The sequence below is a fragment of the Rosa rugosa genome, chromosome 2 (genome assembly GCF_958449725.1).
Source record: "Rosa rugosa chromosome 2, drRosRugo1.1, whole genome shotgun sequence".
NCBI classification, from domain to species: domain Eukaryota; kingdom Viridiplantae; phylum Streptophyta; class Magnoliopsida; order Rosales; family Rosaceae; genus Rosa; species Rosa rugosa.
The window spans coordinates 19,410,795-19,533,255 of NC_084821.1; the positions used below are offsets into that span (position 1 = coordinate 19,410,795).

Genomic DNA, 122,461 nt, shown 5'->3' on the forward strand with positions numbered 1-122,461 from the left:
TTTACTGAAAAGTAGCTTTCTTTTTGTACCACAATTACGTGTTTGGTGGATGGAGGGCTAGAAGATGATTTTTCCTCAGAAGACACAGAGTTGCTCTTTGTTTATGGGTTCACTTTCAAAGCAAGCTCAAATTGACTTATAATGAGTTTGCAGGACTTAGATAAGAGCTTGGTTGTTATCCCGTCATTTGTTTCTGTCTTTAAGTGTATGTAGACTTTGGTCTTTGACTGGTCATCTAATGCAATGAACATTTATTGGCCTTTGACTGGTCATCTAATGCAATGAACATTTATTTCAATATATATATATATATATATATATATATATATATATATATATATATATATATATATATATTAGGGTTAATATTGGTTAAAGGTAGTGGAGAGCAAACAATATTTTCTAAATAAAACAAATATGTAGTAAATTTGTTATAAATGTAGTAAGTTTGGTTCAATTATAATATAACTTTGGTTCAATTAAAATGCAACTTTTATTCAATTAGATATAAAATGACTTTCTGATAAACGTTCTAATACAACCACATGACTTTGGATATATGACTAATACAATTTAAGGACAATAGTTATGTAGAAACAAATGAGTGGGTGGAATGAAAGTGGATGTAGGCCTAATATAATGTACTTAGATATTTGAATAATTTTTATTAATTAAGCCAATAAAATTTTAGAGTTAAATTTTCAAAATTCCATAAATGCGCTTGATTTATGAAAACTCAAAGAATAAAAAATATAATATATAAAGGATAAACTGATAACTTTATATCAATCTTGCTCACCTAAAGACAGTTTTAAGGGTATTTCAAAAAAAAAAAAAAAAAGACAGTTTTAAGGGACTATAAGAGACAACTGGATCTCAGCCACATGTATTAAATTTAAAGGCATAAATTATAACAACTTAAAACGATCCATTTATTCTCAGCCGTCAAATTCACTTATCCCTTATTGTCCCTCAAAAACTGTCCTCTTAACTTTATATATAAAGAAATAGAAAAAGAAAATACAAAGATATAAAACGTGAAAGTCTTCAACTCCCTTGCAATTTGAGAGAATAAAAACTATTATTAACAAAAAAACATGAAAATTAAAAGAAGCCAATAAGCATGTAGGTAAGCACATATAAAGAGACTAGTTCTTACTTTTTTCTTAAATTTAAAAATGTGGTGACATAATCTATCAGTCTTGTTCACCTAAGAGATTGTGAGGGACAAGTGGATCTCAATCACATGTATTAAATTTAAATGTTGAAATTATAACAACTGAAAACTGTGCATTTATCCTCGACTCTCAGATGCACTTGTCCCTTAATGTCCCTTAGGTGAGCAGCTCTTCATAATATATATTTCTCAGAAAACATCAAAACTAAATATAAGTTTCATTATATTCGTTCTCTGTTACAATAAATCAATAATAAATATTGGGCAACCAAGTTTTTTTTTCTTCTCTTTCTCTAAAATAGAAGTAAAAGCGTTGTAGCAAAAAAAAAATTCTTAACCATTAATGACAATCAAGGCTCGCAAAATAGCAAGTTTAACCGGCTAATATATGAATTTTAGGCTGTGTTTGTTTCGTGGGACTGGACGGGATTGGACTAGCTTATATAATGAAATTAGACTTGTCCTACGTTTGGCAGATATGGGGACTCAATTAAATGAGATAAGAGAGTCCCCGCATCCGCTCCCGACCTTCTTACACAGAACCCCCAAAACTCACAGGACTCTGGAAGCAAGGGCTTCAGCAACGCTCAATCCCTTTCGCGCGCTTAAGCTTGGTCTCTCCATCCCTTCGCGCGCTTCAGCCTCGTCTCTCCATCTCTCGATCGCGCTTCATCCTCCTTGAACTACTCGTCCAGGTTCAATTTCTTTTCTCTCTCATGCTCCTTTTGCTTTGATTCTGATTCCCTCTTCCCTTCGACCCCGTCGAGCTTCTGGTGTATCTACTGTGATTTGTTAAATTAAAGACTATGGATTGATTTTCTATTAACAATTGTTTATAGATTGTAACAATTGGTGTCTGGGTAGCTTGATTTGGTAAGAATTGATCAATTTCAAGACTGGGTTTTTTTTTTCTTTTAACAACGTCTCTGTTTTTGTCATAGATTTAATATTTCTGGATTTGGATAGTTTGATCATAGATTTAATATTGTTTTTGGTCAAGGAGTCTGCTACAGGTGCAGTTGAGATTGCTGGGAAACATTTTCCAGGAGTAGAATGCAAATGGGGTGATCAGGGTCTTGAGGAAATTATTGCAGATAGTTCAATTCTTGGTGTTGCTGTGGTTTTAGCTGGCCAAGCTCAGGTATAGCTAATACTAAAGCTTGCTTCTTTTTTTTATTGAATCATAGAAACAGAAGCTTGGTAGTAGAAATTTGTAGTCTTTTTAGCATTTTGCGTGTAAGAGGATCTTATTCGGATGAGTGGATTACAGGAATAGTATAATGTCTGTGAAGTAATGGTCTCTTAGTTTTAAGTGTTTGGTTATACCCTACGAGCAGAATGTAGAACTAATTATAATGTGTGTGAAGTATTAATGGTCTCTTGCTTGTCCTCATTTTCATCCTTTTTTTTTTTTTTTTTTTTTTTGAGAATACATTTTCATCCAAATTGTAACTCTGATGAAATGGAAAAAGGAAAACATAATGAACTAACTATATAGACGAGAAGATGTATTCAGGTGTGTGGGATACGCCCTTTCGGAGATATTTTTTGCATACCGTGTAGCTATATAGATGTGAAGATGTAATCAAGTACGTGATATGAACCAACTCATGCAGGTTGATTTCTCACTGAAGCTTCTCAAAGCAGGGAAGAATGTCCTTCAAGGTTAGTCCTAGTCTCTAAACAATTGTATAGTTGGATTGTCAGAATGATGCAATTCTATTTGTGAGATTCATAGTTATGTTAAAGGATTTGTAACCTCCAATCAACCCCCAGGCTGGTGCCTTCTTTTTTATTTGACAGAAAGCTTACATGTTATGGTGCTATAATAAATCATCTATACGTTTCATCAACTACAGTGGACTAAATCTTTCCTTCTGCTTGTCATTGCTGTACCTATTCACTATTGCTTGGTCAACTTGATGGACTTGAAGAGAAACCAGCAGCAGCTAGTAAATAGGATGCGGTTTACTTTTATGTGTTATAACTGTCTTTCAATTTATTTTATGACATCTTAATTTGGAAAATGTTGGTTATTTGTTATGTTATTACTTTTACATGTTATTCTGTTTATTCTAAGTTACTTATTCTGTTATGCAGCTACAAGTGAATTGGAAACTGCAGTGTATAGTTATAAAACCAATTTGGGCTGTAGCAGAAAATTATCGATTTGAACCTGCTCATGTTATCTCAGGCTGTGTTGTATTAATAGGTGGACTTGTCAATGTGTAAAAACTAACTACAAGTATGCAGATTGTGGTTCCTCTTCTCAATCTATGATTATTTTGCTGCATGTGAACTTTTAGTCCAATACATAAACAAACATGGGATATGACTATTTTGAGTATTCTGCTCTTTAGTCCTAAGCAGTACCAAACATGGATCATGTATTAACATAGCATATCCCAGGCTAGAAGAGTCCTAGACTATTATAGGAAATAAGGTGGGGGATAATAGTCCCCCGTAACAAACACAGCATTATAGTTTATCCCGCAATTGTTCTATCAACCAAATCCCAATAGCCAACATGGCTAGACATTTTGGTCTTAGCTAGTGAAAATCAAATTTGGGTGGCCGAACCAAGTTACCAACCTACCAATCTTTTGGGATTAGTGAGATTTCTCTTGTTTCATTTAATAGTTTAGGCTTTGTTCGAGGGGTATAATGGTATATAAATGTTAAGGTTGAGATTAACTAGACTTTAGCTCGGTAGCATGAAGCTGCAATCCTTTTATCCGATACCGATGGTGGAATCTCGACCAATCTTCCCACACATTTATCCTTCGAAGGGACTAGGTCATTCTAGAGTCCAAAACACCTGTCAAATATGGTTCTGGGGACATTTTCCTAGCATTTTGGATGATCTATATTTTGGTGAAGTCTATGACACTTTTTTTGAGTTGAAAAGGTCATCCATTATGCAATTCAGCAAGTAATACAAAAATGACTTGCTCCTAAGGGGCTGTCAGAAAAGCCATTACATAGAGTAAACTACACAAGCACAGCCCTCACACGAGTATGCTACACACAGCATACCCCTAGCACACCCACATTTTTGCTATAAGCGCAAAAACAAGAAAACTAAGCTACCCCAAGAATAAATAAAATTAACGAAGAAGCAGCTTGTCTCTCATCGATCTTCACCACACAAAAAATGAAAAATGACCTAGCCTGCTTTTGTAAAAAAGAAGCCAGGCCCAATACTAAAATAAAAAAGAAAAACAAAAAAGTTAAGAAGACACAAACCTACACTAGGAAGGCCCAGTCTCCATCTTGAAGCCCAGTATTCCCAACCATGGGAAACCATAACCTGCATAGAATCTCCATTAACGGCATCAATGTCGCCAACGCCGCTATCACAACTTGGTCGTCCACCCCCACAACATGATCACTGTCACCGTCACCACTTAACGGATCCAAACCTTTTAACAGGGTAGCCTTGTCCCAGTTTGCATCGTCGCTGCCAGCGCCGGCACAAGCAGAGGATTGCGACCAACACCCAGATGCAGTGCAACCACCGTTGTAGCCCAGAACCCCTAAATAGCTTTCGCCGTCAGAGACACGACCCAGCATGTCACGCCCCGAATTTTGAATAACCAATTCAAATCCGAAACATGAATAAACAATTAATACAAATACGTTCTGAATTTTTTTCTCACAAACAAATACACCACTCGCCACTCAACACAAAAACTCGAAAACCTCGAGTTAATTATTACAATTCACTCTTACAAAGTAAAATTGCAAAGCTCTAAATGAGCATAACAAACCTCACAATATAATGCTGTAATTCACATAACACTACTCTAAGCAGCCCGATCACCGTCCTGGTTCTCCTGACCTGTAGGATTTCCCGCTACACAATTTGAATAGTGTACCGGGAGTTGCAACAACACAAAACCCGGTAAGCTTTTTACAGCCAGTATGAGTAAACAAGAAAGAACTGTTGATTTTAAATTACAATTCTTATAACTCAACAACACAACCAACAATCTCAACATCCACGACGCAAACGTCAAACCCATTCAATATCACCACTTTGGTCTTATCACACAACACTATCACCATTTTTGGTCCTATCTCACAACACTATCACCACTTTGGTCCCATCCCATAACACGTTAGAGCTCTAACTGCCTCGTTACCTCTGACACCTTGGCCTAGGGTCAAGCAACGGCAAAAATACTTCGGTTAACACTATAACCGTCGCGCTTTGGACATCCCCGTCCTCAGCACCATATACTTCGGTTAATAATAAACCGTCGCGCTTTGGACATCCCCGTCCTCAGCACACAACTTCGGTTAATAATAAACCGTCGCACCTTGGACATCCCCGTCCTCAGTACACAAACACTCCGGTTATCCTTAACCGTCGAACTTCGGACACCTCATCCTCAGAATCCTACATTCTCTAACTCTATACATCCTCCAATGTAAATCATGAATATTAACAAGAACTCATCAATCATGTTCATCACATATAAATATGGTAAGTTACATGTCAATTCATGATAATTTAATCATCCCAATTCCACACTCTTCAATGTCACACCATTCACATATAATCATGTAAATATATATATACGTAATTATCCGCTCAGGGATAATCACTAATACCAACTATAGTTCACATGCAATAAACCGAGAAATTCATTTGTATAGTAAAAATCATTTTACTTACCCATGGACCGTAGTTGATCAAGTCCATATGATTTTAAAACAAATATTTATTTCATAAATATTTTCACGCAATTACGACAAAATAAGGTAATTAAATTTATTCGGTTCGTAATATGAACCACGTGAGGTTTACTCACCTCTAAATTCCCGCTGCGTCTTCTTAACAGCTCAAAATACACTTTCACGAATCGTCCGCCAAATCAAACCGTCAATCACCTAATCAGACATGACCTTAACTTAGCCAATAACTCAAAAACATAATCAACGACAATCCAACGGTCGGATCGAAATTAAACGATGATCCAACGGTCGGATCCTCACAGATCGCCTTTAGGATCATCCTCCAAAAATCATCACGAAGATCCAACGGTCAGATCTTCCTGAATCGTCCTTACCAACATCTCCGCTAATTAATACGAAAATCCAACGGACGGATTCTCACGAATCGCCTCCCTAATCACTGTTTAGCAATTATACGAAGATCCAACGGTCGGATCTTCGCCCATGACCACACAAAGCCACTGGGACAGTCATAAGATCACATATCAAAACTACAAGTCCATCGGACGGTCCGATCTTCACATATCACAAATCGAACGATCGAAATCGATCGAAATCGTAAAATTCATAACTAAATCATATGATATCCAAAAATTGTGTATAATATATCAAAATGATCGTATTGAAATATAGAATCTGAAAATGTACAGAAACCATATTTTTGATCCCCGGAGGTGGCCGGAAAGGGCCGCCGGAGTTAGTGGCAGAGCCGCCGCCGACCACCACCAATGGTGTCGGGGCCGGGCTGCTCTTCTTCCTCTCATCATGCTTGACAACTTTCATAACTAGCACGAAGTCTGAAAATGACCGGAAGGAATAGAAATTACCTCAAACCAGTCGGTTGGCCGGAAAAACCCAGAAACCGGCGAGCTCCTAGTTCGACGTAAAAACTGCAACTTCAGGCCTCGATACCTTCTGGAAAGTTGTTCAGATCCTCACTCTGAGTTCACCAGTTCAAGAAACACTCAAAACAACGTCCTGTAGCGCGAGATATATTGCTCGAAGCTTCGGTTTTCGATTTGATCGGGTCTGGCTTCCAGCCGCCACCACGAGTAGCGCCGCCGTGCAAGGCCACTTCTGGGAGCTTCAGGACGTTGAGGCGAGCTTGTGGATGGAGTTTGGTGAGGAGTGGTGACTGGTAGCTTGAGATATCAAGCTTGAAATCAAAACGGGGGTAAACCGGCCTCGTGCTCCACCGCCGTGTACGGCTCAAGAGACAGCCAAAGGCTACCACTGGCAGCTGCGCAAGGAGGAGGCGAAGGCGTGGGACGTGGTCTGGGGTCGATCGATGGCCTGTGGAGCGAGAAAAATCTTGGAGAAATTTGCTCTGTTCTTTGGGTTGTTTTCGGACGTGAGAACGGGAGAGAGTGGAATTTCTTTTCCTCTTTTTTGTTTCTCTTCTGTGCTTGCTTACCACCTTCCAACAATCGCATACAATACTACAAAAGAACTAAAGCAGAAGCACTGTGCTGCCTACCGCCTTCCACCAATTCTCATTCAATATACAAAAGAAGTAAAGCAGAAGCACTGCTTCACTGTTGCTCAACACGCCTCACAGATTTCTTTTTTTTTAAAAAAAAAAAACGAAATCATCACTACTCTAGTGCCAAAACCAGAAAATTCAATAATTAAGGTAAATGGAAAATGAGGTTATTACACAGCATATCCGGAACCCACCAGCCATCACCACCATCAACTGATGTCGTCGACCAATCTGCCTCAAAGTCCATGGATCTAACTGAAAAAACCAAGAGCAAATCATGGTCGCCAACATCCCAACTCAAGAAACCAGGAGCAAAGTCTTCCCCATCTTGATCACCATCCCCAAACAATGATCCAATCCCAGCCCGAAATCCATCATGACGATGAAGATCGCCATTAACCTCCGTCAAGATAGGGCAAACGGCTGCACCATCCACCACAAGGAGGAGAAGAAGTAAGAGTAGGCCTAAACCTACAAAGATCTTCAAGGACAAGGCATGGAGAAGGTGTAGAGCCATCACCCTTGAAGGTCGGCGGTCACAAACCCTAGCAGGGAGAGAGCTAGGTGGGAAGAGAGTTTTCATCCTCTATACAATAAAAAAAAAGGTCTGAATGAGTGAAGTCTATGACACTAAATGAGCTTCAAATTTAATGCCCCTTTTATTTTACTAAATATTTTAGATGATTTCATTATGAGTTTTTAATTTCTAGCCAAAAGGTATTCTAAAGAGTATTTTGGACAATCTACATTTTGGTAAAGTCTGTGACACTAAATGAGCGCTTAGATTTATAATATAGATACATAGATCGATAGATAAATAGATATCTAGAATTAGTGAAGTAGTTCGTTAAAGTTACTAATTGACCAAATAAATGAATTCTCCACACACACAAAAAAAAAAAAAAAAAAAAAAAAAAAAAAAAACCATTTTCAATTATATTATGGAAAAATTTAGTGCATAGTTTTGTAACCTGGTATGATTGTATCACCAATTATATTTCAAATACATAAAAATTCATATCCAAAATACATAAAATACCTTTACTTTTTCATTAACTTATACATATTTTAATTTTATATTTAGAACAGTCATACAAAAATCTATTAATTAGTCTAACTGCCTAACAAAGGAGTTTCTTTATAGGATTAAATTCTGTTTACTACCTTGTACTTTCAAGGGTTCATCAGTTCAGTCCCTGCACTTTTAATTTAATCAAAAAAGTCATTGCACTCTCAAATTTCATCAAATCGATCCAATCCGTCAATTTTTGCTGTTAAAATGCTGACGTGAGACCTTCTAACAGAGAAAATTCCCAAACTAGCTACCCATCGCTAGGCAGCCTGCCGACGCGTCAGTGTTGTGAAAGCAGATGGGTAGTTTGGAAATTTTCCCTGAAAATTGACGGAGTGGTGACAGATTGGATCTATTTGATGAAGTTGAGGAGTGCAATGACTTTTTTGATTAAATTAGAAGTACAGGGACTGAACTGATGAACCCTTGAAAGTATAGGGTAGTAAGCAGAATTTAGTCCTTCTTTATACTAGGTGAACAAGAGTTACAATATTTGTAGAAGCATTAACAAATAAGCAATGACTAACACCATCATAATGTCATTTCAATTTTGGTCTCAATTAAATCATAGGGGGCATATGATTAGAGACTCACTCCCTAAAACAAATAGTAAAAATAGTTTATCAATTATGATACATATTGTCTTTATTTTCTCAATTCTTAACAAATATCAATACTTTTATAAAGCGTTCAGCAAGTGTCTCACATGATATGTCATAGTTAGTAAGTAAAAAGACACAACATGTAAATATAGTTAGTAAGTAAAAAGACACAACATGTAAATGTATCACATCATGTGATCAGTGGCCTTTTCTTGTGTAGCCATCATTGGCTATACTTTGTTCTTCTCAGCTACTATTTCAATTTTCCTCTCCCTTATCCTCTCTACTCCTTCCACCCTCATTTCTTCTCATCTCCCCCTTCAAATCCAAACCAAATGTTGGTCATCGAGGATGTAACCTCATGCCCAAAGACAGCGCTGGCTCTTCAAGGCAACGATGCTCTGGAAAAACCTGAGCTTGACGATGCGGCGAAGCCCGCTTATCACTACCTAATGCCACTTGATCTCCTCTGACCCGAACATCATTCCACCTCATCGCTTAATCTCCTAGGAGCGCGGTCTGATGGTCTGGGAATGACTCAATGAACTTTTTTTTTTTCGTTTCATCTATCTTGGACACAAGCAGAGAGTGTTGGCCAAGAGCATGTGGTATTTCCGATCTGCCACGATCTTTTTGGCTAACTATAATGGGATTAGTATAATTACAAAGGTGTTGCTGAAACGATTTCCGGTCTACATTTATATCAATGGTTTGTTGTCAGCATTCATAACTATGATTTGGCCTTGTATAGTCAAATCTGTTTTGGATTGTATTGTGCATGTGGATGAGCGTAGGCTACGACGGATAAGACTGTCCAGGTTCTCGTGGTTATATATCTGGATAATAATTTTTCCTCTTACATATGTATCATGTATTTGATTCTTTTGCTAAGGAACTGGATTTTGAGTATGTGAATGTGCGTGGGTTGTGCTATATTTGTGGTTCATTAGTGCAGAGATTTGTAGGTTGTCGGGATCCTCCCCCAAGAGTGGTTGTGGTAGCTAGTGCTGGTGCCTCTACTATGGTGCGACCGATGGTTACACCTCTCCCTCCCAAAGTCTCGCCTCCGCCTGGGGCTTTGAGGGTACTTTGCATGGACTATGGTGGGACCTATGAACTCTACTTATGCCATTCCCCTCATCCTGGCCCCTGACTCCCAATAGTCATGTATTGTAGTGAAAATACTTGGATGAAACGTTTTTCTGGGTTTCGGGGATTGATAGACACGTTGCAGTCCTTACTGGGCATAAATCAAAAAATTCACACAGAAAACACAATTTTGGTTACGCAGTGAAAACCTCAATTTTATTGAGATTAAAAACACTGCGGGGCTCTTACTCTTGAGAACCCAAATAAAATCAATCAACTTATTGATGAAGGATATGGTTCTTTACAAACACATATAGCTCTCTATGCGGCTACAATCTCTAGACTCACTAGAAAGGTGCTTGTCTTGAATCTTGACCTTCTTCTTCACTTGAACGATATGCAAATATCGCTCCACTTGCACCACCAATCTTCTCTACTGATCTCGAGAGAATCAATGCATGTATATGAATGAACAATGAAACACTTAGACACGGAACAAGTGTTTCATGGACTCCTATGGAACTCTTTCTAAGCAAGCAAGACACGCAATAATTCTTGCATCAAAATCCCTACACAATCAACGCTGCTTTTCTGAATATATTGAGGAGAAAATAAATATTTCTCAACAATTAAGACTTAATCCTAATTGGACTCCTACTAGGAAAGATCTTTTAATAAAAGATATCCAATTAAAATAAACAAATCCTAAATCACCTAGGACTTCAAAAGCACTATTTTATCAGTTGAAAAATATCTTTGTAAAATAAAATCTAAAAACCAAAAGATACTTTCCAAAATTGGACTCCCAAAAACGTAGGGTTGACTAGGACTGACTCGGGGATTGCAACATGTGTTGCAATCCCGTGCTTATGCATGAGATGCAATTACCTGAAATTCTCCGAGATCAGTTTTGATGAACTTTGTAGGCTTCTTCAATGCTTTGTATAGGGATGTCAACACATCAAGTGTAACCTTATATCTACATTGTTGTTGTTAGATCGCACTAAGCCACTCCGGTTGCTCCACCACCTTCTATGATTCCTTTAACGACTTGGTCGTTAGGGAAACGTTCTGGCTCTGTTCATCTTTCCTCCCCCTAGGAGCTGGCAATGTGAGGATTTGAAGGCCCAATCTCTTTTCACTACTAGAATAACTTAATCACACGACGGTCATCAGACGACACATGAGTTTTTGCTGTCATCTGAGTTAGTCAGACGACAGATTTTTAAACCTGTCGTCTCACTTCTACTCATCCAACACATCATCATTTGATAAATTTGAGAGATTTCAGACAACACTAATAAGGACATCTGTTGTCTGAAAAAGGAAAAAAAAAAACAAACAAAAATTAATTTACATTTATTTTTTGTCCACTCAAAACCTAGCCTTTGTGAAAAAAAAAACCCCTCCCTCAGCTAAAAATTTAGGTCACTCTCCCTCCCAAATCGCTCTCAGCCTCGCTTTGACTCACCATCACTCTCACACTCAATCCCCCTTACCCTCTCACCCTCAACGAACCTCTCAGCCTTGCCCTCGCTCTCACTCTTAGTGGGTTTTTCTTACTTCAACCTCCGATACAGCAAGGCACAACATGTAATTTGCAGAAGTAAGGAGAGAAACGAAGAAGGAAGAGATCGGCAAACTACTTGCAGACCCACTCAAGCAACGATTGAAGAGGAGAGAGAAGACTCTAGTGCGAAATAGAAGCAACTGGAGTTGGAGAAAGCTGTCGAAGTCGCAGATGAAGGTCCAATTTCGACCCTTTAGTTCTCCAATTTCTGAAATTTCTGATTGTGTTTCGCGATTTTGATTGTTTTTGAAAACCTAATCGCAGTTCTGTCGATTTCTCCCGGAGACGAGGACGCGATTAAGTGCAAAGAGGCGCTTTCCGTTATTCGATTTTGCAAAAATCGTGCTCTGGATTTCAGCTTCTTCAAGGTTGGAAAAATCTGCCTGTTCTTAGCAGTAAATTTTGTGAAATTTTTTGTTCATTATTGATTGGAAGTTCGAAAGATATTTACTGGGTCTGTACCTGCTGTAGTTATGCGTAAAAAAGTGTTTAAATGTGTGTTTCTGATCGGGAAGTCATATAATTATGTTCTCTGGTGGTGCCTCTTAGAGTAGAAAGTTAGAAATCCAGAACAGGACAACCTCCAGAAGTCATATATATATATATATATATATATATATATATAATAGATGACAGAAGATCCTATGAGAAAAAGAAAGCAGACGTTGGAAGAAACATTGAATTCCAGTGTTCGACTATTATGATTATTAGTCAAATTGGGAATCAGCTTTCCTTACTATGTAATAAACTTCTATCGAACTACAATATGACAGAAAATGCATGGGATCGACAATATGAATTCCACTGCAGTTTCTTCTGTCCAATCTGATGTGATTAACTCATTTTGAGCCTTTGTCTATATACTTTATTTTGTTGTAATTTTCTTTTCTGTATTTGTGCATTCAAACAGCTGCATAGTGGTTTATGGATTTGGCAATGCAGTTATGAGATTGGGTGATTTCATGAGCTGCATTGAATTGGGTGCGATTTGTGTGTGAAAGAGGAATGGAGGTTAGATCTGAGGGTGTACATATCCAGTGCGACAAGCTTCCATTGCCGGTGATTGCTAGGACGCGTCTGTGGGTGTGGTTCATACGGTTATGCTCAAGCTTGTTTCTTTGGACTTGTTTGGTTAAGTTAGTGGTGGTGGGGGAGCTATGGAATCCGCATTTGCTCTCCAACTTAACCAATCGGATATCACAAATTACACAGGTTCCAGGTCAAGGGGTTCTATCTTCGTCAGCGGCGAGAATATACCCTTGGAAGGCGTCATTCACTTCGACAAGCACAGCTCCTCTGCTCGAATTAGAAAATGGGGGTCAGTATTCAAAAACCCTAATTTCCCAAAAAGCGTAGTTCATTTTTAATTATTTATGTGTTTTAGTACGGTGGGATTGCTCGCTGGTGGAGATGTTCTAGATTTGCTTACTTTTGCTCTTCAGGTATCAATGTTTAAGAGGAAGTTGGAGGTCTACCTTTAAGTATAAATATTTCACATCTTACATAATTATATATACTGTTGTTGGAGTCCTAATGTCATTTTCTATGCTCCACCATCTAGAACCTCGGATTATCTAGAACCTCAGATCGTGTCAGCATATTAACTGTTTTCTTCTCATTACTTATCAGGGTGAAGTTGAGCAGATTTCACTTATGAAGTCTAAAGCTCAAGTCTCTCAGGATGACGGTTACCTCGAGTACCTTGAGGACATTATTTGGACCAGCAAATATGTCAAAAATATTGAGAAAATGGCCATGAAATTTGCTTACTGCAAGCACCCTTTTGGGAGCTCAACCCACAATGAAGCAAAAAGGATCGATCAGAGTTATCAAGTTGATGAAGCCCTATTCAGCAAGGTATTTTAGCTAGCTACAAATCTCTTTATCTGAATTACATTAAGTCATTGGTTAATGAATACATATAATGTTGTCTAATTAATTAATATACTTTATATACTTTATATGCATCACAATGACTATATGCGTGTGTTCATGTCTCTCTCTCGTCTTTCAGCTAACTGGTTGCTGCACACATTTTGTATCATTGTTCCAAAGTTTCATATATTGATAACTTGATATCAATGCCACATGCACTTCAATTGTTGGCTATCTTTTTGGCAGTAATAAGCTTAGTCTGACTCCCCAAGGGATGGAAAGAAATCTCACATAAAGTAGCTCTTAAGGAGTATAGGGTATCTTTCCGTGCATACATTGCTGGTGGTAAGAGTTGCAATATGCTGATTCTGTCTCTTTTAATACCCTTCTCGTTATAATTGCTACACTAATGTTTTTATCACCTATATTTGATGAAGTTGGGTCTACCTTAAGAATTATTTGGCAATTCTAGTCTACCTCACATCTTAGGTTTACCTTCCAATACAATCAAGCTGTCTAAGTGGAGTTAATGTATTTTCTGCTGATTATGATTTACAGGTTTAGATCTGTCACTAAGCGCTTTTTCATGGAACTAAGTATTCGTCGTATTGACACCACCTTTGCTCAGAGTGAAACACTTAGTATCATCAATAGAATGCACTACTTAAAGTTAAGGGTATGTGGTTTGAAGCTGTTGGGCGCATAAGAGGACAACTACTCATGCATTGGATGGATAAACAGAACAAACATATTTCTGTAAGTTACCAAAATCTTTTACCTTCATATTCTATGTGATTGGGGTTTTCTGATATCTAAAATGTGGAAAATAATATTCACACTACTTTCACTTATTATGAAGAAAATGTTTCCCTTTATACTTTTTCGTTGCCTCCAATTTATTTTGGTAGAGAATTTTATAGGAAGAAATGTGGTTCCTCTATTACTTGTTTGGTTTACTTGTACACTATATCATAGTCATCCTGAATCTGTCATGTTATGTTTTGAATTTTCACATTTTCAACTTGAATGTACTTGACTCTAAAATGCAGCCTTCGAATTGGTGATTCCACTACTTTTTGTTTATTTCTAAATGGTGCAGTTTGTCATGATAAATTTATAAACCACAGTTACAGTGGCACCATCGTTATTTTGATTTCCACTCTGATTATATGCTAGATGAGAAGTATTTTGTTATATTTTATAAACAAAGGTTCTTATCTATTATAACTTATATTTTCTCCTGAAGATGGATTTTAAATGTTTTCTCTTATATGGTTTGTTGGGGATTTGGGGTTTGATAAATTTATTTCATTTAACAAGGTCAGATAAACTGTTATCCTCCCTCTCTCACTGTTGTTAAATATGAAGTTTTTAATAAACTGGAGAATGTCTACTCATCCCTGCTATGACACCGAGGACCATCATACCTACTTCTGATACAATATGCATTATGACATTGATTTGCTGCAACTAGTTGTCATCTGATATTGAATGTGAATGTTGTTGTTTTCTACTTTACCAACTTAAACTGGTTCGCTGGAATATTGTCATCTGATATTGCTCTCTGAAGGTATGCTTATTGAAATTGTGGTTGCTGGGTTGCATTGTTCTGGACTACTTTGCATGTTTTCGATCAGTTTATATATAGTCATGGATTATTGGATAGTTTTCTGAATACTAAGTGCAAACCAATATGTTTCAGTGGGAGAAAAGAGAGAAGGCAACATATACGCAACACCATATTGATGCAGTCAGAACAGAGTGGGCAAAATTTGTTGTTAAAACATATATGTAAGCAGTATCGCGTCTAGCTGGTTAGTACTTAGGTTTAGGGACTTATTTTGGTAACCTTGATATATGATAGACTTGATATATTGAGGTTACTTTTGGTTGGGTTTAGGGACTTATTTTGGTAATTAACCTTGTAAATGTGTTGGATATGGCAATGTATGAAACAAATAGCAGTAATCTATGACAATGTGGTATTTTGGATATGTTTTGGACGTGAAATTTCATATCTGCAACCAATTGTGCAAAGCCAATTCAGACAACAAATATAGGTCAAACGTCTATTGTCTGAGAATCACTCAGACAACACATACTTAAAGAAACAAATAATACGTGTTGTATGAACATGCTATTCACACAACAGATATAACAAAATTCATGTTGTCTGAGCTTCTATTCACACAACATATATAACAAAACTCATGTTGTCTGCCCGCATCTCAGCCAACATATATAACAAAATCAATGTTGTCTGAGATTCATTTCACTTATCATATATAACAATAAATTGTTGAATGAGGTTCATAAAGTACAACTGAAAACAATAAAATGTGTCGTCTGAGTGTTCTGTGAGATGACATATTCCATTTTGGAATTGTTATTGTTAATGCATCTCACACAATTGAGAAAAATGACGCAATGTTGTTGGAGGTTCATTTCAGACAACAGAGGTTTCTCAACAGTGTGGTCTGAAATTTATTTCAGACATCACGTAGTACATGTTCCGCTTGTCTGAGATTCATTATGCACAACACAGTTCTCTTAAAAGTGTTGGGGTAATATAATGTGTTTGAACAATCATTAAATGAACTGTTGTCTGAATATCTAACAGACAATAGTTTATCCAAATCAAAATAGTTTGGTAATTTTCAGACGACAGTTATGAGTTTATATATGTCGTCTGAGTGTAACACAGACAATAGTTTTGAACTGTCGTCTGAGTGAAGTCAATCAAACAACAGCAGCTTTTTCACTCAGACGACAATTCAAGAACTGTCGTCTGATTAACTTTGTGGTGTAGTGTTTGGTAGAGCCAGATCGTTTGTTTGGTCTTTATGGTATTTTGGAGGGTGTGGTTACACCAATTCTAGTTATGATAGAGCCAGCTGAGTCTTTTGCTAGGAAGAGGCAGCAAAATTGCTATGTTGGAAGTTTCACCAAATTTATAGAAGCTTCAAGCTCCAAACTATTGTCTCAGGTCCCCTATAAGGGAAAGAAATCGTCTCCTGCGAGGAAGAAATCATCGCTCATGGTGATGCAGTCCATCTCGGGAAAGAAGCCCAAGCTGAAGGTTTTTATGTTACTATGAGCAAGGCTTTGCTAGATAAGTTGAATGAGGAAACTCATTGAAAGGTTCTTACATATAACGTTTCACCACATAAGAGTAGAGTATTAACAGCATCAATTTGGTTTTCCCTGTACTTTGATTTTTTGTGTACTTAGAGCGAACAAGCATCGTTAGTGTAGTATTCTGTGTAGGGAACTTACTTTCTTTGGGCCATTATACGATTTATTATAGGAAACTCAAATTGCTACCATATATTGCAGCTGGTGCTATATATATTGGTATCATTTTGTTCTCCTTCCTGAAATTTATGAAATGATGGAAGGTCCTCTAGCACATGTTAAAGAAAAAAAATAGTGATTGCTTAAAACTTCGTAGTTGCTGAAATTTATGATATCATGGAGGGTCTTTAAAAACTATGTGGTTATTCAACAACATCAAGTTGTTAATTAATTGCACATTGAATGTGACATGATAAACTATTCAATAGTACAATGCATCTCTAATACTTAGAGCAACTCCAACAGCTTCCCTATAATTTATGTATAATAAGGAAGCAAAAGTTAAAGCTTTAGCATCTTTTTCTTCTCCAACTCCAACAGATTCCTTATTTTATAACAATCTCTAAAATCTCCATATTCTTCCTTAAAATTTTAGAGATTGCTGTAAATATAGAGAATTTGGTTTTCTCTTTCCTCACTTTCCCTAAAATAGGGAAAGTTATAGGAAATCTGTTGGAGCAAAAGAGGCTCTTTTTTCCCTAAAGTGGAGAAAAATCAAAATATAGGGAAGCTGTTGGAGTTGCTCTTATATAGGCATCCAAGTCCTAATTATAATCTTATAAGAAATTGAAAAGTCGTGCCAAGTAATAAAACAATTTAAACAAAAAAGGAAAATATAATCTCAAAATAAAAAGAAAATTGAAAACACATTAAATGCCGAATCAGATTATGTAGACGACATCTTTTGGCCTAAATCCTAAAGTCTTGTGGCTCTAATAGTCTAATACCAATTGACGCAACGACGATCACGTAATAAAATTGGTTAACAAACGTTTGTTGATTTTTATTCAATCTTTATTGAATTTGATATGATAAACTATTCAATACAAAGCATGACTCATACTTATATAGGCATCCAAATTCTAATCATGATCTAATAGAACTAGAAAATGTAAATAAAGAAAAGTAAATATCTATTTCTTGTAGACTACAACAAGGAAATCCACTTAACTAAAAGAATAAATGAAATTCTAGATACTAGTTGAATTACGCCAAATCTGTATTTTAGTTGGGACTTTAGTTTTCGCTTGAGAAACCCAACAAATCCAAAAAAAATCATCCATGAGCAATTTCACCATTAGAAAGCCGATTTTAATACAAATTTTCATTCTTCAAATCATTATGACAACTCTTTTTTATTTTTAATATTCTTTGTTGAAAATTGTTAAAATCTCGTCCTACATAAAAAATAATTTGAGATTTTAGTATTTTGCAAGTTCATTCATATCTTACGATCATGGGTGACAATACTAATCAACATCTTTTGGTTCAACACTGGCCTAGAATTAGCTCAAGTGGTAAAAATTAGATTAGAAAACTGAGTTAGTATTATGCTAGATTAGAATTTCTTTATTGAAGAAATGAAAAGATTGATTTCAACCATGTGTTCAAAACGATAAAAACAAATTTTGTTGAAGATGTAAAGGAGCATCGTGACAACCTCAATAAGCATTGAGAGCTATGGTACCCAATGACAAAATACAAACGAAGTCATACACAAATAAATAAATAAAAAAGCATCCACACATATATTTTGGTCAAAGGTTCCCAAGCCAACTAAATTTGATTTTTTTCATTCATTCATGTTGGTTTTTCATTTTTCAGTAGAGTCATCCAAAGGCAAAAACCTATTAAATTGGAATCTAGCACATTTTAGAGTCCAAACTTTGGACCGAATTTAAAATATTATTTTGAGCACGCCGGATCTTTTTCTATTTTTCACAAGCACACACGTGGCCCCACTCCTACCGTCCGCAATACTGACCATGTCTCCCCAAAAGTCCAACCTCCAAAGTCAACGCCCGCTTCCAGAATCCAAAGACCAAAACTAAAGCACCGGACCCCACACTTCCCAAACACTTCCAAATCTCACCGGAGCCCCCAATACCACCGCGAAGCACCAGATCCTTCCCCCCCCACGATCTCCACAGAAACAAAAACCAAACCGAGAAACTGAAAACCAGTCAAAGACTCAGAAACACAGTCCGGACAAACAAAAATAAAAAAAACGATGTACATGAACAACGGTTACAGCAGCGCCAGCACCAAAAACGGCGTCAATCTAACGTCGTCGTCGGCGGCGGCGGCGGCGACGACATCGGGCGCAACGACGTCGTCGTCCGGTGGGCAAACCCAGTCCCTGATAAAGGCGTATTTCAAGACCCCGGAGGGGCGGTACAAGCTGCACTCGGAGAAGACGCGGCCGGCGAATCTGCTGCCCTATTCGTACGCCAAGACAATCTCGCAGGTACCCAAAAAAAAAAAAAAAACAGGCGTTTGTGACTTTCGATTTTTTTTTTTTTTTTTAGGTTCTCCCAAACACGGCCCTGTCCGGCGCTCTGTTGACTCGGAATTAGTCAGTGTTTGGTTGTGGATTGTAGGTCACGCTAGCCCAGCTGAAGGAGAGGCCCAACCAGGCGGCGCCGGGGCCGGTCCCCGGGAACATCGCCAGCGGCAGTGTGCGCCACGCGGCGGCGAGGCTGTTGGGGGTTGGGGCTGGAAATGGGAGCAAGGCGCTTAGTTATTTGGGCGGTGGGAGTAGTAAGACGAGTAATGGAAGTAGTAGGAGTACTCATTTTGGAGGACTAGGGTCCAATGGGTATGGGGCCCATTCGTCGCCGACTTCGAGTCACGGCGGTAAAGGGTCGTTCTTGGTGTTCAATGTTGGAGATACTATATACATCTGCGACCTCAATTCGCCAGATAAGGTAAAGTGGGGTGTGTTTTTGAGATGTTTGTGTATTTGGGTTTTTGAATTGGGAGGTTTATGTAATTGGGTTTTGGGAATTTGTTGTGTAGGATCCTATTAAAGCGTTGCATTTTAGTAATTCGAATCCGGTGTGTCACGCGTTTGATTCGGAAGCCAAGGATGGGCATGACTTGCTTATTGGATTGAGCTCTGGAGATAGTAAGAATGAATTTCTTTGTAGTTTGTGTGTAATATGGCTTATTTGGGAAGATGAGGCTTCTAACTTGCTTGCATGTGTGTGGTGTTGTAGTTTATTCAGCCTCTTTGAGACAGCAATTGCAAGATTCTGGGAAGAAGCTTGTTGGTGCCCTGCATTATAACAAAGAGGGTTCTGTTAATACCAGGCAAGTATAGTTCTTTCGTTTTATAAGCTTATGCCTTTGTATAGAGAATCGAGATTATCAACTATGCTGTAGTTCGGTAGTTATTGTCTTGATAGTGTTAGAAAATGAAGTGTAATAATTATGGCACAAGGTAGATAAAACATTAGAACTTACTGCAGAAGTGGAGTTGAAGTTCCATGTACCAGGTTGTGCAGTGTCATTTTCGTACCAGAGATTCAAACCAGCTAGCAAACTAGTCTTTTTCTGGTGTAATTAGGGGAACTAATCCAAATTCTTAGCCTTCTCAATATGAAAACTAACTGGTTGTTTATAACAGTCGCTGTACCAGTATTGCATGGGTTCCCAAAGGCAATGGTACCTTTATTGCTGCTCATGCTGATGGAAACTTGTACGAGTATGAGAAGGTGAGCCTTATTGTTCAGTGTTTTGTTAATAATTTTTTACCCCTTCTATTACCTGGTTTTCTTGCTTTTATTGCCCTACTACATGAACTGAAGTCTGTTTAATTTATTTTAGGGCAAGGATAGTACTGGTGATACTTCTTTCCCAGTTATAAAGGATCCTGCTCAGTTTTCAGTGTATCATGCAAGATCCAGTAAGGTAATATCACTACAAAATTTCTTTGCATGTATTAAGTATTTCATTGTTACACACAACCAAACTCAGAATCTTGGCATCATGATAATAATGCTGCTGCCAATTGTAACCAACATCTGGTCACATTCTTGTTTGGCTGCTTCTGCGATACTGTGATGTAGTTTCTGCAATTTGGCTAGTCACATTCCTAAAGCTTATTCAGTGATACAAATATATGCCATCTTTATCATGGTGTTTTCATATTTTATCTGCAGAGTAATCCAATTTCCAGATGGCATATTTGTGAAGGTTCAATAAACAGCATTGTTTACTCTCCGGATGGGACATATTTGGCTACAGTTGGTAGAGATGGTAGTTGTCAAACTGTTAGGCTTGTGATTTTTATGGTTGAGTGTATATGTTAGTTGCTACTGATATTAGGTGTTATATGTAGGGTACTTGCGAGTATTTGACTACTCAAAAGAACAACTGATAGGTGGCGGCAAGAGTTATTATGGTTCTCTTCTATGTTGTACTTGGAGGTAAAAAGTTAAAATAACTACTTATCCTCCATTGCTATATCTAATGCTTGGTCAAGCCTTGCATATCAATTCAAACTGCTTTTCTTCATAGTGAATGTTTACGTGTTTCTTCTCAGTCCGGATGGAAAATATGTTTTGACTGGAGGGGAAGATGATCTTGTTACAGTATGGAGCATGGAAGATAGGAAGGTTGTAGCTTGGGGTGAAGGACATAACTCATGGGTACAGTTTCATTGAACTATATGAGTATGTTAAGTTTTGATTTAGCATAATTCAAGGACATTTTACACCTTTTAGCTTTGATGTTTGCAGGTTAGTGGTGTGGCTTTTGACTCACATTGGTCATCACCAACTTCGGATGGCACAGAAGAAAATCTTGTTTATCGCTTTGGCTCTGTTGGTCAGGTATTTGCTTTTCCCCTATCTCTTCTCTCTCAAAAGAAAAAGACCAATTACATCCCATGAGTTTACAAATTAAACCATGTAAGGGGTTATGTTAATTAGCCTTCTGGATGTTAACTACCTTCCAGTCTTCCACACACCTAAGCTGCTTATCTCTTATTTTCTCTTGCTGGTGAGTGATCTCAAGATAACTTGAATTGTTGTGGAAGAAAGTATTTGATCAGCATGTATGGCTAAAAACTGTCCTTGAAGTATTGTGTTTGCGTGTTTTGCTACTCCTGATTTACTTATATGAGTGTTTACAGGACACAAAACTACTCCTGTGGGAACTCTCCATGGATGAGATTGTAGTGCCGCTTCGCCGGTGTTCAGTTGGTGGCTCTCCAACATTCAGCACTGGTAGCCAGTCATCCCATTGGGACAGCAGTTACCCGGTTGGCACTCTCCAACCTGCTCCAAGCATGCGGGATGTTCCCAAGCTCTCCCCACTAGGGGCTCACTGCGTTCACACCGAGCCCCTGTCTAGTTTAGCTTTTACCCAGGAAGCTATTCTCACTGCATCTTGGGAAGGGCATGTAAAAATTTGGATGAGACCAGGCGAACCCGAAAGTAAATCCACCAACTCAGAAGCTCTGCCAGGTGCTAGTTTGAGGGACCAACTACCACCGACAGGAAAAAGTTACTCAGAATCATTGAGGGGTTACCCATTGCCTGAAAGTAAATCAAACAACTCACAAGCTCTTCTAGGTGCTAGTTCAAAGGAGCAACAGCCATCGACGGGCAAAGGTGGTGCCTTTAGTTATAAAGACTTCTCAAAAAGCAACCGATACCTTCCGTAGAGCTGAATCGCAGTTTGAACCTGTAATTACGGCACTTCAACTCACATGTTTCCTTCAGATTGTGATATGTATGCATGCCAGGTCAGAGTTTGTTTCAGTCGATGACTATGCACATAGGTATTAATCTAGCTCAATGGTAACAACTGTAGAGAGTGAGAGAGAGAGAGAGAGATGCATATGTAAGTGTAGTAACCATATATATGGGAACTGGTGAAGTGGTTCTAGGAATCTTTAAGGGTAGGTTTACAACTTACAACTCACATATCTTTCGGTTAATGGTGACTCAGAAAAATTTCTATATGACAAAAGGAAAATACATGCATAAGCATAAGTTGCCATTATTTTGTCCCTGCAGGGCCAAAATATTTTCAAATTTATTTCTAAGAATCAGTTTTTGTGTAGTTTTCACTATTGCTATTACTTTTCTTTTAGGAATTATTGACTGATCATAAAATGAGAGGAACAGTGGTATAATATCCATTATAATAACACAATCACTGAAATAGAATACTTGATATGAGATTGCAAAAGCCTTTCTGATTGAGAACTCTAGAAGTTGGAGACGAGACATTGGAGGAAACCAAACAAGTTGTGGTACTCCGCGAATTTGTTTGGTACCCACCAACTCTTGCATACAACTTTTAAATGGAGGAACAACTAGGGACTTCAACTTTTGGTACTTTGGGACTTCTAAATGAGCATGAAGTCGGAGATAAGATATTGGAGGAAACTAAACAATTACTTCTTATTTAAGGTAAATGTGTTTAGTTTCCTCCAATTCTCACCTGACTTCCAAATGCCTATCAATTCTTAACTACAAATTTAACTTTAACTTTAGATGCCGGAAATAAGATATTGGAGGAAACTAAACAAACTACTCTTACCCAAAGGTATAATTTTGTTTAGTTTCCTCCAATTCTTACATACGGTTTCTAAAAGAGTTTGGAGAAGTTAGTCGGTGTATTACTTTAGATCTTATGAAACTAAACAAACTACTCTTATCCAAAGGTATAATTTTGTTTAGTTTCCTCCAACTCTTACATACGGTTTCTAAAAGAGCTTGCAGAAGTTAGTCGGCGTATTACTTTAGATGCCGGAGGTGAGATATTGGAGGAAATTAAACTAAATACTTATCACTCGAGTCAAGATTAATTTTGTTTAATTCCCTCCAATTCTCACATACGACTCAAAAGAGATCTAGGAGGTTTTGTTTAGATGTCGGAGATGAGATATTAGAGGAAACTAAACAAATTACTTCCCAAAGGTTAACTTTGTTTAGTCTCCTCCAATTCTCACATACAACTTCTAAATGGAGGAATAATTGGAAATTTCAATTTAGATGTCGGAGATAAAATATTGGAAAAAACTAAACAAATTTCTTTCCATTTAAAGATGATTTTGTTTAGTTCCCTCCAATTCTCACCTACGGCTTCTAAAAGAGAGCATGGGTGCCGGTGTAAAAGGTGGGATGGCTTTGTTCTGTGGAAGTTGCTGAAGACTGAGGAACCACCATGTATTTATAAGCAAGCTCAGATCTCATTTAGAGGCTCATGTTTCATTCATGCATTGGTGCCTTTGACTAAAACAGCTAGGACAGTACTATTATGTACAGGTGTCTGGTAAACAGCTTCCAGTCTTCCCTGAACCATCAACCATCCAATTCACGTTTTATTTGGAAGGAAAAAAAGAATCATAATCTCGAACATGTTCAAGTAGGGTTTGAAACTCCTTGGCATTTTAGGGACTAAAGCTAATTCAATCCGACACATCAAATGCTTATTGTCTTATCGAGTAGGAAGTGATACGTCAAATTTGAGAACCCGAATTCACTGCAAGATTGCAAACTGGATGACTCCATTATATATAGATTCAGATTTGAAATTTGAATATAGACCAAACAGTAACGGCTAACCATGTTATACTACAACATAATATTGTAAAACCATCTAAAAACAATATGAAATAGGAAAATTTACGCTACACTACTTTGCCGATCGAACTCAGGGCCAACTTTGCACAATATAATAGCAATGTCATGCTAGTCAATCGGGCTTTGCCCCAGTGTAGTTGAAGCTCTGTGTTTGTGAATATGCCATGATTTGCATACATGACAAATCAAACATAAAGACAACAACATAGTGGCTTCTGGAAAAACACCAACCATGGTCCCAAGAAATGGAAACTGGAGTGCACCAGAGAAATGAGCTGGTTCCACAATCAACCGCCTACAATTACACATCGACTGCTCTTCCACCAGCATCTGCTATGATCGGATGATCCATCTAATAGAAAACATCCTAAACCAAACTTTCTTTAGTACAGCAAATTTGGATCTTCCAACCAAAAACATGCCTGATTCAAGACTATGAACCTATGCAACAAGCTTAATGCACTTGAACGTGTATACAACAAATGCATGCATACAATACGCAGGTAAAATTTTTCAACTGGTCAGTAGTCTCCATTTATCTTGTTCTGCAACTCCTAGCTTGTTCCTTCTTGGGTTTGTTTTCTCTTTGCCAATGCATCCCCGGCTTTTATTTTCTCAGGAACAAAATCTATATACATAGTCGGTTATGCATTAGACAGCATAAACCAAGGCAAGGTAAATATCATATATGAGTTACATACAGCAGTCAGTGGAAGAATAAACAATACCTGAAAGAAACTCGTATCTCTTTTGTTTGCAAACGACTGAGGCTGAAACACGAAGAAAACACATTTTATGACAGAAATAAACATAACTTGCAATAATCAAATTAGAGCTCTGAAGAAGGAAAGGTCATTGGCATCACTAGTAAGCAACACTGAGTGTGAAAATCCAGTCTAGTACTCTGAGATGAGAATTGATCTGTTAATAAGTTCTGGACGTTGATATTTAAGAAGGAAAGTTTTAGGAAGTGCTAGGGGGAAATAAATAACTTCCAAAGACTTGGTTCTGAAATGGTCTGCCAAATATTTGCTTTACAGGGAGACTTGGATATATAGAATGGTGCATAGTAACTTCCATTTTTCTCATGAGGGAAACAAATGCAACAGCTATACTCTTGTATACAATTCAACTATTTGAAGGGCATAACCAATGATACAAATATCTAGTCAGAGGTCAGTTTGAAGTCCAATTAACTAATCCGTATTTTCATTCCCTTTTAAATGGAGAGATCCTATTCCGGACACTGTTGGATAAAACCTAACACCATTATATAATACACCAAGAAAATGATTCTAAAATGGCAGCTCATTTCTAAACATTACCAACAATCCAATATTCATTGCATGAAGAAGATTTACCAACAGGACCTCTTAATTTCAAAAGGGAATTAGATAAATAGTAAGGCGCCTTTCGGTTTCTAACTGATGATGCACACTTCTGGTTTTCTGAAACAAAGCCCTAAATCATGGGCAACTCTTCTATGAAGGAATTTACTCTGGACAAGGGAATAATACATTGTAAGGCCTAAACCCCCTTTCAGTTTCTAGCTGAGGACGCAAACTTGAATTCTTTTCTGAAACAAACCCTTAAATCATTGGTAACTGTTTTACGAATGAAACTAGTCTTCACAATGAACCAACCAACAAGGATACAAAATCAAAATCGTATCAGATAAATTTCCTGAATAACATTTGAATGCGTTAACAATGGTCTGCAAACCATAGTGTTTAACAAATCAAAAATACCAATACTAACAAATACTCCCTCCATTACAGAACCATAGTCCTAAAATCGACGACACTTGCTCCAGATGCTCAGTACATATGAAAATGCAATAACCCTAGACAATGTACATTCTTCCGAACAAATTAAAACTGAAAATGAAACTTCAACCTAGACAGTAGACAATGTACATTGAATTCAGAAAAACAAAGGATATGGGAACAGAACTTACATAGGTGCTTGTAAGCAAGAGCCTTCTTGCGATCCTTAACACAACATTTATGCGCATCTTCACTAAACTTCTCAAGGAACTTCTCCTGCAATTCAAAATTCAACAAATTAAACGAAACAATCAAAATGCAGATTCGAAAACTGAGAGGCAGAAGCATACGGTGGCTTTGTTGACGAGAAAAACGGCGTCGGAGCTGATGCGCAAGTCGGAATCTTCGGCCCTGATAATCCTCTTAACCCGCTCCATCGGAAAAGTGTACGACTTCACATCCTCTTTCTCTTCCACCTCTTCCTCCCGGACTCGCTTTCCGTTCTGCTGGGGCTTCTTGGATTTCGGGGTGGGTGTTTTCGTACTTTTGCCCCCATTTTGCTCTCTGCTCTTCTGGGGCTTTGAGCTCGGGGATCTCACAGCCGCCGCCGCCGCAGCAGCGGTGCCATTGCTGGTCTTCTTTTTGATTTTGTTGCCGTCGTTCTTGCTCTGTGCTTCTTTGGTTTTCTTTGGGGGGGGTGTGCCTTTCTTGGGGGTCGCCATTGTTTCAAACTTCTCCTACAACTGAGCTGAGAAGAAGAAAGCGATTTTGATCGATAGGTTGGGCTTTTCTTTTGGGCTTTTGGTTTTAATTTGTAAAAGGAATAATTTGCTCGATCTTGGACACAACTTTCATATATGCAACAGCCCAAGCAATAATACGGACACCCCACAATTCTCGATTCCCTACTTGGCGAATTTATATCAATACACGTAAGAGATTTAATTCGATACAGGAGTAGACCGGCTTGATACAGAAGTAGAGTAGTTTTAAATTAGTCTATAAATGCATAGAGTCCGTCTATATCTTAATCAAACTAATCTACTTGATGTATTGATATATTTGTGTACTATAAACAAACCATCTCCATGTTGCCACTTATATTATTTTCAATATTTCCACCTCCAAATCCATGTATACAGTTGCCTAGCTATATACATACATATTAGTCATATTAGTCACCATATGATTTATTTTTTCAAAGACGATTTTTTAAGTGCTCATCTCTATAATGATGACTATAAAAGTTACAAGATGAGTGAAAAATTAGAAAATGGAGTGGAATGTTGATAAAAAAAAGTTCGCTAACAATATTCCTCTAATATATTCTTCCCACATTTGAAATATAAAGGTGCTTGTAAGAGGGTACAAAAAAGTAGTTGCAAACTGAGAATTTCTTTCAGATGTTTTACTTTGTTGATATGGTGACCTGTGCAATATATACTGGGGCTTAGTGAGGCATGTGACCATATGCTAATTTGTGTAAATTGTCAACATTGTGGCACCAACATGTCCTTCATGTCGTTAATTAGTAACCCCATCAATTAACCAAATATCCCATAAGAGCTAATTAAAACCCAACCCCCACTCAATTGCAAATCTTTACTACTCCAATAATTTTGCACCAAACTTATCATCATGCATTACTCGAATGCACATGTATTCTTAATCACCATTGCTTTCACAAAGGTCGAATGTTTTGTGATATATCGACTAGATCATCATATATAGTGCCTAATGTGGCCAAATGATTTATGAGTGAAGTCAACTATCTCAGTTTAGTTATGAGATATTATATATATCAAATTAATATCAAATTAATTAATTTGATATAATATCCCAGGTTTTCAATGTAGAAATTTAATTTTAAGTGGTTGGAGACTTGGAACCTTTGGATATTCTTTTTCTAATTAAGTCATATATGGTTGTTTGGCAATTGCCCCTGTCAAGCATTTTTAGAAGACTATCCATCAATGAAACCTTTTCCTCGACGAATTTCATGGAAGATGTGTTAGAATTTGTTGGTATTTTGAGTTCCACATTGGAAACAAGTTCCACACTTGTATCCTTTATATGTGTATAAACAAAACTCATAATAAATGGATAAGTGGAGAGACAGGGCCCATCGGGGTGAAAGTCTATTGAGTTGGAGCTTTGTAAATATAAATAAAATATGAATATAACTGTTTATCAAAACAGTCGCAACTGTTTATTTGAATTGAACAGTTGCGTCTTCTTCTCTGAACTCTATAAAAGAACGTCAAAATTTCTTGGAAACATACCACATCTTCTTGGAAACTGTTAGTATAGGAACTTGTATGTTGGCATTCCCTTTATACAAAACTAGAGAGTTCTAGCTTAAGAGTGTGTTTGAGAAGAATGATCTTAACAATTGGAATTGAGGTTCATGGCTTGAAACACAAGACAAGATCCTGCTGACTCGTATGGAAGGTCTGGTAAGATTCATTCATTGCATTTTGCATATATAACTAAGTATTGGGATTGACAGCTGTGCGTCAATCCCTTAGTAGTCTGTATTGAGTCCATGCATGGTACGTTGTCTGTGTGTTCTGTTTTCCAAAGGAAGTTTTTTTTTAAGTGGTTATGTCAGTCATTAAGTCCTTGATGCGTTATTTATGCATATATCTTTTATCTTTATGATACAATATTCTTTGTTTATCATGCTATCTTTTTGAAAAGGTTGTTTCCTAATTGGTGTCAAACTGTTTAATACAATTGATGATACCCTAATTGTTTTAGGGGGAGTCTACTCTTGACGCATATATATGTCCTGCATAAGGGTTCTTTTGGGGAAGCTTTGCACGATAGAAAAGTTCTTTTGTTTCATAAGGCAAAGCTGTGTCTTGATCATTAATTCATTTGTTCCATGTCTAAGTGAGTTAGTAAGTCAAGAGTTCATTCATACATCATCCATATCATTCTCATGCTTGAAAGATCTACGAGTTCAGTTAGGAGTCAAGCATATTCAAGAATTGAAGATTGACGAGTCGATACGTGTGAAGTGCATCTAGAGGAAGGAAGCAAATTTGTGTGAAGTAGTTCAACCGGCTTGAATGAGTTTAGCTAGAGGTAACCGCGTTCAGAGTTATCCGAGAGGTTGTAAGTCTACTTTGTAATTTGATTACTATCTTATAGTGTGTGCTTGAGCACTTGGCCTTCAAGAGTTAAGGCCACGCAGTTGTTTACCTCACCTTGAGGATTTTTACTGCGCAAACATCTTCTGTGTTTCCTGGATTCTTATATGTGTGTTTGCTTGTTACGTTGATCTCTGCTTGTTCTATTTCTCATTGTCTTGGGATAGCAATCTTATTACAATCCTTAAGATCAGTTTCGATTTTGTGTGTACATTCCAGAGTGTTGCCTATTCACCCCCCCCCCCCTCTAGGCCATTCTAGTACTTTCAGAAACATACAACATCAGTTTTCAAGGCATCCGTGCAAGGCCTTGGAACAAGAGTTGTATCCGTGCAAGGCCTTGGAACGAGAGTTATATCCCGCAAGGCAGACGTCTACGATCAACCACAACACAGGTATTTACTTATATCCCGCAAGCCTCTCTTATCTACTTATTTATATATGTTCATATATTTTGTTGTCGAGTTCTGTTGGTTTATACTTATATCAGCGACTTTAGGTACTTACTATTTTTTTTTTTCGTTAAAATTTCTGTAATTTTGTTTCAATAATTAAATTTAACTTTGCTAGAATCAAATTTAATTAATGTCGATCTACAGTTATAGATGGAATACAAAAATTAATCATTCGACAATCCAACAAGCGTTGGAAGACCTACGTATTTTATGCCGGTAAAATACAGTTTGTTGGATAGAGCTAAAACGTTTATGAGAATTGACTTGCTAGATAAATGACTTTTTAATTATTGAGGAATTTTTTTGTAATAGTATGAATGTATGCAATTTTCATAGTGTGGATGAATACAATTGTCTAATGGTGTGCTTAACGTTGATACATATGAGTCACCAATAGGACTGCTGTGGTGGGTTTTGCCAGTTGGCTTGGACCATTTTATGGTCCTAACTAAACCCTAGCTACACGCCTGCACCGCCCAAAACATAATTTTCCACTATGAGCGATGAGCATACGTTATGCTGTTTATCGTTCTACCAAATTTCCAACAATTAATGATGTGAAAATACAAAGGAATTAAGATCAACATGATCCCCTACTTGGATGCTATAGTAAAACTTTGTTGGTTATATATCATCAAACCAAAGGTTTTCTGCTTGATGTCAAGATCAATTAAGTACGTAATTTTAGTCAAAATTAGTAAATATATAATAGTATAATACTTTCTTACAGTGGTTCTGCGTTAGTTAATTAGTGGTTCTGCATTTGAAGGGGACGCACTCCAGGCCAGTACGTAGGACGACATTATTGACATGGAGAAGAATATTACCACAAATAAAAGGAAAAAAAAACCTAATTGGAAAAGAATGGTATTGGTCATGATGCACTCATGATCGTTAAGGTATCTAACTCGCTTAAATCAATGGACGGACTGAATTTGTCAACCTGAACCGTACTAGCTTTAAGACAATTATCAATGCCTTAACGATCATTATTTTGGCTAAAAATTTGCAGAGACGATCTATACACTAGTACTTAAAAACTAAACGGTCGAGATGTGGATATGCTACCGAAAAGTGATCCTAAACTCGAACTTCACACGTTAATTTTCAAAGCGGAGCTCCGCTCTGGATAGGATATGGTATATATATATATATATATATATATATATATATACAGATCCTATCCAGAGCGAGGTTAGGGTTTAGGGTCACTTTTCGGTCGCATTTCCACATCTCGACCGTTCAGTTTTTAGCTACTAATGTATAGATCATCTCTGCAAAATTTCAACCAAATTGATGGTCGTTAAGGCATTAATAACTGCCTTAAAGCTAGTATGGTTTAGGTTGGACAGATTCAATTCGTCCACTGGTTTAAGTGAGTTATATACCTTAAAGATCATCAATTTAGCTGAAATTTTGCATAAATGATCTATACATTAGTACCTAAAGACTGAATGGTCGAGATGTGGATATGAGACCGAAAAGTGACCCTAAACCCTAACCTCGCTCTGAAATTTCAAAGCGATGCCTCGCTCTGGATAAAATCTGTATATATATATATGCAAGAAAGATATATGTGATCAGAACATGTAGAATTCATTAGGCGTAAGACATCCTTATACACTGGATTGTTGAGTAGATTTGCGCTAAGCTTGATAGATCACAATGTGAATGATGAAACGGCCAACTTCAGGTTAATCTCAACTTTCAACATGAAGGTTCTATATATTAAAAAGTTAACAATCCCCTCCAATACTTCAATTTTTCCTTGGCAATATTCAGCCATTTTCCACAATCCAAACAATTAGTCATGCCAACCGTATGAACTACCGGTCCATATACTACACTTCAAAAAGCCTGAAACCCTAATTCAAAAACAAGAAATAAACGAGGACATTTGTCTCGGACACGCAACTCTGAGTTAGACACTATATACTCCTTACAATCAAATTGGACAAATATTTCTTGTCATATATTTGGAAAAAATAGCGAAATATTTTGGCCTAATTAGTTTATATTTACCAATATTTAAAACGGGTCAGGAATAGTATATATGGAATCATTAATATAGTGCCATATATATGATCATGATCCTATTAAACTAGCTGAATCCAAGTTCTTGCTCTATCACAGGAAATAGGCACAAATTCTAAAATTGTGGTCCAATATATAATCCAAAAAAGTTCCACTGTCTTCCCACGAAGACGTACGTACGCGTTATGTATATCTATATATTCTGCAATTATCACACCATTCAATACGTAGCAGATTATATAATTCCTGTAGGCATGGAGTTTAGGATATATGCTTCATCTCACGGACTAGTCGGATAGATATAGCCAAAGGGGATGTCTTTTTCAGAGAGAAGATAATGAGTGATCGATATACTACATTATTCTGGTGTCTGTTTCTGGGTTTGTTGCTTTCAAAGTCCAACCATGCATGCATATGACTATGACTATAAGGAAACTCGAACAACAAACGTCAAGAGAGTGGGCCGGTGACGGTGGAATTCTTTTTCAGAATCTACGGTGGTCTGCACCACCCATCGATCTGCACGCGCGCACTGGTGCCCTAGTGCCTGCAGTAAATAATTTAATCCACACACCGACATAGTCGGTTGGCTCGACCAGTCATCTATAGATCTTCATGGGAGTGATTCTGCTCCCTCTTGTTTTCTTCTTTACGAGATTTTTCTCGGGTCCTGACGTAGATGGTCACCATTTTCACACACTTTTTTTTTTTCTTTTTTGAGAAGACACCATTTTCACACACAACAAAGACATAACCGCTCACTGCGACTAAATTGCAAAACCCTCACTATATAATTGACGTTATACTTGCAATTAGGCCATCATTTCTATTTTTGTAATAGAATATTATTGTAACGTAATCCATTCACTGGGTAAGTTGGTCAATCAGGGTCCATAGGCTAATAAGGTTGCAAATTTTTTTTTTTGGGGGTGGGGTGGGGGGAAGAGCTGGCGTCAAAATCTTAATGGACCTTTTGTTTTGTTTGATAGAACAGAGAAAAGAAATTCGAATGCCGCATAAAACTTGAACGCATCGATCAAACAGGAATGGAACACAAATTTTAACAACATAATATGTGTGTTAACACGTACCCGCTTTGGCCAAACTACATAACATGGTTTCACACATGCAAGGATGAGAGAGCTCTACATCTGTAAAATGCTCTATACCACATAAAATAAAGATAATAACATTTTTGTAACTACTCACTTATTATCGGGTCCTCCACCATTAAAGGATGACACTTCCACGACGAAAGAGGGATATGTCCCATTACATCCTCTAAAAGAGTTCATACTTCATAGCTCTCTCTCTCTTGTATCCCTCTTTGCCCATAGTGATAACTATTCAATTGGACGTAGCTTAACTCTATATTGAACTAGGTGAACCAATCCAAGTATCTTCTTTATGACACAGTTGACACTGTGTGATCGTGGTGTATTGAAGGTTAGCTACCGATCATATATATATATATATATATATATCCCAGGAAATTATGAACCAACAACTCTGAACCTATCATCCTACACATCACCTACCCACCTCCAAACGAAGTGCCGAATGAAGGTTTACAGTTGACTCTGCACAATCAAGGAAGAGTGAAACACCCTCAATGGTTGACGAGCCATGGTAAAAGTCGACTAGAACAATAATCTTAACAAAGAACCACGAGCCACATCAAGAACCCTATAATGCATGAGTTGCCACCGAAATTAGAAAGTGAAGTAGGAACTGCTCTTCACTCTGCTCGTGGACCATCATTGCCCGACTAACATAGCAATGCAGCTTGCCTATCTGTCTCTTGAACGCCGAAGGGACGAAATGGCCATAGCAAAGTGTGCTATCCACCACGTAACAACATCTAAGGGCACAAAATCCTCCCCTAAAGAGTCACTCGATTCAAAACCCAGAAAAATTCAAAGACAGTGAGATAAAGAGCTCTGTTAGTAGTTTTCATATAATACGTGAATAAAATATGTATGAATTTTTTTCAAAAGTAGTTATGCAATTCATATTTTTGAAAGAACTAGTTAAATTTCCCATCTTTTTGAAACTAAAGCATTATATACGTACTATTCACAATTTTAAAGTTTTCTCCCGCATTTTACAAATATTATAACATGATAGTTTAAAATTAAAATAAATAATTAACTAATTAATTAAAAAAAATTTGCTGAATTTTTGCAACAAATTATTTGATATTGGCTACCTTAATATTTGTTATATATTGTCCCTATACATTGGGATAGACTTTTTCATATTCAGTTATAGTGGATAAAGTTTTTCAAATTCAGATGTTCGTTGTATTTGCTGTACATGGTGTGAGTTACCATATAATTCTGACCTAAAAAAGAAAAAAATCGAAAATATCTGGCTATAGAAGGAAAAACCATAAAACTCAGACCAAACGGGAAAAAATTGATATAAAACGAAAATTTCCTGTCAGATAATTATTGCGCGATTCAGTACAGGATGACATGGCAGGCAAAACAAACCAAAACCTCCCCTTCTATATTTCACTAAATTTCAGGCGCTCTCATTACTCTCTTCTCGGAGTAGGTGAGCACTACTGATAGAGAGTAGCTAAGCGCCACAGGAAGAAGAAGAAGAAGGAGGAGAGCAACCAGACGAAGAAGAAGACGACGATACTACTCCTCAACTGCTGACGTCTCTCCGATCGTCACCCTCTTCGTTTGCAAGCGTTGGTTTTCAGGAAGCGGCCAAGCAAATCAAAACACTGTAGTGTACAGTGTTGTGTTTGTTATTTCTGACACAACACAACAAAGAGCATCAGAAGCAAACCAAATGCTGCCAGAAAACGCCTCTCCATATTGATTAACCACCACTCCAAGAAATTAAGAAATTGTTTCCGGAGACCAAGAACTCTACTTTGTTAAATAGTAGCTGAACCACAGAGTGGGGTTTCAGCATGGCTGTGGCAATGACAGGACTTGAGGTTAAGATAGTGGTGCTTTTGGTGGTCGGTGTTTTGGCGACGGCGTCGTATTGTGCAACTGTTAGTTACGACCACAGGGCGCTTGTGATTGATGGAAAGCGCAGAGTGTTGGTCTCTGGCTCTATTCACTACCCTCGTAGCACTCCAGAGGTTGGTTTCTCTCTGTTTTTTTTTTAGTCTGTTTTGATTTCGCTTTGTTTGAATCAATGTATGTTGAAGTTTAGTGTTTTGTTTTGGGTGCAGATGTGGCCGGACCTTATTCAGAAATCCAAGGACGGAGGACTGGATGTGATCGAGACCTATGTGTTTTGGAACTCACATGAACCGGTTCGAGGCAAGGTGTGTTTTCTTGATTTCATGAATGTGGGAATCAATCAAGATTGAAGCTTTACGGATTGTTCATGTTTTTTTCGCCATTTGGGGTTTTCTTTACTGTACAATTGTCGGCAAAGTAATCAGAAAGCTATAATCTTTAGATTTGGTTTTAGTATTTATACTTGGGTTTGTTTTCTCCGCAGCCAAAAAGTCTTTTTTTTTTTTTTTTTTTTTTCCTCTGGATTCTTGGTGATAGTGACTCACTATGTGAGAATCTTGCAGTACAATTTTGAGGGAAGGAACGATTTGGTTGGATTCGTGAAGGCAGTGGCAGCAGCAGGGCTCTATGTGCATCTTCGAATTGGGCCTTATGTGTGCGCAGAATGGAATTATGGGTATGAATTTTTTAATATTAAATTTTGCGGTTCTTGCTCAATTGCTCTGATTGGTTTTTTCTTTTTCTTTTTCCTTTTTTTGGGAATAAAGAGAGAGAGAGAGCTGGGTGTTGTACTGGAAGAGTTTTCATGCAATTTTGTGTTCCATTTTTGTACAGTGGCTTTCCTCTCTGGCTGCATTTTATACCCGGAATTAAGTTGCGGACTGATAATGAGCCGTACAAGGTTTCTAATCCCTCTATCCCATTTGTGTTTCTGCTATTTTCTCAACTTCATTAGTTAGATTGAAATATCTGTGGTTTTCAGGCAGAAATGCAGCGGTTCACGGCCAAAATAGTTGAAATGATGAAGAATGAGAAGCTTTATGCATCTCAGGGAGGACCCATCATTTTATCCCAGGTTGAATTCTCTATCTGATTTTGTTGCCACCCAATTTTGGTCTTTGAGACTTTGGTTTCTAGAGGAGATTAATTTTTTTCTGTCAATTATCTCAGATCGAGAACGAGTATGGAAACATTGATAAACCATATGGGCCTGCCGCCAAAACCTACATTAACTGGGCAGCAAACATGGCTGTGTCTTTGGATACAGGGGTGCCCTGGGTCATGTGCCAGCAAGCAGATGCTCCTTCTTCAGTGGTAAGACTTTCTTGTTCACTTTTCATTTGTATTGCATTGGCCTTGTGTAAAATAGCTTTCATTCTCACCATGCTTTCTATACAGATCAACACTTGCAATGGATTTTACTGTGATCAATTCACCCCAAATTCTAACAGCACACCCAAAATTTGGACTGAGAATTGGAGTGGATGGTAAGGGGCCTGGATATTGATATTAAATTGTTGGTACTTTAAAAACTAGTTTGTCTAAACTTGAAGTAACCTTCCAAATGTTTGTGATCACTAGGTTTCTTTCCTTCGGTGGTGCTGTACCTCAGAGACCGGTGGAAGACCTTGCATTTGCTGTAGCACGCTTCTACCAGCGAGGTGGAACTTTCCAAAATTATTATATGGTACTGCAGTTGTATATGAGGTGTATTCTCATTAGAGGACATTATAGGGATGTTTCAATGCTTTAGGAAAAAACATGCAGTGATTTGTTCTCTGTTGATCTTTAACAGTACCATGGTGGAACCAACTTTGGGCGGTCTAGTGGAGGACCTTTTATTGCTACAAGTTATGACTATGATGCTCCACTCGATGAGTATGGTATGTGGTATCTCTGTATTACTTCTTTACTGCTGGTGATGGTGTTGGTCAATTTGCTATCTATCCATACAAAACTGTTCGTCATTACTGGTGTGTAAATGAACTGACATTTGCTGTCAACCTGATGCTTCGACATCAAGGGGATGGGCAATACTTTGATCTTAAAATATAGTTTTTATTATGAGAAGACATACTTATTAGATCATTAACACTCAAAATAAACGCTGCTGCACTTCGGCAGATTAATATAAGTTGCTGTCAGCATTACGAATGCCATAGAGAATCAAATTAACAATTCATTTATGTTGCAGGACTTCTTAGGCAGCCAAAGTGGGGTCATCTAAAAGATGTGCATAAGGCGATAAAGCTTTGTGAAGCTGCAATGGTGGCCACCGACCCAACAATTTCTTCTCTTGGTCAAAACATTGAGGTAGAATCCTTTACTCTTGCCAGAGACTGATTTGTGGCTAAATTAAGAATATGTAGCTGAACTTCTTCTGGAGGTCTGGTTTTCAAGATCCCAGCCTAGGTGAATGGCTCCATATGGCCATATATAGTGCGGACTTGGCATGACTTATTTATTGTTTACCAGCACAACAGAGCAATAGAGCTTAGGACAAGGTAAAACTTTTAGAATATCTAAGAAATGATAATCTGGGGAATCTGAAATGAAGACTTCCCAACTAAAAAGTTGTATGGTTGTTGCTCCCAAGACTCATAGAGAATCTCCAAAATTTGATCATAGTGTTCTTCTGATCTTAGAGCTTCTAGCTTTCACTTTTATGCTCAGTAAAACAGCATATTATTTTTAGTCATTAACATGTAATTTTTTAATTATTTGTATATGCAGGCAGCTGTTTACAAAACAGGATCAGTATGTTCTGCTTTTCTTGCCAATGTCGACACCAAATCTGATGCCACTGTGACTTTCAATGGAAATTCATATCAATTGCCTGCATGGTCTGTCAGCATCTTACCTGACTGCAAAAATGTAGTGCTTAACACCGCAAAGGTTTGCTTCCTTAGCTTCTATGCACATGACTTCCTTCAGAGGTGTTCAGAAAAGTGTATGATAGTTTCATAAGCAACTAAATAATATTGTCATGACAGATTAACACTGCTGCTATGATTCCAAGCTTCACGCGTCAATCAATTTCAGCTGATGTTGAGCCCACTGGAGCTGTGGGCTCAGGCTGGAGTTGGATAAATGAACCAGTGGGTATCTCAAAGGCTGATGCATTTACTAGAAAGGGATTATTGGAGCAGATAAACACTACAGCTGATAAAAGTGACTATTTATGGTACACTACAAGGTATGCAAGCTTAATGTTTGTGCAATTGGTTTCTCAAGATGTGTTAATTGCCTTTTCAGCTAGTTGTCTTGATTTCTTAAACATTTAAATATCCCTTCTACATCAATTTGGCAGCATTGATGTCAAAGATGGATATAACGCTGATCTTCACGTGGAATCGCTTGGTCATGCTCTTCATGCTTTTGTCAATGGAAAGCTTGCAGGTAATATATAAATTAACTACCTTGAATTACAAATTATTTGGTTATACTCATCTGCTCTTTCAAAGTTTCACATTTCAATTTTATACATTTCTTGTATTTGCTTGGGTTCCTTAGTGTAAATCTGGTGGCTGCTTTGGTTACACTTGCAAATACATTTATATTATCTTGAAAGATCAATCTAAAGATAGGATTCCTCTGAGGTGTTGAGGAATGAACATTGCCTTTTCTCAAGTTAGTTTTAATTCCTATAAGCAATTCTGTGTTGTCAACTTTGAAAGTTTAAACCACAAAAACTTGTGCCAACTACAGTGCAACAGAGCTTCAAAATTGTGCCTCTCATAGTTCACCATGTAAACTGAGGTTTTGATCTCTCTCTAATTTAGTGGTCAAATGGATACTTAAAATCATTTCAAAGTTAAAGAGAGTTCTTGACTAGCAACTACCGCTGTCACTTGGAACTGTTTTCACTGTTCTATTATCATATTTTTCTTCTAATTTAATCATTTTCAGGGAGTGGAACAGGCAACAGTGGCAATGCCAAGGTTTCTGTGGACATCCCTGTCGAATTTGCATCTGGGAAGAACAAAATTGATCTTCTGAGTCTGACTGTTGGGCTTCAGGTTTGGATAAATTGTTGATATTCTTTCTTTTATGCATGTATTTGAATCGGAACCCGTATACATTATTCTGTATGGTAGTTTCCATCTTATATTTTCAAAACCAATAAATTTCCAATCAGAATTATGGAGCTTTCTTTGACTTGGTGGGTGCTGGAATCACTGGTCCTGTACAACTGAAAGGCTCAGCAAGTGGCACTACTATTGATCTTTCTTCTCAACAATGGACATATCAGGTCAGTAGATTTAGTAATTCTATACATATCCAAGGGAAGATGGGTGTTATTGCCAAAAAAGAAATCCAAATTCTCATTATGAATAAACAATTGGTACATTCATGTGGATAAAACGAACAATCTGTCTTCATTATTGTGACTGCAGATTGGACTTAAAGGTGAAGATGAAGATCTTCCCAGTGGAAGTTCTCAGTGGATTTCACAACCTACCTTGCCCAAGAATCAGCCATTGACGTGGTACAAGGTAACTTATTATTATATTCTTTTACTTCGGTCTATTAAGTTCTGTCCACCATTTTAAGGGATGTATCAATTTGATCAACTTGACCTTAAGACAAAGGGGTGAAAAAATATTGAAATTAGAACTACAGGAATAAATGTGAAGTTCTGGTGAAATGCAGGTATAAAAAGTGCATCTAACCCCTCTATATACTGCAAGGCGTCTGCACATGCTTTCTATAGCATATGTTGTACATTTTTGGTTAATTGAGTTTCCTTACCCTAGGCTAATCACAATTTATGGAGTGATATAATAAAATTCTTTCCTGTACTAACCAGTAGAAGTTTTTCAGACCCAATTTGATGCCCCTGGTGGCAGTAACCCTGTTGCACTAGACTTCACTGGAATGGGGAAGGGTGAGGCATGGGTGAATGGACAAAGCATTGGACGTTACTGGCCCACTAATATTGCTCCAAAAAGTGGTTGCCCTGACACTTGCAATTACAGAGGAGCTTATAGTTCAGACAAATGCCGAAAGAACTGTGGCAAGCCATCTCAAGAATTGTAAGTGCTAGATACTGTATGGAAATAACTCGAATTGAAACTTCGATTCTGATATGAGTGATATCATTAATCCTACAGGTACCACGTTCCTCGTTCATGGCTGAAATCCAGTGGCAATACTCTTGTATTATTTGAAGAAGTTGGGGGTGATCCGACACAGTTATCTTTTGCCACGAGACAGGTAGAAAGTTTGTGCTCTCATGTATCAGAGTCTCACCCATCACCTGTAGATATGTGGAGTTCAGATTCAAAAGAAGGAAGGAAGTCACGGCCGAGGCTATCACTTGAGTGCCCATTTCCTAATCAAGTCATTTCTTCAATAAAGTTTGCAAGTTACGGAAGACCTAGTGGGACTTGTGGCAGCTTTAGGCATGGCTCGTGCAGGAGCCGTAGTGCTCTATCCATTGTACAGAAGGTGAGATCTTGCTTGCTATATTGATAAACTTCAGTGCACATCTAGGTTTTTCCTTCTTTATGATTAATTTATGTTGGTTTACTGACAAGTGGTATTGTTACAGGCGTGCATTGGATCAAAGAGTTGTAGCATCGAAGTCTCGACTAATACATTTGGTGACCCATGTAAAGGAGTAGCAAAGAGTTTAGCAGTAGAAGTTTCTTGTAAATAGACCTTGTGGGAGATAAGTAAGAGGTTATCCCCAAGTATGTGTAGCTCACAATAAAGTCATTCTCATGAATGGTATTAATCTCAATAATATTCTCAATATTTCTTCCATAAGTCTGATCAATCTCACTAGAATTGTGCCTGTTTAGAGGTATAGGAAAATTGTTGGTATTCCACAGGCAAGGTTAGTCAGAATTTAAGATTACTACAACTATTAGCAAAGATTGCTCAAGTTTTGGTCAAAAGATGCATTTTGGAAACAAAGTAACAATCATTACTATGAAGCTACACATCAACTTATTGATTAAACACGATACATTCAGAGTACAGAATATGTCCTGGACAAGCTTAATGCTGCCTTATTTGTCTGTAGTGCTAAACTAGTTGCCCAAACCCAGATACACAAATAAAATGAACATATGATAGTTCAAAACCAGAAACAGTGTTTATTTCTCTTTATAGTTTATATCAGTATTGAGCAAGTCCAGATTGCCTTTGGAACCTGCAAACCTTGCAGAGAGGTGAAAAGAGTGATGGAGTTTCGTACTTGTCCTCTCCGCCCATCATTGGCATCGGAACTCCAACCTTAACTGGACTAACATAGCCTGGTCTGTAAGTCTTTCCCAAAACTCCTTCCACAAGATCAGATAAGTTGGAAAACCTGAATTGTGTCTCTAAGTGAGCAAAAGTATCATCTGATGGTATTTGGTAGTTGTGAACCTTGTTTTCTTCTGCTCCAATAGGCCTGACTCTTATGTCCATCTCTACCAGCCCTGAAACTGTAACTCTTACGTAGTTTCTATCATCGGTTCTTTCAACTATTACTTCTCTTCCTTCGGCCATGATCCTCCATTCGGCTTCTCCATCAGTTGGGATGCTGACGGACTCACCATCCCACTTTACCATGAGAGCGTCAACTTTGTCATCCCACTTTGAGACTCTCTTTGCTGCAATTACAAGGGTGTGAGTGTCAAACATGATTGAGAGGGCTTGAACCCATGTGAAGTCGCGAGTCCTTCCTAGTGGTCGAGTTCCAATGAAGTGTGCATTGATTTGGAGGTTGTTATCTGAAACAATGGCAAAGTTTCCTCCTTTGGCTCCATGGAAGTAGAACATTACACCATCACCACCTACAAACCTTGGATCATAGCAGAGAGAACCATACCCATTACACTTGGCTTTCCTCCCTGTCAAAACCAAAGTTAAATTATTAGTGAAAGTTTAAACTTCTTGTCATATAGTTGGACATGTTATATTTGTTGCATACTCTAAATCTCAAATCTTGATATGCTACATATGCTACATATATGAGAACCGCTTAACTGAAGAAAGGAAAAATAAGGGTTGAAATGAAGACTAGATAAGGAGGCTCTTACACTTGCAAGTGACTTCACATTTGTTGCCGCAGTTGATGAAACAACCCTTGTATTTCTTGTTCTTCTTTGGCTTTCTCTGAGGGCATTCTGATGGACAGACAAGGGTCTTGTAATAGCAGGCATTCTTTGCTTTACAGAAGCCTCTCTCCTGTCCGGATGCTAACGGTGACAATTCATCGTAGTCATTGCCGTTTCCATTGCCGTTACTGTTGCCACTATTGCCATTGCCATTGCCGTTTCCATTTCCATTGCCTTGGCCCAGAACAAAGGACACTGCTTCCATGGAAACGAGCACAACAAGGAGGGCCACCAATGTATGTGACATTCTTATTGTAGCCATTTCTGGCTAGCTCTTCTCTTTGTATTCTTTCTTCTCCTTCTGCTGATTTACTTGAATTATGAGCTAGAAGGATATATGAAAATGGAATGGTGCAGAAAGAGATATATAAGGAAGCTCTAAGGGAACCCAAGCCTTGTGATTCGGCTTAATCCTTGTTCTTATTGCTTCTTCATGTAATCAAACAGCTTAGGGACCAGCTCTGCTGCTATTATTCTACAAGTCATTTGTTTTGACCAAATGCTTGTTGACTATATTTTGGTTGTACCCCCATACAAAACTTCATGAACAATCAATCTTTTAAGATCCCTAAAGCATCGGTATTAGTTTTGGATCCAAAGATAATGAGGTTGTAGCTTCATAATCAGTATTTTAGTTCTGTAGGCGACTTAACATGACTTTTTAGGATTTGTAATAACCTTCAAGTCCTCGATTGCTTCAAGTTTAATGGTGTATATATGTTGCCCTATATAGCACCTTCACATGAGCATTGCTTACGGCTTCATCGAAGTGATAGAATAAACAGAGAATTGCAATTTGAATGACAGGTTTATTAAAGTTTGTCCAAAGCCACAGACGTCCAAAACATGATTGCTTGCTTCATCTGGTTACCAGTTGACATTAGCGTTCACATTTGAAAGATAACAATGTAACATGTACACCATAACATTTACTAATCACATGTCTCAGAAAGTGTTTCACTCCCCTTCAAAAAAAAAAAAAAAAAAAAAAAGTGTTTCACTCACATTACCATATATGTGCTTGATTTCCTCCGCTCTCCCTTGCTAGTACGTTCCCTGGCAACTTCGAGTCAGTTGAACAATTGTTCATACTGGATTTCGATTTTCGACGATGCATGTTCACTCATCGCATATGGAATCAATAAGTTACATATGCTATCTCTTCCAAATTTTAGGGCATCTTCAACTTGTTTGTTTTGGTCAAACATGCTACCGCACTCAGTTTCCCTTGTCCAAAGAAATTTACTTGGGGCTTCTCAAATTGGCAATTTCCGTTTTTGTGGAGTTGTTCAGTTGTTGTTCTTGTTCTAGAGGTCAAACGTAAATATGAAATCACTTAAGAATGTTATCAGCCCCAGATACTCAACCGACTAAGTTCTCCACCATGGCAGCTCATTAAAAAATGTTTTCATTAAGCTCAAGAACTGGACATGCTTATTTTGTAATTTACATAATTACACCTAATTATGTACCCTATGTAGAACTATCTTGCCATAAGTTACGTAAGACTGAAGAACCCATGGGATGTCACATGAAATCTTATTAGTTTCCTTTAAATTCAGGTTAGATGAATGAAATTACAAAATGGGAATGTATTTCTCAAATTAATATAACTCACTCAATGTGCAAACAACTTCAAGGTTCAAATTTTAGGAGTGTAGGCTTGTTCGAAATCCTAATCGAAACTACTGATATCAATATCCTTGAAAATCTTGTAATTCACTTAATTTGCCAAATCATACAAAAGCAAAGCCACATATAACACAAGATCTGTTGTTCACCACTTAGAATAATGTATTTATGTCCGTAGTTGTTCACCACTTTTGAGGGTTTTACTTCATCAACAGATAATGGTTTACTGCATCATACAATATTGCAGTTCAGTCCATTTATGAATAAAGCCCATTTACATTATTTCTAAAGTTTGGCAACATAGCCCATTTATGAATAATGATTTACTGCATCATACAGTAGGATTTAAAGACAAATTCAGTCATACGTCTCCAACAGCTTCCCTATAATAATTTCTCTATTATAGGGAAGCAAAAATTAAAATCTCCAAAAAAATTTATACTCAAACTCCAACAGATTCTTTATTTTACAGATTCCATAATTCTTTCCTAAATCATTCCCTAAAATTTTACAGATTGCTGTAAATATAGAGAATTTTGTTTTCTCTCTCATCACTATCTCTATTTTAGGGATAATTATAAGAAATCTGTTAGAGTAACACAGCTAAATTTTTCCCTAAAATTGAGAAAAATCAAGATATGGAGAAGCTGTTGGAGTTGCTCTAAATACATTATTCTAAGAGCAACTCTAACAGCTTCCCTATAATTTTTGTATTATAGGGAAGCAAAAGTCAAAACTTTAGCCATTTTTTCTTCTCCAACTCCAACAGATTCCCTATTTTACAACAATCTTTAAAATCTCCATAATTCTTCCTTAAATTTTAGAGATTGCTGTAAATTTAGGGAATTTGGTTTTCTCTCTCCTCATTATCTCTAAAATAGGGATGGTTATAGGGAATCTGTTGGAGCAAAAGAGGCTCATTCTTCCCTAAAATAGAGTAAAATCAAAATATGAGGAAGCTGTTGGAGTTGCTCTAAGGATTTAAGAGAAAAAAACTATTACATGAAAACATGACTCTTGGTTGTTGCGCTCAAATAATGTCAATTATATAATTATTCCACTAACAATTAGTGAGATGATTTAAAAGTATTAGGCTCATTTTGGTATTGCTGTGAAAATACTCAGTTGTCAAAAAACTCATTTGTTAAATTAATCAATAGTGAAAAAACTCAACTAAGTGGTGTTAACTCAGTGGTTAGAGCGCCCACTACCTAGGATCTAAGTCCTGAGTTCGAGTCATCATGGAAGTATGAGTGAAATCCTTTGATTTTACTGTTTTACCATAATCATATTAATTTCCCTAATCAAACGATCAGTGCAAGCTTTAATTTGATTATTTTTTTGTTGAATCAGTCACTAGCTATGCTAAAGAATTCCCAAATGATCCTAAACATTATGCAAATTAAGCATTTTAGTTATTATACATTTAAAAGATTCTCACCCAAAAAGTAAAGAGAAGTTTTAAATACACACCCCTAATTACTTAATACACACTCCATACTTAATACACCACTCATTTAATTTCTCATTCTAATATTTTACTAAATACACAACCCAAAGTACCTAAAATATCCTTAATCTCAAAAATAATGAAATATCCTATTATTTGACTATATTAAGGCTACTATTTAATATGATTAGTATATTCTAGTATATTAATTGATGTTTTGTAAATGACCATATTGATTACTTGTGTTAGTTATTGAGAAATCCATAAAGATTTATTATTGTTCACTTTAAATAGATGCATATAAATAGGTTTTGTATTATTTGAGTTCTCATCCACCAAACACCATGTTAATCAAGTATAAAATTATGAGTTGAACATTTAACCAAAACTATATCAGTAGTTTATTCACAATGGCAGAACTACAAAGTTGTCATTAGAGGGGCTAAACAAATTAACAATTACAAAGTTTTTTCACCCGTGATGTTTTATATTAAAAAATAAATGGATTAATCATATCTCTTAGAAAAAAGAAGAAGAAGAAATTAACTAAAAAATGGGATCCGTTTTAAAAACATTTAATGTCATTGATTTTGAAATTCTAAATATTATGGTTTCTAACCTCATTTAATTACAATTTATATAAGGAAAAATTAAATTAGATAGTTTCTAACTTTATTCTTGTATTACATTAGGAGGTCATGTATAGAAATTTGTTGTGTTTATCTAACAATTTATACATAAATAGTTTAATATAATGAAAATATGATAGATGTTTGTTTTGGTCATTTAACCTACCTACAAAATCTAATTTGAAATATAAAATAATAGGGATGTGTATTAAGTGATTAGGGGTGTGTATTTAAAATTTCTCAAAAGTAAATTTATACTGCAAAAAAAACAGTGAACCAGAAATATAAACTCAGAAACTAGCTAGAATGGGAAAGCTGGTAAAAACACCAATTCGCCTTTCTCTTACTCAAAACACTCTCGCTATGTAGGTTGAAAGAAAGACAATTCAAATACCAATGAAATTGATTAAGAGATTAAATAATTGAATCTACAAGTCAATAGATAGATCAAAACCATCAGAGTACAAGAAAATTGGGTTTTTCATAATCTTAGAGAATTGATTAAAAAAAAAAGAAGCTAAAACAAGAAACTTGGGAAATTAATAAGAGAAAATCTCTAAAATTGGATGGGATCTGTAGAATAAGGAAAATCGAAGAACGAAACAGATGAACAATGAAAAGGCATTGGAATGAAATTGAGTTTGCCAATTCACATACACTCAGGAATATAAGGGAGATTTACCTATAAAAAGAAGAATTAAACACCAAATTTAAATAACCAAAAGGATTGAACTGATTTATAGCGAACAACAACCGAAGAAGAGAGAAAGGGGAGATCAGGAGGGAGAAGAAAGGAGGTTTCAATCATTTAATCCATGGAGTGATGGAGAATAACAAGCGGTCATTCTCAAAAACATTAGGTGATCCTAAATCGCGTTAATTAGACGACCACGTTTCAATAACGCTCGTATATGCCCTATTACCAAACACTAACTATATGCAAAATGTCCAAAATAAGTGATTATATTCCCTTCAGACCAAAAAAAGTGATTATATTCCCCAAAACGCAAAACCAAACGGGGTTAGTAAACCATTATGTATAAATTTACAAAGGATGCAGGATTTCGCATCAAATGGGCATCATGAGCGATTTCTGGGCTCTATGGCCATATAATAATGCATCAACTAGTATTACTCTGCAACGTGGGGCAGCTCATTGCCTATGGTAGAAACCATACTGACAAACTGTGTGTGAAACAAATGATAGAAACCATACTAACAAACTGTGTGAAATAAGCCCTTGGATTAGCCTATAGTGATGAGCAAGGTTGGGAATTGAGTTAGGAACTTAGGATTAGACTAGATAAATAACTCGAATTTGAAATGTTTCCAATATAGTGGATTGTTTGGCATTTAAGAGGAAAATAGAGTGTTAATAAGTTAATATGTGATTACTGAGTATAACGGGAAGGATCCGGCTTCTTTAAAGTGCAAACTCTCTAAAGTTACAAAAGTTCGTAAAATCTCGATCCTCTGAGTAATCTAATGATTTAAAAAGCCACCACTTCATTATAATTGGGTATTTTAGAAATTATATCAAATTTGATGTTAACAATAAGACTAACTTGCCGTTAACCTCATCAGGAAAAAAAAAAATTTCCTTTTCCAGATTAGTTCCTAAACTATGGGAAGAAAAGAAAAATGCTAGCATCTAAGTGGGCTAATCCTCTGAGTGGCCGATTGAAGATCATTGTTGACGGATGTTACGTCTCGTATCTCAATTTACCGGTTTACTAGTCATTTGGACGGTAAATAGCAATTACTTTCACTTTTTACTTTGTTTCGATCTTTTAGGGGCCCTAAAAAGTTGACTTTTCGTTCGGGTCAAAATTTGAGAAAATTTTCTTCATAAAAGTTGTAGAGAACGTTAAACCGAGTCCGTGCATATGTGGTACGTAAAAATCGGAGTTCATATGCGAAAGTTATAAGTGAAAAACAAAAGTTACTGTTTATGGTAATTTGATATATATATATATATTTGAATTTTCTACTGTGGTAACTTGGTAACTCTCTCACTTTCTCTCCTCCTCCCCGTGTCTCTTTTCTCTCTCCTTCCCCGAGCTCTCTCTCTCCTCTGCAACTCCGGCGTCCTCTCAAGTCCGGCCACCTGGGAGCGAGCTGCGGCCATAATTCTCTTCCTCTCCTCTTCCTGGACTCGCCTGCTGTGGTAGCTCGCCGAGTCTTAGCCGGAAAACGAAGAACCAAGCCCAAGAACCTTACTGTAGCAGTTTTGAGTCAACGCCGGTATCTCCCGATTCCGCCCAGCTCCGGCGATAAACCTTGGTCCATTGAAGTGCCTTGAGACGTAGATGATGTTCTCCAAGTATTTGGCAGCGATTTGAAGCGTGGAGGAAGAATCGAAGGTTTGAATGTTCTCACTGTTCATAATCGGGGTTTACTGTTTTCATAATTATTGAGGCAGTTCTAGTTGTTTTCTGGCTTGGCGGTAGTTGAGAGAAGTGTTAAGGAGGTTGAGATGGAGCTGTTGCCAAAATTTGGTGGCCATCGGAGGTGGTGGCTGGTGGCGCATGGGCCCCACGTACCGCCACTATAGGAGGCGCGCGGCAGTGCGTTGAACAGCGATTTAACTTCTATTTGTAGCTAGTTAAATCCTATTTTTGATCTAGAGCTTATATATGTGAATTTGGTGAAGATTGGAGAAGTTTTGAATCGATTTCTAATTTCCGAAGATTTAGAATTTCAATTATTGATTTACAAGAATCCGACCGTTGGATTTCTCTCAAATTTGCCATAGAACTTGTAAATTAATGGAATGATGTTAGTTGTAAAGTTTGGGTTGGATCGGAGAAGGAAATAGAGATGTTGACTTAAGATGATTGATTTTGGAATCGTATTTAATTGCTGAATTGTTATTCACGGATTATAATTGTGTACAGGGCGCTATACCGAACTACTGCTCGACGAAGAAACTCGTATGCGTGGTCGCCTAAATAGTATTGTGAGTGGACTTTTGTTTTAAATGATGATGCATGCAATTATTTTCCCGAAATGATGATTGATTGATTTATTTTATTTATCATTTTATTTATCGAGAATAATATTTTGCTTTGGATTATAATTTTGGCATTGTTTTCCATATGAATTTCGGATATGAAATTGTTATGCTCGGATTTGGATTTATGAATTGTTTTCGGTAATATGAATTGATTGTCGGAGATTAATTATGATTTATCTCGATTTTGATTTGGGAAATGGATTCGTGATACTTTTTTTTTTGGATGTTGAGCTTTCGATGTTTATCTCCGATATATGATTACTATTTGAAATTATGATTTATATGATTTTCAACGAATTATTTTCTGAAGTGATTTGCGGAATTTATTATTATTATATTTTTATTTTTCGATTTTTCGATTTTGAGATATTATTAGAGATGAGATTTTCACTGGAATTATAGTTATCAATTATCTCTCGCCTATTTGTTATGAATTTGAGAATATTTTGGCGTGTGGGGCCACGTCATTGGAATATACTTTTTTTTCTCGTGAGAAATTGGGGAAGCTTTATGGAATTATGGATTTACTGGTTTTCGATTATTTTCTTCACCATACTGGGGTCGTTCTATAGTGTCTCCTCCTCACTTACTTTGTGTTTGTGAATGGCAGTCGAGGTGATTTATTCTCCTCCTCACGTGAGTGGTAGTCGAGGTTATTAGTTCTCCTCTTCACACAATCGATGTGTGAGTGGCAGTTGAGGGTAGAGCCTAAGGGGCTCCTTTACCCGTATGGTGATAATTTCTTCTTCCCCATATCCTACTGTTACTTGACTAGCAGGGCTAGTCCGATTTCTCTTAACCAGCGGGGCTGGTATGTTTTTATGAGATTTTGAGTTTTAAAGAAATACGTTTTATGAACGTTGCATGCATCGAGGTTTTATAAGTTTAAATACGTGAGAAAGTATTCAAGTTTGCTTCATTTAAATTATCTTGATTATTTATTTTTGTCCACTCACACTAACGTGTTTTTCAATACTTTTCCCCTGGGCCCTTCGGTTTAAAATGCCCAGTTTGCAAGCTAGATTAGTTAAGGTCGGGCGTACATGGAGTTGAGGCATAGTTGTCACTGCTTCCGCATTGTAGGGTTTATCGATCCTTTACCCTCTTTACTTATTATTCTATTACACCTTCTGTTTTAGAATTGCCCTGATAACCATGGAATTAATGTTATTAAGTTGAGATTTGTGTAATGTGAATTGGAAGATGTTGTGATTTGGGGAGAAGGGTGGCTCCAGGAGAATAAGGATGGTGGTTTAGAAGTGTAAATGTCTTTCTACAGGTTTTGGGTAGTCCATTTTTAGGGGAAGTTCCGCCAAATTTTTGATAGAATTTCTTCTAAGGTTGGCCCTGCATGGCCACTTCGGATTTCAGGGTGAAATCTGGGGCGGGTCCTGTCAACGGAAGTTTTCACTTTGATTCTGGAGATGGAGGTATAGGAGTGGTAATCAGGGATGATAGAGGTACTTGTGTGGCAGCTTTGGCTAAGTACTTCCCCCATGCACTCTCTGTTTTACATATGGAGGCAGAGGCATTTCGGGCGGGGCTCTTCTTGGGTATCCACCAAGATTATTCGGAGGTTGAATTGGAGAGTGATTGCTTACTCATGATTGCAGCCATGGCACATGACAAAGAATACCTATCTGATGTTGGGCATATTATCGACGATTGTAAGTCATATTTGACGTTCTTTCACTCAACTGAGGTTAGGCATATTTTTCGTGAAGCAAACGGTGTTGCTCATAGATTAGCACACATTGCTAGCTTTAATTTTCTAAATGATGTTTGGTTAGATGAGACTCCTGTTATTATTCGGGATGTACTCTATATGGATGTTTGTAATATTGCTAGAGGTTAAGGCTCTGTGTCCCCCTCTATGCATCATTTTCATTATAAATTTATAATACAATAAGTCAGGCGTGGGGATGAGCCTCCCAGTTTGGCTGAGTTCCAAACCCCTTAAAAAAAAAAAAAAAATGCTAGCATCTGAATATGACATACATCATAATTAGTTTTGGTGTTTTTACTGAAAAGAAAATTCCTTCGCAATTTCAATTATACATAAATCCCACAACTTTGACTAAATTATTATCAAATTATCATATTTCATTCTACCATTCCCATCATTCTCTTCCATTCTCCAGCAAGTCAAAACTGACCATCTCAGATTTGAAGAGGTTGTTGCTTTAGCATTTTTGAATGGAGCCCTAATGGGAGGCACAACTTAGTGTTCTTGACCAAGTCGATCACCAGTGATAAGTATCCAAGGGATCTTAGGGCATTAGACCTTTATCAATCGATGCTCATGCATGAGTGCCTATATATCAAAGACTCAAAAGTGGTGATTGAGGACCACGTACATATTGTTAATGTTTTATTTCAAGGAAAGAGTTAAATAAGCAGTACATCATATCCTAGGACCAGCTATTGTGTTGCATATAGAGATAGAGCCGCTCAAGCTTGGTAGGAAAAGATTGACATAGTTTCACCAACGGATTTGGGAAAAAATATCTCTTCCCACAGTTCTGAGAATAGTTTTTTTTTTTTGATGAAGTGGTTAATGGCAAGTTAGTCTCACTGTTAACCTCAAATTGGCTAAAATTTCTAAAATACCCAATTCTAATGAAGTGGAGGCTTTCTAAATCATTAGATTATTCAGATGATCGAGATTTAACGTACTGTACGAAATTTTAGAGTGTTTGGACTTTAGAGGAGCTAGATCCATGTAGTTATATTTTTTGTCTAGCTCGATGAGGAGAAAAAGAGTACAACACGTCCTTCACTCTCCGAGATTGAACATGTAGACATCATGCCTCCCCATGATGTCGACATCTCCCCCTGATTGCTATAATCGTGAGAGTTCAGACAACTTTCTTAATCCAATGCTTTGAACATGTTTCTTGAAGGTGGATTTAGGTAACGACTTAGCGAATAAGTTCGCTACATTATCCTCTTATTGGATTTGATTCACTTCAATCTTTAGAAGTGCTTGTTGTTGCTGATTATAAAAGAACTTAGGCGATATATGCTTGGTGTTGTCGTCCTTGATGAAACCTAACTTCATTTGTTCAATACAAGCTGCATTATCCTCATAAATGCATGTAGGTTCATCTGTGGTAGACTTCAAACCACAAGTCCCTCGAATATGTCTAATTACAGATCTTAGCCATATGCATTCATGCATAGCTTCATGTAGAGCAATAATCTCTGCATGATTCAAGGAAGTAGCAACAAGGGTCTGTTTTGTAGACCTCCAAGATATCGCAGTGCTTCTCATGGTAAAGACATAACCCATTTGGGAGCGACCTTTGTAAGGGTTAGAGATGTACCCTGCATCAACAAAACCTATCAAAACATCACCATCGTTTTGATGGAGGGGAGGAGGATGATGCCGACCATCATGGACGGCGACGGCTACATGGCTGGCCATGGCGGTTTGGACGGCGGTGCCCGGGCTAATGGGGTCCAATCACATTCTTCCGTCATTCTTTTTATCTCTTTAGAGATAAAATAAGCCCATATCAATCATACATTTTAAGTATCGAAAGATTGTCTTTACACCAGTCCAATGACGACGTGTTGGCGCAGAGCTATGTCTAGCTAATAAATTCACTGCGAATGAGATGTCCGGTCTTGTATGCGACATTGAATACAAGATGTCCGGTCTCATTGAACCAATTATTCTTGATGCGAAAGAGACATAAGTTTCTCTAGTACTCGTTTATGTCTGTAGTCATTAGAGGTGATGCAAATGAACTCTTGTCCATTCTCACAATGTGTTTCCACATGAAAAACATTGGCTCTTATATCTTTAAAGTTTAAAAGGGTTCTTCCAGCTTTAGGAGCATATGGAGCTTCGGTGACATTAATAATGTGCCATTTGGCAACAAAATTGAGCTGGTCCTCGACCATGAATCAATTTTGATGACCCAGCCATCGTAGTCACTGAAGATCGAGTAGGCTACATCCAAAGAAATAATTGCCTATTTCAAAGTATGGTGTGCGTAGTAGCACTATCCACGAAGTATCCTAGCTCTCCGGGAAACATACTGAAAAATAATAAAGTTCAAAATTTAAAATATGTCCAAGACATTCAATAAAATAAATTGAGACTTTATTAATAATAGCCAATGCTTACATTAAAGTTTATTGACCAAAATCTAATCCAAAATAAAATCAAACTTAGACAAATCGTAGTCACTTAATCCTTTCTGTAACTCCAATTTGGTTGTGACTAAGTAAGGTAAATCGAGATTTTGGTGGAGCTATGCTCACTTGTAAAACCATTCTCTCAGTTCAAACCTTTCCTAGACATCACAATTAATTGGATGAGCCTAGTCGAGAAAGAGTTAAAACAAAATGTCATTTATTGATTAAGACATAATTGTCATTACATAATTCTTGGAAAATAAAAAACTATATAAATAAAAATCTGTGGCATTTTATCCTCATCGCCAGATTTAAAGTCTTTGTTAACTCGATGTTGTGATTACCATGGGGCACCTACCTTCTTAGGTACATTGCAAACTCAAGTCCATTGATCAGACGTTCCATATCAGAAATAGACACCATGAAGAGGATTCTCCCATGATTGAGGCGCATTGGCGTAATGTGTATAGTCCCTAGGACCGTTGGTAGCAGGGTGGCATCACCATGGCCGGCAGTGGCGCCATGGTGTCCTGTCCTACATCCCTCTATACTGCTATCCCTATGGTCGCCTGCTCGCCACCCTTGGCGATTACCTTCTTGAGCATGTCGATCATAATGTCGATGGCTTCTTTCTCTAGCCATGGTACGATGCTCGTGGTAGCCAACACTAGGCCTACCATGTTCTTTTCCACAAGTTCATTGCCATGCCTTCCAACAGTTGCCATAGCTACTATAAGCTGTTGAAAACTTGTGATTTGTCTTGCGTTTATATGAGTCCAGAAGAAATCAGAGGACCTCATAGCATAGATAGGGAAGGTATTGAGGGTTTTCTCAATCAATTGTTCTTCTGTGATTGTCTTTCCACAGAGATGCATCATTACCTTGATGTGGAGGACTTCTGAATAAAATTGCATGACTGTGTCAAAGTCAGAGAAGCGGAGATCATTCCATTCTGCTTCTAAATTCGGAAGGATGGAGTCATGAACGTTGCCATAACGTTCACGAAGCGCTTGCCAAAGCTTTATAGCGCTATCCTCATTCATGAACTCAAACTAGAAGTCCCTATCCATGTGATGCTTCATCAGGGTAAGTGCCTTGGAATTGTCGGTCTCAGTTTGAAGGTCTGGAGCAGTTCCTTTAGAACAGAGCTATTGGATTGTATGCAATAAATCATGGGCAATAAGGTGGAGCTCAACGTTATGAGTCCAAACTATGTATCTTGTGCCTGCATAATCCAATGGAAAAAAATCGAGTTCATTCGAGTTTGACATCCAGAAAACTGAAACAAGAACGAATTAGTTTCGGAGTCAAAGCTTCCACGAAAAATAATATTAAGATTTCCAAGCCTTAATACTACCAAGAAATCGATTTCGAAGAATATTTGGATTAGATCGAAACAATGGTGTTTGTACGGTCAAAATCGATGTACGAACGCTCTTAGTCCGAAGATTACGAACGCTTTTAGTTCATATATAGCATGAACCCCCATAGTTCCGCTTTAAGAATCAAACCCACGTTACAAAAAGATGGGATGAAGAAGAAGGGAGGTTGCAAGTCCCTGAGGAAAAAAAAAAGTAAATTACAGAAAGCGAGAACTTTAATATAAAAACTTACTTGTTGATTGGAGCTTGAAACATGTGCGCTTTGATGCAGGCTGTATTGAAGTGAGGCTAGCGAGGCGAGGCTAAGCGAGTGCGGGGCGAGGCTAACCAAGGCAGAGAGCGAGGCTAGCAGTAGGCTGACGCGCATAGGGGGAGGGGGCGGGGTAGGCACTAGCAAGGCTAGCAGGTGAGGCTAGCGAGCGTCGCACAGGGGGCGCGTCAAGCTGCAGGGGCAGGCTGGCCAGGGACTCGCTGGTGGCAGCAGCAGGCAAGGCTAGCGCGGGCTAGGTGTTTGCAGTAGCGAGGCTAATTGTGAGGCTAACGGTGAAGGATTTTTTTTCGATTTTTGGGTTTTTGATTTCAGGGTTAGGGCTCATGCTGACAACGTGTTTAAAGAAAATAGGATGCAAGAGAGATTGATGAGAGAATTGTGTGTCTATTCATTGATAATAGGAGTCCTATATATAGGGGCCGGTTTACAAAGTACAATTTCTTGAGTACAAAGATTCATATTCTAACTTGAATTGAGAATTCTCTCCTATTACAACTATAGAACTAATCCTAATTTGACAATGCACACTAATTAAAGTCAACATTCTTCAAAAGAAACTAGCTAAGAACACTAGTAGTAGTATGGATCTAGACAAAAAATATATACGTTCTAAACATGCTATATTTGAACTACAGTATAGTGATACCGTTTTAGTATATTACGGCAAGCTCAATTTGCAGCCTTTTATTGTTTATTCATAAATTTCATGTATACAATGACATATTAGTCTCCCAAAATAAAACATACAAATGAAACTACTACTTGATTCTTTGAACCAATTAGGAAAACAATGTGAATTTCTCTTGATCGTGATCAATATGATGCCACTCCTCCACTTGTAATTTCAAACCCTGAAGATTGACTAGTAGTTTGGAACCTGCAAACCTTGCAGAGAGGTGAGAATAGTGAAGGAGTTCTGTACTTGTCCTCCCCACCCATCATTGGCATTGGAACTCCAACCTTGACTGGACTAACATAACCTGGCCTATAAGTCTTGCCCAAAACTCCTTCGACAAGATCAGATAAGTTCGAAAATCTGAACTGTGTTTCCAAGTGAGCAAAAGTATCATCAGCTGGTATTTGATACTTATGAACCTTGTTTTCTTCTTCTCCAATAGGCCTAATCTTTATGTCCATTTCCAGTAGCCCTGCAACTGTAACTCTTACGTTGTTAGTATCATCGGTTCTTTCCACGATTACCTGTCGTTCTTGATTACCATTAGTCCTCCATTCGGCTTCTCCATCCGAAGGAATGCTAACCGACTCACCATCCCACCTTACGATGAGAGCATCAACTTTGTCATCCCACTTTGAGACCCTCTTTGCTGCAATGACAAGGTTGTGATTGTCGAACATGATTGAGAGGGCTTGGACCCATGTGAAGTCGCGAGTCCTTCCTAGTGGTCGAGTCCCAATGAAGTGTGCATTGATCTGGAGGTTATCGTCTGAAACAATGGCAAAGTTTCCTCCCTTGGCTCCATGGAAGTAGAACATAACACCATCTCCACCAACAAATCGAGGATCATAGCAGAGAGAACCATACCCATTACAGTTGGCTCTTCTAACTGCAAAAAACACATCCAAATTAATTATTAGTACAAATATCGTCTTTTGCAACACATCATGTCCAGTTAGGTATAGTATATATATAACTCTATATTCGGTTCAGTATAGTAGGATACTGATTTATAAAAAGAGGTGGATGCAGTTGATTACACTTGCAGGTGACTTCACACTTGCTGCCGCAGTTGACGAAGCAGCCCTTGTGTTTCTTGTTCTGCTTAGGCTTTCTCTGAGGGCACTCCGGTGGACAGACAAGGGTCTTGTAGAAACAGGTGCCCTGAGCTTTGCACATGCATCTCTCTTGTCCGGTTGCTAGTGGTGACAATACCTGGTAGTTTGTAACATCAGCATTAACTTGATTTCCATTCCCATTCCCGTTTCCGTTTCCATTGCCATTGCCATTCCCGTTGCCGTTTCCATTCCCGTTTCCGTTGCCACTGCCAGTATTGCCGTTCCCATTCCCGTTACCATTGCCACTGCCAGTGTTGCCGTTCCCATTCCCATTGCCGTTGCCACTGCCAGTGTTGCCATTGCCGTTCCCATTTCCGTTGCCACTGCCGGTGTTGCCATTGCCGTTGGCATTTCCGTTGCCACTGCCAGTGTTGCCGTTTCCATTCGCATTTCCATTGCCGTTGGCTTGACCAAAAACAACAGAGGCTTCCATCGAAATGAGCACTACAAAGAGAGCCAACAAAATATATGACCCTCTAACTTTAGCCATTGCTAGCTACTGTATGTTTATTATATGTTCTATCCTTCTGTTGATTTACTTGGTTATGAGAACGAAGGATAGATGAGAATAGCTTGGTTCAGAGAAGTATATATAAGGGGAGCGGGCTATTATCTTATCATTTTAATTCAGAATCATTTCATCATTTGCTTTGGTTGACCAAATGGTTAATGACTTTATTTTTGTTTAGATAGGCATACAAAACGTACTTCCATACACAATAAACCTTTTGAGAACCTAAAGCTTTGGTGTACCTTTTGCAAGTGTATTAACCTCCAAATCATCCCCTCCAATTATACTGGCCTAGCACATTATCATTTCTTACGGAACCCTCAAAGTGTTTTTCGAATCACTTTCTGTGAAAGTTTGATGACACAAGTTAGTTGATTGCAAACACCATTTCATCCGTCACATTCTAAATATGGCAAACTAGGGCGGACAGAGTGACTTCCAATATATGACTCTTTTTTTTCCTGATTAGAAGTTGAATTTCATTGATAGACTTCAAATTACCACTTGAAGAGTAAAATACGGGCCTTATTGAAATACGCACTTTATCCGAAAATTTTGGGTGGAAGAGAAAATGAGTATCCCCAGTGGCGGAGCCAGAAAATAATCTCAACTGGGGCACTCGAAAGTTAAAAAAAAATAAACAAATGAATTTAAACTTAAAATATATCAAAATTGTAATAAAAATAGGGAAATATCAATATCTATTTTTGTGCTAAAAAAGGCCAATATATTTTTTAAAGTACATATTTTATTAATAAAACTTATAATTTTTAGATTTTAGACAATTTTTCATAATGGAAATAGAATTTATCTTTGAAATTTGTAACTATATGAAAGAATACTATTAATGTTTTTTTTTTCTGAGAAGAAATACTAGTATTAATGTTAGAAAAAAGAAAGAAATAATAAAAAAGAAAATATTAGCACATTGCTAAGAAGAAATTATAGTATTAATGTAAAAAAAAAAAAGGAAAACAAAAAGCACATTGCTGTTACCAGCAATTGAACCAATGACTAGCCAAAACACATGCATCTGCCTCAACCACCAAGACAAGGCAGCCCTCAATTATAATGTGCAACCGGATTGTATATATTTCAAATCACACTGGGGCACGGGACCCACTGTGCCCCAACGTGGCTCCGCCGGTCCGCCCCTGAGTATCCCCATTCTAAGAGCATAGTTAGCAGATTCTATCTTAGCAACTCCACTAGAATCTCCAATGGAGATGTCTTTTGCCACATGGCAAGTCCAACAACTACTTTTGATAGATTATGTTCCTCCAATCCATTTGTCAATTTTGACATGGTAAAAGACATCTCCTTTCATATAATGTCAAATTTGACCCCTCTATTTTCCAATGTCAGTTCATTGTTTACCGAGAGAAAGAAAACATTTATGAACAAAATTTTTGACATATTGGTTGGAGATAAGATTAAGATTAGCCAAATCTCAAATTTAAAACAACAAGTCAATTTTGTCATGTCACATGTCAAATTTAAATTTGACACAAGCCAAAAGACATCTCCATTGGAGATGCTTGTGACTCCATTTTTATTCTTAGTTATTTGGCTCCTAAATATAGAGAGCAAGACCTTCTATTATTTTTATTACATTAAAACATTTATCTTAAGTTGGTTTTTTGAAACATCTCCAGTTGTTTTGGTCGACGTTGCATGTAATTTATAATTACAATTAAACTAATTTTCTTAATTTAAAAAACATATTAATTCAAGACTAGTTATAACTAGAGAAAATTGATACAAACCTATTTTAGAAGGGGCTAGTTAAAATTAGGGTTAAATACTGATTACTCCCTATACTTATAAGGTTTCATCGTTTCAGTCCCTGACCTTCGAATTTCACCTAAAAAGTCTCTGAACTCCCAATTTCCTCCCAATTGGTCCCTGTCGTTAAGTATCCGTCAAAAACTTCGTTATCTTCCCCTAAAAAGTTTATTATACCCTAAATTACTTTTAAAATATATATATATATATTCCTCTCTTTTTTTATTTATTTTTTTCTTTTTTCTTTTTACCTCTTCTTCTTCCAGCTCTCTCGCCTCCTTCTGTTCATCTCCTCATCAAGATGGTTCCAATCCACTGACCTTCAACAGGTGAAATGAAAAAAAGAAATAAAAGAGAGAGAGAAAAAAAAAAATTAAATGAGGGCATAATAGACATTTCAGCAATTTTAATTGAAAATTTTGACAGCAGAGACCAATTGGGAGGAAATTGAGAGTTTATGGACTTTTTAGGTGAAATTTGAAGGTGATGGACTGAAACGATGAAACCCTATAAGTATAGGGAGTAAACATTATTTAATTCTTAAAATTACTTTTAAATTATTTTGACTGAAATTTAACTAAAATATAATTAATATTGTTAAAGATACTCTAATTAGTTGAAAAAATACATACATATTATTATTCTCGAGGTAAAAGTTATATCATATTGTAACCAAACTTGTGCATAATCTACACCCAAAGCAACTTCCGGAAGGGTCTCCTAACAAATTCTAGGGGCATTCCATTCTTCACCAATCACCACACAATCTAAATTTATCACCTGTCACACTATTAATCGACGAATCCCTAATCTATGAATTTGGTTAAAATGAACAGATTACATTTGTTGGACTATTATCATCCATGCATGCATCTAAAATAGAATGGCATCTTTTTTTTGTCATTTGTGGAGACTTAAATTTGAAATCACTTGAGACTGTTATCAAAAGTTCAAAGCCCCAATACTCAACCGGCCATTCCATGTGCCCAGTTCATCATTGTTTTTAAAGCCCTGGAGTTGCTTGTTTTGCAACTACATTACAACAGAAATTCATTGTACCTAAACGTAAAATGATTTTTGGACAGCTCTTCTACTATAAATATGCAATATATATATTGCTGAATCGAGAAGACTCACCTGAAGTTAATTGAGCCGCCCTCTGAGTCAAGATTATTAAATATTGGATCAATTATTTCAAAATCAGGTTAGTGAATCTTAATCGCCCAAAAAAGAGTCATTTACATGTTCTTTTTAATAAAAAAGAGAAATTTTAAATGCACATCTCTAAACTTAATACACACTCCTTATTTTTAAATTTTCTTTGAATACCTTTTAACCCTTCTAATAAGATTGAACAACAATAAAAATTTGATATGTGGTCAATAAGATAGAAATATGAGGATTTGGTGGTAGTTTCTGACCTTGTTGGGAATAGTTTAATGATTCTATCCTGATCTCTTGGTGAAAGATTATAAAACAAGAACAATAATAAAGCTAAAGAATTATATCACACACAGGCAATCAAAATCCACAAATAAAGGAAGATCAATGAGAAATAAGAGAAGTGGTAGAAAATTAGTACACTTGAAATTTGCCAAGTTTTTCTTTCTCTTGGCAAATCAATTATGAAGAGTTGAATATAGAGTAGCACAACTTCTCTATACCAACCCAAGCCTTAATACTAGACAACCAACCACCCTACAAAACTAACCTAGACTGTTGTGTTGTAATTTTTAACCAACAATGGCGGGCCTCACCCTCGCTGCAGGTGGGGGTGTGATGGCGGGCCTCACCCTCGCTGCAGGCGGGGGTGGGATGATGGACCACACCCTCGCCGCAGGCGGGGGTGGGATGGCATGATGGATTTTATCCTTGCAGGACGTGGAGGTTATGCAATTGGTATTGCATCTGACCCCCACAGGGATTGGGGGCAGTCGTGTCCTCGGAAGATGATAAGGAGTAGTGCGCGGAGGGTAAACCCTCCTATACGGTTTGGTTTCAAATCCTCTAATACATAATTTTTGTTTAAAAGGCTCCGTGCCTAGGATATTCTGCTTTTGTTTTGTTTTTCTTCTTGAGCAACTGTGCGCACAGAGAAGAAAAACAAGGGGGCATGTAGGGAAGTAAATTATATGTCATGTCAAAGAGTGCTCAAGGAGAAGAACTCTCGAGGAGGCAAGTTTTTCTCAAGGAGGAAAACACTCAAGAAAGCAAAGGCTCGTGGAGATGAGTTTCTCTCGAGGAGGTGAATTCTTGAAGAGACGAAAAAGTGAACGTTTAAGGAGGCAAGCTCTCAAGGGAGAAATCGAGCAAGGCACTCAAGGTTAGTACATACAATGATTTATTCTCGAATAATTGATAATGTAATGCCTGTTGGTAAATGCTCGAGGAGGCGGATCCTCGAAGGAATGATCATGCCAACCGTTCAAAGACGATCGAAGAGAAAAGTACTCAACCGCAGAGTACCAATGAAGAAGGTGTGTCAAAAAAAAATTATTACTGTTTTATTAAGGCTTGTTACAAAATACAAATATCAGTAGTTGGGACAATTTCGAAGGAATAATCCAACAAGGGTAAGAGCAACAGGACAACGAAAAAGAAAGAAACAAAAATTCAATCACTATGAAATGAACCATGCGGAATAAAAGAGTAAATGAGAGCGGCACTTTTCCTTCCGGACATTCATTTGGATTGAGGGGTGGAGGACACTTCTTCATCCCCATGGCCATGGCCCTCCGAAGCACTGGATGCTGGTGAGGGAACGTCTCCGGGAAGCATGCCTCGAATGGGAGAGTAGCACATGAGGGCATATCCGTAGTAACGATCGAACTCGTCGGGGCCAACGTAGCACCTGTCCTCTTCTCTGGTCAGGGCTTGATTCCATCCAAGCCAAAAAATTTTGGCTGATATGAGCTTCATCTGAGCAGCCCCTCTCTCGAACTCCTCCTTCTTGCTCTGAGTTACTAAGTCCAAGTCGGCTTTCAGTGTCACTATCTGACGATCTTTGTCCTCAAGGAGGAGACTTAGGTCCACCATTGTTTTCATCTATTCGTTAAGCTCCTCTTCTTGGGATTTGAGTTGGCGACTCGCCTCGTCCAACTGTTGTTGTTGCTTTGATTGAAAGATGTCGAGGCTGCGCAGGAAGTGGTGGGATGTCATGAGGGCCTATTGCGTCAAGAAGAAAATCATGAGGAAAAAGGAAAAACTACTCACATCCAGCTGAGAAGCGCAAATGTTATCATAAAGCTCCGTAGGACTCTTAGGAGGCAGCTTCGAATTGGACCTCAGTGATGCAAAGGCATTAGCTACCGCTGACGCGGCCGGACCATTGGCGAACATGGATTCTCCCGCCAAAACATAGGAGTTGTCGCGCTTCCTGAAACTTAATTCTAGAATTTTGGATGGAGGGGGAGGCATCATGACCGATAGGGTCGCCAAGGACGTAGGGGCGCTTCGAGAGGACGGATGAGAGATGGTATCCGGCACGGGAGTAAAGAGAATCTTCAGTAGAGGAGAACATGACGATGTGTCTCAAGCCGGTTCCTCTCAAGAAGAATGAGACGGGCCATCGCCAGCGACAAGATCTCCAACCATACGTTTTCTCACCTTCCGAGGAGGAGGAACCGATTGAGGCAGCTCCCTTACCGAACACGATGAAACTCCTTCATCCGAAGCATTACCCTCAGACCTTCCCTCCTCTACCTCGAGGCTCTCTCCTGCTTCATCCCCCTCGACTGTGACCACGGCCGAGCAAGGAACTAATAAACGAAAGGTGTCCTTGACTTCGAGATACTCAGCAAATAATGACTCACACTTGTCTGATATGTAGAAGTTGTTCTCGATTTGTACAACACGAACCACTAGTTCCTTCCCAGAAAGTGCATGGTCAATGTATTCTTAGTAACTGCCGAATAAAGCTTATAGCGGTTGGATGCGGCTTCGAGAAGATTCTCACGAGTTACAAACTGAGACGGGAACCACTCTCGCTACACAAGGTGACTTTCTAACCACGCAATACGACTGGGGGGGGGGGGAGATTGACCTTAGCCTGAGAGAGTCTGTAAGCTGCAAGATAAACACATAAAATGAGTGAAAGTCTGTCGACAGACACCTTAGAGGGAATTCAGTACAGGGAGAAAACGGTTAAGATTCGTACCAAGGTCGTCTGGGAAAGCTCTAGGGGGCAAAAGATCCAGCTCAGGGGAGCGCCACCCACCAGTGATCAACAAGGCCCTGGATTTCCATCCTCGATAGTTATTGGATAAACCCCCGAACACCTTCATCTTCGGGTATGGAGTAAAGTTAAAATATCTGAGTTTGCCAATTCTGGCACAATTGTACAGATTAAGGAAATCCGAAAGCCCCAAGGACACCCCCCACTTCCAACCCATGATTAAAAATGCAGACAGAAGGAGATAGGCATGCGGATTGAGTTGAAGTGGATGCAAACCGAGTACGGCCCACATGAGTTGGAAGACGGGGTGTATAAGAAACCTGATAAATCTCAAGTGCTGAGGAGATAAAATCAAGGCATCATCAGGTATGTTTGCGCCAGTGTAAATATCGGCGTCCGCAGGAACAGGTGAGAGCTTAACAGATTTCGATATGGAGTACTCCTCGATGTACTTTTCGATGTGGCGATCCGTCGGTTTCCAAGCCAGGGACTCCTCAACTCTCTCTAGAGTTTTCTTCTGGAATTTTGCTGAATCGGTGATCTTGATGCGAACCATGGGTGCGGGAAGCAGAAACTACGATGAGCAAAAAAGATAGTTATTTTTCCTATACATAAACGTGCAAAAGAAGGAGTGACGGAAAAAGAAAAAAGGAAAAAAAAAACAAAAAAGAGAAACAGAAGACAAAAACGAGAAGGAGAAGAGAGAGGGAGGGAGTTTTATGCAGGAAGGACCACGTTCGGCATTTAAGCTAGGGGGCACAACTCGACGACGGAGACCGGCTGACGGAGACACCGCCTGCGAGGGACTAGATTACCGAAGTTGGGCCGCACGGGTTTGGGGTCCAAACGAGGCACAGGGAAGTCAAGGGAGAGTAACGGCGCAGGGTTTGGGTTCCGGCGAAGCAAGCCTAGACCGGAGAAGAAGAATCGGTCCTGGGTTCAAACTGGGCGTGAGAAAATCAAGGTGGGTGTGAAGAGAGGCCGGCGTCGGCGAAGATGGGTTCGAACTGGGCGTTGGCGTCGTCGAAGGAACGTTGGCGTCGTTGACGGAAGGCGTCGCCAGCGACGTTGGAGGATGGGTGTGAGGAACCAACCGAAATTGGGATCTTCTTTATAGGGATGGAGCTGTTGAAAATCACGGAACAATCAGAGGAGAATGTAGAGATTCTCGTGGCAGCAGGAGACCGGAAAATCCGGCCAGAATCATGCCAAAATCGGGTCTGAGAAACGCCGGATTGGGCCGAAGGTGGGTCGTGACGCAGATGGGGGCGAAACCGGGTCGGAGACCTATCCGGGTCGGGATGAACGCAGGCCTGGGTAGGGTGGGCGAACCGGGTCGGGTCCAACCCATTTCGGAAACCAAAAAAAAAAAAAGGGGTTTTGTCCATTTACCCCATTTCTAGGGATTTTTTTCCCACTTACCCCATTAAGTTTTTTTAATTCTCTCTTACCCAATACACTCTAAGGAAGTCTTCCCTAATACCCCATTAAGATTTTTTTTTTTGTTTTTAAATTTTTTTTAATACCATTTTACCCCTCACCCCTTTGTTACTTAGAGAGAGATAGAGAAAATGGAAGAGAGAGAAACCATAGGAGACTTCACCGGAGCCCGTCACCGGCCGCCGGAATCCGGCCAACTTTTGCCGGAATCCGGTCACCGGCTGCCGGAATCCGGTCACCGGCCGTCGGATTCCGGTCATCGGCTGCCGCCCACCGGAATTTGCTGAAAATCTCACCGGAAAGTTTTTTTTGCCCCCAATAGACATCTATTGCCCCCTAATAGAGGGGCAATAGACGTCTATTGCCCCCCAATAGACGTCTATTGCCCCAATAGTCTATTGCCCCCTAATAGACGTCTATTGGCCCCCAATAGACGACTATCAGCCATGTATTGCCCCCTAATAGACGACTATCAGCCTTGTATTGCCCCCCAGTAGACGTCTATTACCCCCCAATAGACGTTTAGATTACCGAAATGGTAATTAATTTTCCTAAAACTACACAAATAAAACTTTGATTAAAGAAAAAAAACGAGGAGATTACATCAATTCAAAACGTCTATTGCCCCCCAATAGACGTATATTGCCCACCAATAGACGTTTCGGTTACCGAAATGAGAACTAATCTTCCTAAAATTAGACAAATAAAACTTTGATTAAAGAAAAAAAAGAAGGGATTGCATCAATTTAAAAACGTCTATTGCCCTCCAATAGACATCTATTGCCCCCCAATAGATATTCAAAACTTGTTTTTTCTTTCCTTCTGTCCCATTACTTAAAAAAAAAAAAAAAAAAAATCTGATTTGGGTACCCACCGCTCCAGTCACTCTCTCTCCCTCAATCACGCACAGTAGTCTTTTCTTCTTCCACTCTCAAGAAAGCAAGAGCCATGGCTGACGACGGTGCACCTCATTTCCCGTTCATTCCTGTGTTTCTGACGAAACCCCGTGCTACAGCCAGAAGAAGAATCCTTCCAACGACTTCGCTTCTACTGCCCTCCAAGAAACGCAAGGCGCTACGCAAGTGACTGCAGGATGGCACGTTACCGATCGGCGTCACCCTCCGGCGGTCTCCCTCGCCAGCAGAAGCACGATCCTCCTGCTCTCACCGAGGAAATGTTTGAACTTCTGATCCAAGCTCAGAACAACCAAGTGAACCAACCTGCGCCGGTTGCCGGAATTGAACGCTATGAACCCGACGACCGTGACATGATTCCAGGATACCGCTCTGAGTCGCCCGACAGTTTTCCACCTCTGGTACGACGACATCTGACGCCGGACCCACTGGTTCCGGAGGACCACATTCCCCACAACGACAACCAGTACGCTGACGACGATCAATCGAAGGTCACAAGGAGCAGTTTGAAGACGCCGGAAGGGCTAGTGGAGCGTCGGCGGGACTGGGTGGAGCGTCGGCGGGGCTGGGTCGAGCGCCGGAGGGCCTGGAACTTTGCCGGAGCTGGAAATCAGTTGGGGGGAGAGAGAGAGAGAGAGCTAGATCGGGGATGAGAAAGAGATTACCGAGTGGCAGTATGTAATTTATTAATTAAGCAGAGGGTAAAATAGTCATTTTTCTTTAAATTGGGTTAGTGGGAATAAAAATCTGTTGCTGGGGTAAGTGGGATAATTTTGGCTCATTTTGGGGCTTTTGGTCAAGAACCCAAAAAAAAAAAAACAAAGAAAACAAAAATTGGGCTTGGGCCGAGCTGGGTGTGACTGGAAATGGCTTAGAGATTAGGTTGGTGAAATCTGAGGCCTTCTTTGGAGATGATTTCCACGATGGGTGTCCAAGGGAGAAACATGGGTGTCCAGAGAGGAAGTCCAAATTTAGGGAAATTTCCTCTTTGGACAAATGTCCAAGGAGAAAATTTAGGGGCATTGTGGGAGTAGTCAAATATTTTTGACATGCAGTTATGACAACTATCCAGTCATGAATACGGTCATGAATGCGGTCTTCATTGCGACTATAAGTGCAACAATAATTGCAGCAATAAGTATGGCGTTTATTGCGGCTTTAAAGGCAGTGGCGGTTACGTAATCATTACAGCAATAATCATCGACATAAGTATGTAAGTAAATGCAGCCATAAAACCCGGAATAATGACATCTTGATCTCTAAGTAAATCGTTCGCCTATATAAGGAACGCTTGACGTCCAGGTAAATCATGGAATTCCAATTCTCTCTGCTCCACTACTAAGAAACATACTGACTTAGGCATCGGAAAGTTTTCTGCAGGTACCCCCCTCCTCCTCGAGCCGACGGTCAAACTTTGAGTCAACGCTCGAGGGAAGCTTCTCGATTGTTCCCGGTCAGCTCCCGCTCCAGTCTGCATTCATTGGTGAGTCAAACTCCTCTAAGGATTTTTTCGTCACCAACAGAGCGCTACCACAAAAGTGGGCTTCACACACCATTTTGAATGGTGTGAATTGGATCAATGGACACCATTGATTAGTGGGGATGATCAATAGGCACGGTTTTAGACACTAATTGTTGTTGGTCTCTTTTGCTGGCGTGACAAAGACCCAACAAACTCACCAACCAAAACAATAGTGAGTAAATTGTGAGTCCCAAAAATTGATTGGTGACTCTATAAAATTATATTTTAAAAAAAAATTTAATTTCTCAATGGGCATCTATCCGAGCAGTCAACTAACCGTTACGGCTGATAAATCAAAATTCAACACTTAAGCATAAAACACAATCCATGACTTCCATTAAACAGAAAAAATGTTCATAATCTCTCAATTTAGAATCGATCATGACTACAACAAAAAAAACCCACTTCAGCAATCGTCCATTGACCACTGCTAATTATGAATCTAAATATACAGTCTTCCTTTAATCCATCAGGAATGTGGATCATTGCTTCCTCACCAGGATTCATGCTCCAGCCAACAGATCATCTATGATCTGATAAGAGAAGAGATGAGAGTTAGTAAAATGAATTGGTACCCAAATTTTTTTTTGAACAGAAAAGAAAAGGAAAATATATTAGTATCAGCACCATATCTCACAATCAGGGATTCGATTCAGAAGCCAAAAACATTAAGAAAATCTGTGAGAATAAATGCCCAAAACATCGCCAAAACTAGTCTGACTCGAGCAATAAAGAGTTGAAGACCATCCCGAAAAAGCTACGGTCCTATTAACACCAACCCTGCAGAGAGAAAAACATGTATCCAAATTCAGTTCAATATGAACTAATCAAATTATAAAATCAAAAAAAGTTTCATTATTTCTTACCAATATGAAACTTTCATTCTAACCTTCAAAAATAAACTCAAAATTCAGATCTGCCATCAAGAGAGATGCATGCAATAGCCTAAAACCAAAACCAAAATCAAAACCAAAGAACCAACCAAATATAATTAAAGAACCAAAACCCTAAAATTCAAAAAGAGAAATAATTTGTCGTACCTTTTGTGTAAATATGAGATTTCATTCTATACGGGTATCAAATTCTCGCCATTTTGAAGGAGATGAAGTGAAACTATTACAACAACTAGCCGGATGGAAGATATATCTAATTTTGTACAGTACGGGTAGTGATTGAGAGATTGTTACTTCTGTTATCTTCAAAACTAGAGATGGAGAAAGATAGGCAAAGAGAGAGAAGAGACACATTTCAGACAACACGACTGCTATGATTTTACCGGGATCCAATTCATATTGTTGCCATTCTTTGTACATCTGAGAGCAAGTCCAACGGTCCTTTCTTGACCGGCTGCCAAGTAAGAAATCCCACGTGTTGACCGAGCATGGAGAAAAAGCAGCATCCACCGGCCCAAATATAGTTGGGCAAGGTTTGCCTTTCCCTGCCCCAAGTCAAAAAAATGGTCAAGCCCATGACATTTTTCTTGCCCAAGCAAGGCCGGCTGCCAGCTCGGACCTAAGCTATCGTGACTGACGTCATCAGGCTTCAGTGGGATCATGGACGCTCTGCATGCGCGCGTGCTGGCGAGATTCTCATCTTCTAGCGCCGAAAAGTTGATGGCGCGTGTTGCAGCCGTGTTTGTTGCGTAGCGACAATTAAAGCCGCATTGTGGGCGCACGTGGCTCACAACCGTTGGCTGGTTTGGGAATTTGAACCCAACGGTCAACACATCTGGACCGTGGATTGAATAGTGTGGTGCAGATCTGACGGCTAGGGAATTAATATCAGTCTAATATAGCTAACGGTAAGAAACGGGAAGAAAAAAAATTGTCAAAAATTCTAAAAATCATACAAAAAATTTCTCTATAAATACCTACAATTTTTTGTAACATCTCACACCCAAAAAAAAAATGCAATGAACAGTGAAAACACTCATTGAACAGTGAAAATTAACAGTTAAAATCGATGAACAGTCTTGACTGGTCAAGAAAAAAAATTGGGTGGAAACCCATGTCCAGTGGCAGTGAACAGTAACTTGACTGGTCGAATTCTTGACTTTTCGACCTTGACATTTCTTGACTACGGGTGAACTTGCTCTCAAAGAGTGAATGAGAGAGCCTTTAGAACGGTGTGGAAGATCTGAGAAGGGGAAAGTGGGTTTGGAGTCTTTGAACTTTGTGTTATCTTGAAGGGAAATGGGAACGGCTGTGATCATCTCCTTAGATGGAACGGCTGTGATCTTCTAGGTATCAAGTGATTGAGATAAGCCCAAATTCTGCGTCGGGGCAAAACAAGAGAAGATTGACTAAAAGAATATTTTATTGGTTGTTACCTTCTTCTTCTTTTTTTGGTGGAAAGGTTATTGGTTATTACTTGTTTGGTGACACTGCAACAGTTGAAGTCAGTGTAGTTTTTGGAAGGATTGGTGAAATATACGATGGGCTCTCACCATTGATTAAAATGTGGGTATCTATTGGTATCCTTAGCCCATGTTTGTTGTGGTGGAGCATGACTTCATCATCTAAACAACATCTCGTCGGCGTTGTTTTTTATTTATTTTTATTATGGGGGGATAAAATGAAGCCTAAGAAAAAAAAAATTGAGGGGTGTGGATCAAGTAAATAGGGGTGTATATTTACAATTATTTAGAATTGAACAGTTATTTTTTAAAAATAATATAAGCTTTTACATCTTTTCGCATCCACTTAAATTGACAAAACCGGTTCTATTAAATATTACTCTCTCTCTCTCTCTCTCTCTCTCTCTCTCTCTCTCTCTCTCTCTCTCTCTCTCTCTCTCTCTCTCTCTCTCTCTCTCTCTCTCTCTCTCTCTCTCTCTCTCTCTCTCTCTCTCTCTCTCTCTCTCTCTATATATATATATATATATATATATATACCAATTTATTTTTTAAACACTTTACCTAGTCATTGATCAGTACGAGATAACATCATCCAAATTTTCAGTCTATTTTTTATTTTATTTTTAAAATGTAGTTATTTGCAAATGGTGAATAGTTTATAAATGGAGATTTGGTATTTTTTTTGAAATTTTATGCTATTTTGGTATTTACCATGATAATCCTCAGATACTAAAAATTAAAAATAATATATGATAAAAGAGCTTTTAAAGTTTTTTTCCGACCACTTTCGTTGATAGTGCGGATTCTAGGCCTGTAAAATGGCAGGGTTGGGCTGGCCCAAGTCTTGCCCCTCCTGGGAATTTGTAGCCCTCACTGTTAAATGGGTAGGGCAGGGCTGGCCTTTCACAAATATGTGAAACCCAGGCCTGCTGATAGGAGCATTTTAATGTGGTATTTTAATAGTTAATTTCTCACATTTTGCTTAGTTAATTCCTTAACGAATCGATTTTTAACTTAATTTCTATTTTTTTTAGGTACATTGGAGTAGATGATGATGAAATGAGCATTAGGTCCATAATTACCTATAAATGATGGAGAAAAATGGAAATGTACTAAAAGGTCAATTTTACACATTTTCCTATTCCGGCTAGGAGAAACCAAGCCAAGCAAGGAAGAAGGAGCGGCCGCCTGACCAACTGAACTCGAAATGAGCTGAAACTTTCCAGATCCATTCTAGACATCCTAAGGATCGTTTCTTATGAAGAGTGCCAGAGCTAGAATTGAGTGGAAGGCCTTCAAACAGTCAGCCCAATTTCCTGCAGAAGCAAAACTGGAAAACTGGACCCGTAAGGAGTCCAGCAGAGATTCTGGCCCAAAGGCATGGAAATAAATTCTGAAATTTTACCAAAATGATCCACACTCATGGTAGATCATTTCATATGAAGAAGTCAAGAGCCAAAACTGAATTCCTGTTGGAGAAATAATTGAAGGAATAAAGGGGCAGAAACTGACCTAAAACCAGCTCAATAGTCACATGTTCATGTTTCCTACCCACATGAAGAAAGCTAGATGCTTTTCTCTTTTTCCTTGGATATATTTTTCTGCTCCAATAGATCATCATCACTTCCATACTTCTGCACCTTCATGCCTTGCTTCATTTCATCATTACTCCATCTTTTCCATATTTTACAAACCACTTTCATTATTTTTCTTCCATTTATCATTTCACTCTTCTTTTTCTTCCCTATATAAACACCTTCTCCTCTCACTCTAAACACATTCCTTCATCCATTTCATCTTCTTTGTCTCTCCATTTCCATTCCATTTTTCTCTCCATTCTCTAGTTGCAAAATTCTGCGTTTTCAAGTAAGAAGAAGAAGAAGAAGAATGAGCCGGGAATATCATATCCTCCATCGTCCACCTTGAAGGCTTGCTTCCAAGATTCAAGATTTCAACGTTTCAAGCACTCCATCTCCATCTCCAACTCACGGTGTAATTCATTCTTTTTCCTTATTTAATTTCGTAGGAATTTGTTTCTAGTTAACAATAACATTAAGGGCAAAGTTTAAGCCCAATTTCTATGTTTGAATAAAAATTGTGATTTCTTTATGTTGATTTTTATGTTGCTTATGTGAGATTGCTTAATTGATTTTGGATTATGGAAAACTTTTATATGTACGTGTTCTTTGATGGCCAACTTAGGATATATGCATGTAATTGGTGCTAGATTTAAGTAGTAAAGGCTTTGGACAAAAGTCGAAATCAATTAAGGAGGATTGCAAATAGATGGACTTTTTCATACTAGGTTGTGCACTTTGGTTGACATCCTTTCTTTGTTCTTCATGCATTGAATGTGTTCTTGATTAGCTAGTTTTCTAGACTATGATTGCATGTTCAATAGGTTTAATTTAGGTGCTTTCACTTAGATTAAATATTCAAGGAAAGTAAAATATGGGAAATCATTTGCTTTGAATGTTTCACATGGTCAACTTATTTCTCATGACATAGATAATCAACTATAGGAATTGTAATTGGATTTCATTCATATGATTGTAGTTTTGATCTTTGTTTCTTGTGTTCCACCCTTGTATATGTGTTTTTACACTTTCTTTATTTCATTTAATTTTAATTCCAATTCTATAATCTCAAAACCCCCCTTTTTATATTAACTTGTATATATTTTTATTCTTTATTTTATTTTTGTAAGTTGTAAATTGAATGGAATAGGTGAAGTCGTGTTTATTAATATTGGCCTAAACCCCTTATTGGTACCTAGTTCAGGTCCCTTAAGGTTGAGGGCGGCCTTTATTAACATTCATTGAACTGTCTAACACACTTAGGACCTTTTACATCCTAGTAAGAATATCCTATGTGAGATGGTGTCTAGGAAGGGGACAACGTTCATGACGGGTTTTTGAATCCAGAAGTGCTTATAAATGGGCCTAGCTCATGCCAAAATGGATTTTTCCTCTTGTGTTCGCCCTCCCCTACCTGGCCATTTCAGTAAGGTTGCCCAACGGATGTAGGAGGGACTTTGTGTCTAGACGACTATACTTGGGCCGCACGTCCACTTGATTTACCGCTTGGAATTAGATTTGATATCAATAATGTTTATAACAAAAGAAATACTTGTGCATACTCTTTATGTGTAAATTATTTTGTTGTTTCACACTTTATACTTGTAAAAATACTTTTTTTACGTTTTATACTCACTTGTATACTTAACTTGTGTCTTATGTACAAAATACTTGTTAATTATACTTGTAGTTTGTAATTCATAGTTACTTGTTTTTTTTTTTTTTTGTATTTCTTTGTTAATATTAAGTTACTAACTTTATTTAATGTAGGTACCGTCTGGCTGCAAGACGTAAAATACAAGCGCTGCTTGGGAGGCAACCCAATTCAGAATATAATCAGATTTGCTTTCTCTTCCCCTTTTACTCCTCCATTTTCTTTTTGTTTTAGTAGTTATTTTCGTAAATTCCATCCCTATATGCTTACTTATTTCATTGCATGCTTTTAATTGATTACATTGAGGATAATGCAATATTTAAGTGTGGGGGAAGGGATTTATATTTTTGTCTTTCTTTTTGAGTCCTATAAATATTTTTGAGTCCTATATTTTAAAAAAATAAATAATAATAAAAAAAAAAATAAATAAATAAAAATAAAAAATAAAAAATATATATAAAAATAAATAAATAAAAAAATAAAATAAAATGCATTCATTCAGTCTTATTAAATTCAGCTTTTTACAAAAAAAAAAAAATAAATAAATAAATAAATAAATAAATAAAATAAAATAAAATAATAATAATAAAAATAATACACTGTACTATGCCAAATCAGCAGCTCCGGAGGAGTTGAGACTGAGCTCAAGGGAAATGCGAGAGCCACCGCCATAACCGCTACCTCCCTCGGAAGTAGTCTTCATGTTGCCAAAGATGTCCTCACCAGACATGGGGAACAATGGAAGGGTTTCAATCTCCTGGTGATCTCCTCCTCGTTGTTGCAGGGATGTTTGTCCTCCTGTTGTGCCAAAAGAGTTGTACTGGTATTAGTGTTGAAGTGTGAGGAAGAATATGAAACAAAATTTAAATCAAGAAATCCTTCATTACCAGTAGAATCGGTGGAACCAAAGTTGAGATTAATGGATCTACCATCATCAGTAGAACTAGTGGACCCAAAATTGATGTCAATGGATCCACCAGCTGGCCCAAAATTGATGTCGATGGATCCACCAGCACCAGTAGAACCAGTGGACCCAAAATTGAGATCAATGGATCCACCAGTACCAGGAGAACTAGTTCCCATGGGCACTTGAGCAGCCTGATTGCACCTCTTCATCTGCTTCTCTCGAGCCCTGACATTCTGGAACCAAAAATAAATGTTCTTGCCCTCAACATGTCCATACTGGTTCAGCTGGAGACAGATCTCGTGAATGTGCTCTGTAGTTGGGCACTTAACTCCCTTGTCGTAGTAAAGATCCTTGAGGATCCTTATTTGATCTGGAGTAGGAACCCACCTGGCACGGCTTCGCCAGAAATCTGTGTTGGCACTACTCCCGGCTGCTTGGTTGTTTCCTCCATCCTCGATTTGTTGCGGGGTTTGTAGCTCCATCAGTTGCAGAGTTCGTGGTTCCATGGTGATGGGTTGAGGGGATGTGAAGATCGAAGAGTAAAGTTGTCAAGTGTTTGAAGGAGTTGTTGTTAAAGGGATTAAGGATGATGATGGTGTGTTGGAGATCTGAAAGTTCAGAGGAAAGATGGGATTGAATCAACTAGATGGGAGAGAAGATCAGAAGAGAAGGATTGAATCAAAGAAGAAATATTTTGAGTTTTGAAAGAAGAGGAAAGCTGAAGAGTTGGGAGAGAGGGGCTGGAACTCAGGAGAGATTTTCGTTCCTTTGGAGTGAACAGTTGCGCCCTTAGAATGCACCTATTTATAGAGCGAGGTGAGCAGATCTCCACCGTTGGATGGACGATTCCTGTGATTCATTCTACACGTTGGATTAAAGTCGCCCTGAAACCCGGAAAAGTTGTTGGCGCGTGGAGAGCGTGTAAAGGGACCGAGGGAATCTCGAGGCGCTGTGGCAGACAGCTGTAGCCGAAAGCAGATTTGACTGCCGTAAATCACGGAAGGGATAAGCCGTGACACAAGTGGGCCGTACTTGGGCCTGTCTCGGATCAAGGCATCACTGTAGCTGTGGGTGGAGGCCTGATGGGCCGAGTTTCAGAAACAGTTTTGGATGAGTTGGGCCGGATTTCTGTAACAGTTTTGGATACGTTGGGCTGGGTTTCTGCAACAGTCTTGGATGTTTTGTGCCGAATTGTTAAAACAGTTGAAACAGTTGGTTTAAATAAAAGGATTGGTATGGATAATAACGTGAGCAGCCGTGCTCGAGTGGTTGAGTGTAAAGTTCGTGTACAAGAGGTCTGAGGTTCGAACCTCGCCTCTCGTTTATTTTTATTATGTTCGTTTATGACATAATAAGTATAAAATTTGTACACATTATATTAAGCACAGCTTGTGCTCCAGTGGTTGGGGACAAAGGTTTCGTGCAGCAGGTTAAGGTTTCGAACCTTGCCTCCCCCGCTTTTTTTTTTTTTTTTTTTATTTATGTCACTCCATCAGAACCCTCCTCCGAAGGCTGAAACCAGCAAGAAGGCTGCCACTCGCCCGCATACCGCTCCTCCAAAGGAGTAAATGGAGGTACAAGTCTAGGCTGAAAGACTTTAAACATTAAGCGCTGCATGGGAGGCAACCCATTTCAACCGTAGCTGTGGAGGAGCCATCAACGCAGATTTGCTCTCTTAAACTCTATCTCCTCTATTACTATTTTCTGATTGTATCTTTGTTATTTGCGTTTTTAGTTTTTGTTTTTAGGTTTTCTTGAGTTAATCATTCCATTCACATGATAATTGTTCATTGCATGCTCTAACTTGTTTAACATTGAGGACAATGTATGATTTAAGTGTGGGGGGAAGGATTAATGCTTGTAGTTAGTTTTTGTCATAAAAAGAAAACAAAAAAAAAAAATCAGAAAGATCAGAAAATTAAAAAAATTAAATTAAAAAAAAAAAAAAAAATCGTTAACTTTGTTTTAGGTTTTATATTCATGTTTTGGTTTTTGTTTATCTTTGTTCTTTAGTTTGTTTGTTTTGTTTGTTTGTTGTTAGAGTCAAAATGAATTTTGGGTAAATATCTTCTTCATCGTAGGCGCATCCAATGGGATGTGATGTCTAAAGGTCTAGTTTGGATATGAGAAGTGCTGACAAAGGGTCTCGTCCCCTGTAAATCAAGTGAGCTGAGCTCCGCCAAAATCGTTCCTCTCTTCACCTGGTCATGTTCCAAAGGAGTTACCGAAAGGAGAAGAGAAATATCCCTAAGTCCAAAACGTTTTTTTTCTTGTATGTTGCATCACTTTATGTGTTGTTCTTGTTTTTGTTTTGTTTTGAGTCTTAGGATGCCTTTCAACTGTCTGGGATGATTCTATATCTCTGAAATCATGACTAAAAGAGGATCACAACATTGAGATGATTTTAACATGGTATTCTTTGGTTAATTGAGATATATGAAAAATGTATGCACTTGTAGTGGATATGGATTGCATGACCTTGGTACAGAATATGAGCATGTTAAGATGAGTTGTGATTCATAAAATCCATGTGAGATAATTGAACCATGTCCCTTTTTCTTGGAGTGAAATGAAAAATATATTCTTAATTTCTTGGCGATGTTTTGATGATCTCATTATTCTTTCATCTTGATTGACTGCTTGCCATAGATTAAGTTTAATTGACTAGAGAATGCTAGAATTCGCTATTGTGCTTGTTGAGACGTAATATCAATACATGGCCCTGATTCTGGAAGGGATAGAGGTTCTCTAGGAATTACCACCATTGCTAAATAAACTTGTGTCCCCATTTGTGCCCGTCGTGGGACCCCCCTAGATAAACCCCTTTGAGCCTACATTAAGCCTTTTCTTTCATCACCCTAAAAATCCTTAACCCCTGAACCTTAGTATAGTGATAATCCTACCCTTTGTTCTAAAAACTTAGTGGAGCTATCTTTTGAGACATACTACATGGGTTTGGTGCTAAGGATGAAGATTGAGAAGAGGTGAAAGTTCAAGTGTGGGGATAGACTTGTCCATAAAGAAAAACATATGTTGAAGCCGTGAAAAAATGAAAAGAAAAGAGAAAAATTGTGTACGGCTAAAAAGAAAAAGAAAGAAAAAAAATATATATGTTTATGGACTTTCATCCCCCATACTTAGTGATTTTGGAGTTTGCTTTGAATTGAAGGCCCACTACAGAAAAATTTGACCTTTGTCCATTTCACTAGAGTTCAAAGGAAGTTTAGAAGGAAGGTTGGGCCCAACATGAAGACATTAGCCCTTTTATTTTACCTCTATGGGTGTGGCGTTTTGAGTTGGTGGATTTCTAGAAGTCTCTCTACATCTGCATGAACTCTGCTAGGTTTTTAGGATACTTTGACATTCCATACCTTTCATTTCTGAAAACTTTGAGCCTTAGCCCCATTACAACCCTTTGAGAAGACCTTCTTGATCCTTAAGATGGGACAGCCTTTGATGTGGAGATGAGTTACAAGAGTTGAACCTATGGCTTGGGTCCATTCGTGCAAGTAGTTGATATCCTTCATGAGATCTTTTGAAAAAAAAATTATATTCACAAAGTGCTTTTCGTTTCTTATATATGTGAGCTATTTGACTGCCTTAAAATATGTTCTCTCACATATAAATGAGTGATTATAAGCTTATAAGCATTGCCTTGATCTGAGAGAAGAAAGAGTGGATATACCTTGTGAGGATATGAATCATACTTGTTTGAAGCATGCTAAGCTAAACCCCATCACCATTGTTACAACCAAGTCCTACTTGTGTATGTGTGGATCATATGTTTTAATTAACTCTCGAATGCTTAACATTGATTCTTGGTTGAGTGCTAATCTTGGTGTTGTGAAAGTAAGAGATTTCTGAGACAATATGTTAAAGGGCAATAGAGGTCTTTGTGATGTCAACATCTTGGTCTTTGTCTTTGAATTTACTCTTTTATGTGTGACATTTTTTTTTCTTTGTGTTTTGCTTTGTGTTTTACGTTTTTGGTTTCTTTGAGTCTTTGTGTTTTTGTTTCCATACTTAGTCATTTTTTTTCGTTGGTTTCTTTGTTTTGTGTCATAGTCTTTTTGGTTTGTTAGTTTTTGATTTTGCTAAGGGACTAGCAAAAGCTAAGTGTGGGGGAATTTGATAGGAGCATTTTAAAGTGGTATTTTAATAGTTAATTCCTCACATTTTGCTTAGTTAATTCCTTAACGAATCGATTTTTAACTCAATTTCTATTTTCTTAGGTACATTGGAGTAAATGATGGTGAAATGAGCATTAGGTCCACACTTACCTATAAATGGTGGAGAAAAATGGAAATGTACTAAAATGTCAATTTTACACATTTTCCTACTCCGGCTAGGAGAAACCAAGCCAAGCAAGGAAGAAGGAGCGGTCGCCGGACCAAATGAACTTCAAATGAGCTGAAACTTTCCAGATCCATTCTACACATCCTAAGGATCATTTCTTATGAAGAGTGCCAGAGCTATAATTGAGTGGAAGGCCTTCAAACAGTCAGCCCAATTTCCTGCAGAAGCAAAACTGGAAAACTGGACCTGTAAGAGGTCCAGCAGCATTTCCAGCCCAAAGGCATGGAAATAAATTCTGAAATTTTACCAAAATGATCTACACTCATGGTAGATCATTTCATATGAAGAAGTCACGAGCCAAAACTGAATTCCTGTTGGAGAAATAATTGAAGGAATAAAAGGGCAGAAACTGACCTAAAACAGCTCAACACCACATGTTCAAGTTTCCTACCCACATGAAGAAAGCTAGATGCTTTTCTCTTTTTCCTTGGATATATTTTTCTTCTCCAATAGATCATCATCACTTCCATACTTCTGCACCTTCATGCCTTACTTTCATTTCATCATTACTCCATCTTTTCCATATTTTACAAACCACTTTCATTATTTTTCTTCCATTTATCATTTCACTCTTCTTTTTCTTCCCTATATAAACACCTTCTCCTCTCACTCTAAACACATTCCTTCATCCATTTCATCTTCTTTGTCTCTCCATTTCCATTCCATTTTTCTCTCCATTCTCTAGTTGCAAAATTCTGCGTTTTCAAGTAAGAAGAAGAAGAAGAAGAAGGAGCCGGGAATATCATATCCTCCATCGTCCACCTTGAAGGCTTGCTTCCAAGATTCAAGATTTCAACGTTTCAAGCACTCCATCTCCATCTCCAACTCACGGTGTAATTCATTCTTTTTCCTTATTTAATTTCGTAGGAATTTGTTTCTAGTTAACAATAACATTAAGGGCAAAGTTTAAGCCCAATTTCTATGTTTGAATAAAAATTGTGATTTCTTTATGTTGATTTTTATGTTGCTTATGTGAGATTGCTTAATTGATTTTGGATTATGGAAAACTTTTATATGTACGTGTTCTTTGATGGCCAACTTAGGATATATGCATGTAATTGGTGCTAGATTTAAGTAGTAAAGGCTTTGGACAAAAGTCGAAATCAATTAAGGAGGATTGCAAATAGATGGACTTTTTCATACTAGGTTGTGCACTTTGGTTGACATCCTTTTTTTGTTCTTCATGCATTGAATGTGTTCTTGATTAGCTAGTTTTCTAGACTATGATTGCATGTTCAATAGGTTTAATTTAGGTGCTTTCACTTAGATTAAATATTCAAGGAAAGTAAAATATGGGAAATCATTTGCTTTGAATGTTTCACATGGTCAACTTATTTCTCATGACATAGATAATCAACTATAGGAATTGTAATTGGATTTCATTCATATGATTGTAGTTTTGATCTTTGTTTCTTGTGTTCCACCCTTGTATATGTGTTTTTACACTTTCTTTATTTCATTTAATTTTAATTCCAATTCTATAATCTCAAAACCCCCCTTTTTATATTAACTTGTATATATTTTTATTCTTTATTTTATTTTTGTACATAATACTTTTTACTTTATTATTTTAATTCTTTATTTGTTTTTTTTGACAATGACAGGTGTACCCTCAATCCCCGGAATAGAACGATCCCTATTTGCTTATACTACTAACGATGTTTTCAGGGTTAAATTATGCGCTTGCTTTGAGCGTATCACCTGCCGATGGACCGATAAAGTTCGGGCTAATATAATAAAGCCCGCTCATTGCTCGTCCTGTATTTGGCCATGATTGAGTTGGATACCGAACCCAAATTTTAAAATTTTAATCTTTCCAAATCCACCCATAAAATAAAAAGTTAATATTATTAATAATATGTATCGATTGATAAAAGAAATCAAATCTAAAGTTCTTATTTGTAGTTCAAATAAAATTATGATAAACATACTTATTTAATATGATCTAAATAATTAATTTATATTAAAAATAATTTTTCTTTTATATTTTTCCTGGGCAGGGTTGAACCGACCCTACTATTTTTTCGAGGCTAAACGTACTGGTCTATGCTTCCAGTGGCAAGAGAAGTAAAGAGCCTCCGATGCTTCAAAGCAGACCTCTGATGTCGAAGGTTTGCTTTGGGGCGGGTTTGACTAGGCAGGGGCGGCTAAAAGATGATAAAAAATGGCGCAATATGCTTGGAATGCAGGTGGTGACCGGCCCAGGTACGTTGGTGGTTGACAACGGCAAAGCAGAATGATCCACACCACCACATTCTCAGATTGAGAACCTTCATAGCTGTCACTCCAGGTGGATTTCAATGCCCTGTTACTCCGTGAATTATATTTATTGTTGCCACAGTCAGCAGCAAGATGACCCACATCACCACACTCAAAGCATTTAGATTTGTTAGGAATAATTTTCAAAGAGTTTCCATAAGGGTTTATTTTTTAGAAATTTTTTGAACTCTTTTGTCAACAATGTTAAATCCACATAATCATCATCAACATCATGTTTCTTTTTAACAAAATAAAAGGCAACACTTTTTACCTTTTTCTCGGGCTTGATCCTTATTTCTTTTTTTTTTTTGAAAGGGCTTGATCCTTATTTCAAAGGTTTTGAGATTACCTATTAGTTCATCAAGAGAATAGGTGTCCAGGTCTTGAGACTCCTCTATAGCTGTTTGTTTGGATTGAAACTTTGACGAAAGAGACCTAAGGATTTTCTTGACAATTCGATGCTATTCAAAAGGATCACCAAAACTGTGACACTGACTTGTCACATTCAGTAGACGAGCATAAAAGTCATCTATTGATTCATCCTCCCTTATTTGCATGTTCTCAAACTCCAAGACAAGTCTCTGAAGTTTCTGGCCTCTAACCTTTTTGTACGTTGTCTTCATGAGTGACCTGAAGAAGATCCCATGCCTGTTTAGCCATGTCACAGTGGCTGATTTTCATCCTCTCCTTCTTGGATAAAGCTGTGAATAGGGAATTTCGTGCCTTGAAATCACAACTTCTATTTCGAACCTCCTCTTCTGTCCATTCCTTCCTAGGCTTAAGAACTCTTGCAGATGTCTCTTCTACTTTCTTTGAGTCTTTTACCTTGGTTAGGTGTTCTCATCCATTCTCAACTATATTCCACATGTTTTCATCTTGAGAGTAGAGAAATTCCCTCATCATACTCTTCCATTGTGAGTAATCTTCACCATCAAACAAAGGCGGGCAATTTATGGAATTGAAGGCTCTGTCACGTTCACGTTCCATCCTTGACCACGGATCAACTAAAAATCTTTAGAACCTGCTTTGATGCCAAGTGAAAATACTAGGATGAAATGTGTTTTCTAGGTATCGGGGATTGATAGGTACGTTGCAAACCTTACTGGGCAGAAACCAAAAATAACACAGAGCATACAACTTTTGGTTACGTAGTGAAAACCTCAAATTTGAGATTAAAAACACTGCGGGGCTCTGAACCCAAAATCGAATCAATTCACTAATGATGAAGGATACGTTTCTTTACAAACACAATTAGCACTGTTCTCGGCTACAATCACTAGACTAACTAATCTGCAACTATCGCTCTTCATGCATCAACACCTTCTCTACTGATCTCAAGAGAATCAATGCACATGTATGAATGATCAATGAAACACTTTGACACGGAACAAGTGTTTCAAGGCTCCTATGCGACTCTTACTCAACAAACAAAAAGCAACAACAATTCTTGCGTCTAAGTCGTGCACAAATGAACTCTCACTTTCTGAATATATTAAGGAGAGAACAAATCCTTGATAATCACGACTTAACCCTAATTGGACTCCTAATAGGAAAGATCTTTCAATAAAAATTATCCAATTAAAAATAAACAAATCCTAAAACGTTTAAGACTTCAATAGCACGATTTTACCAGTTGGAATATCTTTGGAAATATCTTTGTAAAGCAATATCTAAAAACTAAAAGATACCTTCCCAAATCGAACTCCCTAAAACATAGGACTGACTCGGATTTACCTGAAATTCTCCGAGATCAGTTTTGATGAACTTTGTAGGCTTCTTCAGTGCTTTGTATAGAGATGCCAACATATCATGTGTAAATCTTGTACCTACACAATGGTTTAACACGCTATTTTTGTGGTGCCGTATCCATCCTTCAAATCTCACTGGGCGTAATTTAGCCATTTTATTATTATTATTTCATTTTACGTGCCTATGTCCTTTATGCTATTTCATCTTCTTCTTTTCATTTAATTATTTTTTTTCTAAGTTTTTAATTTAAACATATAAATGCGCCGTTCTTTTTTGTTTTTTGTTCTTTATTATTCTTCTTCTTTTCATATTAATTATTTTTTCCCTAATATTGATGTCACATTTTAATTATTTGCCTCAGGCCTCTAAAGTCTTAGGATTGGCCGTGACCACAACTTTTTGTCTGTCTACTAAAGACAGTGGAATGACATTCTGTCATAAATGAAAGATCGATATGATTTATTTAAAAAATAGCTATTGACTCAGTTTTATGAAATTTTAATAATTCATTATTAGAAAAATAGCAACATGTCCTGGCCAAGCTTGATTTGTACGAATCAGCCCGTCATTTGTTTATTCTACCCATAACCAGTTACAGAGATACAACAGATGATTGTTGAAAACAATTAAATTAGAAGACAGGATTTATTTCTCTCTTGATCATCATCATCAGTATATATTAAGCAGCCACTCCGGTTGTAATTGCAAGCCCACCAGATTGACGAGCAGTAGTTTGAAACCTACAAACCTTGCAGATAGGTGAAAAGAGTGATGGAGTTTTGTACTTATCCTCTCCACCCATCAATGGCATTGGAACTCCTCTCTTGACTCGACTAACATAACCTGGCCTATAGGTCTTCCCTAGAACTCCTTCCACCAGATCAGATAATTTCGAAAATGTGAACTGTGTCTCCAAGTGAGCAAAAGTATCATCAGCTGGTATATGGTAATGATGAACCCTGTCTTCCTTTTCTCCAATAGGCCTAACCCTAATGGTTATGTCGACCAAATCAGAGACCGTAACTCTTACATAGTTCGCGTCATCGGTTCTTTCGATGATTACCTCTCTGTCCTCATCATTAGTCCTCCATTCGGCCCCTCCATATTCAGGGATGTCAACTGACTCACTATCCCACTTCACCATGAGAGCATCAACTTTGTCATTCCACTTGGAAACCCTCTTTGCTCCAATAACAAGGGTGTGACTGTCGAACATGATTGAGATTGCTTGAATCCATGTGAAGTCACGAGTCCTTCCTTCTGGTCGAGTCCCAATGAAATGTGCATTGATGTGGAGGTTTTCATCCGAGACAATAGCAAAGTTTCCTCCCTTTGCTCCATGGAAGTAGAACATTACACCATCACCACCAATAAATCGAGGGTCGTAGCAGATAGATCCATAACCATCACAGTTGCCTCTTCTAACTGCCCATAATCATCACATCGGAGCATATTAGTAAAGATCGAGTAGATGTTGTTACTTGATTCTCATACAACCAACACGTTACTGTGATAAATATATAGACCAAATGATTTTATTCATTAGTGAAAACATTAGTAATTAGAGTTATTGAAGTTAGCCCAAGAAGTAGGTAGGATAAGGAAAAAGAGTTCAGGATCAAGATAGATCATGAATCTATCCAAGTCTTGTAAATCTATTAAGAGATATAAATGTAAAGTAAATTAAGGAGAGATATGCTCTTACTTTTGCAAGTGACTTCACACTTGCTTCCGCAGTTAACGAAGCAACCCTTTTTTTTCTTGTTGTTTTTAGGCTTTCTCTCGGGGCATTCTGGTGGACAAACAAGGGTCTTGTAAAAACAGGCTCCCTGTGCTTTGCACATGCATTGCTCCTGTCCCGTCGCTAGTGGTGGCAATACGTCGTAGTTCGTGCTGTCACTAATTGCATTGCCGCTACCATTCCCGTTGCCATTGCCATTGCCATTTCCGTTACCGTTGCCATTACCATTTCCGTTGCCGTTGCCGTTCCCATTTCCGTTGCCGTTGCCGTTGCCACTGCCAGTGTTGCCATTCCCGTTCCCATTCCCGTTGCCACTGCCAGTGTTGCCATTGCCATTCCCGTTTCCATTGCCACTTCCAGTGTTCCCATTCCCATTCCCGTTTCCATTGCCACTTCCAGTGTTCCCATTCCCATTCCCATTTCCGTTTCCACTGCCTTGGCCCAGAACAGAGCTGGCTTCCATGGCAATGAGCACCACAGCGACAGCCACCAACACAAAAGACACTCTCAGTTTAGCCATTTCTAGCTACTCTTATGTACGTTTACCTTCTTCTTCTGTACGCTGGAAGTACTTCTATTGTGAGCAGAAGAAGGATTGATGGAAAGTGCACTGTTCGAAACGGTATTTATAGGGGGAGTCTTGAGGGGAATCCAGGCCTTATCTGCCTTTATTTTATAATTTTATTTGGACTAATCTGTATTGACCAAAATGGCCGGTTGCTTAGCTGGTCATGCAAAACATCCTTTTGAGAACCTGAAGCATTGTTGGTAACTTGAGTTTTGTAATAGGAATGAGCACGACTTTTTAGGATTACTAACCTTCAATTCCTAGCTTCATGTTAATGGTTTGCTATTTTGTACAGCACATTATCATTTCTTAAGACTACCTCAAAGCGCTATATTAATGAAAATTGCAAATCGCATGAATATATAAGATGATCGATAAGCTGATAATCATACACTAATCCATCCTTAGAAAAGTTGATAATCAAGAATAAGATATCAAGGACATAAGCATTTTGCCGCAGTGCTGCGTCCAACTCTCACGTATACGTACATAAGAGTTTTTGCACTGTATTCAGTTAAAATGTCAGACCAATTAAATTAAGATAAAATTGAAAGAATACCAAATTTTTTTTTTTTGAAAAGAGAATACCAAAATTTATAAATAGAACATATAAACCAAACCCCTATATAATTAAACGAGAACTGAAATTATAGTGATCATAACCAAATTAATGGTTAAACCAGTTTTAGATTTGTTTGATGCTTTGCTAAGATGAGTTTTTAATTAGGGCTAAATACAAATTACTACCCTGTGGTTTAGGTCCAAAATCAATTCAGTCCCTGAACTTCTAATTTCATCAAAAACACCCCTGCACTTTCAATTTTGATCTAATAGGTCCAATTTGTTAGTTTTCCGACAATTGAGTTATTTAACTTGTTAATGTGGATCATATATGGCCTATGTTTTATGATGTGGTGTCAAGGTGGTCTACATTGTCAATTTAGGAGTGAGTCCTACTATTAAAAATAAATAGTTTTTCAACAAATAATCCAACTATTTGAAAGAATATTAACGAATTGGACCTATTAGATCAAAATTGAAAGTGCAGGGGTGTTTTTGATGAAATTAGAAGTCCAGGGACTGAATTGATTTTGGACCTAAACCACAGGGTACTAACTAGTATTTAGCCCTTTTAATTAACACAGACCTTAAAAATAATCGGTTTAAATTAGCTAGGTGCTAGCAATATTATCCATTAGAAAAATTTTATGCATGGTATATTAATGTATCGGTACATCAATGCTATGCAAATTTTCTATAGTTGTACACTATCTTGAAACCTAGCTAACTTAGTCTACCATTACAAAGAGTGAGTATATCTTTGTACAGAACTAATCTACTTAATGTATCGACACATTAATATAATGTAGATGAACCTATTATATTATGCTCAAATAATAATAATAGTCAGTTTCATATTATGAACCTTCCCTTTTAGCTTTAGAGCAAGTTTACTAGATTAATAGTATGCAGGATTTGAAATTTTTGGTATCATATTGGTCATCTATATTTACAAAAATATTGAAAATAGTGTTGAGTATCGGTAAATGTCGCTTAAATTGTTGAAGTGAGATATATACTAAATTAATATAGCACTTTGAGGTAGTCTTAAGAAATGATAATGTGCTGTACAAAATCATTATTATTATTATTATTTTTTGAATAAAGGGCTGGTGCGGCTACCCTCAAGCCTTGATTAATGAAACCGTCGAATACAAGGGGGGGACAATGAGCCTAAACCCCTGAGTACAATAGGCACCTAGAGTACATCCTGAAATAATATCATGAGTCTCTACTAAACAATTGTATTCAAATACGCACCAACTAGCAAAGAACGTGCTCCAGACGGTTCTATTTGCTTCCCAGCGGTGACACAACGGAAAGATAACTCAATCTACAACTCGAATACAGCATAGCATAATATCCATTCTCACAGCTTTCCCATCATGTTGCCACTGGAAAATACATCCAGTGACACCAAGTTTCACCCTGCCACTAGGAGGAAGCGACCATTTGACCAAGCAAGTAACGCGCCGCCTACCAAGAGCAGACAAGGCACATATAGTGCATACACAGGCATATAGCCCGACTAGTCCTACACAATTAATGTAGGAACTTATTGCTCGCATAAAGCGCAATACAACTAAACAACATAAATAAGCAAAAGCATAAAAAGGCCAACTAACAGCCCAAAAAAGGCCTACTGACCCAAATGGGCCCAAATGCAATGCCCAAGCCCAGACAGCTAAGGCAGTCAAGCCCCAACTCGTTAGCCCAGCCCAGGAAGACACCTGCACCAACAAACCACCATACGCGCCGCTCCGACACCAATGTCGGACCTCGGTCGTCCTCATGCCGTCGCCGCCGTCGGACCACCGGCAAAGAAGACCCCTCCACTTCACCATCCCATCCCCACACCGCCTCACGCCGGATCTCAGAACCAAACCGGATCGACCATTGCCGATCAGACCAGATCCCAGACAGCCTGCCTTTCCTCCGCCCATCTCTGATCTTCCAACTACCCGGGGTCGCTCCGCCGCCATTCCCACCGCAGCGTCGTAGATCCACACAACATCGGTTCCACCCAGCCTCCACAAACCCAACCTTGGTGCAGCCGTCTCCTTCATCTGAGCAAGACGAGAAAAATAGCCTCCCAACCTCAGCCACTGAGCTCCACGCACGCCAACCAACCAGACCACCCGTCCGGCCGCACGCATCGTGCACCGGCGAGGCCAATGGCCAGCACCAGCGCTGAGTTGTAGCCGGACAAGCAAGAAAGACCACGCGGCTCTCAAGGTTTTTTCTCTAAATCATTATTATTATGTATATGAAATGTGTACTAAATTATTAATCCCGGGAACTGGTCTAATGACTTGACCCTAATGGCTAATTAAAGAAAAACTGTCTAGATATATACTTTGCATTGCTAAATATACTTAACTAACTATCTTGTATATGAAATTACTTGACAGAATACTCAACCAACCACTCCACTCCACTTTCTAAGTTCGTCGAAAATGTGCTTTTGGAGCCCTACGTGTTTTGCAATCTTATTCGAATGCTATTTCATTGTATGGTACCTTTTTTTTTTTTTTTTTGAAAGGTTGTACCTTAACGTAAAGTGATTTAATACAACTAGCTATTTTGACCAAAATAAGGTTATGAAAGATTCCAAAATCTAAAAGACTTCACCTGAAATCTAGTTTAGGGTTAATGACCTTTTGATTTAAGAATATTGAATACTTGTATGATTGAGCCTTTCCCTGAATTAGTTGAAAATGTACTACCCATGCAAGATACGTCTCTTCTCTCAAGTCCATGAAGTCACCGTCATAATCAATTAATTGGATACTCAGCAAAAGCTAGCTCGTCTGCGATAGAAAATATACCACTTCAATTTATGAAGAAAGCTGATTGAAAAGGCACGAAGCAAATTCCTCGATGAGTTTGCAGAATCCTACAAAGCCAACAAAAAATTGCATCTATCTCTACTATTTCCTATGTAAATTTAGTACGATTAAGTTCTGTTGTCCGACAATCAGATATAATGATATATTGCTCATCTTGCATGCTAACCAATATCACTGGTTTAATGGAGTTATGTTCAAATGTGTTGGGTGATTAAAATCCATTAAATAAAAAGCCTAACTACATAGTGTGAACACATGTTTGTCAACCCTAATTTGCCTCCTAAACTTTTGCACTCACTACGTACGTATACGTTGCCCTCTAGCAAAGGCATGTAATACGTGCATATGACATATTCCGATTAGGGTCAAGAATATTTTGTATTCTTCAACTTGCGTACTTAAGGTCTTTCATTATCTTTTTCTAAATTTGGTGGGTGCAAACTTGCAACTTTCAAATTTTTCCTCCGAGGAAAGGAACTGGCTGGCAGGCTACCTAGCTGCTTCAAGCTTCAGGCAGTGAATTAAGTTAGAAGTGACTAACGAAGAGCTAGCTTCAAGAATGTCAATTCGTCGTGGAATGAGAAAACTTTTTAACAACTAATTACATTTTGAAGCTGCTACGCAAGATAGACAGGCAAGCGAAGCGCGAATAGGATGGATATTTGTTAGGCAATCCTGCTTTATATGTTCATCAGAATTCCAAAAATAAATAATAATACAATATCGTGAAACCAAAACCCAGATATATTAGGGTTTGAGCCAATTAATTTCTCTCTTCTTCTTTACGGACCATAAAATGAACAGGACGATGTTTAACTTCATTGCATCGACCACTTCACGAATCATTCTAAGCACCACATCGGTCCTTATTCTTGAATTTCTGGCGACATTAGACAAAGTCACTTTTCCACGAGACTAAGAAGGGAAGATATTAATTTGCTAGTGTGCAGAAAAACGGTGATGAGAGTGATTTGCTAGTTTACTAGGGCATTTACATTTAATGTATTGATCTCTTATCAAATTAACCTAGGTCCTAGTATAAGTGTGCGAGTACCAACCGATACTCAAAAGCTCGGAATCAAATTGTGTTGGAGCCTTGGAGGACAGGGGGAAGTTAGAATATACATTTTAGACAATGATTGAAATGACCAGTAAACAAATACTGATTTTTGTTAATGTGCGTTTGCACTTTTGTTGTTAAGGTTTGCTTTTGTATGGAGAAACAGTGAAACAGAGTACCAGAGCTACAAAACGAATCCTCACCCGACACTGACCAGTTTAAATTGAAGGTCTAGCACACTTCCATAGCATAGAGTCGATCCGAGGACATGTTGAAAGTTCGCAAAAACATCACCAACCAAATTAACCTATACAAAACACGGGGTTGGCAGTTGAAACCAAAACCCCCAATAAATCAACCCTGAGAATGGTTATAAATTTATGATCCTCCAGGGGATATCACATTTACCCTTATCAATAAAGAATGGATCTAGTGCTGAAAGCCTGAAAGCAGCCAAATACTGTTCCAAGTTGGTCGAGATATGCAGTTGTGCGGTAACCTCCCTCGACTCTTTTGTTATTAGGCAGTGCTACTGCTACAGATTCATGGCTAAAATGATCAACTTGGGAAGGGCTGAGATCATAACCAAACACAGGAAGGTAAACGCAACACGGTGAACCTAGACATTTAGTGCACAAGATTCACCATTCTCAAGATTTATTTCAAGGAATAACAAGTGTTCTAAGCTTCTTTTCAGCTTTGTGATTTATATACATCAGAAAATTGAAGTGCAGAATTGGTTTCCTGCCCTAAAACTAAACCAGTCACAGAAATCACCTGAAAAATAATGGGTCACAATCAAAGACCTTAAACGGATATCATACATCAATTTGTAAAAAGACAAAAAAAAAAAAAAAAAAAAAAAAAGACAGACTGAAAAGAGTGTGTAACTTCAAAAATCCAGGAAATAAACTTTATCATTAATATCACTGCCACTATAAAAATACTGGGAGGTCAATCTTTGTTGGTTGGTTTAAATCTAGATCTGCACCAACAGCAACAATGCTACTTGAGGCTCCTTCTTCGGTTTCAGTTGCCATCTTCAAGAAGTAACTATGCCTGCACAAGAAGATATTTAGAACCTCCTGTAAAGTTAGGTTAGGAGAAATGGCCAACAGAAGGTAAGTATACCATCGAGTATCTGCTGTCAGTTCAGGGTGGAAGGCAGTTGCTAGCAAATTCCCTTGTCTAACTGCTACAATCACTTTCTTCTCAGACCCAGAATTTTCCTGAAATATCCAAACCTGAGTGAGAAAATGGCATCAAAAGATGGTGAAACACAACTTAATTTGTTGCAGTTGCATATCATCTTTGGTAAATTCCCTGTAGGAAAATGCTGATTCAGTTTTTTGAAGCATTATAAGTGCAGGTTAGCACCAGGAACATGGGCATTGACAATAGATTTCAGTTCACATCAAATTGGCAGCTACAAGATAAGGCTCTAGACTTCTAGTCACATGATACAACCTAGTTTGTGACTGCTGATTCTAAAAAACCACTAAAGGTAAGATAGACAATTCGGCAAGATAAGATGCCATGTAACTTACTGAAGGAGTGGTACTAAAATAATCATGTGCTCATGTACTATCAAAGTAATCTTTACTCTGATTGTATTCAACCGTTTTCAACCATAGCCACAAGTGTTAATACTCGACAATGGTAAATGTACAGCTTATCATGTAATAAGTTCTACTGTTAAACATTATTTCCTCAACTGTCATAAACTTCCATATCGATGACCATTTTGAGAATAAATGAAACTTTTCGATATGAAAACAATCTATCAATTACTTCTTATCAAATCTGTCCTCAAACAATGAAAATCTCCAAATCACCGAATAGAGGTGGTTGAATTCACCCATCTGTTACAAATTCGATTCGACAATTACTAACAAATGACCAAATTTTATGATAATGAATGTATTATAATTTAATTGTACTTTAACTCATCAGTTGCTAACCTAATTTACTCTATCCACTCAGTAGAGCTGGTTAAATTTACCCATTTATATCAAAATTTGATAATCTGAAAAGGAAAAATGTTCTCTGAAAAAAGCAAATAACAAGAATACAGTAATACTCCAAACCTAACTGAAACCAATAAGGCCTTGACTACAGAATGATTATATTGAACTATGTTAGCAGAACAATCACAAACCTCATGGCCTTCAACACCAGGATTTGAATCCTTCCACTTATTAGCTGGGACAGGATAATCAGCCAGGACTTCAACTTGTGGTCCTACCTCAAGGATTGCAGGAGCGCGGATGAAAACTCCACGAAATACTTCAGGACCACCTTCCTTCGAAGCAAGCTCTGGTACTGAAAGTTCTGTCTCAAAACTCTGAAGCTGTAAATTTAAACAAAAAACCAATGATAAATTGAGGAAACCAAAATTGAATCAACAACTAACGCACCATAATAATAAAACAATAGAATAGTCCCCACACAAGTCGGTTCTTCACAACCCTTTTCTCTATCTTTCTTTAACAGTACAGCCAAAAATAAACTAGATTTCTCAATTCTTTCTATATTTTATATTTCATTATAATCTACAGCATCTTTTAACTAGCTGATACAACAGGATTCATTAATACTGTTCAAAACTTTCAAGATAAAATGAAGGTGGCCATCAGATTAACGGAGTCTGCCATTGCAGTAAATAGGTGATTAAACAAAGAGTAGAGTAGATAAATGAGGCAACAGATAACACAACATTCCAAACACACTAACCACTCAAGTATGAACCTTCAAAGCCAAGACCTTTAGGACTACTTTGCAATATTATATACTGACAGCTTTACCAATGCAACATGGTTTTTACCAATGTTATCTGCATAAGTATCTATCTCGATGAACATGCATGAGTTTAGTAGTCATTGCAGTACCTGACTGCCAAAGAAATTTCTGTGAACCATGCAATCTAGGCCTCCAACAAGTTCCTGTCCTCCTATTTTCTGTCCTGAAAATGCATTCAACTTGTCTCAATAACTAAACAATCTTTGGCTGCTTAAATGTATCTACGAAATATTAGTCACTTTTACAATCTATAGTAAAAAAAAAAAAAAGGAAATGCACCTGTAGCTCTGTTTGCTAAGAATATAAGTCCAGCACAGGTTCCCCAAACAGGCTTCCCCATCTTAACAAACTCACGCAAAGCAGGAAACTGTGATGATTAAACAAATAACTCACAGTCAATATCGTTTGCTTGAACAATTTTCTGTCTGCCAAGTCAAAACATATTATACAGAGAACTTTTCTTTATCAGTTATTGAAACAACGAGGCCATAAATGAGCATTTAGAAAATATCCTTTTTCAAATAAAAACTAAGACTTGGTGGGTACATTGAGCCAAGTTCATTGCTTTTCTTAGTTCTAATCAAATTTTGACTACAACAAAATGGAACAGGATTTTCAAATGATGCCATAATCTACTTTACCTTCTGTGTCATTTGTGATTACATTAGGCAAGCCGATATAATTCACAATTCCACCAACTCCTATATACCCAAAGAACAAAACCCATATATCCAAATTACAGCATTTCTAGAACAGCCGTCATTTTCACCTAATCCCATTTACTGATATACTAAAAGTATCGACAGTTGCAGAAGCAGGCACATACATATTCAGTCCAGGAGTAATAAAGTAATAAGCTTTAAACAAATCAACAAATGATAGAGACTGTTTGGGTGAGTGATAGAGAGACCAGGTTGTGGAACTCGGCGAGCTTAGCCATGGTGGTGCTCTCTCCTCCAGGGATTATGAGTGAGGCCACGGTTTCGAGCTGCTCTGGTTTCTTTATCTCCACGCCCTTCACTCCCAGCCTTCTCAGCACTGCAACACAGATGGAGAGTTTCAACAAACATATACAGCAAAACCCAAAAGACATATATGTGGTCAGAGAGAGTTGAGAAAGGCATGCCTGCTATGTGTTCGTTGTAAGAGCCCTGTAAAGCAAGCACGCCGACGAGGGCCATATTGGTCGGAGGCAAGGCTTCAAGGAGACTAGAGAAGAGAGTTTATGAAGAGTCGTAGAGCGATAAAACGCACCGGGCCTCTTGTTTGGTGAGTGGTTGAAGTGTTCGATATCTATTCATGGGCCAGATTCTATGAATATGCATATTGATTTGGTTCCATATCTAAGATCACCAGAACACGATTTTTATTGTTAATTTATTAATACGATAAGACTCATTAACATAATAAATACTGTTTAGTTCTTAAATTTTTAATCAAAAAACATCACTGACTTTATAATTTCACACGTTTAGTCTTTGTACTCTTAATTTTGGACTAATAGGTCCATTCCGTTACGGACCAAACACTCCGTGTTACTCCGTTAAGTTGCTGACGTGGCAATCCTTTCGCGTCAAAAGTCTATTATACCCTTACTTCTTTTTTTTACATTAATTTATTTTTTTCTCTCTCTGTTTTTTTTTTTATATTTTAATTTTTCTCTTTTTTTTATTTTCTACTTACCCTCTCTCCAAAACCCCCAACCTCTTCTCTCTCATAACCATCAAAACCTAGAAATTTCTAAACCAAATCCAAATAAAAAAGAAAAAAAAAAAAACAGCAAAGCTGTGTTTCAAGCCCTGGCGAAAAGGATTCGGAAGCCCAAAACACCACAGCCTCCGTCTGCGGGGAGGTCTTCGCCAAACCCATACCGACTTGCCGTAATTCCAATTTGGAATTGCAATCATACAAATGGGTCCTCTGAATCTTCATCTGAAAATCCATTTCTTCTTCACTGTCCCTGATCTTTCGATGCTTGTGCAGCTGCAGATGCCGCCCTTCTTCTTCTTCACCATAGCTTTCTAACGATTTTTTGGTCATGCTGGCTTTTGTCTTTTTTCTCAAAAAGGATCTCTGTGTACTTGTTGTGGCCAAGGGAGATCCAACGGCTGCGCTTCTCCTCCATCTTCTTCATTTGCTGGAGCCTCCGCTCTCTGAGCACCTCCAGATTGTTTACGTCCACTCGATCTAGGGCTGCGATCTCCTCGTCGATCTTGTCCTCCACTGCCTTCGTCACCGTCAGCAGTTGCTGCTCAATTATCTACAAATCAATCAAAGGAAGAGTTCAATTCTGTTCCTGGAGATGTATATATATGTATTCGAACGATGAGGAAGAGAAAGAGAAGGTTGTACCTCTTGGACGGCTCGGTTCGCCATTGTTGGATTGGATGGATTTGCATAAGCTTTGATTCAAATGAATGAAATGAGCTAGATTTGAGAGAATGAGAGGGAGAGGGGAAATAGGGCTCATCTGAGTGAGATTTTGTTGAAGATGGCAATGGAATTGGAATCTGGAATGGAGCGAACTCGCAGGCAGACAGGGGTTGAAGTGCTGATACTGGTGGCGATGGGGGAGGGCGATGTAGGGAAGGTCGTAGAAGAAATCCTAGGGGGTGGAGGAGAAGAGATAAAAAGAATGAAAGAAAGAAAGAAAGAATTTTTTTTTTAAAAAAAAAGTAATGGTATAATAGACATTTTGACGCGAAAGGATTATACGTCAACGAATTAAGAGTAACGGAATAGACCTATTGGTCCAAATTTGCAAATACAAGGATTAAACGTGTGAAATTAGAAGGCCTCAAGGCCGGAAGTGTTTTTTGGATAAAAGTTCAAGGACTAAATTTGAGTTTATAATATTTAATCCTTTTGTAAATTTGAGTTTATAATATTTAATCCTTTTGAGTTTATTGATATTCTCTCTCTCAGAGAGAGAGAGAAACCCTAAAGCGGCAACGGCGGACCTCTCTGGCTGGGAGATCGATCTCGTCCGACGGCGCCTCGACATCAGGACAGGCCCATGGCCATGCCGGCATTTTGGGATTTGCTACTGGATGGGTATTAGATGTTATTGCTTGGTGAGTTTTACGGGGAGTTCTTTAGGTTGGAGTGGTGGCAAAAAAGTATTGGGGACAGGTTTCAGTGGGTTGTCTGTGAGACGCAGTGGTCGTGGTGTATAGTGGTGGTTCGTGGTGGTGTTGATTAGTCGTGGAGGCATTTCATGGTGATGCGGAGTAGTGCCAGCATGGTTTATGGTGTTGTCCGGCACTGGACCGTGGAAGCACGAAACTGAGGCGGTGCAGATCGTGGCAGGGCAGGCTGTGGCGGCGCTGAGACAATGTCGGCTTGGATGACACGGATCATCGTGAGCGGCGGCCTTGAGGAGGCACAGGTCGTGCCGGAGTGGATCAGGGCGACCTCGGCTTGAGTGGGCGATGACTAGGTGCACCTTAGGTTTTTTTTTCTCTAAATAATTCCCTACTTTGTTAGGGAGCTATATATGCTTCTAGGTTTTTAGTGAGAGTCATCGAGTCTTGTTTACTCTGCTTGTTTACTATGTAATAGTTAATAGTCTATAGGCTCCCTGTATGAGCATGGAACCGTCAAATGATCGGACATAATCTATGTATCACCTGTGCTACTACCACAAACTATTTATCTACCCATACATGGTAGAGGGAGGATATGTAATGGTCCTTTCTGGCCTGAGTATTAATATATATCGACATGATATTCTTCAAAAAATCATTTTGAGTTTATAATATTCAATCCTTTTGAGTTTAAAATATTTAATCCTTTTGTAGATTTGAGTTTCTTCGTCTAATATATATTAGAATCCATAGTGCATCTGTTTGATTCATCGTATTCTCTTTCTCAAATTCATGGCAACAATTTCAACTCTCAACTTTCAAGAAGAAAATAATCAACTGACTTTATAATATCTAGGTGTGCTTCTTGTATTGGTCTATGTATGAGATTTTGTAACTTGATAAGATTGATTTATTTCTTCAAAAAACAAAAAGATTGATTTATTTTCTTAACGGGTCTTAATGGGTTTTAACGGTTAACGCAAAATTTATTGGTTCAATTTTTGTTCTAGCATCCTTCACACATTAGCTTTTGTTATCATGTTCCACGATATATATACGAAACTCCACAAACACAACATGACACAACCTAGATAATTTTACATTGTTCCTGGTGATTTTTTTTTTATTTTTTTACAAGATCAGTCATTTAACTTTCGATTTACATGATCAGCCATTTAACTTTTGATAAAAGCGGAAATGATTAGGCCATAGTTCCACTTGAGAATAAGCTTGTCCTAACTGTAACATAGTCCACAGTCTAATTTTGTGATATGGTCTACAGTAACTTTTGTTAAAGATTGAAGATCGAATATAATTTACAAGTGAGTGACTTATTACTACATACACCGAGACTTATTGGATAACAGACAACACTTAATAAGTGATTAAGTTATACCAAGTATCAGTATTTTGCAAAAATTAGTAGTGCATTACTTGTAAATGTTTGTCGTTGTTTAACAACGTACGTTTATGTGAATACAACTAAGTAAAATTGTTTTACCACTGACAAACCGGTAATGGATGTTTGATTCCAAATTAAACAAGGCCCCCAATATTCACTGTGATTAAAATAAATTAAAATTTGTTTTAGGAAAACTGAAATTGGGAGATAATTGAGTTGTGTTTTCATTGATAATAGGGGCCTCTTTATATAGAGAATTATAAGTAGAGAATATAAGTCTTACAAGAAAACTGAATCGTACAATGATTAGGATATCTCCCAAGATATCTGTAAGACTAACCCTATTACAACTTGGACAAGTCACTTAGAGTTTAGGCCAGACACATAAATTAGATGTCCTTAAACACTCCCCCTTGTGTCGCCCAAATGTGGTGCTCCTCTAGTTGCCTAGTCAAAAACCTTGCTGAGTAACAAAAACTCAATGGGACACAAATAACCTCCGTCGAAGGAGAAAAAGAGTACAACACACCCTTCACGTTTCGAGACCATACATTTAGACATCTCACCCTGATGTCTGCATCCCCCCTGATGACTACGATCATAGGAGTTCAGATAACTTCCGCAAATGATGCTACCAACATGTTTCTCGAAAGTGGATTTAGGCAATGACTTAGTGAACAAGTCTGCCACATTGTCCTCATATCGAACCTAATTCACTCTGATCTTGAGGAGAGTCTGTTGTTGCTGATTATACTTAGTGTTGTCGCCTTTGATGTAGCCTTGCTTCATTTATTCAATGCAAGCGGCATTATTCTCATAAATACTCGTAGGCTCATCTATGGTAGACTTCAAACCACAATTGCTTCGAACATGTGTAATTATGGATCCAATCCATATACATTCACGAACTACTTCGTGAAGAGCAATAATCTCTGCATGGATCGAAGGTATAGCAACTAGGGTCTGTTTTGTAGACCTCTAAGATATCCCGGTCTTACCCATGGTGAACACATAACCAGTTTGGGAACGACCTTTGTGTGGGTCAGAGAGGTGCCCAACATCAACAAAACCTTCCAAAACACTAATGTCATTTTGGGATGGGGATAGAGAACGCAGGCTAGTGTTGGCGACGTTCCTAGTGTGTGATGGGTCTGAATCCATCATCTCTCTGTAGGGATAGCACAAGCCTATATCATTAGTCCAATGGCGTCGCGTTGGCGCAGAGCTATATCTAGCTAACAAATTCACTGCAAATGAGATGTATGGTGATGTACATTGAGCTAAGTATAATAATGCACCTATTGTACTTAAGTAGGGCATTTCTACCTCTAGCACATCTTTCATCATCTTTCGAACGAAGAGGACCCTTTTAGGATCAAGACTACGGATGATCATGGACGTGCTTGAATGCTTGACATCATCAAAACACCTAAACATCCATCAACACGGTGCTCAAGTTCCAAACTGAGACAAATCGTGTTCTCCCAAGATCCTTCATCTCAAACTCGGATTTCAAGTATTTAGCAGTTTCTCTTCACTCCTTAAGGGCTTCCAATGAAGATCATGTCACCAACATAAACCCCGATAGGATCCGAAACTTGTCATAGAAACACGCAGGCATAGTTCATCATTGACATATCCCTTCCCAATCAAGTAATCACTTAGTGAGCGTTTCAACCTCATTACAAACACACTCCATGGTCTAGAGCCACTTGACTTGGGAAAATGAAGTTCACCAAGAACGTTTATGTATATTCCGTTAGGGCCGGTCCTGAGCTTTTTGATGCCCAGGGTGAAATTTTTGTGTGTGCCCAACTAGCTTAAATAGACATGTAATAATTCTTTCAAATGTCATACTCTAAATCTTTTTTTAAGGGGCTATTAGTTATTACATAGAGAAACATTATACAACGGGAACATAAAGTGATAAAACCAAAACCTCGTATAAAAAAGTTTACAAATCATCTAAAATGATGTCTTCTTGCATTTCTTGAAGCAAAATCATCAATTATCTTTTCATAGTCAACATTTGCCAACATAATTCTTTCAATGGTTAAAATAGTTAATCCATTCAACCTATCTTGAGTCATGTAATCCGCAGATAAGATTTTAATAATTTTAATTTCAAAAAACTTCTTTCAGATGCTACCGTCATCGGTATAGTCAATAAAATCCTTTAGGCAACCATAACACTTGGAAACATATCCATTTTCTCTGCAAACTCTATAATTTAAATGGATGTCCAAGGCCTATCTGTTTCATATGCCTCATTTGGCAACATCTCCTGCATCAATATCAAAACCCTCACCACTTCTCAAAGCAGTTTCAAGATTCAAACAACAGCTTTTCAATTCTGATCGAGACTGACTTGCAAATCTAACTTCACCTAATATTGAAAATTGAAAACCGATGCATGAGCAAGTTGTTAGAAATCACTTTGAATAATAATTGATAAACACTAGAGCATAGAATAATACCTGAAAATCTGAAATTGAGTAAACGTTGCAACCAATTTAAAGAAAAAATTTGCTGGGTTTCAAGGTTTGGGACTTGAGAGAGAGAGAGACTCTTGCCGAAACTATTCTTTTCACTAGCTGCTACGATGAAGTGAAGAAGAAAGAGGAGGAAGAGGAGAATCCGGAGAGATGAAGAAGAATGGTTGCAGGCTTGCACCTAAGAGCAAGTGCACCCGTAGTCAAGAAAAGACAAAGTCGAGAAGACAAGAATTCGACCAGTCAAGCTACTATTCACTGCCACTGGACATGGGTTTGCACCCGTTGTTTTTCTTGCCCGATCAACACTGTTCACTTTTCACTGTTCACCGTGGGTTTCATTATTTAAATTTACTGTTCATTGTTTTATTGTTCATAGAGTTTTAAAAAAAAAAAAAAAAATTTAAAAATATATATATTTAATGATAATAATGAATATTTACGGATAATTAATGTCATAATTATGCAATTTACTTTTTTCAAAAATATTTACGGATAGTTGGCTTGTATTATGTTTTGGAAAGTTGGTGTCATTTTAGTTTGGCCAATGTCTATGTTTTTTATGTCAATGTGATATGAATTCATCATCGTATTATGTTTATTATGTGTTATTTATTTGAATATAAGGTGTGTGCTTTAATACATAAAATTTCCAAATACAACTTTTATTTCATTAAATTGTCGCTTACATAAATGAAAAACTAGGAAAAAATACAATACAATAACAAACATGCATAATAACCTAATTATTCAAATCATAATCCTCATCCTCTCTAGAAAGGTAATTTGTGTTTGAAGGCTCATCATTAGGGTTAGGGTTAGGGTTGGTGGACTCACCCGTAGGGTTGGTGTATTACAATTAAAACGATAATATAATTACTACATTATTTATAAAGACATATTTTACTATAATGTATCAACAAATTAAATGATTTATAAAAAAATATAAAGTTTATAATTTTAATAAGAAAGTATCCCACCATTTAACAATAAAACTCAATAAGTACAAATATAAATATCGTGATAATTACATCATTATTTATCAACTAATTATTTTAATTATAACGAAAAACAATTATTACAATTAAAACGATAATATAATTACTACATTATTTATCAAGACATATTTTACTATAATGTATCAACAAATTAAATGATTTATCAAAAAATATAAAGGTCATAATTTTAATAAGAATGTATCTCACCGTTTTACAATAAAACTCAATAAGTACAAATATAAATATCGTGGTAATTACATCATTAAATAAGTACTAATTGTTTTAATTATAGCGAAAAACAATTATTACAATTAAAAAGATATTATAATTACTACATTATTTATCATGTAATATTTTATTATAATGTATCAACAAAATAAATGTTTTATCAGCAAATACATACCTCATCAACCGCATTCGAACTGCTTTTGTACCAATTTTTCGCTTGCCTTAATGCACAATGCCACTCATAGAGTTCAATCTTCAAAATTTTCCACCTTCCCTGCAAAGATTGGGCTGATCGGCTCTTGGGCCAATTTGCGTCAAAGTGTCGCTTCACGCGCAACCATAATTCGTTTTTTTTCTGATTTGTGCCCACAGCCGGACATTGGCTTACAACTTTCCAAGACTTGCACAATTGAACATCTTCCTCATCCGTCCATCTCCTTTTATCTTGGGTATCTTCACTTTGATCTCCCTCTTGTCCGGCCACTGGACGTGTGTTTCCCTTTTGTTCTGCCATAGTGGATAATGAAAAATATGGATGATGAGAGCTATATGAAGAGGAGGAATTTGTAACTATGAACTCTAGTATTTTGGGTGTGAGATGTTAGAAAAAAATTGTAGGTATTTATAGAGAAATTTTTGGAATGATTTTTAGAATTTTTTGCATATTTTTTTCTGCCCGTTTTCTTACCGTTACCTATATTAGATTCATATTAATTCCTAGCCGTCAAATCGATTTTTACTGTTGATTTGGGTGGCCCAGATTTGTTGACCGTTGGGTTCAAATTCCCAAAGCAGCCAACAGCTACTTGCCACGTGCGCCCACACTGCCACAACGTCAACTGTTGCGTCCCACATGTTGTAGCTAGGCGACAAAACATTAATTCCTCCACGCTGTCAGCTTGTGATTGGTGCGTGCCCACCAGTCTAGCTCTCCTCCGCGTCTCTCTCTGCGTCTCTGACTTTTTCGTCCACAATTATTCCTTCTCCACTGAGCTGGTAGCTGGGCAAGAAAGGGCAAACGAAATGGCAAGCCCATGACTTTTATTTTGACTAGAATCATCAACAGCCAAAACATGGCTGGACAAACACAGACTGGTGGAGTTGCAAAAACTCTCTTGCCTGGTCACCACGTCAAGATTCCACTGTCTTGCCCGGTCAAACACAGAAGAAAAAAACAAAGAAAGAGAAAGGGATGTGGGGGCAGAGAGACAGAGAGAAATGGGAGTGTATAGGGTAGGTTTTGTATTTTATTAGAGAAAAAGATATTACATAGTATAAAGTATAATTAAAAACAAAAAGAGAACAAAGAAAGAGAAAAAGATGAGGGTAGTGCGGCGGTGGCTGAGAGACATAGAGAAATGGGAGTGAGGGACTCCATAGGGCATAGGGTAGGTTTTGACAGTTTTGTATTTTATAATAAAAAATTTATTAGAGAAAACTATAGTATAGAGAAATGGGAGAGAAATCTGGTGCCCTGTGGGCCCCCGAAAATTTTGTTTAATTTTTAGAATGAAAATTTTCGCCAATAAGATTTTCGCAAGGTGATTTTAGTAAAGAGATCGATTTTGGAAATTGTTTTGGTGTCAAGACCACCTATTGGGCCTTATGATTTAAGTTTGGGCCCGAGTCCTTAGTTTTGGGCCCAGAAGGTTACAAAAGTTTAGTGAGGCGACAGTTTGTTAAATTTTCGAAGACGGTAAATTCAGTTGTAACAAAGTTTTGGATTTTGGATTTTTACGAAATCGAGTTTTAGGCCTAGGATGAAGTCGGGAAACAACTTAGAAAGTTTCCGACGAAAAACGAAGAAAAGAAAGGTTACGAGCCCAAAAACGGAAAGCAGTAAGCTAGGAGAGTTCCGTAATTTGTCTTAAGGGTGAAACCGTCATTCCACACTCATGGGTATAAATAGGAAAGTGGAAACCCTAGAACCTAAACTATCTCATTCTTCCTCTCTCAGCCGCGTCCTACTCCCTCACTCTCCCCGACCTCTCTCTGCCATCACCGAAAAACCCCATCTCCGGCCACTATCTCGCAAAACCGCCACCACCCTAATACGCAGCACCAAAATGCGACCTAAACCCAAGAGAAATCGAAGCCAAGCATCGACCCGACCTCTCTCTTCCGCTCTTCTTCCCTCTGCAACCACCGGAAAACACCGGTTCCGGCCACCACCTCCTGACATCGCTTCCACTCTTCGAACCAACATCCAAATCCGACCAAAACCCGAGCTCGGCACCGCCATGCATCAACTTTAGCCTCCACACGCGACCACCAAACCTGCCATCCTTACTCCTCCGATCTCCAGTTGCTGATGCACACCATCACTACCAGAAATTGAAGCACCAAGCCCTCGAGAGCAAAACCTGAGCCATAGCCTCAAACTCCGACCTCCGGAAAATCGCCGTACACCCCACCGCCGATGGCATCGAATCTGCCTGTCTTCGTTTTCCGGCCTCCAGTCCAAACCGAGCGAAACCACCATCAAGAATCAAGTCAGCGCCTTGTCAAACACCAAAACCCTAGGGCTCCGACCTCCGATTCCGACTCGAGCTGCCGTACACGCTGCACACACCGCCGCTGGCGTGTGGACCACCGTAGCTCCGTTGCTCACGGTCGCAGGGATTGTCAGGACCTCTCGATTAGGTAATTCTATGATTTCTCTTTAGCTGGAGCTTCTGGTTTGAGTAGAGTGAACTCTAATAACATGTTATTTGATTTGGAGAGCTTTGAAGTCCATGGAGTCTGGGAACTTGAGGTTTCTGGAGGAGGAAAAGCTGCTAGCTTAGCTTTGAATTAAGTTGGGTAAGGTAAGAACTAGGAACTCTGTGTTGGATACGAATTGGTTGAGGATTGGTTATTGACCATATTTTGCCTGCTAGGGATTTAAAAAGGTTGATGGTGAGGAGAAGCAGCTATAATGAGTACGCTTCTAATTTTGGAGAAGAGAGAAGATGTTGGTTTAGTCGAATTAATCTCGGAATTGGTAAGGATTCTCAAACTCTATTCTGGATGTGAATTTGGTTGAGTGTAGAATATTGATGGTGTTGTTTTTCTGCTAGAGGTCTGAATGGGTTGATAGTAATGGACTGCAGCAACTAGAAATAGCCTCTAGCTGGGGAAAAGAAGAATGGTAAGGGACTGTGTATTTTGGAATCTGTTTGACCGTGTACTGTTTGTACTGATCAAAGTTATGGTTTTATTGAGTATGCGTGATATAAATTTGGTTGGGTACTTGAGTGATTAAAGGATTTTGTGGATTAACAGTTATGTTGGAAACATGGCATGAATAAGTATGAATTGGCTTATTGAATAGAGGATAATTGTCTTGAGAATTAAGAGGATGATTTTGTTTTCGACATCAAAATGTTAAATAAGAATGGAATCGGTGGTTTAGTTAAATGCATGAGAAAAGTGGTAAATAAGAATGGACCGGATTTTGATAAGTGAATTAATATGTGGGATGTTCAATTTAAGGTCCGTGAATAGAAATATTCCAAACCTATCATATCCCGGATTTACCGTAGAATGAAATTATTTGGGAATGGTGGTTGTTATTTAATTGCTTAAGGTTTAAAGGCTAATTAAAGTGAGGTCAAACCGGTTGACCGAAACTTTAAAATGGAAAGAAGTGTGATCACCATCTCCCGAATGAGCTTACTATGTTAAGTGAATTGTTCGGGAATGGAAATTGTGATTTGTTTTTCTTAAGTAAAAAGGTTAAAGAAGTGAGGTGAAAGTGCTAAGTATAATCACCATATCCTAAATGATTCAAATGCTATATCATTTGGATTTGGATTGTTTGGGAATGGATAATAGAATTTATCAACTAAAGGAAAAATTCTACCAACACAAGTTCTAGATCATTGTTCGATTAAAGGATAATCCGATGGACTATAAGGAAATTAAGTAAATGTTTTGGTTGCTCGGTTAGTTGAGTTATAATGAAGTCAAGTTACTTATTGGTTTAATTTTATTATAAAGGACTCGTGCGTGTGCATTTGGGATTGGATGAAGTATCGAAAGTCGGGAACGAACCCGAATGTGGGCAAGCACTCCAATTCCAGGTAGGGTGAGCTGTCCCTTCCTTGTTAGTGGCTTTTCAAGATATGTGGAATGCTCTAGTATAATATTATGTTGCCTGCAAGTATGTTTTGGTTGTTCATTAGTCGATGCCTCGTGATACGTGTGTTTTCAGAACTGATAATTGCTAATTGCGAAAACTGAGGCTAGACTTGCATGTTGAGATACTGTACCTTCTATATGTTTGTGTTTGTGACCTGAAAGTGAATGGGACCTAGACGCGTAGATTCCTAGAGATCCCACGGTGTCGATAACCGTGAACCTCCGGAGGGGGCTGTGCTCCTATGTTTGTCAAGGGAAGGCAAATACAGACAGTGAACCAGTCATAGGAGACTCAGAGCCAGGAAATGGATACTTTCGCTACTTGTAGTCACAAGGACTACAGAGTAGTTGGCTGGTTCTCATACTCAGGACGAACCAGATCGGTCACTGATTTATTTTACTTCAGCCGGCAGGTAAGTATCTCGGAGCTCCAAGTATGTGAAGCATACTGCATATGTTTTATGAAAGAAAACAAATGTTTGTGGTTGCCACTTTTCTTAAAGCATTTTTTTTGATAAACGTGCACAATATTATGTAGTAATATTTTTAAGTATATTATTTTTCAAACCTAGCATGGTTGGGTCGGCCCCTACTGGGCATGCGAGGACGAAAGCTCACCCCTACTATAGTGTGCAGGTTTTGAGCATGTGGTCGGGGAGCGTACGAAGGAGGCATATGGCTCAGCTTGGCACATTCTTCTTTGACTTATTTAAAAGAACGTTTTGGTCCTTGTTGGGTTTTGAAATCACTTGTTTAGTTACTTATTTATTTATTTATTTATTTATTTATTTATTTCCTACTCGTTTACAAAAATTTCGGGAGACTCGTAACCCTGGGGCGCGTCTCCCATACTTGTAGTTACTTAGTGATCTGTTTTATTTTCCAAATTGGGCTCCGATCGCAAGCCCAAAACTCTTAACCCATTTCGAATTCCGCTTTTGAAAATGTGCTGTTTGGTTGCTAGAATGACTTGTCCAAGAAAATGTTTTGTGAACCAACCAACTAAACCCAAAAGGCCTTGCGGTTTCGGGTTGATGAGTCATCGGGATGTCATGCGTGACATGTTGATTTCTCATTGGCTCGGGGTCGCGGCGCTGCGGGACCCCCCTCTCGGGTCACCACATGCCCCCATCAATCTTCGGCCCTGGGCTGTCGCCAACGTTGCCCATGGGCAAGGCCGGCCCTGTATTCCGTATCTAGATCCCCATAAAGATATATAGTGACCGCATTCATAAACTGCATGTTCAGTTATTCGGAAACTATCAAACTGATAGAGTAGTGGAGTGCAATGACATCCATTATAGGAGAATATGTCTCCTCGTAGTCAATTCCAAGGCATTTGTGAGAAGCCTTGCGCCATAAGGCGAGACTACCATCTCATTTTCTTATCACGCTTTCTAATGAAGACCTATTAGACAACATGTTTTATGCTAGGAGGTGTCGGAATCACTGGCTCGAAAAATCTTCCTCTTCGTTAGAGAATCTAACTTAACATGGATCACATCTTTCCATTTAGGCCAAATTTCTCTACGTTGGCATTCATCATTCATCAATGGAGCATGGTTCGATATCATCGCACTCAATAAACTCATGCACAATGAAATACGCGAATACATCATCAATCATGATGGAGTTTTTATCCCACATCTCATGTACACTAGTGTAATTTTCAGAGAGCTCTATATTCTCAAGAGTAGGTTCTGACGTTGAGGCGTCCCCCAATGATAACCTTAATCCGGAACATTCTCATGAGACGAATTTTGAATATCGATGATCAAAGGATTGAGTTGTGTCAAAGTATCATTCAAATCCACGAGCCTCCCATGTATCCTAGCTAGGGCCATAGCCTATAACGCTAGAGTGCCACTCTCTATGGTGTTGGTGCCATGCCTACCTCCGTGTAGGATGGCACTACGTCCTCTCGTAGGGATGTCCATTCTTGCAGGCATGTTTATAATAGATATGTGTGATCTCGTCACTTTAGTGGGGAGATGAGACATAGTAGGGACAGACCACGACAATTCATGTCGTTCCTGTTGAACATCCGTGTTCTTATCTCCCCCTAACGACGAGAAGACTATCTCATCAAAATGATAATCCGCAAATATAGCGATTAAGAGATCGCTTAGCAAGTGTATTAAGTGGCGAACGATTGTTGGAGTCTCAAATCCAACGTATTTGCCAATTCATCTGTGAGGACCCATCTTAGTGCATTGTGGCGATGCAATATGCACATAAATGGCACACTCAAATATGCGTAAGTAAAAGATACTGGTACCCAGTCACTAGCTGTGATGTAGAGATAGATTGAGTAACGGTGGGTCGTAGACAAATTAGTATAGATGCATGTGGTATTGCATCACCCCAAGCGGATCCACTATAAGAAAATGACTCTTTTACCTCGCACATTTTACGGCGTGCATTAATGCGTGCCGTAATAGGCACACATTTACGGCGCATTTTCACGCAGGCCGTTAATACCCTTTCTGATATGGTCTTTTACGGCGTGCATCTAATGCGTGCCGTAATAGACACACATTTACTGCGCATTTTTACGCAGGCCGTTAATACCCTCACCGATATGGTCTTCTACGGCGTGCATCTAGTGTGTGCCTTAATAGACACACATTTACGGCGCATTTTTACGCAGGCCGTTAATACCCTTTCTGATGTGGTCTTTTACGGCGTGTATCTAATGCACGCCGTTAATGTCATTGTTCATTTAGTCTTTTATGGCATGCATTGATGTGTGCCGTAAAAGTAAAAGGCGCAAAAATTTTCACTAAAGTTTTTATTTCCCTCCATCTTTTCCCTCTACACTTTTCATTTTTATTTTTTTTCATTTCATAACACAGCCTCGAGCCCTCGTTTCTCACTGCCTCACTTCCACAGTCCTATCTCATTTCAGTTTCTCTCTCTTCCTCTCGCTCTCTCTTTCTTCACTGGCCTCTCAGTTTTCTCTTCATCATCGACAATTCGAGATCGCCAAGGTGACCGCCAAGGACTGGGTTAAGCTCACCGTCCAAAACCTTCAGGCCAAGGTCTCGGTGGTCCCCTCTACCGCCTCTTTGAGATCTGCATTTTGCTTAGAGCCGGATCGGGACCGCAAAATGTCAACTGCTTCAGATTCGTTTTCTCTACCTTCTTCCTTCACACATGTCTCAGCCGGAGCTTCCTCCTTTCCCTCCAGGTCCATCTCTGCTGTTACTCTTTTCTTCAATCTTGTTTTCGTCGGTTTGTTTTGATTTAACCTTGCTCAGTTATCATCGTTGTCGTTTGTTCTTCTTAATTTCAGATCCAGTTATGATTGGGGCCGCTAAGTTTGTGAAGGAGATGGGGCTCAATTATCGAGCTGCACTTAGCAATATTACCAATTTCAAAAGAGAGGCTTTTGGGTATGTGACTTTTTCTTAGAATCTGAATCTATTTCTGGGTTTTCGTTCTGCCATAGACCCATTACAAAGTTGGAACTGACTCATATTTGATCTCCATTTTTTATTAATCCACTAGCTCCGTCAGATTTGTTGTCATTCTCGTCCTTATTATTTTTTTTTTGTAAGTTGAATCATGGATTTTTATTCTTGTTGTGCTGTTTTGATTGTCAAATTGAATTTTTCTTCTGTTTTACTGAATATGTTTTCAGAAAGCATGCTTCTCATTTCTCACTTTCTCGGTCAATATTAGAAGACTCTCTGTAAGTCAAAATAATTGTAACTTGTGCACTTATAGATCAATTATTGACTCCTGCATATCTAATTTTAGCTTGGTGTAAAGCTAAGAAGTTTTGCTAATCATATGTGTTTTTCTACCAGCTTTCAGAGAAGACGCAAGTTGATTGAAGGTTGGATGGCCAAACCAATATGGAAGCAGGTTGGTGGAAACTCGGAATTATGACACTACAAAAAAAAATTCAATTTGCCACGGCGCAATGCCGTCGCCGAAAGCCAAATTGCCGTCGCAAAAGACCAACGGCGACGGCTAGGCGACGGCAATGTCGCCGATGTCGTTGGTGGCGTCGCCATTGCTATTTGCGACGGCAATTACGCTGTCGCATGAATTTTGGCGACGGTATTTATGCCGTCGCAAAGAGCAATGGCTACGCCATCTACAATTTTGCAGTCAGGTCTTTGGCGACGGCAACAATGCCGTCGCAAAGTGCATATCATTGATAAAAAAAAAACCTGGCATGCAATTTTGCATACCAGATTTTTATCTTTGGAGCAGAAGAAGCCAAATAATAAATTTTATATAAAATGCACCAAAACATGAATACCAGATTCAAATACATATATAGCTGATAAACATGTTTGATCAATTGAATAACACTTATCATCAACCAAAGAACAAAAGAAAACTAGAAAGCGTGCCCGCGCTTTGCTGCGGATAGGCTATCCGATAGTGGAAGTTGACATGGATCACAATATGTTCTCAAGCTGCTTGACATTCACAGATTCGTCAAACCTGGATAATCAACCAGAGAATTAGACTTGTAGAAAATGTGAATCAGAAGAGTATGATGAACTGTAAATGTATATTTACTAGATAGACAGCCCGCGCTTTGCTGCGGGTATTTTTATTACCGATAAATAATATTCTAGGCAGTTTATCATCAACTAAGCCTACTGTGATCAATTTACTCAGTAAACAAATTGAGAGTGTATACCTTTAATGACATCCCTCTGGGTCTTGGATCGCAGCCCAATATTGTTCCGAATTTGTAAGTATACAGATCATAATCAAGAATGCTTTGGGTTCGGAAAAGCCTTGGAAGAAGAAGAACCACCATAATCAAACTACTTGATCAATCATCAGAAAATAACAAAAAAATCAAAATTCAATCAGTTGGGAAATTCGGGTTTCAATTTTGAAGAACCGCAGAATTACTTGCCAAGGAATGAACTTAATGTACCTTAGTATTGGAGGTATGGTCGTCAAACGCCTCAGCTCGATTAAAAACCTTCAGCATACTGTACAAAAGCAAACAACAAATGTCAGAAATATACTGACCTGGAAAGCTGAGCCTAAAACTTTTAAAAATAGTGTCATTGAAAGTCTGAGTAAGTTTCAAAATAAGCAAGATATGATGGTTAATTTAGGTTATTCACTTACTGAGTACAAAATAGCTAACAACTTTTAATTTAGGGTGTAAGCTGTTAACCATCAACACATAACTGAAAAGGAATGAGAAAGAACATTACTTTTTTGCACTGGTCTATTTGGGATATAGAGTCTACCAAATATTTGAGGAAATAGTGATAAGCTGGTATTTAATATAAAAAGAAGGGTTTGCAATGAGAAACTCAAAGTAATAATAATCATCAATAGTTATAGCAGTACTACTAACATATATTTTCTTGAATAAAGTTATGCATGCCATTAATCTCAGATTGCAGTAAAGGTAAATGTATGGAGAGAGAAGGAAAAATAATCATTAAACTACTTTGGTTCTATATTTCAATCTGCTGGTTCTCTAACAATCAACTCAAGCAAACTCATTAAAATTTGGCTGATGGGATGTATTAGTGAAATGATGCTATGATAGCTTTTATACCTATCTCTTTCTATGCTATGTATTAGTAAAATTTGAGCATTTTATATAAGCCTAAACCCCTCAGGAGTAGATACCAAAAAGATCAAATACTGAAGAATTTATCTGTAATAACACTGGAAGTCTGGAACCACCTAAATGTAGTTTATCTATAAAACTGAAAAAGTTACCAAAAAGATCAAATACAAAACCCAAATCATCAAAACAAAAAGACAATTGTAGTAGTAGTTACCTAGAGGAGCATCATGAGCAAGGAACATGTAAATAGACTGATGACAAAGAGGAAACACCTGAAGAAACTCAAGCTGCTGCTTAGCATGTCTTTTCAGTTTTTAATACTCATGAAGCTAAAATTGATGCGTAGAAGTACCTACATTACAATAGCATGAAAACACTATATTAATGTATAGCGAGACAGTTTAGAAGCATTCTTTTCTGGGTACTTGAAATTTGAACTCTACTTTTTGTCTTCATTGACTAATTGAAAACATCATGTACTGGAAAAAGGGTCGTAGCACAATAGCACATCCACTTAAATTTGAAGTTAACTAGAGAAAGAACAAGACAACATACTGATCCATCCCACAGACCATGGTATACAGTTCCAAATGGACCTGCAGAGGAAAGTAAAATGGCAAAAGGATATTAGAATGAAATTCAACAAAGCACTTCAAAGTTAGAATTTAATCCAAGCAAAGTCTCATTTGTAAATTTCTATCTTTTTTTTATGCCGGTTGAGCCAGACGAGGAAGAAGAGAAATGAACTCATACCTCTAGCAATCACAATGCCTTGTGACACTTTTACAACAACACAAGAGCACGAAACAACCTTTTTCACTTTCTCTAAGAACCAATTATGCAATGCTGGTAGAGAGAGGGTATTGAATTAAATTAGAGAAAAGTATTGCACCTTATATCTGTGCATTATTTTAAAAGAAATAAGTAAACAAACCTTGCTGGGAAGGGATCAGCTGGAGTACCTATCTCTGTTTGCATAACAATTGCTCCTCCAGTTGCATCACTTACAAAATGATTGTAGATGTTCCTGCAGATACAACATATATAGGGAGTAATTAGATTGATAGAGCTGAGAAGGTTGTTATATAAGAGAGTGGGAGGTGTCACATAGCTTTACCCTTTTTCAATGCCTATATCCTTATTGACATACACCCGTAGGCACCTCTTATTCCTTATTCCTGGTGCGTCACATAGCTTCAATGGTCCATGTAACCACCTCTCTCAGTTAAAATGATGGATAATATTGGATATGCAAAAATAAGGATATATAAGTTTTAATTTCTTTAGAGATGCTTCAGAAAAGAAGAAAAGAAAAAAAAGTGGCTTTAGAAGGGACTGACTAGAGTTATATGATTTGCTCAGCAATAATGACTAGTTTGCATCTGGGTGGTTATACTTAATATGACTACTGTAAATTATAACTTGAGAAACTATAAAGAATTTTTTTTTTCCAACTAAAATTGCAGCTTGTATCTTTAATTCAACGAAATTGAGTGACTTTAAACTGATGAGATGAGAACAACATGTCTATTGGGAGAGAAGAAAGAGCCAAAGCATTCTTGTCACCCATTTTCATGACATAAAAAGGAACCGGAACTGGTGAGTATGATGCAAACAAAAAGGAGTAGCACAACTGCATAACAATTAAAAAGTATAATTCAGTACATATAGGAGAACTGAGAATAAACCAAGCGTTCTTTTCTTCTCTCTTTGTGTTAGGAAACAAAATTTCCGTGGAGAAACTAAACTAGAACAGACTACAGAGCAATGGGCAAGATGTCCACTGGATTAATGAACTAAGGAAAGCTATTTAGGGCAGCAATCTAAATAAGCAACAGCCTCAACTACCACAATAATTACAGAATAACACTAATAAACAGCAGCACTACGATTTGAAAAGTAGCAAATAGTGGATAACCATAGGATGATTACTGTCCAAAGCAAGAAGATATATGTAAGGAAAAAGAAACAAACCTTTGATGCCAAATCATCAACCTTTTGTTGAAGACTTGAGAGTATCTTTGATTGTTCTTAAGCTTTTGCTCCAGCTCAGAAACATCATGCCTGCAAATGAACTTTGATTAAACAATCAGAATGTTACTATATCCCAAATTAAGGAGGTTATCCTAACTACATCAGTTTGGGTTTTACTTTAGATGTTTATATCAGAAACGATTTATTAATAAACTGATGTATTGAAGTGGTTTTGTTTCTTCTGATGCTACAAAAAACAACGACCAATTTAAGTCATCCTGGGATCATTGACTAATTAATTTCTTAATGGCTAATTAAAAATATGTCTATGGGCCATCTTTACAGTTTAGAATATGCATTGGGAACTGAAAAGAAACCAGCTTAGCAAGGGCATTTTCTTAATTTGCCTACTATCTGCAAGGGAACCGAAAAGAAACCAGCTTAGCAGGTATAGGTTTCTCAATTCACATCACCGGCCATGAACTTTTTCTCAACTCAAAACTTTAATCCCCAATTCAATATCTGCAAACTCAACTAAGATAATATCTAATATTTTTGAAGCATCAAAGCTCTCAGATTTGGTTGGTTTCCAGAATAGTTTCTCTTAAAGATTTCCATGCCGGTTCAAACTACTTCCAGATTACTACTTTCATACAGATTGCACAGAAGGTATATTCAAAATAAATTAATAACAAGTCATACCCTCTTATTTGTGTGTAAATCAACTGACCAACCTTATGACTTCATATTACTAAGGTTATGCAATAAGGGAAATCAAGTAAACACACCTTATTCTAGTTGCTTCCAGGTATACATGGCAGACATAAACAAATTCAAAAATTTTGATGCATTACAAAGCAGGAAACGAAAAAAAATAAAAGAAAGCTTTACCAACAAAAAAAAAGCACATACCCAGAGCTGAGGCTTCACTCATCTGAGAGCTCCTCACGTCTCTCCTTCTCCATCAGCCTAAAACAACCAACATCAAAAAGAGCACATAAAATTAGTAAAACTATTAGAGAATCCATAAACAACCGGGTGCTCAAGCAAAAATACCAAAAGGGTATTCCAATTCACAACACCCACCAAGCAGAATCAAGAAAAACAAATCCTGAATCTAGAATTGAATCAAAAAGATTAAGTCTTTGGATATCAAACTGGTATAAAGGGGACAAAAAAACACAAAAAACCCAGAAAAAAGAAACGTATTACTAGCATCTTCATGAGTCAAACAAAGATCTGAGCAGCAGCACTGACCAAAAAGAGAGTACGAGGACATGAATCAAATGAATTGATACGAGATTTTCTGGGTTTGATTCGAATCGAACTTCAAAGGAGAGGTCCAGAGGCGGAGAGTTCTGGGTTTGAATCGAAAGAACTTCAAAGGAGAGGTCGAGAGGGTCCAGAGGCGGAGATTTCTGGGTTTGAATCGAAACGAGAAGCAGAGAGAGGGCGGAGCCGCGGAGAGGCGGAGAGTTTGCGATGACGGAGAGATGGGATTTGGCGGAAGATGGGATTTGCGATGACGGAGAGGTCGGGAGGACAAGAGAGACGAAGAGATCGGCCTCCATTTTGAGAGAGTTTTTTTTTTCTTTTTGAGCAGAGGGCGACTGTCATGGTTTTCATACCACGGGAAGAATTGAAGAAACGCGACGGCATGTCTTTTACAGTCGCAAACTCTTAGTATTTTACTACGGCTAACTCTTTGCCGAAGTAAACCATTGAGTTTGCCACGCCCAGTGGCGACGGCAGTTGTTACCGTCGCAAATATTTTGCACAATCGCGACCCCTCAGTTTTTGCCGTCGCAAAAGAGGAGGCATTGGCGACGGCAATTGAAGGCCGACGCAAATTGGTGAAGCTAAAACAATTCTTTTTTGTAGTGTGAGTTGACTGTGAATTGATTATTCCCTGAAAGACTATTGAAAGTAATCCATGTTAGGTATCATAATATGTGACTACTACGATTGGTCAGAATTTTTGAACTTCCAGTTTCCTTTATGCATTTTCAGGCTGACCCTCGATTTGTATGGAACAAAAATCTTTTGGATGAACTTATCGAGTTCAAGGTAAATAATGCAACTTTAGGTTTAGAGCAACTTCTGTAGTTGAAAAAAGATTATTAATATGAATGTTTTTGCTAGTGGCAATAGTATTAATAAGGGTTTAATGTTGCTTATTAAGATTCAATTAAATTCTTGCCTTATCCCATCAACAACCTGAGATTAACTTTTGCTTTATCCCATCAACTACCTGAGACTTACTTCAAGCATTGCAGGTAATTTGGGATGAATATGAAGTTGAAACCGGTAATGGAAGAACTATTAAAAGGAAATCAAGAAGCACAATCATGTTTGAGGTATGAACCTGGTGACTTCTGTGAAGCTATATGCTCAATCTTCATTTTCACCTTTAGACATACGTTTCTCAATACTGAATTTTATTTTCTGTATGACCATCATTGTACAAGAAAACATAAGAGGACAAGTACACCAAAAGTCAAAAGCCCCAGGAGTGCAGTCCAGGTAAGCTAAACCCAATACTTTATTTCAGTTTTGGAATATCCTGTGATTCATCTACTTTCTCATGTCTTGGACAAAATATATATGAGTGGATACAGTTAATATTGCTACAAGAATCCGCATGCATTTACAATTACAAGTACAAAGATCCTGCATTTTTGGTTTCCTCGGATAATGAAAATCAATACCATGTAGCTGGAACATATATGATACGTTGGTTTTTTGGAACACATATTGCTAAATCCAAAGATTACTGTATTGAATTATTGGAAAAGCTGGATGCATTGATTGAGTTATATAAGGATAAAGGATAAAGGATAAAGGATGAAAGAGAAAGGATAAAGGATAAATCTTTAGGACCTAGTCGATTACAATTGTGCTTTACAGTTAATGTGAATATGTTCTGTTTGTGTAGAGAACCAGTCACCCAACCCACTATCATGTTCTTTTTAATGAGAACAAGTTCAGTGCAGATGCCTTGCAGATTCTCACCAACAATTTGTGCTACACGTAAGTATAGCATGATCTCAATTCTTGCTTATTACCCACTTTATTTTTTTCTGGTTAAAAAATTCTTGTTGCTATACTCTTCAGACATGCAAGGTGCACTGGCACAGATTCCATTGATGTGTAAACTAAACTTGTTAATATCCTAGTTTGATATGTCAGTAACTAAATTTAAAGGCAACTTAAAGCTTCGATTAGTTTCTCAATGAAAGTTGGAGAATGTATGATTAGAGTGTACTGAAGTGTTAGATGGAACTAGTAAAATGCTTTTATTTGTACTAAAGTTTTATGATTAGTTTGCAAATTTCAGACCTAGATTTGCTTCACTCTAACTCCAGGGTATTATTAGTACTAAGAAACTCAAAAGCGCTAGAAGTCTGATAATGCATACACCCCCATGTCATTGTTCACATTATATTTTCGCTTACAAGTTTTGCCACTAGATGCAGGAGAGAATTGATCACATGGCTGTTGCTTTGTCAAAGACATTCAAGTCACCAGTAGTGGATACCATACAATGTCTTCCTCAACATCAACAGGTAACTCTCATGCAAGTATTGTATTCAGTTGTACTATTGTATAACTGGCGTATTTTAACTCCTCTTTGATAGTCTCACTAGTTTCAAGCCATCAATTGAACATATTGGCAAGCTATAAATTATTGGTCATTGCTAGAGTTAATTAATTTCAACTATCTAGAATTTGTGCTACAAGTATTTTTCACTTTTGACCTTGATTATGATGACTTCCTTATGTGTTAGTTACTTGTAGAGTTGCTGGAAAGTTACTGGACTTTACTATGTTTTGGTATGCTAATGACTAATTCTGCAGGGGTGGTTATTTTCACATGATCCATTTTGGAGGCCTGCACAAATGAAGGTTATATTTACAATTTTTGTTTTGGGTATATTGTTCCCTTTTATTTATCTGTTGTCATTAACAATGGAACATACTTCTTTCCAGACACTTTACATTATGTTCCTGCAGGGAGGGTGGTAGTCCTTGATCTGTTTGCTGAAATGAAACTGATATGTGAATTGAACTTATAGAGTTAGAGTTTGATTGATTGATGTAATGAGTACTGCTACTTGTACATTTTTAATTGTCATTTTGTAAATGAAATTACTTATAATGATAATCTGATTGAAATGTTTCTCTTACATCTAATTTGTCATATGGATATGGTGATACAAATGTGAAATTGGTAGAAATATAATTTTTTTTTTATTAAAAAAAACCTTGTTTACGGCGTGCAAGCTGCGCCTTAAATGGGAACTCAATCACACTTTTACGGCACACATTATACGCCTTAAATGGGAACGCAATCAAGTCTTTTACGACGTGCAACATGTGTCGTAAATAACATGAGTGACATTTCCGATATCACTGTCACGGCGTTCTTGGATGCATTTTAACAGCGCATTTTAGTGTGTCATAAATGAGGTACGTCTTTTACGGCTCCGGCATTTACAGCCTGCCTTTGTGCGCCTTAAATACCCTTTTACGGCACACATTGTGGGCCGTAAAAGATCCTTTTTGGTGTAGTGATCTAGGGAGATTGGTGTGCATTATCAATGTCCGGGATACCATCGCAGTCGTTTTCGCGAGACCATTTGGGTGTGTACAGGGGAATATGATGTCCAACATCAGTCCCAATGATATGCAATAGGCATAGAAAGTCTTCGATGTAAACTCTCTAGCATGGTCAAGTCAAATTGACTGAATGGGATGATCCGGGGAGTGAGCTTGTTGCCATACGATATGTGCTAAGAGTGTAGTATAAGCAGCATTACAAGTAGACAATGGCACAACACGTGACCAGAGTGTTTTCTTGTCAACCAACATCATGAAATATTTAAACGTTCGCAAGTTGGTTGAATCGGTCTACAGAATCCCCTCAGATTCTATATAAGAACGGAATGAGTATTTTCATATCATTTGCGTTGGACGGTCTCGGTCCTAATTTCTATAAGGAACAGGCTTTGCAGAATGAGCAATGGGCCTTAGATGCAACCAATGAGGATTTTGGTTGGGTATGAGCATCTGAAACACTATTGGAAGCAAAGTTGGTGATTGCAGCATCACCTGGGGTGCCATCATCATGTAGGACTCCATCCATGGTGTCATGAATATGGACTGCGCCAGAGGCAACGATGGCAGTCACACTTAATCTAGGAATCAACCTTTGATTCTTGCTTCATTTCGCTCAAAAGAATGAATGTCCATGTGAAGTCTTTAGTATACGGATCATCATATCATGACTAAGATGACATATCCTATCGTGGCAAAGCCAATATGACTCTAAATCCGAGATATCTTGTCTCATAACTTTATTGGATTTAATAGCTAGAATAGTAGTGACATAAAATCCACTAGAGAGACACATAAGTTTCTCTAAGATGCGCCTTTGTTCGCAATCATTAGAGGTAGTGCAAAGGAACTCTTTTCTGTTCCTATTTACGTTTTCACATGGAATCCGTTGGCTCATAGGAGTGTAGAGAGTTTCTGCACAGTAATTGTCACGCCCCGAATTTTGAATAAAGGAATTCAAATCCGAAACACGAGAACAAACAATCACAAGAAGACACGTAGAAAATTTTTCATTTAAACTATGCAACAAACAAACTGAACTCACAATGTCAACACCGACTCGTTCTCTAGAGTCAAATATCACATCACCAAGTGTTTACAAATTAAACAAAATAACAATTCTATAAGTAAACGCACCCTCCACACTCACAACACAGCGGAAGACTAGAACCAAAATACCATACTACGTCCAAGCTATGACATCAACAAAACCTCAGCTTCGATGATGATTACACTGACCTGCACAATAACCCCTACACCATGGAATAGTGCACCGGGATTGTAAACAACAAACCCGGTAAGCTTTTTAAGCCCGTATGAGTAAACTCAAATAAAGTGACTCACATCACGCATGCTTATAATTTCTCAACTCATGAGAAGAATTAAAGCAACAATATTTAATTCCACAAAATACATGCTTTCACCATCTTAGCCTAACAAAAACAATATGCAATTATCACAACAAAAACGTCAAGTTCCAATTAAACAATAACATGTTCAATAATTTCAACCCAACTAAAAACTCACATGCTCTGTCTCTCAATTCATTTTATTTTATTTCCCACAATCTCCAATCATACAAATAACTCCCAATATTTTAAACATTTTACGTCCCCACAATCTATCAGATCACCATTCCTTTGCCTCAATGGCACAACCAGGAAATCATACTCATTTCCCACAACATAACGCGGTTGCCAAAATCATGTCATCCCAACTCATTTTCCAATCACTACATATCACAACCCACAACTGTACCCACAATAAGAATTAAGCAAAATCAGTAATCCCTGTATAGAAACTTAGTTAAGGAGATCACATGAAAACAAACAAAAGAATTCATAGTAATCCCTTCATAGAAATTTAGTTCAGGAGATTACTTAAAAATCAAACAAAGAAACCATAGTAATCCCTACATAGTTTAGTTCAGGAGATTACATTAAAACAAACAATACAAAAGGCAGTAATCCCTGCATATAACTTAGTTCAGGAAATTACATTTAATTCAAACAATAGAATTCATAGAAATCCAAATCTCACGTAAACACTAAAGAAAGAACATCAACAACATTCTTCGAAAACTAAGTACTCATGATGCAGTAACATCGTTACCACCATGACGGTACGCATACACAGATACGCACTCATGATGCAGTAACCCTGTTACCATCATGACAGTACGCTTGCAACAGACTAGAGCTCTAACTAAATCGTAACCTGTCACCTCCATCGAGGTTCAGCCTTACGACATCTTTGCACCAACTGAATCGTAACCTGTCACCTCGGCCGAGGTTCAGCCTTACGATATCATTGCACCCAGGTTACCACTGTAACCTTCGGACTTCGGACCATTCGGCTCTCAGAAAAAAAACCCAGGTTTACCACTGTAACCTTCGGACTTCAGACCTTTCGGCCCTCAGAACAAAACCCAGATTACCATTGTAACCTTCGGACTTCAGACCACTTGGCCCTCAGAACAAGACATTTAAGGAAATCCCACACGACTCACAAATGTCACATCACAACTTCAAATCACTCTTTCAACAATATAATCATCAAATATAAACATATCACAATGCCACACCATCCAGATACATATATTCCACGTAAATATATATATACGTAGTCATTCACGCAGGAATGACTACTAATACTAACTATAGTTTTATAAATTATACTTCTCGAAAATCATTTTATATCAAAACATTGTTTTAACCTACCCATGAACAGTTGTCGATCAAGTTCATATATTTTAAAACAAATAATTTGTTTCGAAAATGATTTAACAATTAAACAAGTAATTCCGAGTAATAATTAAATCCGTTCGTAAATGAACCACGTGAGATTTACTCACCTCCATATCCTGCTGCGTCTTCACATAAACCAAGACAAGCACAAATCGTCCAAACTCCGCTCACACAATTTTGTCAATCACCTAATCACATCAAGGTCACACTCAATACAACACAAATCACATAATTCACAAAACACAATTACACGACGATCCAACAGTCGGATCCTCATCTGAGACCATCTAACGTCTTCGGAACATTTCTACGATCAATAAATCAAAACTACAAGTAGATCGGACGACCAAATCCTCACGGATCGAACATCGATCGAACCGAAAACCCTAAACTTTGAAAATTCATAACTTGCTCATACGACTTCCAAAAATTACAAACTATATATCGAAACGCTCGTATCGACGAGTAGATCGAAATCAGGAATAGAAACTGTCCCTGGGGTGGCCGAAAGCAGCCGGAAAACACCACCACAGTGGCAGCGCCGCTGCCCATCCAAATTCAAAATTTGACGAAACTTCCTAAACAAAAGATCTTCATCTCAACTCCAATTACAACTTTCCCAACTACAACAAAGACTAAATCAAAGCCATTTGGCCGAAATTTACCTCGCAAGTTTTGAAAACCGATGAACCCTAGATTCCCAATCTTCCAAATTCGAGCTCTACAGGTTGAATCGTTGCAAGCCGCTTGGAGGGAAGCATCTACGTCCTCTGGGATTCAAAAGCCCCCAAGAATAACCGCTTGAGGTGGCCGGAATCAGAAGTTCCTATTTGGGTTCAACGCAGCGCCGCCGCCAAACTTCCAGGTCTTGCACCGCCCTCCACAGCTCGTTTCATGCTCCAATTCTTCCACAAACCTCAAGAGGGGATTGAGGCGAAGAGATCATGAGAAGAATCGCGGCCTATGGTGGCTGGACGGCGGAGAAATCTGCCGGCGAAGGGGAGAAACCGATCTGGCTCGGGGAGAGAGAAAGATTTCCGAAAATGGAAAGTTGGAATTTCTGAAATAATTTCCGGAAAAATCCCATATATACCAAAATGGAAACTTTTTCCGAAGGCCATAACTTCTTCATACGAACTCCGATTTCCGTGTTCCACATGTCCACGAACTCGTATCGACGCGCTCTAAGACTTTTGCGAAGGAAGTTTTCACAAAATCGAAACGTACAAAAAGTCAACTCTTGAATCGAAACATTTCGAGCGAATAAAAGTTTGAAACACTTCCGCTCCACCCTCGAACCACGAAACCATCCAATAACCAAAAATTAGATTTCGGAAAATAAATACGAATTTCCGGGGCATCACAGTAATCAAGTTATCAAGGTGTCATTTGGCAAGAGGAATTTGAGTCATTCCATGTCCTTGAACTAAGCCTGATGGCCCAACTATCTAGTCAAAGAGGAATATGCTTAGAATTAAAATGGAGTCATAATGAAAAGAACTCGAAATTTTATTCATAAGCCAACGGTGTACATCATTGTTTCTTTGACCAAAAGAAAATCTAATCCAAAACTAGCTAATGCAAAATGATGGTAGTCATTTGACTTCTTTCGGTAACTCTAAAATAAATATGACCAGGTGAGTGCAGAGATGTCTGTGGAGCAAAGCTCACTTAAGTACCACTTATCTCAAAACCTTCCTAGACATCATACTCACTTTAGATGAGCCTAATTGAAAAAAAAAAACTAAACCAATGGCATTTAGTACAAAATATATGGCAATTGCCTACTACATCTCTTAGAAAAATAAAGAGTTTATTCAAAATCGCCAGTCTCTTGATCTTGGCCTGATTTGAAGTCTTCAACCCTTAGTTCGAGATCACCTTCTTAATTTTCTTGTTCCACATAGTGAGCTTCTCTTGTTTCTCAATAAGCTTTGTAGGTAGTGACAATATTTTCACGAGCTCTACAAATGTGTGCTCAATGATCGGATGCGCCACATCGAGAACATACATCGGTGTGCTCAGACTCCCTTGATTATGGCACTTTAAAAGCGTTATTAGGATGGTTCTTAGTGTTGATGGTGCCACCAACATGTCCAGAGGCGTTGCCTCCCTCTCTCTTTCCATGTTGACCTCTTCAGTTCTATGTCCGCCTATTTTGGCGGTTACCTTCCCAAGTAGAGCGATTATATGGACCAGAACGTCCAGAAGTATCCCTAGAATTAGGGTTTCGCTCTTGGCACCCTCCCTTTGGGGCACGACTATAATTGAACTCCGAAATAGTCTATGTTCCCACGGGTCTCGAATTATAGTTCTTCACAAGGATGTTGTCATGCTTTTCAGCAACATTCATGACTCCAATGAGCTCATGAAACCCTATGATCCGTCCTGCAGTAACATCGATTCGATAGCTCTTAGCAACCATCAAAGCAGAGATAGGGAAGGTAGAGAGAGTCCTCTCAATCAACATCGCATCTGTGATATATTTTTCACATAATTTCATCAAGGATTTAATACGAAGTGCTTCTGAGTTGTAGTCGAGAACCGACTTGAAATCACATAAACGGAGATTATGCCATCTCACTTTTAAGTCAGGAAGCAGGGAGTCACGGACATTACCAAAGCATTCTTCGAGTAAGACCCACAGCCTTCTGGGGTCTTCTTCATTCAGATACTCATACTGGAGCGAATCATCCATATGACGAGTCATTCGGATGACCGCTTTCTCCTTATTTTCCTCCAAGGTTGCTCTATTTGCTTCCAAACCTTGACCTTGCTCAACAGCTAGCACATCCTGACTAGGCACAAGAATCGTTTCCAGGATCCCTTGGCCTTGAGATGCTAGCGGACATCACGAACCCACTTGTGATATCCAAAGCCAGTTGTCTCCAATGGAGCAAAGTCCAGTTTGTTTAGTTTACTCATCCTGAAAATGAACAAGAAAGAGTTGTTAGTTTCGGAGCAAAAAGGCTACCACAAAAATAAAAGAAATTTATGAGCTTAATCGCTCCCATGAAATTAGGAATTTCTTAGCGTAGTCGCTCCCAAAAAATTCGATTCCAAGAGGTATTGGATTAGATCAAAACAATGATGTGTATGTGGTCGATCGTATCTTCTCAACAAACTCTAAGTTTGGAGGTTTCAACAAACTCCAAACTTGGAGATAGCATGAACCCCCACAGTTCGGCTTAGGTCTCCCCACAAAAGAAGAAGGGAGGTTGAAAGTCCCCGAGAAAAGAAAATAATTGGAAGTACTGAAAACAGGAACGTTTATAAAAATTTACCTCTTTTTGCGGTCGCCGGAGGTGGCCAGAAAAATCGTCGATGGCCGGAGGAGTCGCCGATGGTGTCTGACGCATACTGGTAGTGTTGCTCACCAAGGGGTGGGCGAGGCTGCTATGCGAGGGCGCTAAGGCTGGCCTGGCTAACCTGTAGGTAGATGGCCCTAGGATGTGTGAGGGCGTGCGGGGCCTGTCGTTAGCGAGGCTAACTGAAGGGTTAGCGAGAGGTCTGCAGTCAAGAGCGCGTGCTACCGAGGCTAACTGAGGGGTCAGCGATGGGTCTGCAGGCGAGGACGCACGCTAGCTAGGGTAACAAAGGGGTTTGCAGGCGAGGGCACGCACTGGCGAGGCTAACTGAGGGGTCAGCGAGGGGCGCAGGGGCACGCGTGGAGGCAGGCACAGGGGTGTGCTGGCGGCTATCTAAGGGAGGCTAACATGGCCGGTTCATGTTTTTTGATGACCGGTTCGGGGCTTTTCTGGCCGGTTCTGGTGGTTCCTCCACCGGTTCTGGACTCCTAGGATCGAGGGCTTCAAGGTGTGCGATGAAGGAAGCTAGGGTTTGAAGGTTACGATTTTAGGGTTCAGGGTTAAGACTTCGTGCTGATAATGTATTTTAGGAAAACTGAAATTGGGAGAGAATTGAGTTGTGCTTTCATTGATAATAGGGCCCTCTTTATATAGAGGATTACAAGCAAAGAATATAAGTCTTACAAGGAAACTGAATCGTACACTGATTAGGATATCTTCTAAGATATATGTAAGACTAACCCTATTACAACTTAGACAAGTCACTTAGAGTTTGGGCCAGACATATAAATCAGATGTCCTTAAACAAATTTTAAGTTATTACTAAAGGGGGTAATTTAGAGCATCTCCCACAGTTTTAAGTAAATTTTGATCTTGTTTAATTTTGAATATGTATCTGACCCAAACTGTAGAAACTTGTTTTAGTTTTAATATGGTAGATATCTACATGATTTCATTCAATGT

At 38.2% G+C, this 122,461-nt stretch overlaps 8 protein-coding genes and 5 long non-coding RNA genes across 18 annotated transcripts; 6 read left to right on the forward strand and 7 right to left on the reverse strand.

Moving 5' to 3' along the window:
- Positions 1-1,582: 1,582 nt before the first annotated feature.
- LOC133732820 (uncharacterized) lies at positions 1,583-3,521 on the forward strand. Of its 3 annotated transcripts, XR_009857336.1 has the most exons (4): positions 1,583-2,318; positions 2,794-2,842; positions 3,112-3,129; positions 3,278-3,521. It is a non-coding gene; the product is annotated as an uncharacterized LOC133732820 (long non-coding RNA). The 3 variants fall into 3 exon arrangements; XR_009857337.1 differs by lacking the exons at positions 3,112-3,129; positions 3,278-3,521 and having other exon boundaries at positions 1,583-1,872; positions 2,017-2,318; positions 2,794-3,105; XR_009857335.1 differs by lacking the exon at positions 3,112-3,129 and having other exon boundaries at positions 1,587-2,318.
- Positions 3,522-11,585: 8,064 nt separating this feature from the next.
- Positions 11,586-15,611, forward strand: LOC133731936 (uncharacterized). Of its 2 annotated transcripts, none has more exons than XR_009856867.1 (7): positions 11,586-11,910; positions 11,998-12,101; positions 12,644-13,051; positions 13,363-13,590; positions 13,748-13,953; positions 14,167-14,364; positions 15,311-15,611. It is a non-coding gene; the product is annotated as an uncharacterized LOC133731936 (long non-coding RNA). The 2 variants fall into 2 exon arrangements; XR_009856866.1 differs by having other exon boundaries at positions 13,855-13,953.
- A 3,219-nt stretch (positions 15,612-18,830) lies between these two features.
- Positions 18,831-22,825, forward strand: LOC133731527 (probable catabolite repression protein creC). The gene is made up of 11 exons (XM_062158891.1): positions 18,831-19,210; positions 19,344-19,670; positions 19,762-19,870; positions 19,962-20,055; positions 20,372-20,459; positions 20,572-20,655; positions 20,907-21,003; positions 21,086-21,173; positions 21,290-21,395; positions 21,486-21,578; positions 21,881-22,825. The coding sequence occupies exons 1-11, from the start codon at positions 18,974-18,976 to the stop codon at positions 22,412-22,414; spliced, it is 1,857 nt and encodes a 618-aa protein (XP_062014875.1). The 5' UTR covers positions 18,831-18,973; the 3' UTR covers positions 22,415-22,825.
- Positions 22,826-24,251: 1,426 nt separating this feature from the next.
- On the reverse strand, positions 24,252-26,840 carry LOC133731528 (DNA polymerase II subunit B3-1). The gene is made up of 4 exons (XM_062158892.1): positions 26,461-26,840; positions 26,302-26,386; positions 25,073-25,114; positions 24,252-24,972 (listed from the first exon to the last, which is right to left on the reverse strand). The coding sequence occupies exons 1-4, from the start codon at positions 26,830-26,832 to the stop codon at positions 24,899-24,901; spliced, it is 573 nt and encodes a 190-aa protein (XP_062014876.1). The 5' UTR covers positions 26,833-26,840; the 3' UTR covers positions 24,252-24,898.
- A 7,378-nt stretch (positions 26,841-34,218) lies between these two features.
- On the forward strand, positions 34,219-40,516 carry LOC133730103 (beta-galactosidase 8). Its single transcript, XM_062157774.1, has 19 exons — positions 34,219-34,860; positions 34,954-35,049; positions 35,308-35,420; positions 35,579-35,645; positions 35,727-35,819; positions 35,915-36,058; positions 36,143-36,231; positions 36,326-36,431; positions 36,540-36,627; positions 36,939-37,057; positions 37,478-37,639; positions 37,738-37,940; positions 38,055-38,143; positions 38,654-38,763; positions 38,883-38,996; positions 39,142-39,240; positions 39,569-39,780; positions 39,859-40,195; positions 40,299-40,516. Exons 1-19 carry the CDS (start codon positions 34,684-34,686, stop codon positions 40,404-40,406), a joined length of 2,526 nt encoding a protein of 841 aa, XP_062013758.1. The 5' UTR covers positions 34,219-34,683; the 3' UTR covers positions 40,407-40,516.
- A 151-nt stretch (positions 40,517-40,667) lies between these two features.
- LOC133730104 (uncharacterized) lies at positions 40,668-42,226 on the reverse strand. The gene is made up of 2 exons (XM_062157775.1): positions 41,779-42,226; positions 40,668-41,589 (listed from the first exon to the last, which is right to left on the reverse strand). The coding sequence occupies exons 1-2, from the start codon at positions 42,116-42,118 to the stop codon at positions 40,871-40,873; spliced, it is 1,059 nt and encodes a 352-aa protein (XP_062013759.1). The 5' UTR covers positions 42,119-42,226; the 3' UTR covers positions 40,668-40,870.
- Positions 42,227-55,049: 12,823 nt separating this feature from the next.
- Positions 55,050-56,706, reverse strand: LOC133728018 (uncharacterized). The gene is made up of 2 exons (XM_062155440.1): positions 56,099-56,706; positions 55,050-55,947 (listed from the first exon to the last, which is right to left on the reverse strand). The coding sequence occupies exons 1-2, from the start codon at positions 56,664-56,666 to the stop codon at positions 55,196-55,198; spliced, it is 1,320 nt and encodes a 439-aa protein (XP_062011424.1). The 5' UTR covers positions 56,667-56,706; the 3' UTR covers positions 55,050-55,195.
- A 25,212-nt stretch (positions 56,707-81,918) lies between these two features.
- LOC133734821 (uncharacterized) lies at positions 81,919-83,684 on the reverse strand. The gene is made up of 2 exons (XM_062162428.1): positions 83,086-83,684; positions 81,919-82,805 (listed from the first exon to the last, which is right to left on the reverse strand). The coding sequence occupies exons 1-2, from the start codon at positions 83,639-83,641 to the stop codon at positions 82,060-82,062; spliced, it is 1,302 nt and encodes a 433-aa protein (XP_062018412.1). The 5' UTR covers positions 83,642-83,684; the 3' UTR covers positions 81,919-82,059.
- A 5,075-nt stretch (positions 83,685-88,759) lies between these two features.
- LOC133732077 (probable pyridoxal 5'-phosphate synthase subunit PDX2) lies at positions 88,760-92,274 on the reverse strand. The gene is made up of 7 exons (XM_062159538.1): positions 92,085-92,274; positions 91,869-91,996; positions 91,238-91,325; positions 91,048-91,121; positions 90,318-90,509; positions 89,291-89,388; positions 88,760-89,218 (listed from the first exon to the last, which is right to left on the reverse strand). The coding sequence occupies exons 1-7, from the start codon at positions 92,137-92,139 to the stop codon at positions 89,095-89,097; spliced, it is 759 nt and encodes a 252-aa protein (XP_062015522.1). The 5' UTR covers positions 92,140-92,274; the 3' UTR covers positions 88,760-89,094.
- Positions 92,275-106,145: 13,871 nt separating this feature from the next.
- LOC133730505 (uncharacterized) lies at positions 106,146-113,189 on the forward strand. Its single transcript, XM_062158083.1, has 6 exons — positions 106,146-106,476; positions 106,582-106,681; positions 106,930-106,980; positions 107,099-107,156; positions 112,837-112,893; positions 113,103-113,189. Exons 1-6 carry the CDS (start codon positions 106,443-106,445, stop codon positions 113,187-113,189), a joined length of 387 nt encoding a protein of 128 aa, XP_062014067.1. The 5' UTR covers positions 106,146-106,442.
- On the reverse strand, positions 107,291-108,484 carry LOC133730596 (uncharacterized). 2 transcript variants are annotated; one of them, XR_009856662.1, is made up of 3 exons: positions 108,196-108,484; positions 107,950-108,079; positions 107,291-107,747 (listed from the first exon to the last, which is right to left on the reverse strand). It is a non-coding gene; the product is annotated as an uncharacterized LOC133730596 (long non-coding RNA). The 2 variants fall into 2 exon arrangements; XR_009856661.1 differs by having other exon boundaries at positions 107,950-108,082.
- LOC133728200 (uncharacterized) lies at positions 109,067-110,025 on the reverse strand. The gene is made up of 4 exons (XR_009855683.1): positions 109,970-110,025; positions 109,787-109,879; positions 109,408-109,448; positions 109,067-109,204 (listed from the first exon to the last, which is right to left on the reverse strand). It is a non-coding gene; the product is annotated as an uncharacterized LOC133728200 (long non-coding RNA).
- Positions 113,190-113,290: 101 nt separating the features above from the next.
- Positions 113,291-115,215, forward strand: LOC133734227 (uncharacterized). Of its 2 annotated transcripts, XR_009858154.1 has the most exons (5): positions 113,291-113,349; positions 113,762-113,856; positions 114,303-114,392; positions 114,685-114,732; positions 114,817-115,215. It is a non-coding gene; the product is annotated as an uncharacterized LOC133734227 (long non-coding RNA). The 2 variants fall into 2 exon arrangements; XR_009858153.1 differs by having other exon boundaries at positions 114,685-115,198.
- Positions 115,216-122,461: the final 7,246 nt, after the last annotated feature.

What these genes read in the sequence shown, in the direction of transcription:
- LOC133728018 (XM_062155440.1), bottom strand. Translation starts at nt 56,666, where the DNA reads ATGGCTAAAGTTAGAGGGTCATATATTTTGTTGGCTCTCTTTGTAGTG. An exon ending in GTGTGAAGTCACCTGCAAGT is followed by an intron (nt 55,948 to 56,098) that starts GTAATCAACTGC and finishes TGTTTTTTGCAG; the next exon opens with TTAGAAGAGCCAACTGTAAT.
- LOC133730103 (XM_062157774.1), top strand. Translation starts at nt 34,684, where the DNA reads ATGGCTGTGGCAATGACAGGACTTGAGGTTAAGATAGTGGTGCTTTTG. An exon ending in ATGAACCGGTTCGAGGCAAG is followed by an intron (nt 35,050 to 35,307) that starts GTGTGTTTTCTT and finishes AGAATCTTGCAG; the next exon opens with TACAATTTTGAGGGAAGGAA. An exon ending in CTCTATCCATTGTACAGAAG is followed by an intron (nt 40,196 to 40,298) that starts GTGAGATCTTGC and finishes GTATTGTTACAG; the next exon opens with GCGTGCATTGGATCAAAGAG.
- LOC133730104 (XM_062157775.1), bottom strand. Translation starts at nt 42,118, where the DNA reads ATGGCTACAATAAGAATGTCACATACATTGGTGGCCCTCCTTGTTGTG. An exon ending in ATGTGAAGTCACTTGCAAGT is followed by an intron (nt 41,590 to 41,778) that starts GTAAGAGCCTCC and finishes TGGTTTTGACAG; the next exon opens with GGAGGAAAGCCAAGTGTAAT.
- LOC133734821 (XM_062162428.1), bottom strand. Translation starts at nt 83,641, where the DNA reads ATGGCTAAACTGAGAGTGTCTTTTGTGTTGGTGGCTGTCGCTGTGGTG. An exon ending in GTGTGAAGTCACTTGCAAAA is followed by an intron (nt 82,806 to 83,085) that starts GTAAGAGCATAT and finishes GATTATGGGCAG; the next exon opens with TTAGAAGAGGCAACTGTGAT.
- LOC133732077 (XM_062159538.1), bottom strand. Translation starts at nt 92,139, where the DNA reads ATGGCCCTCGTCGGCGTGCTTGCTTTACAGGGCTCTTACAACGAACAC. An exon ending in TCGCCGAGTTCCACAACCTG is followed by an intron (nt 91,326 to 91,868) that starts GTCTCTCTATCA and finishes TAATCATCACAG; the next exon opens with TTTCCTGCTTTGCGTGAGTT. An exon ending in CTGACAGCAGATACTCGATG is followed by an intron (nt 89,219 to 89,290) that starts GTATACTTACCT and finishes CTTCTTGTGCAG; the next exon opens with GCATAGTTACTTCTTGAAGA.
- LOC133731528 (XM_062158892.1), bottom strand. Translation starts at nt 26,832, where the DNA reads ATGGCGACCCCCAAGAAAGGCACACCCCCCCCAAAGAAAACCAAAGAA. An exon ending in TTCTCGTCAACAAAGCCACC is followed by an intron (nt 26,387 to 26,460) that starts GTATGCTTCTGC and finishes TTTGAATTGCAG; the next exon opens with GAGAAGTTCCTTGAGAAGTT. An exon ending in GAGATACGAGTTTCTTTCAG is followed by an intron (nt 24,973 to 25,072) that starts GTATTGTTTATT and finishes CTATGTATATAG; the next exon opens with ATTTTGTTCCTGAGAAAATA.
- LOC133731527 (XM_062158891.1), top strand. Translation starts at nt 18,974, where the DNA reads ATGTACATGAACAACGGTTACAGCAGCGCCAGCACCAAAAACGGCGTC. An exon ending in ATCATGCAAGATCCAGTAAG is followed by an intron (nt 20,656 to 20,906) that starts GTAATATCACTA and finishes TTTTATCTGCAG; the next exon opens with AGTAATCCAATTTCCAGATG. An exon ending in GTGAAGGACATAACTCATGG is followed by an intron (nt 21,396 to 21,485) that starts GTACAGTTTCAT and finishes TGATGTTTGCAG; the next exon opens with GTTAGTGGTGTGGCTTTTGA.
- LOC133730505 (XM_062158083.1), top strand. Translation starts at nt 106,443, where the DNA reads ATGTCTCAGCCGGAGCTTCCTCCTTTCCCTCCAG. An exon ending in GCTTCCTCCTTTCCCTCCAG is followed by an intron (nt 106,477 to 106,581) that starts GTCCATCTCTGC and finishes TCTTAATTTCAG; the next exon opens with ATCCAGTTATGATTGGGGCC. An exon ending in TTCAAAAGAGAGGCTTTTGG is followed by an intron (nt 106,682 to 106,929) that starts GTATGTGACTTT and finishes ATATGTTTTCAG; the next exon opens with AAAGCATGCTTCTCATTTCT.